The 144179-nt window shown below is 44.9% G+C and overlaps 1 protein-coding gene and 1 long non-coding RNA gene across 2 annotated transcripts; both read left to right on the top strand.

Moving 5' to 3' along the window:
- The first annotated feature begins 12293 nt into the window (after nucleotides 1-12293).
- Nucleotides 12294-13485, top strand: LOC138657404 (uncharacterized). The gene is made up of 4 exons (XR_011317048.1): nucleotides 12294-12771; nucleotides 13025-13111; nucleotides 13194-13334; nucleotides 13411-13485. It is a non-coding gene; the product is annotated as an uncharacterized lncRNA (long non-coding RNA).
- A 64622-nt stretch (nucleotides 13486-78107) lies between these two features.
- Nucleotides 78108-120820, top strand: LOC138657542 (vomeronasal type-2 receptor 26-like). The gene is made up of 3 exons (XM_069745313.1): nucleotides 78108-78299; nucleotides 91328-91451; nucleotides 119913-120820. The coding sequence occupies exons 1-3, from the start codon at nucleotides 78108-78110 to the stop codon at nucleotides 120818-120820; spliced, it is 1224 nt and encodes a 407-aa protein (XP_069601414.1).
- The last annotated feature ends 23359 nt before the right edge of the window (nucleotides 120821-144179 follow it).

The following is a 144179-nucleotide window of genomic DNA, read 5'->3' as shown; positions in this document are numbered from 1 at the left end:
TCTGCAGTCCTATGTAATATCACAGATAACACAGTGATATCTCTCTGAGTACAGAAAATGTAGTAGATGTCACCTGCAGTCCTATGTAAAACCACATATAACACAGTGATAACTCTCTGAGTACAGATAATGTAGTAGATGTAATCTGCAGTCCTATGTAATATCACAGATAACACAGTGATATCTCTCTGAGTACAGAAAATGTAGTAGATGTCACCTGCAGTCCTATGTAAAACCACATATAACACAGTGATAACTCTCTGAGTACAGATAATGTAGTAGATGTAATCTGCAGTCCTATGTAATATCACAGATAACACAGTGATAACTCTCTGAGTACAGATAATGTAGTAGATGTCACCTGCAGTCCTATGTAACATCACAGATAACACAGTGATGACTCTGAGTACAGATAATGTCGTAGATGTCACCTGCAGTCCTATGTAAAACCACAGATAACACAGTGATAACTCTCTGAGTACAGATAATGTAGTAGATGTCACCTGCAGTCCTATGTAACACCACAGATAACACAGTGATAACTCTCTGAGCACAGATAATGTAGTAGATGTCACCTGCAGTCCTATGTAATACCACAGATAACACAGTGATGACTCTGAGTACAGATAATGTCGTAGATGTCACCTGCAGTCCTATGTAAAACCACAGATAACACAGTGATAACTCTCTGAGTACAGATAATGTAGTAGATGTCACCTGCAGTCCTATGTAACACCACAGATAACACAGTGATAACTCTCTGAGTACAGATAATGTAGTAGATGTCACCTGCAGTCCTATGTAACACCACAGATAGCACAGTGATAACTCTCTGAGTACAGATAATGTAGTAGATGTCACCTGCAGTCCTATGTAATACCACAGATAACACAGTGATGACTCTGAGTACAGATAATGTCGTAGATGTCACCTGCAGTCCTATGTAAAACCACAGATAACACAGTGATAACTCTCTGAGTACAGATAATGTAGTAGATGTCACCTGCAGTCCTATGTAACACCACAGATAACACAGTGATAACTCTCTGAGTACAGATAATGTAGTAGATGTCACCTGCAGTCCTATGTAACACCACAGATAGCACAGTGATAACTCTCTGAGTACAGATAATGTAGTAGATGTCACCTGCAGTCCTATGTAAAACCACAGATAACACAGTGATAACTCTCTGAGTACAGATAATGTAGTAGATGTCACCTGCAGTCCTATGTAACACCACATATAACAGTGATAACTCTGAGTACAGATAATGTAGTAGATGTCACCTGCAGTCCTATGTAATATCACAGATAACACAGTGATAACTCTCTGAGTACAGATAATGTAGTAGATGTCACCTGCAGTCCTATGTAAAACCACATATAACAGTGATAACTCTCTGAGTACAGATAATGTAGTAGATGTCACCTGCAGTCCCATGTAACACCACAGATAACACAGTGATATCTCTCTGAGTACAGATAATGTAGTAGATGTCACCTGCAGTCCCATGTAACACCACAGATAACACAGTGATAACTCTCTGAGTACAGAAAATGTAGTAGATGTCACCTGCAGTCCTATGTAAAACCACATATAACACAGTGATAACTCTCTGAGTACAGATAATGTAGTAGATGTCACCTGCAGTCCTATGTAACATCACAGATAACACAGTGATGACTCTGAGTACAGATAATGTCGTAGATGTCACCTGCAGTCCTATGTAAAACCACAGATAACACAGTGATAACTCTCTGAGTACAGATAATGTAGTAGATGTCACCTGCAGTCCTATGTAACACCACATATAACACAGTGATAACTCTCTGAGTACAGATAATGTAGTAGATGTCACCTGCAGTCCCATGTAACACCACAGATAACACAGTGATATCTCTCTGAGTACAGATAATGTAGTAGATGTCACCTGCAGTCCCATGTAACACCACAGATAACACAGTGATAACTCTCTGAGTACAGATAATGTAGTAGATGTAATCTGCAGTCCTATGTAATATCACAGATAACACAGTGATATCTCTCTGAGTACAGAAAATGTAGTAGATGTCACCTGCAGTCCTATGTAAAACCACATATAACACAGTGATAACTCTCTGAGTACAGATAATGTAGTAGATGTAATCTGCAGTCCTATGTAATATCACAGATAACACAGTGATAACTCTGAGTACAGATAATGTAGTAGATGTCACCTGCAGTCCTATGTAACATCACAGATAACACAGTGATGACTCTGAGTACAGATAATGTAGTAGACGTCACCTGCAGTCCTATGTAAAACCACAGATAACACAGTGATAACTCTCTGAGTACAGATAATGTAGTAGATATCACCTGCAGTCCTATGTAACACCACATATAACAGTGATAACTCTGAGTACAGATAATGTAGTAGATGTCACCTGCAGTCCTATGTAAAACCACAGATAACACAGTGATATGTCTCTGAGTACAGATAATGTAGTAGATGTCACCTGCAGTCCTATGTAACACCACAGATAACACAGTGATATCTCTCTGAATACAGATAATGTAGTAGATGTCACCTGCAGTCCTATGTAACACCACAGATAACACAGTGATAACTCTCTGAGTACAGATAATGTAGTAGATGTCACCTGCAGTCCTATGTAACACCACATATAACAGTGATAACTCTCTGAGTACAGATAATGTAGTAGATGTCACCTGCAGTCCTATGTAAAACCACAGATAACACAGTGATAACTCTGAGTACAGATAATGTAGTAGATGTCACCTGCAGTCCTATGTAAAACCACAGATAACACAGTGATATGTCTCTGAGTACAGATAATGTAGTAGATGTCACCTGCAGTCCTATGTAACACCACAGATAACACAGTGATATCTGTCTGAATACAGATAATGTAGTAGATGTCACCTGCAGTCCTATGTAACACCACAGATAACACAGTGATAACTCTCTGAGTACAGATAATGTAGTAGATGTCACCTGCAGTCCTATGTAACACCACATATAACAGTGATAACTCTCTGAGTACAGATAATGTAGTAGATGTCACCTGCAGTCCTATGTAAACCCACAGATAACACAGTGATAACTCTCTGAGCACAGATAATGTAGTAGATGTCACCTGCAGTCCTATGTAACACCACAGATAGCACAGTGATAACTCTCTGAGTACAGATAATGTAGCAGATGTCACCCGCAGTCCTATGTAAACCCACAGATAACACAGTGATAACTCTCTGAGTACAGATAATGTAGTAGATGTCACCTGCAGTCCTATGTAAACCCACAGATAACACAGTGATAACTCTCTGAGCACAGATAATGTAGTAGATGTCACCTGCAGTCCTATGTAACACCACAGATAGCACAGTGATAACTCTCTGAGTACAGATAATGTAGCAGATGTCACCCGCAGTCCTATGTAACACCATAGATAACACAGTGATATCTGTCTGAATACAGATAATGTAGTAGATGTCACCTGCAGTCCTATGTAACACCACAGATAACACAGTGATAACTCTCTGAGTACAGATAATGTAGCAGATGTCACCCGCAGTCCTATGTAACACCACAGATAACACAGTGATAACTCTCTGAGTACAGATAATGTAGTAGATGTCACCTGCAGTCCTATGTAACACCACAGATAACACAGTGATAACTCTCTGAGAACAGATAATGTAGTAGATGTCACCTGCAGTCCTATGTAATACCACAGATAACACAGTGATAACTCTCTGAGTACAGATAATGTAGTAGATGTCACCTGCAGTCCTATGTAACACCACAGATAACACAGTGATAACTCTGAGTACAGATAATGTAGTAGATGTCACCTGCAGTCCTATGTAACACCACAGATAACACAGTGATAACTCTCTGAGTACAGATAATGTAGTAGATGTCACCTGCAGTCCTATGTAACGCCACAGATAACACAGTGATATCTGTCTGAATACAGATAATGTAGTAGATGTCACCTGCAGTCCTATGTAACACCACATATAACACAGTGATAGCTCTCTGAGTACAGATAATGTAGTAATGTCACCTGCAGTCCTATGTAACACCATAGATAACAGTGATAACTCTCTGAGAACAGATAATGTAGTAGATGTCACCTGCAGTCCTATGTAATACCACAGATAACACAGTGATAACTCTCTGAGAACAGATAATGTAGTAGATGTCACCTGCAGTCCTATGTAACACCACAGATAACACAGTGATAACTCTCTCAGTACAGATAATGTAGTAGATGTCACCTGCAGTCCTATGTAACACCACAGATAACACAGTGATATCTTTCTGAGTACAGATAATGTAGTAGATGTCACCTGCAGTCCTATGTAACACCACAGATAACACAGTGATAACTCTGAGTACAAATAATGTAGTAGATGTCACCTGCAGTCCTATGTAACACTACAGATAACACAGTGATAACTCTCTGAGTACAGATAATGTAGTAGATGTCACCTGCAGTCCTATGTAACGCCACAGATAACACAGTGATATCTGTCTGAATACAGATAATGTAGTAGATGTCACCTGCAGTCCTATGTAACACCACAGATAACACAGTGATAGCTCTCTGAGTACAGATAATGTAGTAGATGTCACCTGCAGTCCTATGTAACACCACAGATCACACAGTGATAACTCTCTCAGTACAGATAATGTAGTAGATGTCACCTGCAGTCCTATGTAACACCACAGATAACACAGTGATATCTCTCTGAGTACAGATAATGTAGTAGATGTCACCTGCAGTCCTATGTAACACCACAGATAACACAGTGATAACTCTCTGAGTACAGATAATGTAGTAGATGTCACCTGCAGTCCTATGTAACACCACAGATAACACAGTGATAACTCTCTGAGTACAGATAATGTAGTAGATGTCACCTGCAGTCCTATGTAACACCACAGATAACACAGTGATAACTCTCTGAGTACAGATAATGTAGTAGATGTCACCTGCAGTCCTATGTAACACCACAGATAACACAGTGATAACTCTCTGAGTACAGATTATTATTATTATTATTATTATTATTATTATTATTATTATTATTATTATTATTTATTTATATAGCACCATTGATTCCATGGTGCTGTACATGAGAAGGGATTACATACAAGTTACAAATATCACATACAGTAAACAAACTAACAATGACGGACTGATACAGAGGGGCGAGGACCCTGCCCTTGCGGGCTTACATTCTACAGGATTATGGGGAAGGAGACAGTAGGTTGAGGGTTGCAGGAGCTCCGGTGTTGGTGAGGCGGTAGCTCCGGTGTTGGTGAGGCGGTAACTTCGGTGTTGGTGAGGCGGTAGCTCCAGTGTTGGTCAGGCGGTAGCTCCAGTGTTGGTCAGGCGGTAGCTCCAGTGTTGGTCAGGCGGTAGCTCCAGTGTTGGTCAGGCGGTAGCTCCAGTGTTGGTCAGGCGGTAGCTCCAGTGTTGGTCAGGCGGTAGCTCCAGTGTTGGTCAGGCGGTAGCTCCAGTGTTGGTCAGGCGGTAGCTCCAGTGTTGGTCAGGCGGTAGCTCCAGTGTTGGTCAGGCGGTAGCTCCAGTGGTGGTCAGGCGGTAGCTCCAGTGGTGGTCAGGCGGTAGCTTCGGTGTTGGTCAGACGGTAGCTCCGGTGTTGGTGAGGCGGTAGCTCCGGTGTTGGTGAGGCGGTAGCTCCGGTGTTGGTGAGGCGGTAGCTTCGGTGTTGGTGAGGCGGTAGCTTCGGTGTTGGTGAGGCGGTAGCTCCGGTGTTGGTGAGGCGGTAGCTCCGGTGTTGGTGAGGCGGTAGCTCCAGTGTTGTTCAGGCGGTAAGCTCCGGTGTTGGTCAGGCGGTAGCTCCGGTGTTGGTCAGGCGGTAGCTCCGGTGTTGGTCAGGCGGTAGCTCCGGTGGTGGTGAGGCAGCAGCGGTGTCAGTGCAGGCTGTAGGCTTTCCTGAAGAGATGAGTTTTCAGGTTCCGTCTGAAGGATCCGACTGTGGTTGATAGTCTGACGTGTTGGGGCAGAGAGTTCCAGAGGATGGGGGATATTCGGGAGAAGTCTTGGAGGCGATTGGATGAGGAGCGAATAAGTGTGGAGGAGAGTAGGAGGTCTTGGGAGGACCGGAGATCACGTGAGGGAAGATATCGGGAGATTAGTTCAGAGATATATGGAGGAGACAGGTTGTGGATGGCTTTGTAGGTCAGTATTAGCAATCTGAACTGTATACGCTGAGGGAATGGGAGCCAGTGAAGAGATTTGCAGAGGGGGGAAGCGGAGGAGTAGCGAGGAGAGAGATGGATTAGTCGGGCAGCAGAGTTAAGGATGGACTGGAGAGGTGCAAGGGTGTTAGCAGGGAGGCCACAGAAAAGGATGTTGCAGTAGTCAAGGCGGGAAATGATGAGGGCGTGCACAAGCATTTTAGTAGATTGGGGGTTGAGGAAAGGACGGATCCTGGAGATATTTTTGAGCTGGAGGCGACAGGAGGTGGAAAGAGCTTGAATGTGTGGTTTGAAGGACAGGGCAGAGTCAAAGGTTACTCCGAGGCAGCGGACTACGGGTACAGGGGAAAGCATGATGTCATTGACTGCGATAGATAGGTCAAGTAAGGAAGATTTGTGGGATGGAGGAAAGATGATGAGTTCAGATTTGTCCACATTGAGTTTGAGGAAGCGAGAGGAGAAGAAGGAGGATATGGCTGATAGGCACTCTGGGATTCTGGACAGCAGAGCGGTGACGTCTGGGCCAGAGAGGTAGATCTGAGTGTCGTCAGCATAGAGGTGGTACTGGAATCCATGGGACTTTATGAGTTGTCCCAAGCCAAGTGTATAGATTGAGAAGAGTAGGGGTCCTAGAACAGAGCCTTGGGGGACTCCAACAGAGAGAGGGTGGGATGAGGAGGTAGTATGGGAGTGGGAAACGCTGAATGTGCGGTTGGAAAGGTACGAGGCGATCCAGGATAGGGCGAGGTCTTTGATGCCAAAGGAGGAGAGGATCTGTAGTAGGAGGCAGTGGTCAACTGTGTCGAAAGCAGAGGACAAGTCTAGAAGGAGGAGTACAGAGTATTGTCCAGTAGCTTTGGCGGTAAGTAGGTTGTTAGTGATTTTGGTCAGGGCAGTCTCAGTTGAGTGATGGGGGCGGAAACCAGATTGTAGATTGTCGTACAACAAGTTAGATGAGAGGTGGGAGGAGAGTTCAGCATGGACGTGCTGCTCCAGGAGTTTGGAAGCAAATGGGAGCAGCGATATTGGGCGATAGCTGGACATAGCAGTTGGATCGAGGGTTGGCTTTTTAAGGATAGGCGTGATTGTGGCATGTTTGAACGCAGAGGGGAAGGTGCCAGAAGTTAGTGATAGGTTGAAGAGGTGGGTTAGGGATGGGATAAGTGTGGTGGTGAGGTTGGGGAGGAGGTGGGATGGGATGGGGTCGAGCGCACAGGTGGTGAGGTGGGATTTGGAGAGGAGACAATTAAGTCCCCCTTCAGTGATGTTGGATAGGGAGGTTATGGGGTTTGGGCATTGGTCTGGTATACAAAGGGGTTGTGGTGGTTGAACAATGAAGTCTTGCCTTGTCTGGTCGATCTTATTTTTAAAGTGTGTGGCAAAGTCCTCAGCAGAGATGAGGGAGGTTGGAGGGGGCAGTGGGGGGCGGAGGAGGGAGTTAAAGGTTTTGAATAACTGTTTGGGGTTGTAGGATAGGGAAGATACGAGGGTTGTGAAGTAGGCCTGCTTAGCAGAGGTGAGTGCAGATTTAAAAGCGAGTGTTGCTTGTTTGAATACAGTGAAGTCGTCTGGCGAGTGTGTTCTCTTCCAACGCCGCTCCGCAACCCTGGAAACTTGCCTTAGCTTTTTGGTGGTGTTATTATGCCAAGGTTGTCTATTGATACGTCGCGCTCTGCCATGGACGAGAGGGGCAACAGTGTCAATAGCTGATGCGAGAGTGGCATTGTAGAAAGCAGCAGCACTGTCTGTGTCGTGGAGTGAGGATATGGATGCCAGTGGTAGGATGGAGTCAGAGAGTGTGTGGGTGTCTAGGTGTGCAAGGTTTCTGCGTGGGTGCGCATGTTGCTGGATATGGATGATTGGTGAGGAGGACAGGGATGAGAAGGTGAGCAGATGGTGGTCGGATAGAGGGAGAGGGGAGGTGGTGAAGTTAGATAGAGAGCAGAGACGGGTGAATACCAGGTCTAGTGTATGTCCATCTGTGTGGGTGGCTGCGGAGGACCACTGAGTAAGTCCAAAGGATGAGGTAAGGGACAGAAGTTTGGAGGCTGTTGACTGAAGGGTATCAATGGGGATGTTGAAGTCACCCATGATGATGGTGGGAGTGTCAGCAGAGAGAAAGTGAAGAAGCCAGGTGGAGAATTGGTCAATAAAGGCAGTGGCCGGGCCCGGAGGTCGGTATATGACGGCCACTTGGAGGTTGGAGGGAGAGTAGATGCGGACAGAATGGACTTCAAAAGAGGGGAGGACAAGGGAGGGAAGAGGTGGGATTGGGTTAGAGGTGCAGTTTGAAGAAAGGAGAAGACCCACTCCTCCACCATGTTTGTTGCCGGGTCGAGGGGTGTGGGTGAAGTGGAGGCCTCCGTAACACAGCGCAGCAGGGAAGGTGGTGTCAGAGGGTGTTAGCCATGTTTCTGTGAGGCCAAGGAAGGCAAGATTGCGGGAGAGAAAAAGGTCGTGAATCACATGAAGCTTATTGCAGATTGAGCGGGCATTCCAGAGTGCTCCAGAGAGAGGGAGCAGGGGGGTGGGCGTCAGGGGCACGGGTTTTATGTTGGAAAGAGTGCGGAAGTTCATGTTGGATAGTGAGTGATAGGAGGGAGTAGTAATGGGAGGTATGAGATGTGGGGGTCCAGGGATGGGAGATATGTCTCCAGCAGTGAGGAGAAGGAGAGAGAGAGAGAGCAGGTGGGAGAAAGAGAGTGGCCGACTTGTTTTGTGTGTTTGTTGGACAGATTTGAGGTTGAGGAGCAGGTCAGCAGAGGAGGACAGGTGGGGAGGTAAGAGGGAAGGGGAGATGATTATTAGGTTAGAGAGTGCTGGGATTTGTGATAGCGAAGGAGAGAGAGGACTAGTGGAGCAAACAATGTAGGGGCACAGGTAAACATGGCAAAGAAGTAAGATGGGTTAATAGAAAGCTAGATCCAAGTAATAAGAAGTGCTTACTCGGAAGACACACCCAGAAGAAACAGAACATATAGTGGGGTCCTGACTCCTGCCGTGACTAACTGCCGTTGAAATAACTGCGGCGTCTGTATGTTTAGCTGCCATGATGCTTTGCTGCAGAGATGCGCGTGCCTGACCCCACACACGTGCACCCCTTAAGATGCTACTAAATTTATAGGACTGACTAAAGGATCAGGTGAGAGGGATTGTGGGTCCTTATTTGGGATAAATTAGCAATTGGCCAACACCCCGGGGGAGGTTACAAGATCAAAGGCACTAGACCCGGCTGCAAACATTTGCTCTAACACCTTGAACACAATAATGTCTCCTGGGACCCCAGCATGGATGGACAGCAGTAAGTAATACAATGCAACAAATGCATTTAGCATACAGTCAACAGGCACATTAAAGGGAAGGGTGCAGGATTAGGGGCGGCAGATAACAGCGAGTAAGGGTGCCGTCACACAGTGCAATTTTGATCGCTACGACGGCACGATTTGTGACGTTGCATCGTCGCTTAATTATCGTTTCAAACATCGTAGACTGCGGTCACACTACACGATGCACGGCGCTGAAGCGATAAATTCATGACGTATTTGCGATGTAGAAGTCGTATGGGACAGTCGTACGGTCATGTCACACAAGACGATTCAGAGCAAATTTTGCATAATCTGTGCGTGACGTTGTTCACTAGGGGCGTGTTGTGCTACTAGCTAGTGTGCTGATAGGCCACAGGTTCTGTGCACACAATTGGTTGGAAAATTTGTCACCTGAGCGCTATTGTTCCCAATGCCACTTCACTGCTTTCAAAATTTCCTTTCTTCACTTCGTACTTGGACACTTGGTGGACCTGGACATCGGAATTTTGTACTGCGCTGAATATACCACGCTTTGCACCGCTGCTTCGAGGTATGTAAACCGCTTGGGCGTGGTGGATGGAACGCTGTATGGACGGCATGAGTGCTTCGTTCCACCGCTGAAGCGAAGCGGATGGTACACTGTTGTGACTGGAGGGCTACAATGTGACAGATGGTACGCTGTTGTGACTGGTCGTGACTGGTGGGCTACAGCGTGGTAGATGGGACGCAGTTTGGTCGGCATGACCGCTTCGTTCTGCCGCTGAAGCGATGGTCTGTTAGCATATATGGCAACACTGGCTGCCGGGGGGGGGGAGGAGGGGACCTGCAACCAAATCCAAATCACATTATTGTGGGAACCTACTAGGATCAGTTGTCTTTGACCCGGAGGGCTCTGGGACTTCAGAGGCGGTGTGTGATGCCTCGTGTCTACGGCGGCGCTGTCTCTTTGCCTCTGTGAAGGAAAAAAAAAGTTCGGTCAGCAGTTAGCTGTGCCACATAGTACTTTTCACCGTTCATACTGTCCCATAGCTGTTGGACATAGTGGCTCTGCAACGTTCAAACTGTCCCATAGCTGTGGCACTGCAACGTTGAAACTGTCCCATAACTGTGGCACATATTGGCTCTGCAACATTCAAACTGTCCCATAGCTGTGGCACATAGTGGCTCTGCAACGTTCAAACTGTCCCATAGCTGTGGCACATAGTGGCTCTGCAACGTTCAAACTGTCCCATAGCTGTGGCACATAGTGGCTCTGCAACGTTGAAACTGTCCCATAACTGTGGCACATAGTGGCTCTGCAACGTTCAAACTGTCCCATAGCTGTGGCACATAGTGGCTCTGCAACATTCAAACTGTCCCATAGCTGTGGCACATAGTGGCTCTGCAACATTCAAACTGTCCCATAGCTGTGGCACATAGTGGCTCTGCAACATTCAAACTGTCCCATAGCTGTGGCACATAGTGGCTCTGCAACATTCAAACTGTCCCATAGCTGTGGCACTGCAACGTTGAAACTGTCCCATAGGTGTGGCACATAGTGGCTCTGCAACATTCAAACTGTCCCATAGCTGTGGCATATAGTGGCTCTGCAACGTTCATACTGTCCCATAGCTGTGGCACATAGTGGCTCTGCAACGTTCAAACTGTCCCATAGGTGTGGCACATAGTGGCTCTGCAACGTTCATACTGTCCCATAGGTGTGACACATAGTGGCTCTGCAACGTTGAAACTGTCCCATAGCTGTGGCACATAGTGGCTCTGCAACGTTCAAACTGTCCCATAGCTGTGGCACATAGTGGCTCTGCAACGTTCAAACTGTCCCATAGCTGTCCAACATACTTTTGGGTACCTGAGTACTAACCTCTGCTAATCTCCTGGCGAAGCTCCTGCAGGCGCTCTGGCCTTTTCGACTTGAGATCGCCCCATTTTTTAACAATCTGGGCCTTGGTCCGAGTTATCCCAAACCGCTTCCTGAGGCCCTCAGACACCACACGGACAACTTCCTCCTTGTGCTGGTTGCGGTGCAGCACCGTCCCTGTGGTTTCATACTGCATCCGATCCATTGTTCCAATAAGGAACTTGAGCTCTGGGATGCCCATAGGTGGACCACGGCGACTGGCAGCCATTATCACGATGTCAGGGGACAAAAACAAGCTAGCGCAGGCACGCAGGAACGCTGTAACGTCATCACGCCGTCATAGACCACGAGCGTACATTACGTGCCGCTCCGGCGTTATATAACGATCCTTCGAACGGCATTTACTATGTGCGTTCCTTTCTTAACGCTCAGTCGTCACAAATGTGACGCTGTTCATAAACGGCAACGCTATTGCGATGCCAATGGCGCGGCAGGACGGCGGAGCGCAGCTCCTCCTCTGGGCGTTGCTCTTCAGGGTCATTCCATCTAAAATGGCGGCGAGAATGCGTTCTGCTCCTCTGGGGCAGCCAGAGCTCCTTTTTTTTATTAGACAGATGGATGCCATGGATTACGAGGGTCTGGAGAGCCGCCCTGCCCACCCACACATCCACAAGCGAGAAGTGCTTGGACAAATAACAAGAATGATGGAGAGGAGGTTTGGTGTCTGCCGCAGTCAGCTTCAGCTGCGTAAAAAATGGGCTGACCTCCGCTATAAAACGCCACAAATGTTTGCGGAGTTGCGTGCAGAGGCAAGGCGAGGCAAGTACTAGTATGGGGGGATTGGGAGATGCACGCTGTCAGGAGGGGGGGGGGGGTTTGGGAGGGAGTCTTGCGCTCATGGTTGCCAACGTGACCTCAAATGCATTAAAACACATGCCCCGTTTTTGTACAATTTAGTTATTCTCCAAGCAGAATATGCGTTGTCCGTGAGAAAACTTGTCGGGTTCCCTAATCTCAACCTCCATCTTGAAATTATTAAGATGTCCATAATTTTTACTTTCTCAATTTCCCATAAATATTAACGGAGGAGGTTGGCCTACAGATGAAACAATACGTTTTCCAAAGACAGGAAGACCATTGAACCCCAGAGCCCACAGACATGTCAGAGTATCGCACCCCTGTAAAGTGTGATCTCTATTTTATGTTTGAGTATATTGTAAGCTTTGCTCTGCAGCACTCAACATTTGTGTGTAAACATTGTGATTCTTTACTTTAGGTGTAGAGAGACAGCGGCGGCAAGTGAGACCCACCATTGCCACCAGTACCCCATCTTCAGGCACCAGTGGGAGCCCACAGTCCGGGACATCACGTAAGTTCACAATCATTGATTGCATTTTTTTTAACATCACACGGGACATAACAGGGTACCTGAAATATTTGAAGACATTACAGACGCAGTAATGACCCAGCGGCCTACCACACCTCCACCATCTGTTGCGACCATGCACCCTCGCACCCCTGTGAAGTGTGATATAAATTTTATGTTTCAGTATATTGTTAGCTTTGATCTGCAGCACTCTACATGTGTTTTTAAAGATTGCGTTTGTTAACTTTCTGTGTAGAGAGACAGCGGCGGCAACAGGTACCTGCCATTGCCAGCAGCACCACAGCATCCACCACCAGCGGGAGCCCAGAGCCCGGGACGTCACGTAAGTTAACAATCATTGATTACAGTTTTTCAACTGCATAAGGGACATAAGAGGGTAGCGGAAATATTTGAATACATTACAGACGCAGTAATGACCCAGCGGCCTACCACGCCACCACCAGAGAGCAGACGGCCTCGCACCCCTACACCACCCTCAACACCTCCCTTTCGACACTCCTCTTCCTCCCCCGGGTCCGCGGCATTCTCCCCAGAAGCTAACATACGTAAGTGACCAAAACTGCGAGCGCTTCCCAACGGCGTGTTCCATAGTTAACCAGATCTGTTATTATTTGCTTTTAGGTGCTGCAGCAGTGGCCAGATCGCTGGGATGGGACATTAGCAGCTCTGGTTCTGCCAATGAGGAACCGGCGTCCCTTCTCCGTAAGTATCAAGATAATGCGAGTGGTTTTCTGCTGGATGTCACCATAGACAACCAAAACTGTAAAATATATTAAAATTTACATCGCCCTGTGGTGCCAGACCAAATAGAAATTTGCAACACAGAAAATTTGGTCCTGCCCCAGAGGTCGAGATGTATTTTCAGCGGAATCAACGTTGGTTCTCCAACCTCTTCTATCCACAGAAACGGCCACCGTAAGAGAGCTCCTGGCGAGACAATTGCGACTGGAGCGGACAGCAGCGCTCCTGCAGCAGACAGCAGCGCTCCTCCAGAGTCAAGTGGAGCAGCAGGGCGTGACGCTGCGACACCTCTTGGGCAGGAGATAATATTTTTTTTGGTGGGGGGGTTATGTTATATTTTGTTGTAAAATAATTTAAAACCAAGAAGTGTTACAAAAAAAACCAAAAATCTTCGCATTCTTTCTTTAATGTTTACCAAGCTATAAGGGTTAACAGCACCATTGTATAGGCATCACATTTAAAGTTATTTAGAGAGGTTTATATGACAGCAAAGCAAAAAAACAAATTTTTATGTTATACGGCACGATCCTGCCACGGTACAGCTCCAGAACCATTAAAGTACTGACAGTATTTTTCGCGACAGTCCCTTGCATCGTCTGCCTGTCTGCCAGATCCAAGAGCTTGAAGAGCTGTAAAATTTTCAGGTTGTGTACGCCATTCCCCGGGCACAATATCTCCGGTTCGTGCGTCCACTGCATCAATAAACGAAGGAGGAGAATAGGAGCTCGTATCATGACGTCTCAGGAAATTATGGAGCACACAGCATGCCAAAACCACAAAGTCTATAGACGGCAGCTTCAAGTTGATAGCTGTGTGGAACACTCTAAACCGATTTGCCATTATCCCAAAGGCATTTTCAACCACACGACGGGCCCTCGACAACCGGTAATTAAAGATTCTGCGCTCCGGTGTGAGTGTTCTCTGTGCAAATGGCTTCAGCAAATGTGGATGAAGAGGGAAAGCTTCATCAGCGATGAAGACAAAATTTAGGTTTGCTTTTGTGTCTTCATTTAGTGGCAACAGCAGTTCATTGTTCCTCAAGCTTTCCCCAAATGAAGTGTGTTCAAAAACACCACCGTCGGAGACTCGACCATTCATGCCAACATCCACATCGACAAACTCATAGTTTGCATTGACAAGGGCCATGAGGATCACACTGAAATATCCTTTGTAGTTGAAAAAAAATGATCCAGAGTTGGCTGGTTGCGTGATGCGCACATGCTTTCCATCTAATGCACCACCGCAGTTTGGAAACTGCCACAGCTCATCAAAATCGGAACCAATCCTCTTCCAGTCCTCCGCCGTCTTGGGAAACTGCAAGATGAGAAGGAAACATGTACAAATTAGGTCAAATATATTATGCACATACACTCTCATGTGGACATCCTACAGTGATTGAGGCGCAGTATGGATTAGTATAACAAAGTCAACAACACAGAGTATGCAGGCAGCCATTTTTTTTACAGATGGCTTCGGTGACTCAGAGGGGGTGCTAAACAATATATCTAAATAATAGAATCAATAAAATTACGTTGGGAGCAGCAAATAAAAAAGGGTGGCGCAGGGTTGGAGCAGCACATATCAGAATGGAGCCGCAAAATGGTAGCAGCACATGTCAGAATGGAGGCGCAGGATCACAGCAGCACATGTCTGAATGGGGGCGCAGGATGGGAGCAGCACATGATAGGATGTAGAACATATACCTATAGAAATGCTCGCCATCAGGGCGTAGAACTGGTTCAATAGCTAGTATAATATATTGACATAACACAGCAGCCAAAAAAATATAGTAGTACCTCCATATAATGCCTTAAGCTCTGCACAATGGCCTCGCATGTCTCCGGAATCACAACGCTCAGGAAAGGTCTGGAAACAGCTGCGGAAAACTGCAAATCCTGAAGAGACCTTCCTGTAGCCAGGAACCGCAGTGTCACCGCCAACCTTTCATCCACGGGCACGGCTGCACGCATCGGCGTATCACGCCTTTGTATGAGTGGCGTAACAGCAGACAGTATTATCTTGAATGATTCCTCTGACATCCGAAGGTAGTTTCGGAAATCATGAGGGTTATTATCCCGTAACTCTCTTATGAGACCCATGTGTGACAATGTGGATCTTTTCTGCAGCCAGCTCCGGGTCCACATGAGACGTTTTCGTTTAGGACGTCTCTCCTCTTGGAGACGTGCTGCCTCAAACACCAGGGCAGCAGCAACGACAGAACTCTCATCGGAAGTGAGCATACTTCCTAAAAAGAAAACAAACTTACAATAAATACACCTGCTTACAAAACAATGTTCTGACCGTTGATCTAATAACTATATATGTTACTACTGGTATTAAATGGGGCAGTCAACCATCTCGATCTGTAAAAGGATTAATTAATTGGGCCACGCAACAGCTGTGTACCTGAGGCTCTCAGGCCTACCCTACTCAAAGGAACAATCGACCACACTCCAGCGTTTATCCCCGTTGAAGCGCAACATATGCTACGCTGTAGCGTTATACATACCTTTTGCGGTAAAAGTCTAGTAGTTAAAAGTCCAGGGAATCCAGCGAATTTAGGAGTTCTGTTTCCAGCACGTGCTACAGAGAGAAATGAATAGAGCGCTCGACAGCTCCGGTTTTATCCACTGGGAACAATAGTCCTTTGTCGAATGAGCGCACAGTATTGTACCGCCCAATCAGCACACGGGAGGTGGAGAATTTAGCGCTCCTACGTAGCCAGATCCTCTGCCCTTTACATCGTATACAATATCGTGCACACCTTTGTCACACCATGCGATCATGCCGCCACAGCGGGACACTAGACGACGAAAGAAAGTTTCAAACGATGTGCTACGACGTACGATTCACAGCGGGGTCCCTGATCGCAGGAGCGTGTCACACACTGCGATATCGTACCTATATCGCTCGAACGTCACAAATCGTGCCGTCGTAGCGATCAAAATTGCACTGTGTGACGGTACCTTAACAGAGATGTTCGTACCTGTATGAAGAGAGGAGATGGATGTTAATTCTTGGCCGTTGAAATAACTGCGGCGTCTGTATGCTTAGCTGCCGTGATGCTTTGCTGCCGAGATGCGCGTGCCTGACCCCACACACGTGCACCCCTTAAGGTGCTACTAAAGATGCTACTAAAGATAATGTAGTAGATGTCACCTGCAGTCCTATGTAACACCACAGATAACACAGTGATAACTCTCTGAGTACAGATAATATAGTAGATGTCACCTGCAGTCCTATGTAACACCACAGATAACAGTGATAACTCTCTGAGTACAGATAATGTAGTAGATGTCACCTGCAGTCCTATGTAACACCACAGATAACACAGTGATATCTGTCTGAATACAGATAATGTAGTAGATGTAACCTGCAGTCCTATGTAGGTTTTTTTTTTTTTGTGGGGGGGGGGAGGGGGTGGCGTTTTGGCAAAACACACTCTATGTCTTGGGGCTTAACCTTGTCACTTCTAACGATGCCCGTACTGTGCAGCTTATGATGTAAATCGGAGCCTTCTCCCTTTGTTCTGCAATTATCAATACATAAATATAGATGCAAGATAACAATATATTGTGGAGGATTTCAAAAACCTGTCTTACAAAAAGTAGAACCCCTCTCCCTGAAATATGCACTTTATTAATAATAAAAAATAAAACAAAAATTCTTCTGATTAAATACAGTAATAACTGGTACAAGTGCCACAAATGAACACTTTTACAACATAGAACAATGGGGATAATGATGCGACCTCCCTTTCTATTGTATACTGCATGTCCTCCTACCTGACGGAGGAGGTTAGCAGCATGAGGCCATGTGCACACGTTGCGCATTAGCCTTAGGAATTTCTGGTGCGGATTCTGCCTCTCCTGGCAGAAAACGCAGCTGCGGATTTGTCGCTTTTTTGTGCGGATCCGCAGCGTTTTTTGTGCGTTTTTGCTGCGTTTTTTTTTTTGCTGATTTACTGCGTTTTTTACCCCTGCAGTTTTCTATAATGAAATGGGTACAAAAACGCTGCAGATCCGCAAAAAAGAAGTGACATGCTACTTCTTTTAATACGCAGCGTTTCCGCACTGGATTTTCCACAACGTGTGCACAGCTTTTTTTTTTCTCATTGATTTATATTGTACAGTAAATCAATTGCGGATCTGCAGCGTTTCTGCACCGCAAAAAACCTTGTAAATCCGCAGAGAATCCACAATGTGTGCACATACCCTAAAATGCACACAATATAGGTGTGCCCGCTCATCATCGTATCGCCCTAGTGGACTCCAGGGCGCCTATTCATCTAATATGTCCTAGATCCCCCAGTTGTCAAAGCTCCTGAAGTGGCTGCTGTTTTTAGGCTGGGGGGACAATATCCATGGCCTCCCAGCCATGTGGGTGGTGACCACTCCCACCATCCTTCAAGAGGTCACCTGATGCATCAGCTGGCTGTCGGTGTTAGTGCATTCTACAGGGACCAAGTAGGAGCAAGGAGCCTACTGGGTGCAGTGGTGCTTTGCTGATTTTGCTTGTTTGGTGCCTTACTCTGCTGCATTTCTTACCCTGTCCCTTTTGCTGACTGTCTTACCTTTCCTTTTGTTGTATTAGTGCAGCGATGGGACCAGTGCTCTCACCTCCCAGTTCCCTACTTAGGGATAAATGCAGGGCAAGTGAGGGATTAGGTATCCTGCTCGGCAATAGATTGAAAGAACCCATATAGGGACATTAGCGCGATCAGGGCATATCCTCTGGTGAGTGCTGGAGGTGTCCATTCCCCCATTCCCTATCGACAGGGCCCACTGTTGTTATTGATTCCCTGGTGTTCCCTGGTGTGTTTGTGCTGTCCGTTGACTGACCATTCATGGTGTCAAGTCACACCGCTCCAGTCACATCGTGACATTAACACCGACCTTACATTTTTTTCAGATGAGCCATGTCTCAGATACAGGTCTTTTCCCAACTTCTCCAGTCCGTCACCGATGAGCTTAACGGTCTGCATGGTGGGATGGTGCAGCAGCTTCAGCAGTTGTTGGGGTTCTCTGCCTCGGCTCGGGTGCATCCTCAACCAGAACCCAAGATATCTCTCCCTGACAGGTTCTCTGGAGGGAGAGATACATTTTTGTTTTTTAAGGAAGTCTGCAAGTTGTACTTAAGGCTCTGCCCTCGTCCATCAGGGAGTGAGAAACAACGGGTGGGGATTATAGTCTCCCTTCACAAGGGTGATCCCCAATCTTGGGCCTTCTCCTTGCCGACCAGTTCACCATTTTTACGGTCGCTGGATGAGTTTTTCACGGCGTTGGCGCTGGTGTATGGTGATTAGTGATGAGCAAGTGTACTCATTACTCGAGATTTCTCGAGCACGCTCAGGTGTCCTCCGAGTATTTGTAAGTGCTCAGAGATTTAATTTTCAACACCGCAGCTGAATGATTTACATCTGTTAGTCAGCTTGATAACATGTGGGGATTGTCTAGCAACCAGGCAACCACCACATGTACTTATGCTGGCTAGCAGCTGTAAATCATTCAGCTGCGGCGATGAAAACTAAATCTCCGAGCACTAAAAAATACTCGGAGGACACCCGAGTGTGCGCTGGAAATCTCAAGTAACGAGTATATTCGCTCATCATCACTAATGGTGATCCTGATGGCATCTCTCTGGCAGAATCCTGACTCCGTAAAATCAAGAATGGGTCTTGAAGGAATCAGAGTTCAGGAGGTGGGCCACTGACAAAGTGGAATGATCCTGCCCTTAGGAGCCATTTTATGCAGGGTCTGTCCCAAAGGTTTCAGGATTCTTTGGTGCAGTACACGACCCCAGGTCACTTGGGGCCGCCATGTCCCTTGCCATTCAGGTAAATAGACGCTTGAGGGAGAGGAATATACCTAATATTCCCTGTTTTCCTTGCTAGAGAGGACACACCGGTGCAGGCAAGCAAACCCATGCAGGTGGGAGGAGTTTGTTCCCAAACAGGGTTGCGTGTGGTCCATCATGGTGTGGGGGCATGTTTTTACTGTGGGCAGACTGGTCATTACATCAATGTCTGCCCTGGTCACGCCAAAATACCATCATCCAGTCTGAAGCCGCGTCCCCCTGGTCGTGTGGAGGGAGGCAATCAGGGAGTGTATATTTCCTCCATCTTCTTATCTCAGGTCACCATCCCTGCTGAAGTGGTGGTTGGAGGGGTTAATGAGACAATTCTGGTGTTTGTGGACAGTCGAGCAGGTGTCTGTCTGGTGGATGCTCACTTTGTCCAGACACATGGCTTGACGTGTAGGATGCTAGCAAGACCCCTAAGCATCCAGGCCATTGACTCCGTCCCACTCAGCCAGGGAAGGGTGACCCAAGATGTGTATGATATACACCTGCGTAGAGGCACCAGTCATGAAGAGTCCCTGTCATGCTACGTCTTGGGGGGAATGCCAATACGTATCATTTTAGGCCTCACTTGGTTGATGAGACACAACCGGTCATAGATTAACAGTCCAGGGAAGTAGTCAGCTGGGATCAGTCATGTGAGGGCTGCGCCCATGGACTAATGTCTCTGCAGTCTTTCTACAACCATCCCCTTCTTCTCCAGTGGGGCAGCAGAGGTGCTGCCAGTGAGTAGGGACAAGTCTCAACCCTCAGCAAGAGCTAACCCTGAGTGTCGGAGTCCTCTTTGGAGGAGAGTTCAGGGGAGGGTGGTGGTTCCCTCTGAGCATTGTGGGGGGTGAGTGTGGTAACACAAGGGGACGCTCGGTTGTCAATTCCTCAAAGAGTTCATCATCTTGTGGCAAACGAATGCGTGGCAATAAAAGTTCAGGCCCAGACCTGTGTGTGAATGAGTACGCATGGGTGTCCACCAAAAGCATCAGGTGGAAATGTGCAACTGGGACCTGGATGTCACAATCCATTTCTGAGTTTATGTTCAGCTGTCTTGTTTCTGGACTGGTCTTGTGGTCAGCTATAGTTCATGTTGCACGGCTTGAGCACCTGACCTGTTCATTTGTACTAGTGTTCCTTTTTGCCTCTGACTGCCTGTGCCCGTTTATGACCTGTTCTGACCTCTGGCTTGTATCCCGACTTCGTCTTGCATCTCTCGTTTTGGTTACCACGTTCCCAGTAGGCTCTGACTTTGTTTGTCCCCGACCATTCTTCTGACTCCCCCTGTGTATTGCGCTTATCTCTCTGTGTATGATCTTGGCTTGCCTGACTTCTCTTTCATTACCTGTGACACCTGTGTTGTAGTTCAGTATTGCTGCTCTGTGTGTACAACCTCTTTTCCTTAACCAGCACCTCCTGGTGGAGGTTGCACTATACTGCACTGCAGCAGCACATTACACTGGATTTCCAGGGTGATTGGGCCGTATTGGGTGTCAGCCATTCTCAGCCTGGGGACTTTCCAGTTGGAGTTACCCCCAGTTATGCATATACACAACTCATTCCCAGATCTGCACTCTGGAGATTTGTGGCGCCTCCAGAGCCTACATTATTGTCACTTCTATCAGACTGCGTTTGCCAAAAATCTGAGGGTCAGGTGGCTTCCAAGATGAACTCTGGTGGATTAAGGCATCCTCACCGTATGTCATTTTCTGGTGAGGTCCAGTGTTGGGGGTCCAGAGGCCCCTCATTGAACGGGGGGTACTGTTACGATCCACTTTTGGATTTGTGGCAGATCCGTTTAGCCTCAGATTAAAACTTTTTTCTTTCAGGCCTTTGGGGTTTAATGCAGTTTTTCCCCCGGTGGCCTACTGGTGTAATTGCATTGCTGCTGGGTCAGCTGATGTGGGTGGTGACCACTCCCACCATCCTTCAAGAGGTCACCTGATGCATCAGCTGACTGTCGGTGTTAGTGCATTCTACAGCAACCAAGCTGGAGGAAGGAGCTTGCTGAGTGCAGTGGTGCCTTGCTGAGTTCGCTTTTCTGGTGCCTTACTCTGCTCTGTGGTGCTTCTCAGCAGAAGGAGCTAAGTGTTGCATTTTTTACCCTGTCCCTTTTGGTGTCAGTCTTACCTTTCCTTTTATTAGTGCAGCAGTGGGACCAGTGCTCTCACCTGCCAGTTCCCTACTTAGGGATAAATGCAGGGCAAGTGAGGGATTAGGGATCCTGCTCGGTGAAAGAACGTGTATGGGGACATTAGTGAGATCAGGGCACATCCTCAAGTGAGTGCAGGAGGTGTCCAGTCCCTCATTCCCTATCGACAGGGGCCCCATTGTTATTGTTTCCCTGGTGTGTTTTGTGCTGTCCGTTGACTGACCATTCATAGGGACGAGTCACACCACTCCAGTCACATTGTGACAGGAAACTTCACTGCTTAAGGAATTCATTGAGAGGTGTAGGTATAGTGGAGACAGGGGAGTCAGTGGGTGCACTCGTCTGCTGGCCTGTCTGTCTGTCTTGAGAAAAACACACAGGTCAGGGCTCATCCCACTAAACTCCCATTGTCCTTCATCATGAGCAGAACACTACTCAGACAACACAGGCTGAGGGTAACATACTCTGGGAAGACTTTATTGGATCACCAAAAGTTAATAACATATAGTACATTCCAAGGACACACTATGGTGCAAATTTCAGAGTGCCACCCTTCTGCTGGCTCACCAGGGATTAGAAACTCTGTGATTTGGGGGCATCAAGGGCCATCTACTCCAACCAATAGCATCTCCCTTTTGATGGGCCCACACAGAGCATAGGTACTGAAAAAGTTAGGAAGCTTACCGAGCACAGCAAGATATGTGGCCAGTTGACCTGATTATCCCAACCTGGGTTCTCCAAATAACTTTATGGACTCAGTGATGGGCCGTGGAGATTTACATTCCACCAGCTGGAACCATGGTTCTTGAGCTGATGTTCTGGGCAGTACCCTTTTATAATCCTCAGCTCACATTACAGGGCATTGTCCCATAGAATTAGAGTGATGTAGTCAGTCATGGCTGCTCTCTCATTTTTGATTGTTAAATTAGTCTGCTCAATTTTTCTCCAAGTGTTGAAGACTAGTACACCACAAGGGGCTGATGCAATCTTTAATCTGCAGGCATTCCACAAATTAGCATACAAAAAGGGTCATCTAACCATCTCACATGAAGCAAGGGCTCATGTCCCTTGACTTAACAAACAAATGGTACATCTGGCATAATTAAAAATATTCACTCCAGTACAAGTGACTAGAGTTGAGCGACTTTTACTTTTTTAGGATCGAGTCGGGTTTCGCGAAACCTGACTTTGTCAAAAGTCGGGTCGGGTGAAATCGGCCGATTATTTCAAAAAGTCGGAGGCCGACCGAAACACGAAACCCAATGCAAGTCAATGGGGAATCAAAGTCGGCAGTGAGTGGAGGACAGGAAAACACATACAGTGCCCATTTTAATGCCAAAAACATCAATTCTTATTTCTTGAGCTTATCAATCTTAATTTACTTTATAATAATAGTTAGGCATTGAAAACAGGGGGTCATTCGGCTAAAGTTGTGGGGGGTAGGGCTGGCTCAAGATTTTCGTGGGCCCAGGAAACGCAGAACACATCACGGCGGTGGAGCAGGGAGAGGTAAGTATTTCAACTTTGCAAGTGCTGTGATCCTGAGCAAGCAGGGGGGGCCCACTCGTTGGCATTGGCACTGGCACAGGGCCCCTCAAAGTACGGCGGTGTGTTTGCACGGAGGGGGCGCCTCCCACCGGCAGCGACACTTTTGGGTACTATGAGGGGCCCTGTGCCAGTGACGTCGCCAACGAGTATGCCCCCCCACCTGATGATGGAACTTGCACTTTCATCTTCACCTTCCTCTTTGTCCCCTTGTAAGGTGGTATGGTATGCGGGAATGGGAACCTGACTTTCAGCAGGGTCAGATTCTGGCTGTGTAGCGTGCAAGGGGAATGTAGTGGTCTGGGGCAATGTACCAGCAGACTCATCTATCACTGGCTGGGCAATGGGCAGGATGAGGAGGAAACACAGATATAGGCCCAAATAATAAAGTGGGCTAAATGCAGTTCAAAATTGGTAACAGGATTAACCAGGGGGCATTGCTTTGTTCAGTGGAGGACAACTGTAATGAGAGGCTGACACAGAGAATAGGCCCAAATCAGTAAGTAGTCTAAATGCAGTTCAAAATTGGCAACAGTAGTAAACAGGCGGCACAGCTTTGTTCAGTGGAGGAGAACAGCAAGGAGCGGCAGACACCGATAGTAGGCCCCAACCCAACTAGTAGGCCAAATGCAGTCTAACATTAACAACAACTTAACGAGAGCCTGAAAATGGAAGTTCAGGACAGGAAACTAGGAGAACAGCAAGGAGCGGCAGACACTGTTAGTAGGCCCCAACCCAACTAGTAGGCCAAATGCAGTTGTTCCATTTAACAACTATTTAACAAGAGCCTGAATATAGAAGCTCAGGAAAGGCAACCAGGAGAACACCTTGGAGCGGCAGACACTGTTAGTAGGCCCCAACCAAACTAGTAGGCCCACTGCAGTTTTTAAATTCCGATAGGCTGAAAACCAGATAATTGCAGGTCATTTTTTGTAAAGAGGACAGCTGTATTGAGTGGCGCAGCCAGACACTACAAGTAGGCCTTACACCACAAAGTTGGCTCAACGCAGGTTTAAAAAAGGTTACATGGGTACACGGTCTGCATTGGTGTGCTCAGTGGAGGACAATTGGAAGGAGGGACCGCAGAAAGACTTAGTAGGCCTAAAATAACAAAATAGGCTCTATGCAGCTTCGATTATGTGGCAACCTGGAGAACATCTTGGAGCGGCAGACACCGTCTCTACGACCCAGACCCAACTTGTAGGCCTAATGCAGTGTTGTTTCAACAACTACTTAACGAGAGCATGAAGATTGAAGCTATGGAGAGGCAACCTGGAGAACACCTTGGAGCGGCAGACAATCTTAGTAGGCCCCAACCAAACTAGTAGCCCCACTGCAGTTGTTCGATTTAAAAACTATTTAAGATGAGCCTGAAGATTGAAGCTCAGGAAAGTAAACCAGGAGAACACCTTGGAGCAACAGACAATCTTAGTAGGCCCCAACCAAACTAGTAGCCCCACTGCAGTTGTTCGATTAAAAAACTATTTAAAGACGAGCATGAAGACTGAAGCTCAGGAAAGTAAACCAGGAGAACACCTTGGAGCGACAGACAATCTTAGTAGGCCCCAACCAAACTAGTAGCCCCACTGCAGTTGTTCGATTAAAAAACTATTTAAAGACGAGCATGAAGATTGAAGCTCAGGAAAGTAAACCAGGAGAACACCTTGGAGCGACAGACAATCTTAGTAGGCCCTAACCAAACTAGTAGCCCCACTGCAGTTGTTCGATTAAAAAACTATTTAAAGACGAGCATGAAGATTGAAGCTCAGGAAAGTAAACCAGGAGAACACCTTGGAGCGGCAGACACCGTTAGTAGGCCCTACCGAAGTAGTAGCCCCAATGCAGTTTTCAAATTCCTATAGGATGAAAACCAGACAATTGACGCTCAGCTTTTTTCAGAGGAGGACAGCTGTATTGAGTGGCGCAGACAGACACAGGTAGTAGGCCTTAAACCAAAAATTTGGCTCAATGCAATTTAAAAAAGGTTACAGGGGTACACAGGCAGCATTGGTGTGGTCAGCGGAGGACAATTTGAATTAGGGACTGCAGACAGACTTAGAAGGCTGTCCCCTGTGGACCATGCATCCACCACATTAACCCAGTGCACCGTAATGGACACGTAACCTTCCGTGGACATGCCTACTGGTCCATGCGTCTGTTGTCAGGTGCACCTTTCTACTCTTAGATTGCCTGAGTGCATGGACAATGCAGACTTTTTCATGCTGGTGGAGGGCTGGGATGGCTTTTCTCGCAAAAGAAGTGTCGACTGGGTAGCTCGAACCGTGGTACAGCGTAGTTCATCTGGGCTTTATAAATATAAAATAAAGAAAAAAAGTAGGCTCTATGCACTTTCAGCTAGGTTCCAGGTGTACACGGCCAGCATTGGTCTGGAGGACAATTTCAATTATGGACCGCAGACAGACTTAGTATGCCTACAATTAAAAAAAGGATGCTCTATGCAATTTAAAATAGGTTCCAGGGGTACACGGCCAGCATTGGTCTGGTCAGTGGAGGACTATTGGAAGGAGGGACCGCAGACAGGCTTAGTAGGCCTAACATAAGAAAAGTAGGCTGTAGGCACTTTAAAATAGGTTCCAGGGGTACACGGGCAGCAGTGGTGTGGTCAGTGAAGGACAATTTCAATTATGGACCGCAGACAGACTTAGTATGCCTACAATTAAAAAAAGGATGCTCTATGCAATTTAAAATTGGTTCCAGGGGTACACGGGCAGCAGTGGTGTGGTCAGTGGAGGACTATTGGAAGGAGGGACCGCAGACAGGCTTAGTAGGCCAAACATAAGAAAAGTAGGCTGTAGGCACTTTAAAATAGGTTCCAGGGGTACACGGGCAGCAGTGGTGTGGTCAGTGAAGGAGAATTTCTATTATGGACCGCAGACAGACTTAGTAGGCCTAACATAACAAAAGTAGGCTCTATGCACTTTGAATTATCTTGCAGGGGTACACAGGCAGCATTGGCGTTGTCAGTGGAGGCCGATTGTAAGGAGTGTCCGACAGTACTCCCAAAAAATAAATAGATGTTAATGTCTTGCAATACAACAAAACCAAAAAACAAAAGGGTGGCATACTTAGGTACAGGGGTGGGCTCCTCTGCTGAGTTTCAGACCTAGTAATTTGGCGCTAAGTATTTACTGGTGTAAATATAGGACACTGCCGCTGACTATTTTAAGTAGCATCATACATGTCAACACATTGGTATTGTCAGTGCCAGGCATTGAAGGATGTCAGCGCATAGACTAAACATTGGTGGAGCTGTGAGAGATAATTTTGCAAATCGTAGAGCACTGTTTGAGCTGGGGGGGAACTGTCTTGTGGCCGGCGGTACAGGCCCAGGGCCCCTCATGTTACAACGGTGTGTCTGGCGTTGGTTGCGCGCCACCACCGCCAGAGACACTTTATTGTACTATGAGGGACCCAGTGGCAGTGCCGTCGACCAAAAGCGTGCACACCCACCTCTTCAGACAAACAGCACTCACGGGTGCTTGCGCCAAGTGGCGAGACCACGGCCCCGTGGGGGGAGTTTGCCCATTTAGGGAGGTGTAAACATGTCGTATGCTGGACAAACAGCTGCTGCAAATTACGAGATTGGAAAACTCAGTCAGACCAGTCCACAAGTGAGACCTTTTCATAGGAAAGCTAGGTGTCAGCCGGGAAAGGTGGGGCAAAATAATTCGAAATCCAGGAGTGATTCATTTTAATGAAGGTTAGATCATCAACATTTTGGGTAGCTAGACAAGTCCTTTTTTCGGTTAATATTGAACCAGCAGCACTGAATACTTTTTCTGATAGCACACTAGCTGCTGGGCAAGCAAGCTCCTGCAATGCATATTCTGCCAATTCTGGCCAGGTGTCTAATTTGGATGCCCAGTAATCAAATGGGAATGACGGTTGAGGGAGAACATCGATAAGGGATGAAAAATAGTTAGTAACCATACTGGACAAATGTTGTCTCCTGTCACTTTGAATTGATGCTGCAGTACCTGTCCTGTCTGTGGTCATAGCGAAATCACTCCACAACCTGGTCAGAAAACCCCTCTGTCCAACGCCACTTCTGATTTGTGCACCTCTAACACCTCTGGTCTGCTGCCCCCTGCAGCTCGTGTGAGAACCATCACCGGCGCTGTGTGCTGGGAATGCCTGAATCAAACGGTCAACAAGAGTTGATTGTTTGGTTGCTAATATTTGTTCCAGGTTCTCATGTGGCATAAAATTTAGCAATTTGCCTTTATAGTGAGAATCAAGGAGGCAGGCCAACCAGTAATCGTCATCGGTCATCATTTTAATAATGCGTGTGTCCCTTTTGAGGATACGTAAGGCATAATCCGCCATGTGGGCCAAAGTTCCAGTTGTCAAATCTGCGGTTGTGCTGGGTTGAGGGGCAGTTACAGGCAAATCTACGTCACTTGTGTCCCTCAAAAAACCAGAACCCGGCCTTGCCACGCCACCAATTTCCATTGGCACCGGAGAAGCTTCCTCATTAAAAAAAAATACTCATCCCCATCATCCTCCTCGTCCTCCTCCTCCTCCTGTTCGCCCGCTACCTCGTCCTGTACACTGCCCTGACCAGACAATGGCTGACTGTCATCAAGGCTTTCCTCTTCCTCTGCTGCAGACGCCTGCTCCTTTATGTGCATCAAACTTTGCATCAGCAGACGCATTAGGGGGATGCTCATGCTTATTATGGCGTTGTCTGCACTAACCAGCCGTGTGCATTCCTCAAAACACTGAAGGACTTGACACATGTCTTGTACCTTCGACGACTGCACACCTGACAACTCCATGTCTGCCATCCAACTGCCTGCCCGTGTATGTGTATCCTCCCACAAAAACATAACATCACGCCTCTGTTCGCACAGTCTCTGAAGCATGTACAGTGTTGAGTTCCACCTTGTTGCATCGTCGATGATTAGGCGATGCTGGGGAAGGTTCAAAGACCGCTGATAGTTCTGCATATGGCTGAAGTGTACGGGCGAACGGCGGATATGCGAGCAAAGTCTGCGCACTGTGAGGAGCAGGTCGGATAACCCCGGATAACTTTTCAGGAAGCACTGCACCACCAGGTTTAATGTGTGAGCCAGGCAAGGAATGTGTTTCAGTTTGGAAAGGGCGATGGCAGCCATGAAATTCCTTCCATTATCACTCACTACCTTGCCTGCCTCAAGATGTACAGTGCCCAGCCATGACTGCGTTTCTTTCAGCAAGAACTCGGACAGAACTTCCGCGGTGTGTCTGTTGTCGCCCAAACACTTCATTGCCAATACAGCCTGCTGACGCTTGCCAGTAGCTGCCCCATAATGGGACACCTGGTGTGCAACAGTGACAGCTGCGGATGGAGTGGTTGTGCGACTGCGGTCTGTGGATGAGCTCTCGCTTCTGCAGGAGGACGAGGAGGAGGGGGGGCGAACGGCTACAGCCATCTGTTTCCTAGACCGTGGGCTAGGCAGAACTGTTCCAATATTGCTGTCCCCTGTGGACCCTGCATCCACCACATTCACCCAGTGTGCCGTGATGGACACATAACGTCCCTGGCCATGCCTACTGGTCCATGCATCTGTTGTCAGGTGCACCTTTGTACTCACAGATTGCCTGAGTGCATGGACGATGCGCTCTTTAACATGCTGGAGGAGGGCTGGGATGGCTTTTCTCGAAAAGAAATGTCGACTGGGTAGCTCGTAGCGTGGTACAGCGTAGTCCATCAGGGCTTTGAAAGCTTCGCTTTCAACTAACCGGTAGGGCATCATCTCTAACGAGATTAGTCTAGCAATGTGGGCGTTCAAACCCTGTGTATGCGGATGCGAGGATGAGTACTTCCTTTTTCTAACGAGAGTCTCATGTAGGGTGAGCTGGACTGGAGAGCTGGAGATCGTGGAACTAGCGGGGGTGCCGATGGACATGGCAGACTGAGAGACGGTTGGAGACGGTATTCTTGCCGGTGCCCTACATGCAGTGTTTCCTACTACGAAACTGGTGATTCCCTGACCCTGACTGCTTTGGCCTGGCAACGAAGCCTGCAGATACTGCATGTGGTTCGGGAAATGGTGGCCTTACAGTGACGGAAGGGATGTAGCGTTGCTGACTAGCTTCATTGGCCGAGGGTGCTACAACCTCAAGGGACGTTTGGTAGTTAGTTAGTCCAGGCTTGCAAATGCATGGTGGTTAAATGTCTATGCATGAAACTTGTATTTAGACTTTTCAGATTCTGACCTCTGCTTAAGGTAGTTGAACATTTTTGACAGATGACTTTGAGCTGATCATTTGGATGTTGTTTAAAAAAAATGCCAGACTGCACTCTTTCTACCATCAGATACCTTTTCAGGCATTGCAGACTGAACTTCTTTAACTGGATGGCCACGCTGTCCTCCAACTGGTTTTGGCTTTGCCATGCGTTTTGGGCCAGATACGGGCCCGGCAGATGGAACCTGTTGCGATGTTGATGCCTGCTGCGGCCCCTCCTCCTCCGCTTCAGAACTACTGCTGCCTGCACCCTGTTCCCCCAATGGCTGTCAATCGGGGTCAACAACTGGGTCATCTATGACCTCCTCTTCTATCTCGTGTGCAACTTCGTCTGTGTCACCGTGTAAGCCGGTGGTATAGCGTTCGTGATGGGGCACCATAGTCTCATCAGGGTCTGATTCTGGATCAGTACACTGCGAGGGCAATGTTGTGGTCTGAGTCAAAGGAACAGCATAGTAATCTGGCTGTGGCTGTGCACCTGTGCACCCTATGTCCGATTCAACTTGTAATGGGCATGGCCTGTTAACTGTTTCACTTTCTAACCCAAGAACGGTATGTGTAAAGAGCTCCATGGAGTAACCCGTTGTGTCGCCTGACGCATCCTTCTCTGTTGTTTTTGCTGAAGAGGACAAGGAAGCGACTTGTCCCTGACCGTGAACATCCACTAACGACGCGCTGCTTTTACATTTACCAGTTTCAGATGAGGAGGCAAAAGAGCTAGAGGCTGAGTCAGCAAGGAAAGCCAAAACTTGCTCTTGCTGCTCCGGCTTTAAAAGCGGTTTTCCTACTCCCAGAAAAGGGAGCGTTCGAGGCCTTGTGTAGCCAGACGACGAACCTGGCTCCACAACTCGAGACTTAGGTGCTATATTGCTTTTCCCACGACCACCTGATGCTTCACCACCACTACCATCATTACCAGCTGGCAATGAACGCCCACGGCCATGACCTCTTCCACCAGACTTCCTCATTGTTTGAAAAACGTAACCAAAGTAACGGTATTTGTTACTGTAAAACAACTTACAAGGTGAACTCAAACTTCTGTAGGATTTAGATATCCCTTTATAGGTGGGTGAGACTGCAAGGAAAATCAGGCACAATGTCACACACTAGGTTTTCTGTGGCACAAAATGAGAGAGATGCCAAACACGCAGGACTGTCACTCAAGCACAAATGCCAATATTAATCTCTCACTATTTATTTTTTTAAGGGAGAATTTAATAACAAAACAAAAGAAAACAGTATTAGACACTAGGCTTTCTGTGCCGCACAATTTGAGAGAGATGGCACACACGACTGGCACTCAAGCACAAATGCCAATATTAATCTCCCACTATTTATTTTTTTTCAGGGAGAATTTAAAAACAAAACAAAAAAAACAGTATTAGACACTAGGCTTTCTGTGCTGCACAATTTGAGAGAGATGGCACACACGACTGGCACTCAAGCAGAAATGCCAATATTAACCTCCCACTATTTATTTTTTAAAGGGAGAATTTAAAAACAAAAAAAAACCAGTATTAGACACTAGGCTTTCTGTGCCGCACAATTTGAGAGAGATGGCACACACGACTGGCACTCAAGCACAAATGCCAATATTAATCTCCCACTATTTTTTTTTAAAGGGAGAATTTAAAAACAAACAAAAAACAGTATTAGACACTAGGCTTTCTGTGCCACACAATTTGAGAGAGATGGCACACACGACTGGCACTCAAGCACAAATGCCAATATTAATCTCCCACTATTTATTTTTTTTCAGGGAGAATTTAAAAACAAAAAAAAAAAACAGTATTAGTCACTAGGCTTTCTGTGCCCCACAATTTGAGAGAGATGGCACACACTACTGGCACTCAAGCACAAATGCCAATATTAATCTCACACTATTTTTTTTTAAGGGAGAATTTAAAAACAAAAAAACAAAAAAAATTAGACACTAGGCTTTCTGTGCCCCACAATTTGAGAGAGATGGCACACACGACTGGCACTGAAGCACAAATGCCAATATTAATTTCCCACTATTTATTTTTTTTCAGGGAAAATTAAAAAAAAAAAAAAAAACAGTATTAGACACTAGGCTTTCTGTGCCCCACAATTTGAGAGAGATGGCACACACGACTGGCACTCAAGCACAAATGACAATATTAATCTCCCACTATTTATTTTTTTTCAGAGAGAATTAAAAAAAAAAAAAAAACAGTATTAGACACTAGGCTTTCTGTGCCGCACAATTTGAGAGAGATGGCACACACGACTGGCACTCAAGCACAAATGCCAATATTAATCTCCCACTATTTATTTTTTTTCAGGGAGAATAAAAAAAAAAACAGTATTAGTCACTAGGCTTTCTGTGCCCCACAATTTGAGAGAGATGGCACACACAACTGGCACTCAAGCACAAATGCCAATATTAATCTCCCACTACTTTTTTTTAAAGGGAGAATTTAAAAACAAAAAACAAAAAAAATTAGACACTAAGCTTTCTGTGCCCCACAATTTGAGAGAGATGGCACACAGGACTGGCACTGAAACACAAATGCCAATATTAATCTCCCACTATTTATTTTTTTTCAGGGAGAATTTAAAAACAAACAAAAAAAAACAGTATTAGACACCAGGCTTTCTGTGCCCCACAATTTGAGAGAGATGGCACACATGACTGGCACTCAAGCACAAATGCCAATATTAATCTCTCACTATTTTTTTTTTTCGGGGAAAATTTAAAAACAAAAAAAAAACAGTATTAGACACTAGGCTTTCTGTGCCGCACAATTTGAGAGAGATGGCACACACGACTGGCACTCAAGCACAAATGCCAATATTAATCTCCCTCTTTTTATTTTTTTTCAGGGAGAATAAAAAAAAAAAAAAAAACAGTATTAATAGTCACTAGTCTTTCTGTGCCCCACAATTTGAGAGAGATGGCACACATGACTGGCACTCAAGCACAAATGCCAATATTAATCTCCCACTATTTTTTTTTTAAAGGGAGAATTTAAAAACAAAAAAACAAAAAAAATTAGACACTAGGCTTTCTGTGCCCCACAATTTGAGAGAGATGGCACACACGACTGGCACTGAAGCACAAATGCCAATATTAATCTCCCACTATTTATTTATTTTTTCAGGGAGAATTTAAAAACAAAACAAAAAACAGTATTAGACACTAGGCTTTCTGTGCCCCACAATTTGAGAGAGATGGCACACACGACTGGCACTCAAGCACAAATGACAATATTATTCTCCCACTATTTATTTTTTTTCAGGGATAATTTAAAAACAAACAAAAAAAAACAGTATTAGACACCAGGCTTTCTGTGCCCCACAATTTGAGAGAGATGGCACACACGACTGGCACTGAAGCACAAATGACAATATTAATCTCCCACTATTTATTTTTTTTCAGGGAGAATTTAAAAAAAAAAAAAAAAACAGTATTAGTCACTAGGCATTCTGTGCCCCACAATTTGAGAGAGATGGCTTACACGACTGGCACTGAAGCACAAATGCCAATATTAATCTCCCACTATTTATTTTTTTTCAGGGAGAATTAAAAAACAAAAAAAAGCAGTATTAGACACTAGGCTTTCTGTGCCCCACAATTTGAGAGAGATGGCACACACGACTGGCACTCAAGCACAAATGCCAATATTAATCTCCCACTATTTTTTTTTTCAGGGAGAATTTAAAAACAAACAAAAAAAAACAGTATTAGACACCAGGCTTTCTGTGCCCCACAATTTGAGACAGATGGCACACACGACTGGCACTCAAGCACAAATGCCAATATTAATCTCCCACTATTTATTTTTTAAAGGGAGATTTAAAAAAAAAAAAAAAAACAGTATTAGACACTAGGCTTTCTGTGCCCCACAATTTGAGAGAGATGGCACACACGACTGGCACTCAAGCACAAATGCCAATATTAATCTCCCACTATTTATTTTTTAAAGGGAGAATTTAAAAACAAAAAAAAACAGTATTAGACACTAGGCTTTCTGTGGCCCACAATTTGAGAGAGATGGCACACACGACTGGCACTCAAGCACAAATGCCAATATTAATCTCCAACTATTTTTTTTTTTATTTCTGGGAGAATTGGCAAGAAATCAGGCCCAGTGTTAGACTGTATGTTTTCTGTGCAGAAAATGACACACAGATGCCACACACAGGACTGCCACTGATGCAGATTTGCCTATTTTAATCTGCACCCTTTTTTTTTATTCAGGGAGACTAGTGAATAAATCTGGGCCACTGTATTAGAGTATATTTTCTGTGGCAGAAAGTTGCTTGAAGAGATGTAACGAGAAAAAAAAAAAAGGGACTGTACTACAATTACTGTCTCCATGCAGTAATCTCAGCCAGGTATGGCAGGCAGCAATAACAAGGAGTGGACTGCTGCACAAATTAAATCAAAAGTGTGGACAAACAAACAAGATAGCTGTGCAGAAAGGAAGGAACAACAGGATTTGTGCTTTGAAAAAAGCAGTTGGTTTGCACAGCGGTGTACACACAGCAATGCAGCTATCAGGGAGCCTTCTAGGGCAGCCCAATGAGCTACAGCGCTGAGGAAAAAAAATGTAGCCTCCACTGTCCCTGCTAACAAAAGGTGGTGTTGGACAGTTTAAATTGCTACAGCACAAGCGGTTTCGGTGTTAATGGACCCTGCCTAACGCTATCCCTGCTTCTGATGAAGCGGCAGCAACCTCTCCCTATGCTCAGATCAGCAGCAGTAAGATGGCGGTCGGCGGGAACGCCCCATTATAGCCCCTGTGACGCCGCAGACAGCAAGCCAATCACTGCAATGCCCTTCTCCAAGATGGTGGGGACTGAAACCTATGTCATCATGCTGCCCACACTCTGCATCCACCTTCATTGGCTGAGAAATGGCGCTTTTCCCGTCATTGAAACGCGACTTTGGCGCGAAAGTCACGTACCGCATGGCCGACCCCACACAGGGATCGGGTCTGGTTTCATGAAACCCGACTTTGCCAAAAGTCGGCGACTTATGAAAATGAACGATTTGTTTCGCTCAACCCTACTGAAGACTCTTTCTGATAGCACACTAGCAGCTGGGCAAGCAAGCTCTTGTAATGCATATTCTGCCAATTCGGGCCAGGTGTCTATTTTAGATGCCCAGTTATCAAAGGGGAATGACCTGTGAGGGAGAACATCGATGAGGAAGGAAAAATAGTTGGTAACCATACTGGACAAATGCAGTCTTCTGTCACTTTGAATTGATGCAGCAGTACCTGTCGTGTCTGCGGTCATTGCGAAATCACTCCACAACCTGGTCAACCCCATTGTCCAATGCCACTTTGGAGTTGTGCACCTCTAACACCTCTGCCATGTTGCCCCCTTCAGCTCGTGTGAGAACCATCACCGACGCTGTGTGCTGGGAATGCCTGAACCAAACGGTCTACAAAAGTTGCTTATTTGGTAGCCAATATTTGCTTAAGGTTCTCTTGTGGCATGATATTTTGTAATTTTCCTTTGTATCATGGATCCAGGAGGCAGGTCAACCAGTAATAGTCATCGGTCATCATTTTGATAATGAGGGGGTCCCTTTTTAGGATACGCAAGGCATACTCTGCCATGTGGGCCAATGTTCCAGGTGTCAATTCACTGCTTGTGCTTGGTTGAGGAGCACTTTCTTGCAAATCAACATCACTTGTGGCCCGCAAAAACACAGTACCTGACCTTGCAACGCCACCAGTTTCTATTGCCCCCCGAGAAGCATCCTCCTCCCATAAATATTCATCCCCATCATCCTGCTCCTCCTCCTCTTCATCCATCACCTCGTCTAGGAGAGTTCCCTGACCAGACAATGGCTGACTGTCATCAAGGCTTCACTCTTCCTCGGCTGCAGACGCCTGCTCCTTGATGTGCATTAAACTTTGCATCAGCAGACGCATTAGTGGGATGCTCATTCTTATGATGGCATCGTCTGCACTTATCAGCCGTGTGCATTCCTCAAAACACTGAAGGACTTGATAGAGGTCTTGGAGCTTCGACCACTGCACAGCAGACAACTCCATGTCTGCCATCAAACTGCCTGCCTGTGTATGTGTATCCTCCCACAAATAAATGACAACACGCCTCTGTTCGCACAGCCTCTGAAGCATGTGCAATGTGGAGTTCCACCTTGTTGCAACGTTGATTATTAGGCGGTGCTGGGGAAGATTCAGCGATCGCTGATGGTTCTGCATATGGCTAGAGTGTACGGGCGACCGGCGGATGTGAGATCAAAGTCTTCGCACCTTCAGGAGCAAGGCTGGTAACTCCGGATAATTTTTCAGGAAGCACTGCACCACCAGGTTCAAGGTGTGAGCCAGGCAAGGAATGTGTTTCAGTTCTGAAAGGGCTACGGCAGCCATAAAAATTCCTTCCGTTATCACTGACTACTTTGCCTGCCTCAAGATGTACACTGCCCAGCCATGACTGAGTTTCTTGCTGCAAGTACTCGGCCAGTACTTCCGCGGTGTCTGTTGTCGCCCAAACACTTCATATGTAGCACAGCCTGCTGACGCTTACCACTAGCTGTTCCATAATAGGACAGCTCGTGTGCAACACTGGCAGCTGCGGATGGAGTGGTTGTGCGACTGCGCTCTGTGGATGAGCTTTCACTTCTGGAGGAGGAGGGGTGGCGAACGCCTACAGCAAACTGTTTCCTAGACCGTGGGCTAGGCAGAACTGTCCCACTATGGCTGTCCCCTGTGGACCCTGCGTTCACCACATTAACCCCGTGTGCCGTGATGGACACGTAACATTCCTGGCCATGCCTACTGGTCCATGCATCTGTTGTGAGGTGCACCTTTCTACTGACTGATTGCCTCAGTGCATGAACAATGCGGTCTTTGACATGCTGGTGGAGGGCTGGGATGGCTTTTCTCGCAAAGAAGTGTCGACTGGGTAGGTCATATAGTGGTACTGCGTAGGCCATCAGGGCTTTGAAAGCTTCGCTTTCAACCAACCGGTAGGGCATCATCTCTAGCGAGATTAGTCTAGCAATGTGGGCATTCAAACCCTGTGTAAGCGGATGACAGGATGAGTACTTTCTTTTCTTAACGAGAGTCTCTTGTAGGGTGAGCTGGACTGGAGAGCTGCATATGGTGGAACTAGCGGGGGTGGTGGTGGACATGGCAGATTGAGAGAGGGTTGGTGATGGTATTCTTGATGTTGGCCTACCTACAATGTTTCCTACCAAGAACCTTGTGATTCCCTGACTGCTTTGGCCTTGCGACGATACCTCCGCATTTGCTGCTGGTGGCGTCCTAACCGGTGGGGTTACAGTGAGGGAAGTAATGTAGCGTTGCTGACTACATAGTAACATAGTAACATAGTAACATAGTTAGTAAGGCCGAAAAAAGACATTTGTCCATCCAGTTCAGCCTATATTACATTATAATAAATACCCAGATCTACGTCCTTCTACAGAACCTAATAATTGTATGATACAATATTGTTCTGCTCCAGGAAGACATCCAGGCCTCTCTTGAACCCCTCGACTGAGTTCGCCATCACCACCTCCTCAGGCAAGCAATTCCAGATTCTCACTGCCCTAACAGTAAAGAATCCTCTTCTATGTTGGTGGAAAAACCTTCTCTCCTCCAGACGCAAAGAATGCCCCCTTGTGCCCGTCACCTTCCTTGGTATAAACAGATCCTCAGCGAGATATTTGTATTGTCCCCTTATATACTTATACATGGTTATTAGATCGCCCCTCAGTCGTCTTTTTTCTAGACTAAATAATCCTAATTTCGCTAATCTATCTGGGTATTGTAGTTCTCCCATCCCCTTTATTAATTTTGTTGCCCTTCTTTGTACTCTCTCTAGTTCCATTATATCCTTCCTGAGCACCGGTGCCCAAAACTGGACACAGTACTCCATGTGCGGTCTAACTAGGGATTTGTACAGAGGCAGTATAATGCTCTCATCATGTGTATCCAGACCTCTTTTAATGCACCCCATGATCCTGTTTGCCTTGGCAGCTGCTGCCTGGCACTGGCTGCTCCAGGTAAGTTTATCATTAACTAGGATCCCCAAGTCCTTCTCCCTGTCAGATTTACCCAGTGGTTTCCCGTTCAGTGTGTAATGGTGATATTGATTCCCTCTTCCCATGTGTATAACCTTACATTTATCATTGTTAAACCTCATCTGCCACCTTTCAGCCCAAGTTTCCAACTTATCCAGATCCATCTGTAGCAGAATACTATCTTCTCTTGTATTAACTGCTTTACATAGTTTTGTATCATCTGCAAATATCGATATTTTACTGTGTAAACCTTCTACCAGATCATTAATGAATATGTTGAAGAGAACAGGTCCCAATACTGACCCCTGCGGTACCCCACTGGTCACAGCGACCCAGTTAGAGACTATACCATTTATAACCACCCTCTGCTTTCTATCACTAAGCCAGTTACTAACCCATTTACACACATTTTCCCCCAGACCAAGCATTCTCATTTTGTGTACCAACCTCTTGTGCGGCACGGTATCAAACGCTTTGGAAAAATCGAGATATACCACGTCCAATGACTCACCGTGGTCCAGCCTATAGCTTACCTCTTCATAAAAACTGATTAGATTGGTTTGACAGGAGCGATTTCTCATAAACCCATGCTGATATGGAGTTAAACAGTTATTCTCATTGAGATAATCCAGAATAACATCCCTCAGAAACCCTTCAAATATTTTACCAACAATAGAGGTTAGACTTACTGGCCTATAATTTCCAGGTTCACTTTTAGAGCCCTTTTTGAATATTGGCACCACATTTGCTATGCGCCAGTCCTGCGGAACAGACCCTGTCGCTATAGAGTCCCTAAAAATAAGAAATAATGGTTTATCTATTACATTACTTAGTTCTCTTAGTACTCGTGGGTGTATGCCATCCGGACCCAGAGATTTATCTATTTTAATCTTATTTAGCCGGTTTCGCACCTCTTCTTGGGTTAGATTGGTGACCCTTAATATAGGGTTTTCATTGTTTCTTGGGATTTCACCTAGCATTTCATTTTCCACCGTGAATACCGTGGAGAAGAAGGTGTTTAATATGTTAGCTTTTTCCTCGTCATCTACAACCATTCTTTCCTCACTATTTTTTAAGGGGCCTACATTTTCAGTTTTTATTCTTTTACTATTGATATAGTTGAAGAACAGTTTGGGATTAGTTTTACTCTCCTTAGCAATGTGCTTCTCTGTTTCCTTTTTGGCAGCTTTAATTAGTTTTTTAGATAAAGTATTTTTCTCCCTATAGTTTTTTAGAGCTTCAATGGTGCCATCCTGCTTTAGTAGTGCAAATGCTTTCTTTTTACTGTTAATTGCCTGTCTTACTTCTTTGTTTAGCCACATTGGGTTTTTCCTATTTCTAGTCCTTTTATTCCCACAAGGTATAAACCGCTTACACTGCCTATTTAGGATGTTCTTAAACATTTCCCATTTATTATCTGTATTCTCATTTCTGAGGATATTGTCCCAGTCTACCAGATTAAGGGCATCTCTAAGCTGGTCAAACTTTGCCTTCCTAAAGTTCAATGTTTTTGTGACTCCCTGACAAGTCCCCCTAGTGAAAGACAGGTGAAACTGCACAATATTGTGGTCGCTATTTCCTAAATGCCCAACCACCTGCAGATTTGTTATTCTGTCAGGTCTATTAGATAGTATTAGGTCTAAAAGTGCTGCTCCTCTGGTTGGATTCTGCACCAATTGTGAAAGATAATTTTTCTTGGTTATTAGCAGAAACCTGTTGCCTTTATGGGTTTCACAGGTTTCTGTTTCCCAGTTAATATCCGGGTAGTTAAAGTCCCCCATAACCAGGACCTCATTAGGGGTTGCAGCTTCATCTATCTGCTTTAGAAGTAGACTTTCCATGATTTCTGTTATATTTGGGGGTTTGTAACAGACCCCAATGAGAATTTTGTTACCATTTTTCCCTCCATGAATTTCAACCCATATGGACTCGACATCCTCATTCCCTTCGCTAATATCCTCCCTTAAAGTGGACTTTAGACAAGACTTTACATAGAGACAAACCCCTCCTCCTCTCCGATTTTTACGATCCTTTCTAAACAGACTGTAACCCTGTAAGTTAACTGCCCAGTCATAGCTTTCATCTAACCATGTCTCGGTTATTCCCACTATGTCAAAGTTACCTGTAGATATTTCTGCTTCTAGTTCTTCCATCTTGTTTGTCAGGCTTCTGGCGTTTGCGAGCATGCAGTTCAGAGGATTTTGTTTTGTTCCAATCTCCTCACTGTGGATTGTTTTAGAAATGTTCTTACCTCCCTTCTGAGTATGTTTTCCTGGGTCGTCTTTGTTCGAGTCTAATGTTTTTCTTCCCGTCCCCTCTTCTTCTAGTTTAACGCCCTCCTGATGAGTGTAGCGAGTCTTCTGGCGAATGTGTGTTTCCCAGGTTTGTTGAGGTGTAGTCCGTCTCTGGCGAGGAGTCCATCATACCAGTAATTCACACCGTGGTCCAGGAATCCAAATCCTTGTTGTCTGCACCATCGTCTTAGCCAGTTGTTTGCATCAAGGATCCTGTTCCATCTCCTGATGCCATGCCCGTCTACTGGAAGGATAGAAGAAAAAACTACCTGTGCATCCAGTTCCTTTACTTTCTTCCCCAACTCTTCAAAGTCCTTGCAGATTGTCGGTAGGTCCTTCCTTGCCGTGTCATTGGTGCCAACATGTATCAGAAGAAATGGGTGGACGTCCTTGGAGCTGAAGAGCTTTGGTATCCTATCGGTCACATCCTTGATCATCGCACCTGGAAGGCAGCATACTTCTCTTGCAGTTATGTCCGGTCTGCAGATGGCTGCTTCTGTGCCTCTCAGTAGTGAGTCTCCCACCACCACCACTCTTCGTTGCTTCTTGGCTGTACTTTTTGCTGTCACTTGTTGCTGTGTGCCCTTTTCTTTTTTGCTTGCTGGTATTGCTTCATTCTTAGGTGTGCCATCTTCATCCTCTACAAAGATTTGATATCGGTTCTTCAGTTGTGTGGTTGGTGATTTCTCCATGGTCTTCTTGCTTCTTTTGGTCACATGCTTCCACTCATCTGCTTTTGGAGGTTCTCTGACACTTTTTGCACCTTCTGTGACCAGTAGAGATGCTTCTGTTCTGTCTAGAAAGTCTTCATTCTCTTTGATGAGTTTCAAAGTTGCTATTCTTTCTTCCAGACCCCGCACCTTTTCTTCTAAAAGGGCCACTAGTCTACACTTCTGACAGGTGAAATTGGATTCTTCTTCTGGTCGATCTGTGAACATGTAGCACATGCTGCAGCTCACCATGTAGGTTGTCACATCTGCTATGTTGCTCCTAGATCCTGCTGACTTGCTGTGTGTTTTCCTTCTTGTGTAATCTACTCAGCCAAGCTCTCTTGCAATAATGTCCTACAGGCAAAAATTTGCGCGCCGTAAGGCGCGCGGTTTGGTGATGCTTTCGAAGCAGCTGGTCCCGGCTGTACCCAACGATCTTCTAGCTTAGGGAGACTTCGCTTCTCCCAGAAGGCACCTGGAATATGCAAATTAGCCTCCTGAATCTTGAATCCCTGGTTTGGTGATGCTTTCGAAGCAGCTGGTCCCGGCTGTACCCAACGATCTTCTAGCTTAGGGAGACTTCGCTTCTCCCAGAAGGCACCTGGAATATGCAAATTAGCCTCCTGAAGCTTGAATCCCTGGTTTGGTGATGCTTTCGAAGCAGCTGGTCCCGGCTGTACCCAACGATCTTCTAGCTTAGGGAGACTTCGCTTCTCCCAGAAGGCACCTGGAATATGCAAATTAGCCTCCTGAAGCTTGAATCCCTGGTTTGGTGATGCTTTCGAAGCAGCTGGTCCCGGCTGTACCCAACGATCTTCTAGCTTAGGGAGACTTCGCTTCTCCCAGAAGGCACCTGGAATATGCAAATTAGCCTCCTGAAGCTTGAATCCCTGGTTTGGTGATGCTTTCGAAGCAGCTGGTCCCGGCTGTACCCAACGATCTTCTAGCTTAGGGAGACTTCGCTTCTCCCAGAAGGCACCTGGAATATGCAAATTAGCCTCCTGAAGCTTGAATCCCTGGTTTGGTGATGCTACTACTTTCAAAAATCCCTGGTTTGGTGATGCGACTACTTTCATTCTGAGCAGGTGAACCAACGGTACTGGACGTTTGGTAGTTAGTCCAGGCTTGCAAGTGCATGCTGGTTAAATGTCTACGCATGCACGTTGTATTTAAATTTAGGAGATTCTTCCCTCTGCTAAAGGTCTTTGAGCACTTCTTCCAGATAACTTTGCACTGATCATTCAGATCTTGGTTAAAAAATTACCACACTGCACTCTTCCTACTATGGATTACCTTTTCAGGCATTGCATGTTGTGCTACTTTCACCGGATGGCCAACTGTTTTTGCTTTTGACAAACATTTTTGGCCAGATACGGGCCCGCCAGATGAAAGCTGTTGTGATGTAGATGGCTGCTGCAGGTCATCCTCCTCCGCTTCTGAGCTACTGGCAGCGGCACCCTCTTCCCCAATGGCTGCCAATCTGGGTCAACAACTGAGTCATCTATCACCTCCTCTTCAATGTCATGTGCCCCTTTGTGTCACCGTGTAAGGTGCTATAGCGTTTGTGAGGAAAATGTATAATCTAAGTTTTAGTTTCTCTGCCTGTTAGCACCATAGGGTGGGCATTGACCCCCTTCACTCTGTGTTTAGCTGAGTGAGTCTTGCACTTCTAACCATGGTCTTGAAGAACACATGGCAGCTGTAAAGCCCCCCTCTCTTCCCCCCCTGAATACAACAAACCAGCCCTATGGCAGACACTGGGTAACCTGAAGCTTGTGTGTGAGCAGGGTGTGGCTTTAGCCTGCAGGTGACCAATCCTGCAAAGCCACCTGTAGTCCCTCCCTTCTCAGCCAGGAATTTCTTTGTCTCCAGGGTCTGAAAACGTAAAGATCTCTGACCTCAATGAATATCATTAACCAGCCCTTTAGGGATGTCACGAGGCTGGAGTATATAAGTCTTTACACTCAACCCAGCCGTCAGTCAGCAGAGTTTTTGCATTAGGATCTGTATTATGCACTGGGACATCTGGGCTGTGCCGGCCAGCATGGTTTTGCCAGATATGAACTGAGAACATGTGAGTTTTACCTTTTCTCATTTAATCCCTTTATTTTATAATTACTTTGTAACATAGTAACATAGTTAGTAAGGCCGAAAAAAGACATTTGTCCATCCAGTTCAGCCTATATTCCATCATAATAAATACCCAGATCTACGTCCTTCTACAGAACCTAATAATTGTATGATACAATATTGTTCTGCTCCAGGAAGACATCCAGGCCTCTCTTGAACCCCTCGACTGAGTTCGCCATCACCACCTCCTCAGGCAAGCAATTCCAGATTCTCACTGCCCTAACAGTAAAGAATCCTCTTCTATGTTGGTGGAAAAACCTTCTCTCCTCCAGACGCAAAGAATGCCCCCTTGTGCCCGTCACCTTCCTTGGTATAAACAGATCCTCAGCGAGATATTTGTATTGTCCCCTTATATACTTATACATGGTTATTAGATCGCCCCTCAGTCGTCTTTTTTCTAGACTAAATAATCCTAATTTCGCTAATCTATCTGGGTATTGTAGTTCTCCCATCCCCTTTATTAATTTTGTTGCCCTCCTTTGTACTCTCTCTAGTTCCATTATATCCTTCCTGAGCACCGGTGCCCAAAACTGGACACAGTACTCCATGTGTGGTCTAACTAGGGATTTATACAGAGGCAGTATAATGCTCTCATCATGTGTATCCAGACCTCTTTTAATGCACCCCATGATCCTGTTTGCCTTGGCAGCTGCTGCCTGGCACTGGCTGCTTCAGGTAAGTTTATCATTAACTAGGATCCCCAAGTCCTTCTCCCTGTCAGATTTACCCAGTGGTTTCCCGTTCAGTGTGTAATGGTGATATTGATTCCCTCTTCCCATGTGTATAACCTTACATTTATCATTGTTAAACCTCATCTGCCACCTTTCAGCCCAAGTTTCCAACTTATCCAGATCCATCTGTAGCAGAATACTATCTTCTCTTGTATTAACTGCTTTACATAGTTTTGTATCATCTGCAAATATCGATATTTTACTGTGTAAACCTTCTACCAGATCATTAATGAATATGTTGAAGAGAACAGGTCCCAATACTGACCCCTGCGGTACCCCACTGGTCACAGCGACCCAGTTAGAGACTATACCATTTATAACCACCCTCTGCTTTCTATCACTAAGCCAGTTACTAACCCATTTACACACATTTTCCCCCAGACCAAGCATTCTCATTTTGTGTACCAACCTCTTGTGCGGCACGGTATCAAACGCTTTGGAAAAATCGAGATATACCACGTCCAATGACTCACCGTGGTCCAGTCTATAGCTTACCTCTTCTTAAAAACTGATTAGATTGGTTTGACAGGAGCGATTTCTCATAAACCCATGCTGATATGGAGTTAAACAGTTATTCTCATTGAGATAATCCAGAATAACATCCCTCAGAAACCCTTCAAATATTTTACCAACAATAGAGGTTAGACTTACTGGCCTATAATTTCCAGGTTCACTTTTAGAGCCCTTTTTGAATATTGGCACCACATTTGCTATGCGCCAGTCCTGCGGAACAGACCCTGTCGCTATAGAGTCACTAAAAATAAGAAATAATGGTTTATCTATTACATTACTTAGTTCTCTTAGTACTCGTGGGTGTATGCCATCCGGACCCGGAGATTTATCTATTTTAATCTTATTTAGCCGGTTTCGCACCTCTTCTTGGGTTAGATTGGTGACCCTTAATATAGGGTTTTCATTGTTTCTTGGGATTTCACCTAGCATTTCATTTTCCACCGTGAATACCGTGGAGAAGAAGGTGTTTAATATGTTAGCTTTTTCCTCGTCATCTACAACCATTCTTTCCTCACTATTTTTTAAGGGGCCTACATTTTCAGTTTTTATTCTTTTACTATTGATATAGTTGAAGAACAGTTTGGGATTAGTTTTACTCTCCTTAGCAATGTGCTTCTCTGTTTCCTTTTTGGCAGCTTTAATTAGTTTTTTAGATAAAGTATTTTTCTCCCTATAGTTTTTTAGAGCTTCAATGGTGCCATCCTGCTTTAGTAGTGCAAATGCTTTCTTTTTACTGTTAATTGCCTGTCTTACTTCTTTGTTTAGCCACATTGGGTTTTTCCTATTTCTAGTCCTTTTATTCCCACAAGGTATAAACCGCTTACACTGCCTATTTAGGATGTTCTTAAACATTTCCCATTTATTATCTGTATTCTCATTTCTGAGGATATTGTCCCAGTCTACCAGATTAAGGGCATCTCTAAGCTGTTCAAACTTTGCCTTCCTAAAGTTCAATGTTTTTGTGACTCCCTGACAAGTCCCCCTAGTGAAAGACAGGTGAAACTGCACAATATTGTGGTCGCTATTTCCTAAATGCCCAACCACCTGCAGATTTGTTATTCTGTCAGGTCTATTAGATAGTACCTTCGAGGCCTTGTGTAGCCAGACGATGACGCTGGCTCAACACCTCAAGCCTTTGGTGCTATTTTTCATTTCCCACTACCACCAGATGCTCTACTACCACCATCAGTACGAGCTGGCAACGACCGCCCACGGCCTCTTCCATCACACTTCCTCATTTTTTGAAAAATCTAACCAAAATAACAACCATTATATGGTACTGTGAAAAAAGGTAGAAGGTGTATATAAACTTGTGGAGAATTTAAATATCCCTTTTGGGGGGGGGAGACTGCAACAAAACTCCGGCCCCTTGTATTACACTAAACGATGTAAGTGGCAGAACGTGGCTGAAAGATGTACAACAAACTAACAGAACTGTGACATAGATCCACTTAGTGCCGATTTAAAATTCCCGTTTTTTGGGGGGGAGACTGCAGCAAAACTCAGGCCTAGTGTATTACACTACACAATGTAAGTGGCAAAACGTGGCTGGAAGATATATGAAAAAATACAAGGACTGTAGTACAATTTCAATCTCCCTACAATGATCAAAGGACAAGTATGGCAGCAATAAAAAGGACTGCTGCACACAAAAGTGTGGACACATAAACAAGAGAACTGTGCAGAAAGGAGCAACAGGATTTTTGCTTTTAAAAAAGCAGTTGGTTTGCACAGCAGTGCACAAACAGCAATGCAGCTATCAGGGAGCCTTATAAAGCAGCCTAATAAGCTACAGAGCTGATGCACAAAAATATAAACTCCACTGTCCCTGCAAAGTAAAGGTGGTGTTGGACAGTGGAAATCGCTACAGCACAAGCAGTTTCGGGGTTAATCTTCCCTCCCTAACTATATCCCTTCTTCTGATGCAGCTGCAGCAACCTCTCCCTATGCTAAGATCGGCAGAAGTAAGATGGCGGTCGGCGTGCACGCCCCTTTATAGCCCCTGTAACGCCGCAGAAAGGAAGCCAATCACTGTCATGCCCTTCTCTAAGATGGTGGGGACCGAGACCTATGTCATCACGCTGCCCACACTCTGCGTCCTCCTTCATTGGATGAGATATGGCGCTGAAAACGTCATACGAAACGTGACTTTTGGCGCGAAGGTCGCCGACCTCATGGCCGATCCCACTAGGCGATTTTTTAATTTGTCCGATCCTATACTGTCCTGATGCACGTAAGCAGGGTGTGCAATGAGACATGTAGCTAAACCCCTGTCTTCTTTAAGAAAAGAGGCTGTAAAATTGTAACCTTCTTTTATTGATTGCAGATGTGACAGGAAAGGGTGAAACTATAGGATGCAATAACAGGAGCATTTAAGAATATATAACTGCACAGACCATGAAACACAAATAGTCTACAACGCACAAGTAACATGAGATATAAACTGATGATGGCCTACTTAGTATAACAAACGTATTGATAAACATAGAAACATAGTTAGTAACATAGTTAGTAAGGCCGAAAAAAGACATTTGTCCATCCAGTTCAGCCTTGTCTAAAGTCCACTTTAAGGGAGGATATTATCGAAGGGAATGAGGATGTCGAGTCCATATGGGTTGAAATTCATGGAGGGAAAAATGGTAACAAAATTCTCATTGGGGTCTGTTACAAACCCCCAAATATAACAGAAAGCATTGAAAGTCTACTTCTAAAGCAGATAGATGAAGCTGCAACCCATAATGAGGTCCTGGTTATGGGGGACTTTAACTACCCGGATATTAACTGGGAAACAGAAACCTGTGAAACCCATAAAGGCAACAGGTTTCTGCTAATAACCAAGAAAAATTATCTTTCACAATTGGTGCAGAATCCAACCAGAGGAGCAGCACTTTTAGACCTAATACTATCTAATAGACCTGACAGAATAACAAATCTGCAGGTGGTTGGGCATTTAGGAAATAGCGACCACAATATTGTGCAGTTTCACCTGTCTTTCACTAGGGGGACTTGTCAGGGAGTCACAAAAACATTGAACTTTAGGAAGGCAAAGTTTGAACAGCTTAGAGATGCCCTTAATCTGGTAGACTGGGACAATATCCTCAGAAATGAGAATACAGATAATAAATGGGAAATGTTTAAGAACATCCTAAATAGGCAGTGTAAGCGGTTTATACCTTGTGGGAATAAAAGGACTAGAAATAGGAAAAACCCAATGTGGCTAAACAAAGAAGTAAGACAGGCAATTAACAGTAAAAAGAAAGCATTTGCACTACTAAAGCAGGATGGCACCATTGAAGCTCTAAAAAACTATAGGGAGAAAAATACTTTATCTAAAAAACTAATTAAAGCTGCCAAAAAGGAAACAGAGAAGCACATTGCTAAGGAGAGTAAAACTAATCCCAAACTGTTCTTCAACTATATCAATAGTAAAAGAATAAAAACTGAAAATGTAGGCCCCTTAAAAAATAGTGAGGAAAGAATGGTTGTAGATGACGAGGAAAAAGCTAACATATTAAACACCTTCTTCTCCACGGTATTCACGGTGGAAAATGAAATGCTAGGTGAAATCCCAAGAAACAATGAAAACCCTATATTAACCCCTTCATGACCCAGCCTATTTTGACCTTAATGACCTGGCCGTTTTTTGCAATTCTGACCAGTGTCCCTTTATGAGGTAATAACTCAGGAACGCTTCAACGGATCCTAGCGGTTCTGAGATTGTTTTTTCGTGACATATTGGGCTTCATGTTAGTGGTAAATTTAGGTCAATAAATTCTGCGTTTATTTGTGATAAAAATGGAAATTTGGCGAAAATTTTGAAAATTTCGCAATTTTCACATTTTGAATTTTTATTCTGTTAAACCAGAGAGTTATGTGACACAAAATAGTTAATAAATAACATTTCCCACATATCTACTTTACACCAGCACAATTTTGGAAACAAAATTTTTTTTTGCTAGGAAGTTATAAGAGTTAAAATTTGACCAGCGATTTCTCATTTTTACAACGAAATTTACAAAACCATTTTTTTTAGGGACCACCTCGCATTTGAAGTCAGTTTGAGGGGTCTATATGGCTGAAAATACCCAAAAGTGACACCATTCTAAAAAATGCACCCCTCAAGGTGCTCAAAACCACATTCAAGAAGTTTTTTAACCCTTCAGGTGCTTCACAGCAGCAGAAGCAACATGGAAGGAAAAAATGAACATTTAACTTTTTAGTCACAAAAATTATCTTTTAGCAACATTTTTTTTATTTTCCCAATGGTACAAGGAGAAACTGAACCACGAAAGTTGTTGTCCAATTTGTCCTGAGTACGCTGATACCTCATATGTGGGGGTAAACCACTGTTTGGGCGCACGGCAGGGCTTGGAAGGGAAGGAGCGCCATTTGACTTTTTGAATGAAAAATTGGCTCCACTCTTTAGCGGACACCATGTCACGTTTGGAGAGCCCCCGTGTGCCTAAAAATTGGAGCTCCCCCACACGTGACCCCATTTTGGAAACTAGACGCCCCAAGGAACTTATCTAGATGCATATTGAGCACTTTAAACCCTCAGGTGCTTCACAAATTGATCTGTAAAAATGAAAAAGTACTTTTTTTTTCACAAAAAAATTTTTTCGCCTCAGTTTATCATTTTCACATGGGCAATAGGATAAAATGAATCCTAAAATTTGTTGGGCAATTTCTCCCGAGTACGCCGATACCTCATATGTGGGGGTAAACCACTGTTTGGGCACACGGCAGGGCTCGGAAGGGAAGGCGCGCCATTTGACTTTTTGAATGGAAAATTATCTCCAATTGTTAGCGGACACCATGTCGCGTTTAGAGAGCCCCTGTGTGCCTATGCATTGGAGCTCCCCCACAAGTGACCCCATTTTGGAAACTAGACCCCCCAAGGAACTTATCTAGATGCATATTGAGCACTTTAAACCCCCAGGTGCTTCACAGAAGTTTATAATGCAGAGCCATGAAAATAAAAAATAATTTTTCTTTCCTCAAAAATGATTTTTAGCCTGGAATTTCCTATTTTGCCAAGGGTAATAGGAGAAATTGGACCACAAATGTTGTTGTCCAGTTTGTCCTGAGTACGCTGATACCCCATATGTGGGGGTAAACCACTGTTTGGGCGCACGGCAGGGCTCGGAAGGGAAGGCACGCCAATTGGCTTTTTAAATGGAAAATTAGCTCCAATCATTAGCGGACACCATGTCACGTTTGGAGAGCCCCTGTGTGCCTAAACATTGGAGATCCCCCACATATGACCCCATTTTGGAAACTAGACCCCCAAAGGAACTAATCTAGATGTGTGGTGAGGACTTTGAACTTCCAAGTGCTTCACAGAAGTTTATAACGCAGAGCCATGAAAATAAAATAAAAATTTTATTTTCTCTAAAATGATTTTTTAGCCTGCAATTTATTATTTTCCCAAGGGTAACAGGAGAAATTTGACCCCAAAAGTTGTTGTACAGTTTCTCCTGAGTACGCTGATACCCCATATGTGGGGGTAAACCACAGTTTGGGCACATGTCGGGGCTCGGAAGTCAAGTAGTGACATTTTGAAATGCAGACTTTGATGGAATGCTCTGCGGGCGTTACGTTGCGTTTGCAGAGCCCCTGATGTGGCTAAACAGTAGAAACCCCCCACAAGTGACCCCATTTTAGAAACTAGACCCCGAAAGGAACTTATCTAGATGTGAGGTGAGCACTTTGAACCCCCAAGTGCTTCACAGAAGTTTATAACACAGAGCAGTGAAAATAATAAATACGTTTTCTTTCCTCAAAAATAATTTTTTAGCCCAGAATTTTTTATTTTCCCAAGGGTTACAGGAGAAATTGGACCCCAAAAGTTGTTGTCCAGTTTCTCCTGAGTACGCTGATACCCCATATGTGGGGGTAAACCACTGTTTGGGCACACGTCGGGGCTCAGAAGGGAAGTAGTGACTTTTGAAATGCAGACTTTGATGGAATGGTCTGCGGGCGTCACGTTGCGTTTGCAGAGCCCCTGGTGTGCCTAAACAGTAGAAACCCCCCACAAGTGACCCCATTTTGGAAACTAGACCCCCCAAGGAACTTATCTAGATATGTGGTGAGCACTTTGAACCCCCAAGTGCTTCACAGACGTTTACAACGCAGAGCCGTGAAAATAAAAAATCATTTTTCTTTCCTCAAAAATGATGTTTTAGCAAGCAATTTTTTATTTTCTCAAGGGTAACAGGAGAAATTGGACCCCAGTAATTGTTGCCCAGTTTGTCCTGAGTACGCTGATACCCCATATGTGGGGGTAAACCACTGTTTGGGCACATGTCGGGGCTCGGAAGTCAAGTAGTGACGTTTTGAAATGCAGACTTTGATGGAATGGTCTGCGGGCGTCACGTTGCGTTTGCAGAGCCCCTGGTGTGCCTAAACAGTAGAAACCCCCCACAAGTGACCCCATTTTGGAAACTAGACCCCCCAAGGAACTTATCTAGATATGTGGTGAGCACTTTGAACCCCCAAGTGCTTCACAGACGTTTACAACGCAGAGCCGTGAAAATAAAAAATCATTTTTCTTTCCTCAAAAATGATGTTTTAGCAAGCAATTTTTTATTTTCTCAAGGGTAACAGGAGAAATTGGACCCCAGTAATTGTTGCCCAGTTTGTACTGAGTACACTGATACCCCATATGTGGGGGTAAACCACTGTTTGGGCACACGTCGGGGCTCGGAAGGGAAGGAGCACCATTTGACTTTTTGAATAAAAGATTGGCTGGAATCAATGGTGGCGCCATGTTGCGTTTGGAGACCCCCTGATGTGCCTAAACAGTGGAAACCCCTCAATTCTAACGCCAACACACCCCTAACCCTTATCCCAACTGTAGCCGTAACCCTAACCACAACCCTAACCGCAACACACCCCTAACCACAACCCTAACCCCAACACACCCCTAACCCTAACCACAACCCTAATTCCAACCCAACCCTAACCCTAAGGCTATGTACCCACGTTGCAGATTCGTGTGAGATTTTTCCGCACCATTTTTGAAAAATCCGCGGGTAAAAGGCACTGCGTTTTACCTGCGGATTTACTGCGGATTTCACCTGCGGATTCCTATTGAGGAATAGGTGTAAAACGCTGCGGAATCCGCACAAAGAATTGACATGCTGCGGAAAATACAACGCAGCGTTTCCGTGCGGTATTTTCCGCACCATGGGCACAGCGGATTTGGTTTTCCATAGGTTTACATGGTACTGTAAACCTGATGGAACACTGCTGCGGATCCGCAGCGGCCAATCCGCTGCGGATCCGCAGCCAAATCCGCACCGTGTGCACATAGCCTAATTCTAAAGGTATGTGCACACGCTTCGGAAAACGCTGCGGATCCGCAGCAGTTTCCCATGAGTTTACAGTTCAATGTAAACCTATGGGAAACAAAAATCGCTGTACACATGCTGCAGAAAAACTGCACGGAAACGCAGCGGTTTACATTCCGCAGCATGTCACTTCTTTCTGCGGATTCCACAGCGGTTTTACAACTGCTCCAATAGAAAATCGCAGTTGTAAAACCGCAGTGAAATGCGCAGAAAAACCACGGTAAATCTGCCATAAATCCGCAGCGGTTTAGCACTGCGGATTTATCAAATCCGCTGCGGAAAAATCCGCAGAGGACCAGAATACGTGTGCACATACCGAAACCCTAACCCTAACCCTAACCCTACCCCTACCCCTACCCCTACCCCTAACCCTACCCCTACCCCTACCCCTAACCCTACCCCTACCCCTACCCCTAACCCTACCCCTAACCCTACCCCTAACCCTAACCCTAACCCTAGTTCTAACTCCAACCTTAGTGAAAAAAAAAAAAATTTCTTTATTTTATTATTGTCCCTATCTATGGGGGACAAATGGGGGGGGGTCATTTACTGTTTTTTTATTTTGACCACTGTGATAGATTATATCACAGTGATCAAAATTCACATTGGAACGAATCTGCCGGCCGGCAGATTCGGCGGGCGCACTGCGCATGCGCCCGCCATTTTGGAACATGGCGGCGCCCGGGGAAGAAGACGGACGGACCCCGCCAGGATCGGTAAGTATAAGGGGGGGAGATCAGGGCACAGGGGGGGGGAGATCAGGGCACGGGGGGGCGTCGGAGCACGGGGGGGAGGGATCGGAGCATGGGGGAGAGTGATCGGTGTGCGGGCGGGTGGATCGGTGTGCAGGGGGGGTGGATCGGTGTGCAGGGGGGGTGGATCGGAGCACGGGGGGGGGATCGGAGTGCGGGGGGGTTTGATTGGAGCACGGGGGGGTGTGATTGGAGCACGGGGGGAGCGGACAGGAGGACGGGGGAGCGGAGCACAGGACGGAGGGAAGCGGGCCACAGATCGGGGGCCTGGGGGGGCGATCGGTGGGGTGGGGTGGGGGCATATTAGTATTTCCAGCCATGGCCGATGATATTGCAGCATCGGCCATGGCTGGATTGTAATATTTCACCATTTTTTTAGGTGAAATATTACAAATCGCTCTGATTGGCAGTTTCACTTTCAACAGCCAATCAGAGCGATCGTAGCCACGAGGGGGTGAAGCCACCCCCCCTGGGCTAAACTACCACTCCCCCTGTCCCTGCAGATCGGGTGAAATGGGAGTTAACCCTTTCACCCGATCTGCAGGGACGTGATCTTTCTGTGACACAGCATATGCGTCACAGGTCGGATTGGCACCGACTTTCATGACGCATACGCTGTGTCACAGGTCGGGAAGGGGTTAAGGGTCACCAATCTAACCCAAGAAGAGGTGCGAAACCGGCTAAATAAGATTAAAATAGATAAATCTCCGGGTCCGGATGGCATACACCCACGAGTACTAAGAGAACTAAGTAATGTAATAGATAAACCATTATTTCTTATTTTTAGGGACTCTATAGCGACAGGGTCTGTTCCGCAGGACTGGCGCATAGCAAATGTGGTGCCAATATTCAAAAAGGGCTCTAAAAGTGAACCTGGAAATTATAGGCCAGTAAGTCTAACCTCTATTGTTGGTAAAATATTTGAAGGGTTTCTGAGGGATGTTATTCTGGATTATCTCAATGAGAATAACTGTTTAACTCCATATCAGCATGGGTTTATGAGAAATCGCTCCTGTCAAACCAATCTAATCAGTTTTTATGAAGAGGTAAGCTATAGACTGGACCACGGTGAGTCATTGGACGTGGTATATCTCGATTTTTCCAAAGCGTTTGATACCGTGCCGCACAAGAGGTTGGTACACAAAATGAGAATGCTTGGTCTGGGGGAAATTGTGTGTAAATGGGTTAGTAACTGGCTTAGTGATAGAAAGCAGAGGGTGGTTATAAATGGTATAGTCTCTAACTGGGTCGCTGTGACCAGTGGGGTACCGCAGGGGTCAGTATTGGGACCTGTTCTCTTCAACATATTCATTAATGATCTGGTAGAAGGTTTACACAGTAAAATATCGATATTTGCAGATGATACAAAACTATGTAAAGCAGTTAATACAAGAGAAGATAGTATTCTGCTACAGATGGATCTGGATAAGTTGGAAACTTGGGCTGAAAGGTGGCAGATGAGGTTTAACAATGATAAATGTAAGGTTATACACATGGGAAGAGGGAATCAATATCACCATTATACACTGAACGGGAAACCACTGGGTAAATCTGACAGGGAGAAGGACTTGGGGATCCTAGTTAATGATAAACTTACCTGGAGCAGCCAGTGCCAGGCAGCAGCTGCCAAGGCAAACAGGATCATGGGGTGCATTAAAAGAGGTCTGGATACACATGATGAGAGCATTATACTGCCTCTGTACAAATCCCTAGTTAGACCGCACATGGAGTACTGTGTCCAGTTTTGGGCACCGGTGCTCAGGAAGGATATAATGGAACTAGAGAGAGTACAAAGGAGGGCAACAAAATTAATAAAGGGGATGGGAGAACTACAATACCCAGATAGATTAGCGAAATTAGGATTATTTAGTCTAGAAAAAAGACGACTGAGGGGCGATCTAATAACCATGTATAAGTATATAAGGGGACAATACAAATATCTCGCTGAGGATCTGTTTATACCAAGGAAGGTGACGGGCACAAGGGGGCATTCTTTGCGTCTGGAGGAGAGAAGGTTTTTCCACCAACATAGAAGAGGATTCTTTACTGTTAGGGCAGTGAGAATCTGGAATTGCTTGCCTGAGGAGGTGGTGATGGCGAACTCAGTCGAGGGGTTCAAGAGAGGCCTGGATGTCTTCCTGGAGCAGAACAATATTGTATCATACAATTATTAGGTTCTGTAGAAGGACGTAGATCTGGGGATTTATTATGATGGAATATAGGCTGAACTGGATGGACAAATGTCTTTTTTCGGCCTTACTAACTATGTTACTATGTTACTATGTTACTATGTTACTATATTCCATCATAATAAATCCCCAGATCTACGTCCTTCTACAGAACCTAATAATTGTATGATACAATATTATTCTGCTCCAGGAAGACATCCAGGCCTCTCTTGAACCCCTCGACTGAGTTCGCCATCACCACCTCCTCAGGCAAGCAATTCCAGATTCTCACTGCCCTAACAGTAAAGAATCCTCTTCTATGTTGGTGGAAAAACCTTCTCTCCTCCAGACGCAAAGAATGCCCCCTTGTGCCCGTCACCTTCCTTGGTATAAACAGATCCTCAGCGAGATATTTGTATTGTCCCCTTATATACTTATACATGGTTATTAGATCGCCCCTCAGTCGTCTTTTTTCTAGACTAAATGACGACTACTTAGTACAACAAACGTATTGATAAACACAGGATTATAACACATAGATAGTGGCTTACCAACTATGCTTAGAGCAGGCTGTTTAAGGAGCATGAAGAACACGAATGATGTAGTTTCTGCTAAGACACATGGAGGAATAATGGCTGCTGTTCCCTTCACAGTGTCATAATAAGACCATAATGCAACAGGAATAATCCCACAATGCCCTAGGAACTTCCCACAAGACATTGCAAATTGAACTAGAATCTATGCATTAAACGGAGAGCAGGTGGTGCTGTTACCTTACAATGTGAAATATATATGAAGGATTAATACACACAAAAATAGAATGTCTGTAATAACGAAGACATATATAAATGACCAGACTTTCTAGACAGCTATTATATGGCTGGACAGAACAGATCCGTTTCGCTCAACCCTACTCCCCTTATCTATATTAGCTGTGTAAGAATCGCCAAACATGTGGGGCAAATTCGAGCACGGGCCAATGCTCATCGAGTGTGGAGTACATCCGAGCACCCAGATACTCTAGTGATAACCGAGTATCACTAAGCACATTTACTCATCCCTAGTAGTAACAAGGTTTGGAAGCTGACTGAGCACAGTGAGGTATGCAGAGATGACCTCAATGTCCCAAACTGGGCTCTCCAAAAGACTTGGTGGACTCAGTGATGGGCAGTGGAGTAGATCTGTTTTTTTTAATAAAATCTTTATTGTCATGCATTCAAAATAAGTCAACAAACAGTGTACTATGCGGCAGCTCAGTATGCACATAATTCTGCGTCATTTGTATAGAGCATAAGAATAACTACACTAATAATGTAGAATAACTACATAAGAATGCACTAACTACACATCAAGCTCCTATTCTACACAAGAGTAATTAAGATGAAAGAAAAAGTATGCTAAACAATACAGTATGATGAACCGTTATAAAGGAAGGGGAGTGGAAAGTGGGGATAGGGAGTGAGGGGAAGATCACAAGCCCGAAGCTTTATTGAAAGAAAAGACGCATAAGGGGGAAGGGGGGGTTAGTCTTCATCCTCATCCTCAATCAATGATGGAATAGTCTTTGAGCAGGCTGTGGATCAGCCTGAGGCAGTCCCGGATAGACATCCTCTCTCTCCTTAACATAAGCCAGTTCCTGGCGACCCAAATGGCATCCTTAAAACAGTTCATAAGGCGCCATGCTTCCTGGATGGATCCGATGGTATGAACCCCAGAAAAGAGTCCGTAAAGCATAGAATGGTGCAATAGACTTGCTCTGGGGACAAAGTTCTTCAACTCGTCCTCTAGGGCAGTCAACAGGCGCTGGGCAAACCGGCAATCTGAAAAAGTGTGCACAGATGTTTCCTCCACGAAGGGTCACCTTCTGCAGTACCGGGTCTTGCGCAGGTTGTGGGCATGCATGAATGACTGGATGGGCAATGTGACCTGAATCGTCATCCACGACAAGTCATTGTGCCCGTTGGTCAGCCCAATTAGAGGACACATTTATCAACACAGCATCCAGCATGTCCTGATGGAGTTCTGTGATGTTTTCAATATTGTCCTCAGCTCTGATCAGCTTGTGGATAGTTTTGGGTTTTCAAAAATTGGGCTTGAGTCTCTCCAGTTTGTGTTCCCCATGAACCGAACGATGTTTCCTCAGAACCAAGGCATTGTCCAGCTGTAGGGTCAGCATCTGTCCCACTTCTCCTAGCCGAGTCACCTCCAAAAAGGAAGCATGAAGAAGTGAGACATGGACCTGCCCGCAGAACCTCTCTTCACTTGCAGAGTGCGGCGAGCACAATCACACATGAAAGAAAACAGCAGGAGGGTGAGGGTATCTGGAACACCCTTCCAACTCTTGTGAGACTCTTTGTACATGACGGCCCATCTGACTCTGTCCCTCTTGGATCCCCAAGCAAAGTGATACATTGTCCGGGTAATGGCCCTGCATATGGTGACATGGGAGGGCCAGGCCTGGGCTGTGTACTGCAACACAGGCAATACTTCATTATGCAGGACAAGCTCCTTACTTTCCAAGTGGGGCATCTGAGGTTCTAGAGGCCAATACTTTTGATAACCATAACCAAGTGTTCTTGCTAAGACTTGAGGGCCGCTCCTTCCTTCCCAAAATCAGACTCCAAGAACTTTGATGAAATCCAGCTGGATGTTGAAAGGGAAGTGGCGGATGAGGCCAGTTGCCAATCTCCGAAGAGCATGGCTTCCAACTTCTCAAAGTTGACTTTGGCTCCTGAAGCTTGACCGAACATCTCACACGTCTGGATGAGGGCATAGATCAGTACAGAAAACAGTTATATCATCCATGTAGAGAAAGCACTTGACCTCATATCATCCCTATGCAGTGATTCCACTGATTTTTTCATTCTGCTGGATAGCCTCTATGAAGAGTTCTATAACACAAACAAAAAGAAGATGTGATAGAGGGCAGCCTTGTCTGACCACAAAGAGAACAGGAGAGGGGTCAGTATTCCAGCTGTTTAAGAACTCTGAGCTATGGATATCAAAATACATAAGACAGACATATGAACAAAACATGTTACCCAAACCTAACCGTGCAGAATTTTGCCCATGAACTTATGATAAATCAAGTTGAAGGCCTTTTCCTGACCAAGGAGACCAGGGCTGCGAGGGACCTTGATGTACTTGGCTATATCCCGCACTAGAGCGAGGTTGTCTGTGCAGGTCTGGTCCGAGTGGATGATCCGTTCAATAATTGTCTTCATTCATGTCACTATCATGATGGAATGCCAATTGTTCAGGTCCACCTCCCTCCTTTCCGCTTGTACAGGATCATTCATGATCATTCCATCCCTCAATGACGGAGGCATTCTACCCTCCACCACCATCTCCTCGTATATGTCAGGGCAGATGAAGTCTCCCAGTGCTACAAAGATCTCTGCTAGAAGTCCATCACTGCCTAGAGTCCCGCCGGTCCTAAAGTATTCAGCGGCAGATAAAAATTTGCCCAGGGTCATAGGTTTGTCCATGGCCTCTGTCCCTGCAGGTTCAAGATGGTCTGTATTCCACCAGCTGGAAGTGTTCATCCTGGACTGAGGTCCTGTAGAATGACTGGAGCAGTGCCGTTTTATAACCCTCAGCTCCCATTTCAGGGTATTTTCCCACAGAATTTAGGGAGAGGTAATCATGAACGTTCCATCATTGTTCGATTGTTTAATTCGTCTGCACAATTGTCCTCAAAGTGGTACAGACTAGAACACCACAGGGGGCAGATGCAATCCATAATCAGTAGGCATTTCACAAATTAGCATTAGTGTTGATCATTCCGATACCGCAAGTATCGGGTATCGGCCGATATTTGCGGTATCGGAATTCCGATACCGAGTTCCGATATTTTTGTGATATCGGGAATCGGTATCGGGAGTAAGATTTATGTGTAAAATAAAGAATAAAAAATAACAAATATTGAAATACTTACCCTCTGACGCGCCCTCGTTGTCACAGCTGCAACCGCCATGCTTTCCTTGGTAGAATGAGCGCGTTAATGACCTTCGATGACGTCGCGGCTTGTGATTGGTCACGTGAGCAGTCACATGACGCTACCGCGACCAATCACAAGCCGCGACGTCATCGGAAGGTCCTTCAAGCGCTGATTCTTAGGAAGGAAGGCTGCCGGTTACAACCAGGGCGCGTCCGAGGGTGAGTATAGCAATATTTTTAATTTTTATTCTTTATTTTACACATGAATATGGATCCCAGGGCTTGAAGGAGAGTTTGATACCTTCCGATATTTGTGTCCCATTGACTTGTATTGGTATTGGATATCGGTATAGGCGATATCCGATATTTTTCGGATATCGGCCGATACCATCCGATACCGATACTTTCAAATATCGGACGGTATCGCTCAACAGTAATTAGCATACAAAATAGTGCATATGAAATAGTGGCTCATATCCCTTTACTTACTGAACAAATGAAGAGTATGTCTGGCACAATTAAGAATAATTTACCCCATACAAATGGCCAGATTAAAGCTGAGTCGTCACAGTTGCCATTTCAGTGGTGAAAATGTAATTTTTTTATTTTCAGCAAATTTGTTCTTTACACAGGGGTTTATAGGTGAATCTGAACCCCACAAATTATTGTGCAATTTCTCCCAAACGCGGTGATGCGCTTTATGTCGTCAAAAACTAGTGTCCACACATCAGGACTAAAAAGAAATAGCTCTTTTGTAGCACAGATTTTCCTAGAATTGTTTTGTTTTAATTGTTTTTTTTTTTGTTTATTTTTGTTTTAATGCTAATTTTTAATTTGCAAAATAAGTTTTCGCTATTTTTGTTCATATTTTGTGTGGTTTTTGTTTTTCTTTTTTACACATTTTATGTAACTTTTTTACTTTTTAATCAAGTCCCACTATGGGATAGGCACGTGTTTTTTTACTTTTGTTACTGGTCTCATACATTCCAGTACTCATGTACTGCAGTGCAAAAGACCTGTCAATGTCCCACTGACACAGCCAGTTAGACACTTCTTATAGCAGGATAGTGTCCTGGGGTCATCAGATGACCTTGAGGTACCATGGCAACTATCGACCTGAGTTTTTTGGTAGACCCTCCATTCTTGTGCGGTCGCTCCGCCCCCATCGTCCCTGCAGTGATCACGTGACCTGCCTAGCTCAGGTCCTGTGTGCACCGCGTGCCTCATTCCTTCCTCTCGTTGCACTCCCACTAGCGCCCCTTAGGCTGCCTCTCGGTGACAGTAGGCAGCATCACTACAGTTGGAACCCCACTTGGGCACCTCACCTCATAACCTGGAGAGTTTTATAACTTCTCTATAAAACTTTTCTGATACGCCTGCATCGGCATTCATACTGTGCAAGCTACCTCTGTCATTTCAGTTGTGTTTGTTATGCTATATATTTTCTTGAATACATTCACTCTGCTCTTGATTTAATTGTATGTTTTTCATTGGCTGTCTGCACTTTAAATAGCTGCACGGGAAACCACAGATACGACCTACACAGTCACAAAATGATATACAAAATGTTTATTATTATATAAAAACACAATACACTAATACAAAACAAGTGAGAATAATGGAAGGCATGTGCAAGTAACAGGCAGACCAAAAGGAAACCACTTGGAGGTCTATTCATGAAATACAAATATCAGTGTATACACATGTCACCTTATCATTGAGACTTTTTATACTAATGGGGTTCCTACAGTGGCTCACACAGCAATTTGCCCTTGTGTTCATATTTTGGAATTTTGAATGCATACTTTTATATATTATATTTGTATTCAATAAAGTTCATTAGTTTTTAATCAATGTTATTTTTTTATTTGGCAACATTTTTGTTTCTGGTATTGTTAAGATTATGCCAAGTTTACTTTGATCTTTCAAGTTCTCGTGTTGCTTTACATGATGTTATCATAGTAATTGTTTTTACTAAAAATTCATTGAAATGCTTGAGCTGTACATTAAGCAGCAGATATCTCCAGTCCAAGACATAACATAGAGTTGTACTCAAAAGTTTACATACCCCGGCAGAATCTTTTCTTTCTCGGCCTTTTTTCAGAGAATATGAATGATAACACCAAAACTTTTTCTCCACTCATGGTTAGTGGTTGGGTGAAGCCATTTATTGTCAAACTACTGTATTTTCTCTTTTTAAATCATAATGACAACTCAAAATATCCAAATGACCCTGATCACAAGTTCACATCCCCCATTTCTTAATACTGTGTATTGCCCCCTCTAACATCAATGACAGCTTGAAGTGTTTTGTGGTAGATGTGAATGAGTTTCTTTATTTTCTCAGATGGTAAAGCTGCCCACTCATCTTGGCAAAAAAAACTTTTGGTTCCTGTAAATTCCTGGGCTGTCTTGCTTCCGGGCTGATGAGTGCAAATTTGCCTCCAGTATTTGCTAATAACGTGCTGCATTCATCTTTCCTTCAAATTTGACCAAGCTTCCTGTGCTTTTTTTAGCTCACACATTCCCAAAACATCAGCAATCCACCTCCATGCTTTACAGTAGGAATGGTGTTCCTTTCATCATAGGCCTTGTTGACCTCTCTCCAAATGTAACATTTATGGTTGCGGCCAAAAAGTTCAATTTTGGTCTCATCACTCCAAATTACATTGTTCCAGAAGTTTTGAGGCTTGTCTCTGTGCTGTTTTGCGTATTGTAGGAGAGATACTTTGTGGCATTTTGTGCAGTAATGACTTTCCTCTGGCGACTCAACCATGCAGCCCATTTTTCTTCAAGTGCCTCCTTAGTGTGCATTTGAAACAGCCACACCGCTAGTTTTCAGAGAGTCCTGTATTTCAGCTGATGTTATTTGTGGGTTTGTCTTTGCATTCCGAACAATTTTCCTGGCAGTTGTGGGTGACATTTTTGTTGATCTACCCGACCTGGGTTTTGTTTTTAGAGCCCCTGATTTTCCATTTGTTAATCACAGTGTGAATGCTGCTGACTGGCAATATCAATTCCTTGAATATCTTTTTGTATCCCTTTCCTGTTTTATACAGTTCAACTACCTTTTCCCGTAGATCCATTGACAATTCTTTTGCTTTCCCCATGACTCACAATCCAGAAATGTCAGTGGCTGAATGAAAGATACAAGAGTCTGTCTGGATCCCAGAAACTCACTCAGCTTTTATGCACACACACTGATTACAAGCGAACAGGTCACAGGTGAGGATGTTACCTTTGGTAGTTATTCAAACCTATTTGTGTCAACTTCTGTGCATGTGATCAGGCCAAAATCACCAGGGTATGTGAACTTTTGATCAGGGTCATTTGGATGTTTTGGGTTGTCATTATGATTTTTACCTGCATCTCAAAAACATTTCTAGAATTCGCCCTTTTCTTACTTTCGACTCTGCAAAAACTCTTACTGTTTCACTTATTCATTCTCGTCTGGACTATTGTAACTCTCTACTAATCGGCCTCCCTCTTACCAAACTCTCCCCGCTCCAATCTGTCCTGAATGCTGCTGCCAGGATCATATTCCTCACCAACCGTTATACCGATGCCTCTACCCTGTGCCAGTCATTACACTGGCTACCCATCCACTCCAGAATCCAGTACAAAACTACTACCCTCATCCACAAAGCACTCCATGGCTCAGCACCACCCTACATCTCCTCTCTGGTTTCAGTCTACCACCCTACCCGTGCCCTCCGCTCCGCTAATGACCTCAGGTTAGCATCCTCAATAATCAGAACCTCCCACTCCCGTCTCCAAGACTTTACACGTGCTGCGCCGATTCTCTGGAATGCACTACCTAGGTTAATACGATTAATCCCCAATCCCCACAGTTTTAAGCATACCCTAAAAACTCATTTGTTCAGACTGGCCTACCGCCTCAATGCATTAACCTAACGATCCCTGTGTGGCCTATTTAGGAAAAAAAACCTATTGTTTTTATTTATTTATTTTTTTTAAATAGGCAATCAGGTTCCTCGCATCATGTTCTCATACACTTTGTGCAGTATTAGCCCTCTGTGTCTGTACTGCTACATACTTAGGCAGTTAACTGGTTCATGCAGCTTTACATGAACACCCGAGCCTTACACTATGGCCGGTCCGAATAACTAAAGCAATTGTTACCATCCACCTCTCGTGTCTCCCCTTTTCCTCATAGTTTGTAGCTTGCGAGCAGCAGGGCCATCACTCCTCCTGGTATCTGTTTTGAACTGTATTTCTGTTATGCTGTAATGTCTATTGTCTGTACAAGTCCCCTCTATAATTTGTAAAGCGCTGCGGAATATGTTGGCGCTATATAAATAAAAATTATTATTATAAAAATTATTATTATGATTTAAAAAAACCACAGCAGTTTGACAATAAATTCTGTTGTTGTATGTAAACTTTTGAGCACAACTGTATCTAACATTTCAGTCCAGAGCTGAATCTGAACTATGTCAGGTTTAGAATTGTGTTTGATTTACTTTACAATTCTCCACTAGGGTTGAGCGAAACGGGTCGAACATTTTCAAAAGTCGCCGACTTTTGGCTAAGTCGGGGTTTCATGAAACCCGATCCGACCCCTGTGCGGGGTCGGCCATGCGGTACGCGACTTTCGCGCCAAAGTCGCGTTTCAATGACGCGAAAAGCGCCATTTCTCAGCCAATGAAGGTAAACGCAGAGTGTGGGCAGCGTGATGACATAGGTCCTGGTCCCCACCATCTTAGAGAAGGGCATTGCAGTGATTGGCTTGCTGTCTGCGACGTCACAGGGGCTATAAAGAGGCGTTCCCGCCGACCGCCATCTTACTGCTGCTGATCTGAGCTTAGGGAGAGGTTGCTGCCGCTTTGTCAGAAGCAGGGATAGCGTTAGGCAGGGTCCATTAACCACAAAACCGCTTGTGCTGCAGCGATTTGCACTGTCCAACACCACCCTCGGTGTGCAGGGACAGTGGAATTTTTTTTTTTTTTTTTTTTCCCCTCAGCGCTGTAGCTCATTGGGCTGCCCTAGAAGGCTCCCTGATAGCTGCATTGCTGTGTGTACGCCGCTGTGCAAACCAACTGCTTTTTTCAAAGCACAAATCCTCTTGTTCCTTCCTTTCTGCACAGCTATCTTTTTTGTTTGTCCACACTTTTTATTTCATTTGTGCATCAGTCCACTCCTTATTGCTGCCTGCCATACCTGGCTGAGATTACTGCAGGCAGGGAGATAGTAGCTGCCTGCCATACCTGGCTGAGATTACTGCAGGCAGGGAGATAGTAATTGTAGGACATTCCCTGTTTTTTTTTTTTTTTTTTTTTTGGTGGGAGATTAAGATTGGCAATTTGGCATTTCTGCTAGAGTGCCATCCCTGTGTGTGCCATCTCTCTCACATAGTGGGCCATAGAAAGCCTTTTCATTTTTCTGTATTTTTTTTTGTGGGGTGTATAAATTCTCCCTGATAAAAATACAGTGGGAGATTAATATTGGCCTTTGGGCTTGTGTGCCAGTCCTGAGTGTGCCATCTCTCTCACAAATAGTGGGCCATAGAAAGCCTATTTTATTTTTTTTTGGGTTTTATAAATTCTCCCTGAAAAAAAGGGAGATTAATATTGGCCTCTGGGCTTCTGTGCCAGTCCTGAGCGTGCCATCTGTGCCAGTCCTGAGCGTCCCATCTCTCTCACAAATAGTGGGCCATAGAAAGCCTATTTAATTTTTTTTTTGGTTTTATAAATTTTCCCTGAAAAAAGGGAGATTAATATTGGCCTCTGGGCTTGTGTGCCAGTTGTGAGCGTGCCATCTGTGCCAGTCCTGAGCGTGCCATCTCTCTCACAAATAGTGGGCCATAGAAAGCCTATTTAATTTTTTTTTTGGTTTTATAAATTTTCCCTGAAAAAAGGGAGATTAATATTGGCCTCTGGGCTTGTGTGCCAGTTGTGAGCGTGCCATCTGTGCCAGTCCTGAGCGTGCCATCTCTCTCACAAATAGTGGGCCATAGAAAGCCTATTTAAATATTTTTTTGGTTTTATAAATTCTCCCAGAAAAAAAGGGAGATTAATATTGGCCTCTGGGCTTCTGTGCCAGTTGTGAGCGTGCCATCTGTGCCAGTCCTGAGCGTGCCATCTCTCTCACAAATAGTGGGCCATAGAAAGCCTATTTAAATATTTTTTTGGTTTTATAAATTCTCCCAGAAAAAAAGGGAGATTAATATTGGCCTCTGGGCTTCTGTGCCAGTCCTGAGCGTGCCATCTGTGCCAGTCCTGAGCGTCCCATCTCTCTCACAAATAGTGGGCCATAGAAAGCCTATTTTATTTTTTTTTTGGGTTTCAGAAATTCTCCCTGGAAAAAAAAAGGGAGATTAATATTGCCCTTTGGGCTTGTGTGCCAGTACTAAGCGTTCCATCTCTCTCTCTCTCTCAGTCAGTGGGCCATAGAACGCCTATTTTTGGTTTTATTTGTTTTCTAAATTCTCCCTGAAAAAATCATTTTATTTTATTTGGTTTCTAAATTCTTCCTGATAAAATCATATTTTTTTTATTATTTTTTTTTCTAAAGTCTCCCTGAAAAAAAAAAAAAAAAAAACAACCAAAAAAAACAGTGGGAGATTAATATTGGCCTTTCTGCTTGTGTGCCAGTCTTGACTCCTGGGTGCGTCATCTCTCAGTCAGTGGGCCATAGAACGCCTATTTTTGGTTTTATTTGTTTTCTAAATTCTCCCTGAAAAAATCATTTTATTTTATTTGGTTTCTAAATTCTTCCTGATAAAATCATATTTTTTTTATTATTTTTTTTTCTAAAGTCTCCCTGAAAAAAAAAAAAAAAAAAACAACCAAAAAAAACAGTGGGAGATTAATATTGGCCTTTCTGCTTGTGTGCCAGTCTTGACTCCTGGGTGCGTCATCTCTCAGTCAGTGGGCCATAGAACGCCTATTTTTGGTTTTATTTGTTTTCTAAATTCTCCCTGAAAAAATCATTTTATTTTATTTGGTTTCTAAATTCTTCCTGATAAAATCATATTTTTTTTATTATTTTTTTTTCTAAAGTCTCCCTGAAAAAAAAAAAAAAAAAAACAACCAAAAAAAACAGTGGGAGATTAATATTGGCCTTTCTGCTTGTGTGCCAGTCTTGACTCCTGGGTGTGCCATCTCTCTCTCTCTCTCTCTCCAATTGTGGTCCATAGAAAGCCTACATTTTTTTTCCTTGATTTGGGTTCCAAAATCTACCAGAGAAAATAACTCCATCAATCATTGGTAGAAAAATATTGGCCTCTGGGCTTGTGTGCCACTCCTGATTCCTGTGTGCGTCATCTCTCACTCAGTGGCCCATAGAAAGCATATAGTTTGTTACATTTGTTTTCTAAATTCTCCCTGCAAAAATCTATTTTTTTTTTTTTGGGGGGTTTCTAAAGTGTTCCTGAAAAAAATAAAAATAAAAAAAAAATAATAGTGTGACATTAATATTAACATTTGTGCTTCAGTGACAGTCCTGCGTGTGGGGCATCTCTCTAATTTGCAGCCACCAAAAAAAGAGTGTGTAACATTGGGCCTGATTTTCGCTGTGGTCTCACCAACCTGTAAAGGGGTAGCTAAATCATACTGAAGTTATAGCTCACCGTGTAAGTTGTGTGACTGCAACAAATAACGTTAGTTTGGTTACGTTTTTAAAACAATGAGGAAGTCTAGTGGAAGAGGTCGTGGCCGGGGGCGTTCATTGTCAGCTGGTAATGAGGGTAGTGGTAGTGGTGGAGCATCAGGTGGTCGTGGGGGAAAAAATATTGCACCTAAGTCTGGAGCTGTGGAGCCAGGTTCGTCGTCCGGCTACACAAGGCCTCGAACGCTCCCTTTTCTGGGATTAGGAAAACCGCTTTTAAAGCCGGAGCAGCAAGAGCAAGTTTTGGCTTATCTTGCTGACTCAGCCTCTAGCTCTTTTGCCTCATCTCGTGAAACTGGTAAAAGTAAAAGCAGCGCGTCGTTAGTGGATGTTCACGGTCAGGGACAAGTCACTTCCTTGTCCTCTTCAGCAAAAACAACAACAGAGAAGAATGCAGCAGGCGACACAACGGGTTACTCCATGGAGCTCTTTACACATACCGTCCCTGGCTTAGAAAGTGAAGCAGTTAACAGTCCATGCCCATTACAAATTGAATCTGACATGGAGTGCACTGACGCACAGCCACAGCCAGACTACTATGCTGGTCCTTTGACTCAGACCACAACATTGCCCTCGCAGGGTGCTGATCAAGAATCAGACCCTGATGAGACTATGTTGCCCCATCACGAACGCTATACCACCGAACGACACGGTGACACAGACGAAGTTGCGCAGGAGGTACAAGAAGAGTTATTAGATGACCCAGTTCTTGACCCCGATTGGCAGCCATTGGGGGAACAGGGTGCAGGCGGCAGCAGTTCTGAAGCAGAGGAGGAGGAGGGGCCGCAGCAGGCATCAACATCGCCACAGGTTCCATCTGCCGGGCCCGTATCTTGCCCAAAACGCGTGGCAAAGCCAAAACCTGGTGGAGGACAGCGTGGCCATCCGGTTAAAGCTCAGTCTGCAATGCCTGAAAAGGTATCCGATGCTAGAAAGAGTGCAGTCTGGCATTTTTTTAAACAACATCCAATTGATCAGCGCAAAGTCATCTGTCAAAAATGTTCTACTTCCTTAAGCAGAGGTCAGAATCTGAAAAGTCTCAATACTAGTTGCATGCATAGACATTTAACCACCATGCATTTGAAAGCTTGGACTAACTACCAAACGTCCCTTAAGGTTGTTGCACCCTCGGCCAATGAAGCTAGTCATCAACGCAACATCCCTTCCGGCAGTGTAGGACCACCATTTAGCGCACCACCTGCTGTATCTGTGCAGGTATCTTTGCCAGGCCAAAGCAGTCAGGGTCAGGGAATCACCAGTTTCGTAGTAGGAAACACTGCATCTAGGGCACCGGCGGCAACAATACCATCTCCCACCGTCTCTCAGTCTGCCATGTCCACCGGCACCCCCGCTAGTTCCACGATCTCCAGCTCTCCAGTCCAGCTCACCCTACATGAGACTATGGTTAGAAAAAGGAAATACTTAGCCTCGCATCCGCGTACACAGGGTTTGAACGCCCACATAGCTAGACTAATCTCGTTAGAGATGATGCCCTACCGGTTAGTTGAAAGCGAAGCTTTCAAAGACCTGATGGACTACGCTGTACCACGCTACGAGCTACCCAGTCGACACTTTTTTTCCAGAAAAGCCATCCCAGCCCTCCACCAGCATGTTAAAGAGCGCATCGTCCATGCACTCAGGCAATCTGTGAGCACAAAGGTGCACCTGACAACAGATGCATGGACCAGTAGGCATGGCCAGGGACGTTACGTGTCCATCACGGCACACTGGGTAAATGTGGTGGATTCAGGGTCCACAGGGGACAGCAAGTTTGGGACAGTTCTGCCTAGCCCACGGTCTAGTAAACAGTTGTCTGTAGCCGTTCGCACCCCCTCCTCCTCCTCCTCCTCGTCCTCCTGCAGAAGCAAGAGCTCGTCCACAGACCGCAGTCGCACAAACACTCCATCCGCACCTGCCACTGTTGCACACCAGGTCTCCCATTATGGGGCAGCTACTGGCATACGTCAGCAGGCTGTATTGGCTATGAAGTGTTTGGGCGACAATAGACACACCGCGGAAGTTCTGTCCGAGTTCTTGCAGCAAGAAACGCAGTCGTGGCTGGGCACTGTAGATCTTGAGGCAGGCAAGGTAGTGAGTGATAACGGAAGGAATTTCATGGCTGCCATCTCCCTTTCCCAACTGAAACACATTCCTTGCCTGGCTCACACCTTAAACCTGGTGGTGCAGTGCTTCCTGAAAAGTTATCCGGGGTTATCCGACCTGCTCCTCAAAGTGCGTGGACTTTGCGCACATATCCGCCGTTCGCCTGTACACTCCAGCCGTATGCAGACCTATCAGCGTTCTTTGAACCTTCCCCAGCATCGCCTAATCATAGACGTTGCAACAAGGTGGAACTCAACACTGCACATGCTTCAGAGACTGTGCGAACAGAGGCGGGCTGTTATGTTTTTGTGGGAGGATACACATACACGGGCAGGCAGTAGGATGGCAGACATGGAGTTGTCAGGTGTGCAGTGGTCGAAGATTCAAGACATGTGTCAAGTCCTTCAGTGTTTTGAGGAATGCACACGGCTGGTTAGTGCAGACAACGCCATAATAAGCATGAGCATCCCCCTAATGCGTCTGCTGATGCAAAGTTTGACGCACATAAAGGATCAGGCGTCTGCACCAGAGGAAGAGGAAAGCCTTGATGACAGTCAGCGATTGTCTGGTCAGGGCAGTGTACATGACGAGGTACCGGGCGAAGAGGAGGTGGAGGATGAGGAGGATGATGGGGATGAGTATATTTTTAATGAGGAAGCTTTCCCGGGGGCACGGGAAATTGGTGGCGTGGCAAGGCCGGGTTCTGGTTTTTTGAGGGACACAAGTGACGTAGATTTGCCTGCAACTGCCCCTCAACCAAGCACAACCGCAGATTTGACAACGGGAACTTTGGCCCACATGGCGGATTATGCCTTGCGTATCCTCAAAAGGGACACACGCATTACAAAAATGATGAACGATGACGATTACTGGTTGGCCTGCCTCCTTGATCCTCGCTATAAAGGCAAATTGCAAAATATTATGCCACATGAGAACTTGGAACTAATATTAGCAACAAAACAATCAACTCTTGTTGACCGTTTGCTTCTGGCATTCCCTGCACACAGCGCCCGTGATCGTTCTCACACGAGCTCCAGGGGCCAGCAGACCAGAGGTGTTAGAGGGGCAGAAATCAGAAGTGGCGTTGGACAGAGGGGTTTTCTGACCAGGTTGTGGAGTGATTTTTCTATGACCGCAGACAGGACAGGTACTGCAGCATCAATTCAAAGTGACAGGAGACAACATTTGTCCAGTATGGTTACAAACTATTTTTCATCCCTTATCGACGTTCTCCCTCAACCGTCATTCCCATTTGATTACTGGGCATCCAAATTAGACACCTGGCCAGAATTGGCAGAATATGCATTGCAGGAGCTTGCTTGCCCGGCAGCTAGTGTCCTATCAGAAAGAGTATTCAGTGCTGCAGGTTCAATACTAACAGAAAAAAGGACTCGTCTGGCTACCCAAAATGTAGATGATCTAACCTTCATTAAAATGAACCACAACTGGATTTCAAAATCTTTTGCCCCACCCTGCCCGGCTGACACCTAGCTTTCCTATGAAAAGGTCTTGCCTGTGGACTATTCTGAATGACTTTTCCAATCTCGTAATTTTCTTCACCTGATTGTCCAGCATACGACATGTTTCCACCTCACGAAATGGCCAAACTCCCCACACGGGGCCGTGCTATCGCCACTTTGCGCTTGGACCCTTGAGAGTGCTGTTTGTCTGAAGAGGTGGGTGTGGCCGCTTTTGGTCGACGGCACTGCCACTGGGTCCCTCATAGTACAATAAAGTGTCTCTGGCGGTGGTGGTGCGCACCCAACGTCAGACACACCGTTGTAATATGAGGGGCCCTGTGCCTGTACCGCCGGCCACAAGACAGTTCCCCCCCCCAGCTCAAACAGTGCTCTACCACTAGCAAAATTATCTCTCACAGCTTCACCAATGTGTAGTCTAGCCGCTGACATCGTTCAATGCCTGGCACTGACAATACCATTGTTTTGACATTTTTGTTATGTTAGGCCTTCGAAGCCTGTCTGCGGTCCCTTCTTTCTACAACTACTACACTGACCAGGCCACTGCTGGCCGTGTTACCCTGGAACCAATTTAAAAGTGCCTACAGTCAGCCCAATTTTGTTATGTTAGGCCTTCGAAGACTGTCTGCCGTCACTCCTTCCACTAGACTTCCACTGACCATACACTGCTGCCCATGTACCCCTGGAACCAATTTAAAGTGCCTACAGCCAGCCCAATTTTGTTATGTTAGGCCTTCGAAGCCTGTCTGCGGTCACTCCTTCCACTAGACTTCCACTGACCAGACCACTGCTGCCCGTGTACCCCTGGAACCAATTTAAAAGTGCCTACAGCCATGTGTTATTATTTTAGGCCTTCGATGCCTGTCTGCGGTCACTCCTTCCACTAGGCCTCCACTGACCACACCACTGCTGCCCGTGTACCCCTGGAACCAATTTAAAATTGCCTACAGCCAGCCCAATTTTTTTATTTTAGGCCTTCGATGCCTGTCTGCGGTCCATTCTTTCAACTACTACTACACTGACCAGGTCACTGCTGCCCGTGTACCCCTGGAACCAATTTAAAATTGCCTACAGCCAGCCCAATTTTTTTATTTTAGGCCTTCGATGCCTGTCTGCGGTCCATTCTTTCAACTACTACTACACTGACCAGGTCACTGCTGCCCGTGTACCCCTGGAACCAATTTAAAAGTGCCTACAGCCAGCCCAATTTTTTTATTTTAGGCCTTCGATGCCTGTCTGCGGTCCATTCTTTCAACTACTACTACACTGACCAGGTCACTGCTGCCCGTGTACCCCTGGAACCAATTTAAAAGTGCCTACAGCCAGCCCAAGTTTGTTATGTTAGGCCTTCGATGCCTGTCTGCGGTCCATTCTTTCAACTACTACTACACTGACCAGGTCACTGCTGCCCGTGTACCCCTGGAACCAATTTAAAATTGCCTACAGCCAGCCCAATTTTTTTATTTTAGGCCTTCGATGCCTGTCTGCGGTCCATTCTTTCAACTACTACTACACTGACCAGGTCACTGCTGCCCGTGTACCCCTGGAACCAATTTAAAATTGCCTACAGCCATGTGTTATTATTTTAGGCCTTCGATGCCTGTCTGCGGTCACTCCTTCCACTAGGCCTCCACTGACCACACCACTGCTGCCCGTGTACCCCTGGAACCAATTTAAAATTGCCTACAGCCAGCCCAATTTTTTTATTTTAGGCCTTCGATGCCTGTCTGCGGTCCATTCTTTCAACTACTACTACACTGACCAGGTCACTGCTGCCCGTGTACCCCTGGAACCAATTTAAAATTGCCTACAGCCAGCCCAATTTTTTTATTTTAGGCCTTCGATGCCTGTCTGCGGTCCATTCTTTCAACTACTACTACACTGACCAGGTCACTGCTGCCCGTGTACCCCTGGAACCAATTTAAAATTGCCTACAGCCAGCCCAATTTTTTTATTTTAGGCCTTCGATGCCTGTCTGCGGTCCATTCTTTCAACTACTACTACACTGACCAGGTCACTGCTGCCCGTGTACCCCTGGAACCAATTTAAAATTGCCTACAGCCAGCCCAATTTTTTTATTTTAGGCCTTCGATGCCTGTCTGCGGTCCATTCTTTCAACTACTACTACACTGACCAGGTCACTGCTGCCCGTGTACCCCTGGAACCAATTTAAAATTGCCTACAGCCAGCCCAATTTTTTTATTTTAGGCCTTCGATGCCTGTCTGCGGTCCATTCTTTCAACTACTACTACACTGACCAGGTCACTGCTGCCCGTGTACCCCTGGAACCAATTTAAAATTGCCTACAGCCAGCCCAATTTTTTTATTTTAGGCCTTCGATGCCTGTCTGCGGTCCATTCTTTCAACTACTACTACACTGACCAGGTCACTGCTGCCCGTGTACCCCTGGAACCAATTTAAAATTGCCTACAGCCATGTGTTATTATTTTAGGCCTTCGATGCCTGTCTGCGGTCACTCCTTCCACTAGGCCTCCACTGACCACACCACTGCTGCCCGTGTACCCCTGGAACCAATTTAAAATTGCCTACAGCCAGCCCAATTTTTTTATTTTAGGCCTTCGATGCCTGTCTGCGGTCCATTCTTTCAACTACTACTACACTGACCAGGTCACTGCTGCCCGTGTACCCCTGGAACCAATTTAAAATTGCCTACAGCCAGCCCAATTTTTTTATTTTAGGCCTTCGATGCCTGTCTGCGGTCCATTCTTTCAACTACTACTACACTGACCAGGTCACTGCTGCCCGTGTACCCCTGGAACCAATTTAAAATTGCCTACAGCCAGCCCAATTTTTTTATTTTAGGCCTTCGATGCCTGTCTGCGGTCCATTCTTTCAACTACTACTACACTGACCAGGTCACTGCTGCCCGTGTACCCCTGGAACCAATTTAAAATTGCCTACAGCCAGCCCAATTTTTTTATTTTAGGCCTTCGATGCCTGTCTGCGGTCCATTCTTTCAACTACTACTACACTGACCAGGTCACTGCTGCCCGTGTACCCCTGGAACCAATTTAAAAGTGCCTACAGCCAGCCCAAGTTTGTTATGTTAGGCCTTCGATGCCTGTCTGCGGTCCATTCTTTCAACTACTACTACACTGACCAGGTCACTGCTGCCCGTGTACCCCTGGAACCAATTTAAAATTGCCTACAGCCAGCCCAATTTTTTTATTTTAGGCCTTCGATGCCTGTCTGCGGTCCATTCTTTCAACTACTACTACACTGACCAGGTCACTGCTGCCCGTGTACCCCTGGAACCAATTTAAAATTGCCTACAGCCATGTGTTATTATTTTAGGCCTTCGATGCCTGTCTGCGGTCACTCCTTCCACTAGGCCTCCACTGACCACACCACTGCTGCCCGTGTACCCCTGGAACCAATTTAAAATTGCCTACAGCCAGCCCAATTTTTTTATTTTAGGCCTTCGATGCCTGTCTGCGGTCCATTCTTTCAACTACTACTACACTGACCAGGTCACTGCTGCCCGTGTACCCCTGGAACCAATTTAAAATTGCCTACAGCCAGCCCAATTTTTTTATTTTAGGCCTTCGATGCCTGTCTGCGGTCCATTCTTTCAACTACTACTACACTGACCAGGTCACTGCTGCCCGTGTACCCCTGGAACCAATTTAAAATTGCCTACAGCCAGCCCAATTTTTTTATTTTAGGCCTTCGATGCCTGTCTGCGGTCCATTCTTTCAACTACTACTACACTGACCAGGTCACTGCTGCCCGTGTACCCCTGGAACCAATTTAAAATTGCCTACAGCCAGCCCAATTTTTTTATTTTAGGCCTTCGATGCCTGTCTGCGGTCCATTCTTTCAACTACTACTACACTGACCAGGTCACTGCTGCCCGTGTACCCCTGGAACCAATTTAAAATTGCCTACAGCCAGCCCAATTTTTTTATTTTAGGCCTTCGATGCCTGTCTGCGGTCCATTCTTTCAACTACTACTACACTGACCAGGTCACTGCTGCCCGTGTACCCCTGGAACCAATTTAAAATTGCCTACAGCCAGCCCAATTTTTTTATTTTAGGCCTTCGATGCCTGTCTGCGGTCCATTCTTTCAACTACTACTACACTGACCAGGTCACTGCTGCCCGTGTACCCCTGGAACCAATTTAAAATTGCCTACAGCCATGTGTTATTATTTTAGGCCTTCGATGCCTGTCTGCGGTCACTCCTTCCACTAGGCCTCCACTGACCACACCACTGCTGCCCGTGTACCCCTGGAACCAATTTAAAATTGCCTACAGCCAGCCCAATTTTTTTATTTTAGGCCTTCGATGCCTGTCTGCGGTCCATTCTTTCAACTACTACTACACTGACCAGGTCACTGCTGCCCGTGTACCCCTGGAACCAATTTAAAATTGCCTACAGCCAGCCCAATTTTTTTATTTTAGGCCTTCGATGCCTGTCTGCGGTCCATTCTTTCAACTACTACTACACTGACCAGGTCACTGCTGCCCGTGTACCCCTGGAACCAATTTAAAAGTGCCTACAGCCAGCCCAAGTTTGTTATGTTAGGCCTTCGATGCCTGTCTGCGGTCCATTCTTTCAACTACTACTACACTGACCAGGTCACTGCTGCCCGTGTACCCCTGGAACCAATTTAAAATTGCCTACAGCCAGCCCAATTTTTTTATTTTAGGCCTTCGATGCCTGTCTGCGGTCCATTCTTTCAACTACTACTACACTGACCAGGTCACTGCTGCCCGTGTACCCCTGGAACCAATTTAAAATTGCCTACAGCCATGTGTTATTATTTTAGGCCTTCGATGCCTGTCTGCGGTCACTCCTTCCACTAGGCCTCCACTGACCACACCACTGCTGCCCGTGTACCCCTGGAACCAATTTAAAATTGCCTACAGCCAGCCCAATTTTTTTATTTTAGGCCTTCGATGCCTGTCTGCGGTCCATTCTTTCAACTACTACTACACTGACCAGGTCACTGCTGCCCGTGTACCCCTGGAACCAATTTAAAATTGCCTACAGCCAGCCCAATTTTTTTATTTTAGGCCTTCGATGCCTGTCTGCGGTCCATTCTTTCAACTACTACTACACTGACCAGGTCACTGCTGCCCGTGTACCCCTGGAACCAATTTAAAATTGCCTACAGCCAGCCCAATTTTTTTATTTTAGGCCTTCGATGCCTGTCTGCGGTCCATTCTTTCAACTACTACTACACTGACCAGGTCACTGCTGCCCGTGTACCCCTGGAACCAATTTAAAATTGCCTACAGCCAGCCCAATTTTTTTATTTTAGGCCTTCGATGCCTGTCTGCGGTCCATTCTTTCAACTACTACTACACTGACCAGGTCACTGCTGCCCGTGTACCCCTGGAACCAATTTAAAATTGCCTACAGCCATGTGTTATTATTTTAGGCCTTCGATGCCTGTCTGCGGTCACTCCTTCCACTAGGCCTCCACTGACCACACCACTGCTGTCCGTGTACCCCTGGAACCAATTTAAAATTGCCTACAGCCATGTGTTATTATTTTAGGCCTTCGATGCCTGTCTGCGGTCCATTCTTTCAACTACTACTACACTGACCAGGGCACTGCTGGCCGTGTACCCCTGGAACCAACATCAGAAAATATAAAAATAAGTATTTTGCTTATAAAAAAGAAAATACTGGTGAGATATCAAATGCAGACATTTTAACATTAAAAACAAACACACAACTCTAATCTGGTACAGTACTAAAAATGGCCACCAGCTACAATTACTTTCTCCTGCAAGTAGTTAACTGAAAGTTTTTTTAAATTGAAAACACACATATGGCATCCACCGAGTGTTGTCCTGTCGCGTCTTCTTTATATTATTGCCGAGAAGATGCAAAATAATGAAAATAATAAAATCATTAATTACCAAAATAATAGAGAAAGTCAACACCACATTGCAAATAAACATTCATTCCAAATAAAGAAGCAGGGCGCGTCCGAGGGTGAGTATATACCTAATAAGAATATAATCACCCTCGGACGCGCAATGCTTATTTCCAACAGCCTTCCTTCCTAAGAATCAGCCCTTCCGTCGTGTAGAGAGACGTTGTGTTACACTCCAAGGTGTTCCCCAGGTTGCCTTTCCTGAGCTTCGATCTTCCGGCTCTCGTTTAGTAGTTCTTGGAAACTACTCTGCATTAGGCCTTCAAATTGGGTATGGGGTGTAGAGAGATGGTGTGTTCCACTCCAAGGTGTTCCCCAGGTTGCCTTTCCTGAGCTTCGATCTTCCGGCTCTCGTTTAGTAGTTGTTGGAAACTACGCTGCATTAGGCCTTCAAATTGGGTATGGGGTGTAGCGAGAGGGTGTGTTACACTCCAAGGTGTTCCCCAGGTTGCCTTTCCTGAGCTTCGATCTTCCGGCTCTCGTTTAGTAGTTCTTGGAAACTACACTGCATTAGGCCTTCAAATTGGGTATGGGGTGTAGAGAGAGGGTGTGTTACACTCTAAGGTGTTCCCCAGGTTTCCTTGCCATTGCTTCGGTCTTCCGACTCTCGTTTAGTAGTTGTAGAAAAGTACACTGCATTAGGCCATACAAAATGGGTATGGGGTGGAGAGAGATGGTGTGTTACACTCCAAGGTGTTCCCCAGGTTGCCTTTCCTGAGCTTCTATCTTCAGGCTCTCATTAAATTGTGGTTAAATGGAACAACTGCATTTGGCGTACTAGTTGGTTTGGGGCCTACTATCGGTGTCTGCCACTCCTTGCTGTTCTCCTCCACTGAACAAAGCTGTGCCGCCTGTTTACTACGGTTGCCAATTTTGAACTGCATTTCGACTACTTACTGATTTGGCCCTACTCTCTGTGTCAGCCTCTCATTCCAGTTGTCCTCCACTGCAATGCCCCCTGGTTATTCCTGTGTTACCAATTTTGAACTGCATTTAGCCCACTTTCTTCTTTGGGCCTATATCTGTGTTTCCACTTCATCGTGCCCATTGCCCAGCCAGTGATAGATGAGTCTGCTGGTACATTGACCCATAACGCAACATTCCCCGTGCACGCTACACAACAACATTGTGACCCTGCTGAAAGTCAGGTTGCTCTTCCCGCATACCATACCACCTTACACGGGGACAAAGAGGAAGGTGCAGATGAAAGTGCAGGTTCCTTCATCAGGTGGGGGGAGGAATACTAGTTGGCGACGTCACTGGCACAGGGCCTCTCATAGTACGCAAAAGTGTTGCTGCCGGTGGGAGGCGCCCCCGCCGTGCAAACACACCGCTGTACTTTGAGGGGCCCTGTGCCAGTGCCAATGCCAACGAGTGGGCCCCCCCTGCTTGCTCAGGTTCACAGCACTTGCAAAGTTGAAATACTTACCTCTCCCTGCTCCACTGCCGTGACGTGGTCCAGATTTCCTGGGCCCACTAATTACTTGAACCAGCCCTACCCCCCACAACTTTAGCCAAATGACCCCCAATTTCAAATGCCTTCCAATTATTATAAGGTAAATTACGCTTGACAAGCTTCATTAAGAAGAATGGATGGTTTTGACATTAAAATGGCCACTCTAGGTGTTTTCCTGGCCCCCACTCACTGCCGACTATGCTGCCCCATTGACTTGCATTGGGTTTCGTGTTTCGGTCGATCCCGACTTTACGTCATAATCGGCCGATTTCACTCGACCCGACTTTGGACATAGTCGGGTTTCGCAAAACCCGGCTCGACTCTAAAAAGGTCAAGGTCGCTCAACTCTATTCTCCACTTTTCTGTTCATTTACTACAGTGAACTGTTCATCTGTGCCTCACTCTATTGCAATTGTTACTAGTTTCTTTCACCCATTTCTGTATATGCTCCTTTATTAGCTCATTTGAACTAATGCAGATAAAAATTGTGTATCTTTCATTCTTATATCAGTTACGGCATTACCTTAAATTACTGGAGTATTCATATGACTCTGTGAACTCTTTACCTTATTTTAATGAATGTGGAGAGATTGTCCATGAGTACAAGATAATTAACTGGTTTTATCAAGAAAATTCATTAACCGTTAATGCTCATGTAGGGAACTTTACACCATGGGCTTTAGATGGACAACAGCTTCGCATGGATGCCAAAGCGTTAACATGGAAGAACACAACTGAGGTCAGACGTGTGTGCTACTATTATTCTTCTTTGACATATCCACATTTCATGGTCTGTGTTGTGCAGTGACCATAATGCTTGGACTGACTGTGGGTCTCCTGACCTAAACTAACAGCCTTATATATGCCGATAAGGCAAATAGGGCAAGAGAGAAGATCCGTGGTTTTTCCAGTCATTATGGGACTAACGGATTGTTAAGTTTGTGTTAGACTGGATCAACTTTGGTCATCGATTGATCATTTGGTTGTGTCAGAATTGCTAATTGCTGGTTGCAATTTCCAAAGGACTTTTCAATCACAGACTTCACTCTAAACCACATGCAACTGGGACTTGCTTGCAATAAAACAGCATTTTCCATTATGTCTATTGGTTGTTTCAAACTCTACACTGCATTCAACTCACAAATATATTGCACTTTAAAAGTTGTGCACCTCCAATGAGACAGTCACAGACAAAATGCACACATATGTAAATTCAAGTCTCACGATGGTGTAACCATATATATAGGGAAGTGCTGTAGCTGTACAGTCTCTCACTATGATGTATAGGGAAGTGCTGTAGCTGTACAGTCACTCCGTGTGATATAACGTGAGGTGCTGGAGCTGTGTAGTCTCTTAGTTTGGTATATGGGGAAATGCCGTAGCTTACTGTAGTTTGCGGTTTATAAGACACACCAGATTATAAGACGCACAGCAAATTTTGAGGAGAAAAATAGGAGAAAAAACTTTTTTGAATAAAATGGTGGTGCTTCTTACAATCTATGCCTCTTATTGCTTACTGGGGGTGGTGGCTGCAGTGACGAGGGGTCCCAGGGTCACTGCTGGTGGAGGAAGGAGTGGGTCGATGCTGCGGACCCCAGACTGGGAGAAAGGAGTATTCGGATGTGCGATGCTGCTGTGCTCAGTGGTGCAGGGGCTCAGCCGCCATTATTTGAATGTCCAGAGCCCCCGTACTTCCATGGTTTACTTCGAAGTGGACTCCGGGAAAATGGTTGCTGGGGGCAGCGCATGCTCCGATGAGATCTCCATCTGGAAGGTCAGATTGGGGGCTTATACACAGCATTATAGAATGCTGTATATAAGCCCTGAAAGGGGGTGGCAGTAACTTGTATCGGCCAAATCTGGTAATAGGTTCCCTTTAAATTTTTTTTCATTGATGGTAAATTTAGACTCCGGGGTCTCATTGAGGCAAATGAGCCGGTTGTCTTTTTATTTCATGTGAACGAATATATATATAAAAAATATAGTATGTATGTATCTATTAGGGTTGAGCGAAACGGGTCGGCCATTTTCAGAAGTTGCCGACTTTTGGCAAAGTCCCCTGTGTGGGGTCGGCCATGAGGTCGGCGATCTTCTGAATCTGGTATCGGAATTCCGATACCGAGTTCCGATATGTTTGAAATATCGGAAATCGGTATCGGAATCCATATTTAAGTGTAAAATAAAGAATTAAAATAAAAAATATTGCTATACTCACCCTCTGACGCGCCCTGGTACTAACCGGGAGCCTTCCTTCCTTTGAATCAGCGCGTGAAAGAACTTCCGATGACGTCGCGGCTTGTGATTGGTTGCGCGACCGCCCATGTGACCGCTCATGCGACCAATCAGAAGTCGCGACGTCACCGAAGGTCCTTCAAGCGCTGATTCTTAGGAAGGAAGGCTGCCGGAAAGAAGCAGGGCGCGTCCGAGGGTGAGTATATACCTAATAGGAATATACTCACCCTCGGACGCGCCCTGCTTCTTTTTGGCAGCCTTCCTTCCTAAGAATCAGCGCTTGAAGGACCTTCGGTGACGTGGAAGCTTCTGATTGGTCGCGTGAGCGGTCACATGGGCGGTCGCGCAACCAATCACAAGCCGCGACGTCATCGGAAGTTCTTTCACGCGCTGATTCAAAGGAAGGAAAACTGCCGGTTAGTACCAGGGCGCGTCAGAGGGTGAGTATCGCAATATTTTTTATTTTAATTCTTTATTTTACACTTAAATATGGATCACAGGGCCTGAAGGAGAGATTCCTCTCCTTCAGACCCTGGGAACCATTGGAAACCCAATGCACTGCATTGGGTTTCGTGTTTCGGCCGACCCCGACCCTGACTTTTTTATAGGATCGGCCGATTTCACTCGACCCAACTTTTGAAAAAGTCGGGTTTCGTGAAACCCGATCCGATCCTATAAAAGTAAAAGTCGCTCAACCCTAGTATCTATATATATATATAATTGTCTCAGAATCTGTTTGTCTGTAACTGAAATCTCGCGTTGCTGATTGGTCGCACCTGGCTGGCCTCGACCAATCACCGTTCATAAATAAACTATATACATATACTAGAACAAGAATAACATGAAGGACAGTCTGTGAGGGAGAAAATAACATGGAGGACAGTCTGCGGGGGTGAGAATAACATGGAGGACAGTCTGTGAGGGAGAGGATAACATGGAGGACAGTCTGTGAGGGAGAGGATAACATGGAGGACAGTCTGTGAGGGAGAGAATAACATAGGGGACAGTCTGTCAGGGAGAGGATAACATGGAGGACAGTCTGTGAGGGAGATAATAACATTGAGGACAGTCTGTGAGGGAGAAAATAACATGGAGGACAGTGTGTGCTTGAGAGAAAAACATGGAGGACAGTATGTGAGGGAGAGAATAACATGGAGGACAGTGTGTGAGGATGAAAAGAATATGGAGGACAGTGTGTGAGGGAGAAAAATAACATGAAGGACAGTCTGTTAGTTAGAGAATAACATGGAGGACAGTCTGTGAGGGAGAGAATAACATGGAGGACAGTCTGTGAGGGAGCAAATAACATGGAGGACAGTCTGTGAGGGAGAGAATAACATAGAGGTCAGTCTGTGAGGGCGAGAATAACATGAAGGACAGTCTGTGAGGGAGAGAATAACATGGAGGACAGTGTGTGAGGGAAAAAATAACATGGAGGACAGTCTGTGAAGGATAGCATAACATGGAGGACAGTCTGTGAGGGAGAAAATAACATGCAGAACAGTGTGTGTTTGAGAGAATAACAAGGATAAAAGTCTGGGATGGAGAGAATAACATGGAAGTCAGTCTGTGAGGGCGAGAAGAACATGGTGGACAGTGTGTGAGGGAGAGAATAACATGGAGGACAGTGTGTGAGGGAGAAAATAACATGGAGGACAGTCTGTGAGGGAGATAATAACATGGAGGACAGTCTGTGAGGGAGAGAATAACATGGAGGACAGTCAGTCTGTGAGGACGAGAATAACATGAAGGACAGCATGTGAGGGAGAGAATAACATGGAGGACAGTCTGTAAAGGAAAGAATAACACGGAGGACAGTCTGTGAGGGAGAGAATAACATGGACGACAGACTGTGAGGGAGAACAGTCTGTGAGGGAGAGAATAACATGGAGGTCAGTCTGTGAGGGCGAGAATAACATGAAGGACAGTTTGTGAGGGAGAGAATAACATGGAGGACAGTGTGTGAAGGAGAAAATAACATGGAGAACAGTCTGTGAGGGATAGAATAACATGGAGGACAGTCTGTGAGGGAGAGAATAACATGGAGGACAGTCTGTGAGGGAGAGAATAACATGGAGGTCAGTCTGTGAGGGCAAGAATAACATATAGGACAGTCTGTGAGGGAGAGAATAACATGGAGGACAGTCTGTGAGGGAGAGAAGAACATGGAGGACAGTCTGTGAGGGAGATAATAACATGGAGGACAGCCTGTGAGGGCGAGAATAACATGAAGGACAGTCTCTGAGGGACAGAATAACATGGAAGACAGTCTGTGAGGGAGATAGTAACATGGAGGACAGTCTATGAGGGAGAGAATAACATGGAGGATTTTCTGTGAGGGAGAAAAAAAATGGAGGACAGTCTGTGAGGGAAAGAATATCATGGAGGACAGTCTGTGAGGCAGAGAATAACATGGAGGACAGTCTGTGAGGGAGAGAATAACATGGAGGATAGTCTGTGAGGGAGAAAATAACATGGAGGACAGTCTGTGAGGGAAAGAATATCATGGAGGACAGTCTCTGAGGGTGAGAAAAACATGAAGGACAGTCTGAGAGGGAGAGAATAACATGGAGGAAAGCCTGTGAGGGAGAGAATAACATGGAGGACCGTCTGTGAGGGAGTTAATAACATGGTGGAAAGCCTGTGAGGGAGAGAATAACATGGAGGGCAGTCTGTGAGAGAGAGAATAGCATGGAGGACAGTCTGTGAGTTAGAGAATAACATGGAGGACAGTCTGTGAGGGAGAGAATAACATGGAGGACAGTCTGTGAGGGAGGGAATAACATGGAGGTCAGTCTTTGAGGGAGAGAATAACATGGAGGACAGTCTGTGATTTAGAGAATAACATAGAGGACAGTCTATGAGGGAGAGAATAACATGGAGGAAAGTCTGTTAGAGAGAGAATAACATGGAGGACAGTCTGTGAGGCAGAGAATAACATGGAGGACAGTCTGTGAGGGAGAGAATAACATGGAGGAGAGTCTGTGAGGGAGAGGATAACATGGAGGAGAGTCTGTGAGGGCGAGAGTAACATGAAGGACAGTCTGTGAGCAAGAGAATAACATGGAGGGCAGTCTGTGAGGGAGAGAATAACATGGAAGACAGTCTGTGAGGGAGATAATAGCATGGAGAACAGTCTGTGAGGGAGATAATAACATGGAGGTCAGTCTGTGAGAGCAAGAATAACATGGAGGACAGTCTGTTAGTTAGAGAATAACATGGAGGACAGTCTGTGAGGGAGAGAATAACATGGAGGACAGTCTGTGAGGGAGAGAATAACATGGAGGACAGTCTGTGAGGGAGGGAATAACATGGACGACAGTCTGTGAGGGAGGGAATAACATGGAGGACAGTGTGTGAGGGAGAGAATAACATGGAGAACAGTCTGTGAGGGAGAGAATAGCATGGAGAACAGTCTGTGAGGGCGAGAATAACATGGAGGTAAGTCTGTGAGAGCAAGAATAACATGGAGGTCAGTCTGTGAGAGCAAGAATAACATGGAGGACAGTCTGTTAGAGAATAACATGGAGGACAGTTTGTGAGGGAGAGAATAACATGGAGAACAGTCTGTGAGGGAGAAAATAACAGGAGGTCAGTCTGTGAGGGCGAGAATAACATAGAGGACTATCTGTGAGGGAGAGAATAACATGGAGGACAGTGTGTGAGGGAGAGAATAACATGGAGAACAGTCTGTGAGGGAGAGAATAACATGGAGGTCAGTCTGTGAGAGCAAGAATAACATGGAGGACAGTCTGTTAGTTAGAGAATAACATGGAGGACAGTCTGTGAGGGAGAGAATAACATGGAGGACAGTCTGTGAGGGAGGGAATAACATGGAGGACAGTCTGTGAGGGAGGGAATAACATGAAGGTCAGTCTGTGAGGGAGAGAATAACATGGAGGACAGTCTGTGAGGGTGAGAATAACATGAAGGACAGTCTATGAGGGAGAGAATAACATGGAGGACAGTCTGCGAGGGAGAATAACAGGAGGTCAGTCTGTGAGGGTGAGAATAACATAGCGGACTATCTGTGAGGGAGAGAATAACATGGAGGACAGTGTGTGAGGGAGAAAATAACATGGAGGACAGTCTGTGAGGGTGAGAATAACATGAAGGACAGTCTATGAGGGAGAGAATAACATGGAGGACAGTCTGCGAGGGAGAATAACAGGAGGTCAGTCTGTGAGGGGGAGAATAACATAGCGGACTATCTGTGAGGGAGAGAATAACATGGAGGACAGTGTGTGAGGGAGAGAATAACATGGAGGACAGTGTGTGAGGGAGAAAATAACATGGAGGACTGTCTGTGAGGGAGAGAATAACATGGATGTCAGTCTGTGAGGGAGAGAATAACATGGAAGACAGTCTGTGAGGGAGAGAATAACATGAAACAGACTGTGAGGGAGAGAATAACATGGAGGGCAGTCTGTGAGGGTGAGAATAATATGAAGGACAGTTTGTGAGGGAGAGAATGACATGGAGGACAGTGTGTGAGGGAGAGAATAACATGAAGGACAGTCTGTGAGGGTGAGAATAACATGAAGGACAGTCTGTGAGGGAAAGAATAACATGAAGGACAGTCTGTGAGGGTGAGAATAGCATGGAGGACAGTCTGTGAGGGAGAGAATAACATGAAGGACAGTCTGTGAGGGAGAGAATAACATTGAGGACAATCTGTGAGGGAGAAAAGAATATGGAGGGCAGTCTGTGAGGGAGAGATAACATGGAGGGTAGTGTGTGAAGGAGAGAATAACATGGAGGGCAGTCTGTGAGAAAGAGAACAACATGGAGGACAGTGTGTAAGGGAGAGAATAAACATTTTCCCCATTTTTAAGTTTATCATATGGTAAAATAAATGGTGTATTTGAAAACTATAAATCATCCTGTAGAAAACAAGCTGTCATAAAGAGATAGATGACTAATAAAGTTTTGACTCTTAAAATAAAGACAGGAGGAAATTAATTGCAGTGTGTCCAATGGGTTGAAACATAAATGTAAGCACCAATGTTAATATGAATACAAGATGGTGGCCCAATTCTTGGCGTGGGATTTAAACACCGCTTCGCTGATTGGTCACGGCCAGCCGGACGCCACCAATCAGTGATATTGGATTTAAACACCGCTTCACTGATAATGTGTATATTTTACAAGGAAAATCTTATGTATTCATTGCATTATTCTTAAATCTTCATAAATAGACTGCATACATATTCTAGAATACCCGATGTGTTAGAATCGGGCCACCATCTAGTATATATATATATATATATATATATATATATATATATATATATATATATATATAGCAGACCAAATTTTTGGACACACCTTCTCACTTAAAGATTTATCAGTATTTTCATGACTATTAAAATTGTACATTCACCCTGAAGGCATCAAAACTACGAATTAACACATGTGGAATTATATACTTACAAGAAAGCAAGAAAGAGTGAAAATACTGAAAATGTGTCTTATATTCTAGGTTCTTCAAAGTAGCCACCTTTTGCGTTGATTACTGCTTTGCACACTCTTGGCGTTCTCTTGATGAGTTTCAAGGGGTAGTCACCGGGAATGGTTTTCAGTTCACATTTGTGCCCTGTCAGGTTTAATAAGTGGGATTTCTTGCCTTATAAATGGGGTTGGGACCATCACATGTGTTGTGCAGAAGTCTGGTGGATACACAGCTGATAGTCCTACTGAATAGGCTGTAAAAATGTGTATTATGGCAAGAAAAAAGCAGCTACTTAAAGAAAAACGAGTGGCCATCATTACTTTAACCCCTTCAAGACCCAGCCTATTTTGACCTTAAAGACCTTGCCGTTTTTTGCAATTCTGACCAGTGTCCCTTTATGAGGTAATAACTCAGGAACGCTTCAACGGATCCTAGCGGTTCTGAGATTGTTTTTTCGTGACATATTGGGCTTCATGTTAGTGGTAAATTTAGGTCAATAAATTCTGCGTTTATTTGTGATAAACACGGAAATTTGGCGAAAATTTTGAAAATTTCGCAATTTTCACATTTTGAATTTTTATTCTGTTAAACCAGAGATATATGTGACACAAAATAGTTAATAAATAACATTTCCCACATGTTTACTTTACATCAGCACAATTTTGGAAACAAAATTTTTTTTTGTTAGGAAGTTATAAGGGTTAAAATTTGACCAGCAATTTGTCATTTTTACAACGAAATTTACAAAACCATTTTTTTTAGGGACCACCTCACATTTGAAGTCAGTTTGAGGGGTCTATATGGCTGAAAATACCCAAAAGTGACACCATTCTAAAAACTGCACCCCTCAAGGTACTCAAAACCACATTCAAGAAGTTTATTAACCCTTCAGGTGCTTCACAGCAGCAGAAGCAACATGGAAGGAAAAAATGAGCATTTAACTTTTTAGTCACAAAAATTATTTTTTAGCAACAATTTTTTTATTTTCCCAATGGTAAAAGGAGAAACTGAACCACGAAAGTTGTTGTCCAATTTGTCCTGAGTACGCTGATACCTCATATGTGGGGGTAAACCACTGTTTGGGCGCACGGCAGGGCTTGGAAGGGAAGGAGCGCCATTTGACTTTTTGAATCAAAAATTGGCTCCACTCTTTAGCGGACACCATGTCACGTTTGGAGAGCCCCCGTGTGCCTAAAAATTGGAGCTCCCCCACACGTGACCCCATTTTGGAAACTAGACGCCCCAAGGAACTTATCTAGATGCATAGTGAGCACTTTGAACCCCCAGGTGCTTCACAAATTGATCCGTAAAAATGAAAAAGTACTTTTTTTTCACAAAAAAATTATTTTAGCCTCAATTTTTTCATTTTCACATGGGCAACAGGATAAAATGGATCCTAAAATGTGTTGGGCAATTTCTCCTGAGTACACCTATACCTCACATGTGGGGGTAAACCACTGTTTGGGCACATGGTAAGGCTCGGAAGGGAAGGAGCGCCATTTGACTTTTTGAATGAAAAATTATTTCCATCGTTAGCGGACACCATGTCGCGTTTGGATAGCTCCTGTGTGCCTAAACATTGGCGCTCCCCCACAAGTGACCCCATTTTGGAAACTAGACCCCCCAAGGAACTTATTTAGATGCCTAGTGAGCACTTTAAACCCTCAGGTGCTTCACAAATTGATCTGTAAAAATGAAAAAGTAATTTTTTTTCACAAAAAAATTCTTTTCGCCTCAATTTTTTCATTTTCACATGGGCAGTAGGATAAAATGGATCATAAAATTTGTTGGGCAATTTCTCCCGAGTACACCGATACCTCATATGTGGGGGTAAACCACTGTTTGGGCACTCGGCAGGGCTCGGAAGGGAAGGCGCGCCATTTGACTTTTTGAATGGAAAATTAGCTCCAATTGTTAGCGGACACCATGTCGCGTTTGGAGAGCCCCTGTGTGCCTAAACATTGGAGCTCCCCCACAAGTGACCCCATTTTGGAAACTAGACCCCCCAAGGAACTTATCTAGATGCATATTGAGCACTTTAAACCCCCAGGTGCTTCACAGAAGTTTATAACGCAGAGCCATGAAAATAAAAAATAATTTTTCTTTCCTCAAAAATGATTTTTTAGCCTGCAATTTTTTATTTTCCCAAGGGTAACAGGAGAAATTTGACCCCAAAAGTTGTTGTCCAGTTTCTCCTGAGTACGCTGATACCCCATATGTGGGGGTAAATCACTGTTTGGGCACATGCCGGGGCTCGGAAGTGAAGTAGTGACGTTTTGAAATGCAGACTTTGATGGAATGCTCTGTGGGCGTCACGTTGCGTTTGCAGAGCCCCTGATGTGGCTTAACAGTAGAAACCCCCCACAAGTGACCCCATTTTGGAAACTAGACCCCCAAAGGAACTTATCTAGATGTGTGGTGAGCACTTTGAACCCCCAAGTGCTTCATAGAAGTTTATAATGCAGAGCCGTGAAAATAATAAATACGTTTTCTTTCCTCAAAAATAATTATTTAGCCCAGAATTTTTTAATTTTCCCAAGGGTAACAGGAGAAATTTGGCCCCAATATTTGTTGCCCAGTTTCTCCTGAGTATGGTGATACCCCATATGTGGGGGTAAACTACTGTTTGGGCACATGCCGGGGCTTGGAATTGAAGTAGTGACGTTTTGAAATGCAGACTTTGATGGAATGCTCTGCGGGTGTCATGTTGCGTTTGCAGAGCCCCTGGTGTGCCTAAACAGTAGAAACCCCCACAAGTGACCCCATTTTAGAAACTAGACCCCCCAAGGAACTTATCTAGATAGTGGTGAGCACTTTGAACCCCCAAGTGCTTCACAGACGTTTACAACGCAGAGCCGTGAAAATAAAAAATCATTTTTCTTTCCTCAAAAATTATGTTTTAGCAAGCAATTTTTTAGATTCACAAGGGTAACAGGAGAAATTGGACCCCAGTAATTGTTGCGCAGTTTGTCCTGAGTATGCTGGTACCCCATATGTGGGGGTAAACCACTGTTTGGGCACACGTCAGGGCTCGGAATTGAGGGAGCACCATTTGACTTTTTGAATACGAGATTGGCTGGAATCAATGGTGGCGCCATGTTGCGTTTGGAGACCCCTGATGTGCCTAAACAGTGGTAACCCCTCAATTCTAACTCCAACACTAACCCCAACACACCCCTAACCCTAATCCCAACTGTAGCCATAATCCTAATCACAACCCTAACCCCAACACACCCCTAACCACAACACTAACCCCAACATACCCCTAACCACAACCCTAATTCCAACCCTAACCCTAAGGCTATGTGCCCATGTTGCGGATTCGTGTGAGATATTTTCGCACCATTTTTGAAAAATCCGCGGGTAAAAGGCACTGCGTTTTACCTGCGGATTTTCCGCGGATTTCCAGTGTTTTTTGTGCGGATTTCACCTGCGGATTCCTATTGAGGAACAGGTGTAAAACGCTGCGGAATCCGCACAAAGAATTGACATGCTGCGGAAAATACAACGCAGCGTTTCCGCGCGGTATTTTCCGCACCATGGGCACAGCGGATTTGGTTTTTCATATGTTTACATGGTACTGTAAACCTGATGGAACACTGCTGCGAATCCGCAGCGGCCAATCCGCAGCCAAATCCTCACCGTGTGCACATAGCCTAATTCTAAAGGTATGTGCACACGGTGCGGAAAACGCTGCGGATCCGCAGCAGTTTCCCATGAGTTTACAGTTCAATGTAAACCTACGGGAAACAAAAATCGCTGTACACATGCTGCGGAAAAACTGCACGGAAACGCAGCGGTTTACATTCCGCAGCATGTCGCTTCTTTGTGCGGATTCCGCAGCGGTTTTACAACTGCTCCAATAGAAAATCGCAATTGTAAAACCGCAGTGAAATGCGCAGAAAAAAACGCGGTATATCCGCCATAAATCCGCAGCGGTTTAGCACTGCGGATTTATCAAATCCGCAGCGGAAAAATCTGCAGAGGACCAGAATACGTGTGCACATACCGAAACCCTAACCCTAGCCCTAACCCTACCCCTACCCCTAACCCTAACCCTACCCCTACCCCTAACCCTACCCCTAACCCTACCCCTAACCCTAACCCTAACCCTACCCCTAACCCTATTCTAACATTAGTGGAAAAAAAAAATTTCTTTATTTTTTTATTGTCCCTACCTATGGGGGTGACAAAGGGGGGGGGGGGGTAATTTATTATTTTTTTTATTTTGATCACTGAGATAGATTATATCTCAGTGATCAAAATGCACTTTGGAACGAATCTGCCGGCCATTTTGGAAGATGGCGGCGCCCGGGAGAAGACGGACGGGACCCCGGCTGGATCGGTAAGTATGATAGAGTGGGGGGGACCACGGGGGGGGATCGGAGCATGGGGGGGGGATCGGAGCGCGGGAGGGGTGGAACGGAGCACGGGGGGCGTGGAACGGAGCACGGGAGGGGGTGGAATGGAGCACGGGGGGGTGGAACGGAGCACGGGGGGGCGGATCGGAGTGCAGGGGGGGTGATTGGAGCACGGGGGGGTGATTGGAGCACGGGGGGAGCGGACACGAGCACGGGGGGAGCGGAGCACAGGACAGAGGGGAGCTGGAGCAGTGTACCGGCCAGATCGGGGGGCTGGGGGGGCGATCGGTGGGGTGGGGTGGGGGCACACTAGTATTTCCAGCCATGGCCGATGATATTTCAGCATCGGCCATGGCTGGATTGTAATATTTCACCCGTTATAATAGGTGAAATATTACAAATCGCTCTGATTGGCAGTTTCACTTTCAACAGCCAATCAGAGCGATCGTAGCCACGAGGGGGTGAAGCCACCCCCCCTGGGCTAAACTACCTCTCCCCCTGTCCCTGCAGATCGGGTGAAATGGGAGTTAACCCTTTCACCCGATCTGCAGGGACGCGATCTTTCCATGACGCCACATAGGCGTCATGGGTCGGATTGGCACCGACTTTCATGACGCCTACGTGGCGTCATGGGTCGGGAAGGGGTTAAGAAATGAAGGTCAGTCAGTCCGAAAAATTGGGAAAACTTTGAAAGTGTCCCCAAGTGCAGTTACAAAAACCATCAAGCGCTACAAAGAAATTGGCTCACATGAGGACCGCCCCAGGAAAGGAAGACCAAGAGTCACCTCTGCTTCTGAGTATAAGTTTATCTGAGTTACCAGCCTCAGAAATCGCAGGTTAACAGCAGCTCAGATTAGAGACCAGGTCAATGCCACACAGAGATCTAGCAGCAGACACATCTCTACAACAACTGTTAAGAGGAGACTTTGTGCAGCAGGACTTAATGGTAAAATAGCTGCTAGGAAACCACTGCTAAGGACAGGCAACAAGCAGAAGAGACTTGTTTGGGCTAAAGAACACAAGGAATGGACATTAGACCAGTGGAACTCTGTGCTTTGGTCCAATGGTCCAAATTTGAGATCTTTGGTTCCAACCACTATGTCTTTGTACAATGCAGAAAAGGTGAACGGATGGACTCTACATGCCTGGTTCCCACCGTGAAGCATGGAGGAGGAGGTGTGATGGTGTGGGGGGCTTTGCTGGTGACACTGTTGGGGATTTATTAAAAATTGAAGGCATACTGAACCAGCATGGCTACCACAGCATCTTGCAGCGGCATGCCATTCCATCCGGTTTGCGTTTAGTTGGACCATCATTTATTTTTCAGTAGCACAGAGACCCCAAACACACCTCCAGGCTGTGTAAGGGCTATTTGACCAAGAAGGAGAGTGATGGGTGCTACGCCAGATGACCTGACCTCCAGTCACCAGACCTGAACCCAATCGAGATGGTTTGGGGTGAGCTGGACCGCAGAGTGAAGGCAAAAGGGCCAACAAGTGCTAAGCATCTCTGGGAACTCCTTCAAGATTGTTGGAATACCATTCCCGATGACTACCTCTTGAAGCTCATCAAGAGAATGCCAAGAGTGTGCAATGCAGTCATCAAAGCAAAAGGTGGCTACTTTGAAGAATCTAGAATATAAGACATAATTTCAGTTGTTTCACACTTTTTTTGTTAAGTATATAATTCCACATGTGGTAATTCATAGTTTTGATGCCTTCAGTGTGAATGTAGAATTTTCATAGTCATGAAAATACTGTCCAAACTTTTGGTCTGTACTGTATACATACATACATACAGTGGGTACGGAAAGTATTCAGGCCCCTTTAAATTTTTCACTCTTTGTTTCATTGCAGCCATTTGGTAAATCCAAAAAAGTTCATTTTTTTCACATTGATGAACACTCTACTCCATCTTGACTGAAAAAAACCAGAAATGTGGACATTTTTGCAAATTTATTAAAAAAGAATAACTGAAATATCCTATGGTCATAAGTATTCAGCCCCTTTGCTCAGACTCTCATATATAAGTCCCATGCTGTCCATTTCCTTGTGATCCTCCTTGAGATGGTTCTCCTCCTTCATTGGAGTCCAGCTGTGTGTAATTAATCTGATAGGACTTGATTTAGAGCGGCGCACACCTGTCTATATAAGACCTCACCGCTCACAGTGCAAGGAAATGGGCAGCATGTGACTTAAATATGAGTGTCTGAGAAAAGGATCTGAATACTTATGACCATGGGATATTTCAGTTTTTCTTTTTTAATTTGCAAAAATTACTACATTTCTGTTTTTCAGTCAAGATGGGGTGCAGAGTGAACATTAATGAGAAAAAATGAACTTTATGGAATTTACCAAATGGCTGCAATGAAACAAAGAGTGAAAAATGTAAAGGGGTCTGAATACTTTCCGTACCCACTGTAAATGTGATAAGATTATATGCATAAGTCTTATCATATCAAACTGAAAATGCCGTTCTGAGCTTCTCTTGGAGCATTATTTTCTTTCTCTATGTCTCCTAATGTGCAGCACAATAAAAGCTAAAAAGTGGACGCTACACCGAGAGAAGTATCTCCACTAATGCACCCTTGGGAAAAAGCTAATTATCATATTATGCGCCCTGACCTTTATAAAACTACATCTCTGGAATAGACAAAAGAAACAATTTTCTAAAACTAAGTTTTATTCAGGTATTGAACTTATTCTTCATAATGAAGCCAGTTAAAAGTGAAGGTCCTCTTTGTTTACCATTTTTTAGGATCCAGTCTCCCGCTGCTCAGATATTTGCTTACCAGGAAGCAGAAAAATGCCAGCAAACATTGTTCATACCTGCTGCTATGACTGTGTCCCATGTTCAGAAGGCGAAATATCCAATATCACCGGTATGTGATATTATGTGATGATAATAATAGTAAATGTGGCGTATGAGGCCACGTTCACACATTCGATATTTGGTCAGTATTTTACATCAGTATTTGTAAGCCAAAATAAGTAATGGAACAATCAGATGAAAAGCATGATAGAATCAAGTTCACTCCTTCTGCAGTTTTGACTCACTCATGGTTTAGCCTTACAAATACTATTGTAAAATACAGACCAAAAACTGAACGAGTTAATGTGGCCTGTCTCCTCTTGCTCGGCTTTTGTGCCTCCCACTGCCCAATATATTACTAATATGTTCGCTACTCGAACAGAGCAAATTCTAACGTTTAGGTGCTCATAACGAGTATAATGGGAGTCAATGAGAAATCTGAGCATTTTTCCTGCAGACTCTAAAACGAGGTCTGTGGGCAGTGAGATTATTGAAGTGGATGGAATTAGTGCTGAATGGAAGGAGAAAAGTATGGGAAGACGCCTGGAAGCATCTCTGAGATCCAGATCGCTGTTAAGAACAAAGGTGTCACACTTTTATCCCACTTTAAGGAGTAACAATAAAACATTCAAAATCAAAGAGAAATTGGAGTTTACAGGAAATAAAAATGTTAAGAATCATTCTTTCCTGTATAATGACTCGTATATCAGGCAGGATTTTAAAAAAATGATTTTAAAATAATAATTTAAGTAAACCAAAATTGAAATTTTCAGTAGCAACTTGGAAATTCCATATAATTCATGAAGGAAGCAAGAACTGCCCAAAAAAGTGATGGAATTGAGACTCAGATACAGTATACCCTATATTAGACATAAAGTAGGGCCTCATACACATGCTGTTCAAATTGTCATGTAGTGGCACTTCAAGACTCATAAAGTCTTTGCACAAGTGGAAAGGCGGTCAAACATTACAAGCAGAATCATTCATACACCATTGAAGGCACCAACTATAGCACCACATTCAAATATTGTGAAAAAAGTATAGTTGTACTTTTACACTCTGCACAGTTCAAAGCCTGCCAAAAGTTACAAGCAGGGTCATCCATAGACCCTTGAAGGCATCAACTGTAGTACTTCATTCAAATATTGTGAACAAAGAACAGCAGCAACTGTTTAAGTAGGCACATAAGTGGGATCATTGTGCTAATGATGGGGTCATCATCACTTACTATCTTTGTGGATTTCTCAAAGTTTTGGAGAACTGCACAAATGTCAGACTTCCATTTACCACTCTTCAGTTGTGATGTGTGGAGGCTTACCAGAATGCCGACTGGCATGTAGGAGCTGGTATTTCACAACTCATCTCTGCTGTTCACAAAGCCTTGTCAGCATGTACAGGGTGGAGGTACAGTGCATGGTGTTTAGCTGGCACTTGCATGCGCTGCTGCAGTACTGCTAGAGAGGTGGCAGCTGTAGCTGACTTGCAGAAATCGCATTAATGCTGTGTACCCTGGCTGGAATCTATGGCAAATATGGATAGGTTTTTAGAAACCGCTGAGCTACCAAGTTGAGCATTTTGGCCAAGCATAGTACGTGTGTGAGCCTGCCAAGCTTCACAGCTGCCTCCAGGTCACACATGAACATGCAATGTTGTAGGTTCAGAGCCACTCATCTGTCTGGTCTGTTATCCCTTTCAATAATTGGTCTGCGGTGTGTGTGTGGTTTGTCTCCTAGATAAATTAGCTTCAGCAGAGCCTGTTACTACTTCTCTGTGTCAGTGATGCAATTTCCAGCTGATGTGGATGATGTGTTTTCTCATATCAGCATGCGTTTATGAGAAATCGCTCCTGTCAAACCAATCTAATCAGTTTTTATGAAGAGGTAAGCTATAGGCTGGACCACGGTGAGTCATTGGACGTGGTATATCTCGATTTTTCCAAAGCGTTTGATACCGTGTCGCACAAGAGGTTGGTACACAAAATGAGAATGCTTGGTCTGGGGGAAAATGTGTGTAAATGGGTTAGTAACTGGCTTAGTGATAGAAAGCAGAGGGTGGTTATAAATGGTATAGTCTCTAACTGGGTCGCTGTGACCAGTGGGGTACCGCAGGGGTCGGTATTGGGACCTGTTCTCTTCAACATATTCATTAATGATCTGGTAGAAGGTTTACACAGTAAAATATCGATATTTGCAGATGATACAAAACTATGTAAAGCAGTTAATACAAGAGAAGATAGTATTCTGCTACAGATGGATCTGGATAAGTTGGAAACTTGGGCTGAAAGGTGGCAGATGAGGTTTAACAATGATAAATGTAAGGTTATACACATGGGAAGAAGGAATCAATATCACCATTACACACTGAACGGTAAACCACTGGGTAAATCTGACAGGGAGAAGGACTTGGGGATTCTAGTTAATGATAAACTTACCTGGAGCAGCCAGTGCCAGGCAGCAGCTGCCAAGGCAAACAGGATCATGGGGTGCATTAAAAGAGGTCTGGATACACATGATGAGAGCATTATACTGCCTCTGTACAAATCCCTAGTTAGACCGCACATGGAGTACTGTGTCCAGTTTTGGGCACCGGTGCTCAGGAAGGATATAATGGAACTAGAGAGAGTACAAAGGAGGGCAACAAAATTAATAAAGGGGATGGGAGAACTACAATACCCAGATAGATTAGCGAAATTAGGATTATTTAGTCTAGAAAAAAGATGACTGAGGGGCGATCTAATAACCATGTATAAGTATATAAGGGGACAATACAAATATCTCGCTGAGGATCTGTTTATACCAAGGAAGGTGACGGGCACAAGGGGGCATTCTTTGCGTCTGGAGGAGAGAAGGTTTTTCCACCAACATAGAAGAGGATTCTTTACTGTTAGGGCAGTGAGAATCTGGAATTGCTTGCCTGAGGAGGTGGTGATGGCGAACTCAGTCGAGGGGTTCAAGAGAGGCCTGGATGTCTTCCTGGAGCAGAACAATATTGTATCATACAATTATTAGGTTCTGTAGAAGGACGTAGATCTGGGGATTTATTATGATGGAATATAGGCTGAACTGGATGGACAAATGTCTTTTTTTGGCCTTACTAACTATGTTACTATGTTACATCTGAGATGGAGGTTGAGAAGGAGCAGTAAGGGGTGCTTACTTGATAGAGGTAGGTCCATCAATCCTCAGCAATGGTAGCACTTGTCGTGCCAGGCTGGCACTCAGCCCCAGCCTCCACAATGTTCACCCAGAGTGCCATTAGTGAAATGTACAGTCTCTAGCCAAAGTGCCTGTCCATGTGTCGATTGCTGAGATGATGATTCCAGTAACGGCATTGTAACAACACCGATGATGTTCCTGGACACATGCTGGTACAAGGTAGGGATGCTATACAGGGAAAAATAGTGGCAGCTTGGGACTGAGTACCGAGGGACCAAATTTATACACCTGTAGCAGGGCAATTTTGGTTTTTATTTCAAACCAATGAAACTGCACACAAAGCAAGTTCTCCAGTATGCAGTATATGACAATAGTCAATTTTTGAACCACCAAATTTGCAGACCTGTAACAGTACAATTTTGGCTTTTACTTCAAAACAATGAAATTTCACACAAAGCAGGTGCTACAGCATAAATAACAATAGTAAATTTTTTTGAGCAAAAATATTTTGTGAACTGTACCAGGCCAAGCATTTTTTAAAAATGTTAACCCGCCATAATTTTACACAACGTATGTTTAACTGTATGAATAAGTAATTGAATTAAAAAAAATGTTGAATTTTTTGGAGTTTTATATACAACCGTAATGTAAAAGGAATCCTTTTAACATGTATCAATTAAATATTGAATCCATAAAAAGTTTTGGAACTTTTTTTGGAGTGTTATATATAGCCGAAATGTAACAAGAACCACTTTTATATGTATGTATGAGTCACTGAATCCATAAAAAGTTTTTGAAGGTTTATTTTTAGTATATACCACAGAAATGTACAAGCACATACTACTCTATAGCTATGTAAATTAAATCACCATTGTCCCATTTATATTACTGGCACTTCCTAATAGACATCAAAACACTTTTCGGACTGACAACCAGTCAGCCGAATAAATTGAAGAGATCCAGAATTTAAATTTAAAATAAGGCTTTATTCATGGACAACATATCCCGTGCCATAGTGCACAAGCACCAAAATTGAAGATGGGGGGGTCACATAAGTATAACAAGCTAAAAGCATATAATGCCACATAGCAGAAAATAGTGCTGCATATAAACTTATTCCATCACACTTTAGCTGCCTAAGCATACACACAGTGGATCCAGTTAAAATAAAAATATAGAGAACAGTAACAATAGCTACCTGTGGCTGACCCAGCGTCCCACCTCACCCCAACGCGCGTTTCGCAATCCAGCTACTTCCGGGGGCGTCTGCGAAACCATTATAGTGCCTTGTTTAAAAATGTCCGAAGCCTTAACCCGCCAAGAGCTTTCTTTGGCTTTAAGATCCATCTGAATGGATAATCTATTCAATTAAAGAAAGAATTTCTTTTTTTTTTTTTTTCCAAAAGTTTTATTGGGTTTTATATTTTGATTGGAAAGGGTAGATAAGGAGGGGGAGGGAGGGTAAGGGGAGGGATACGAAAGTAGGGAAAGAACCCCTATGAAAATAGGGGAGACAAGCAATCACATATACTGTAAGAATTTACAAGGTAATGTAGCATAAAAATAATACTTAAGAGAGTATTGAGTACAATATATGTTAACAAGGGAAATGATATCTGTAACTCTCTTATACTAGAAATTAAATTAGCTTTGAAGTTGCAGTAGACTATGAATTTTAAGCTATATGTATTGCTAAGATTAGTATGGATAAGACAACGTAATAGACCCTGTAAAGTAATAGTACTCTGAAGCTGTCCAGTAAAAATGAATAATATGCGAAGGCCTGTCGGCTCCTGGTCATCTCCTGATGACCCTTGGACTTTGTGGGCGGAAGAGTTCGGTTCATTTACATGCTACAATGTGGAGTATCAGAGGAAGAAAAGGAAGAAAAATATTTTCCGACATGCTCGGAGAAGATTTAGTTCAAGTTGAGGAAGTGGGCCCTGAGGAAGACCTAGTCGGGTTTATACCCGCACGGTTCAGAAAAACCGCTGCCTCTGCTGGAGAAGAAAAGGTGTACCATTTAGATGCAAAGTGAAACCTCAAGTTAGAAGACTGGTACCAATTATACTGTATTCCTGCCAGTTGCAATCTTTGGGTGGAGTGCTGAAACAGTCTACGTTTTTGTAAGGTGTCTTTGCACAGATCCCTATAGAAGGTTAAGTGGCCGTATGGGGAGGATAGGAACCTTGGGTTTCTTGCAATGTCCAGCAGTGAGTCTCTCATCCAGTTGGGATAAAATGAAACAACAACATCTGCGGTTATATTTGATGGTAGAGAAGATGGCCTGCGTATCCTGAATGTTTTTTCCACCAAATTTTTCCCTTGGGTAGTGGGGAACAAGTGGGAGATCATGGAGGAGACGTAGCCTCCCAATTGGGATTTTTTAACCGATTCAGGGATCCCTCGGATTTTTAGGTTGTTTTTCCTTTTAAAGTTCTTGAAGGTAGCCAGGCTATTCTGGAGTGAGGCTATCTCATTCTTTATATTGACCAGGGGATCCGAAAGCACCGAAACGCCCCCCATAATATCAGAACGTGTCGTTTCCTGATTTTTGCTAGGTGAAAACGATTTTAGGGTATAGGTATGTTTATCAGAAGAATCAGAGGGTTGAGCAGTAATTAATTGTGAAAAGGTATCCTTGAAAAGCTTTTTAATGAGTTTTTCAGATGATTTAGCTCCGTTTGCATCCATAGAGATTAGGAAAGCTTTGCATAGATTGGTCATAAAACTTTCTGAAGGGTGGTCATCAGAAGCTAAAATGTTATCTATCAGTGAGTTATTAAAGGAACGCTGCCCTTGTGACAGGTTTTTCCCCAATTTACCAAAGACTTCTTTCCGTGGAAGCGTTTCAGCGGTCGCAGAGTCCCCATAATTTATCAAGTCATTTAAGGCAGAGTCAGGGTGTGATGAAGTTGATGATGATGGTGATGACAAAGCATCATCAGGCTCACTCCCCTCTGATGAGAATTCCTCACCGTAGTCACAGGAGTCCATTTCCTCAGTGAACTCCTCAGAGTGAATGCTCTCTAGTTGATCCATAGAGCCGAGGGACCCATTTGATTGATTCTTAATGATTTGATTGTTATATTTATATTTATGAGATCCAGAGGATGAGATTACCGGCAACTCCCCCCTCTCCACCATACTGCTGCTATTTATAGTGTGAGATGCGTTAAAGTCTAAGGTCTTTATTGCTTTTTTCAATTGCTTTATTGTTTTATTAAGGGGACTGTCCTCCGGCTGACCCTGCTGTGAGGCTGATTCTGGCTCTTCATATGAGTGTCTGTCCCATGTCCCCCAAGTGCTGTTACTTCTTTTAACTGAGAAGGATGTGCCCTCTCTGTTCCTTTGCATGGAGAGTGCTCCCATGGTGTGAGATGAATGAGGTGGTTCCAGCAGAAGCCGTCGCTGTGCTGCTCTCCTCTCTCCCTCTAAGGCTATGTTCACACCTTGCGTCGGGTCCCTGCGGGTTTTCCCGCAGCGGATTTGATAAATCTGCAGGGCAAAACAACTGCGGTTCTCCCTGCAGATTTATCGCGGTTTGTTCCGCGTTTTCCGCTGCGGGTTTCCGCCTATACTATTGATGCTGCATATGCAGCAATATGCAGCATCAATAGTAATGTTAAAAATAATAAAAATTGGTTATACTCACCCTCTGACGTCCGGATCTCCTGGGCGCTGCACCCGGCGGTCCGGTTCCAAAGATGCTGTGGGAGAAGGACCCTTCGTGACGTCACGATCATGTGACCGCGACGTCACCGCAGGTCCTGGTCGCACAGCAACTCTGACCGGACGGCCGCGTGCAGCGCCCAGGAGCTCCGGACATCAGAGGGTGAGTATAACCAGATTTTTTATTTTTTAACCCCAAATATGGTTCCCAGGGCCTGGAGGAGAGTCTCCTCTCCTCCACCCCGGGTACCACCCGCACATTATCCGCTTACTTCCCGCAACGTGGGCACAGCCCCATGCGGGAAGTAAGCGGTTCAATGTATTCCTATGGGTGCAGAATCGCAGCGATTCTGCACAAAGAAGTGACATGCTGCGGGTTGTAAACCGCTGCGTTCCCGCGCGGTTTTTCCCGCAGCATGTGCACAGCGGTTTGCGGTTTCCATAGGGTTTACATGTTACTGTAAACGCTATGGAAACTGCTGCGGACCCGCAGCATCAAAATCGCGGCGGTTCCGCGGTAAAAACCGCTAAGTGTGAATATAGCCTACTACTCCCGGCGTCTGGGCTCCCTCCCCTCCTTTTTATCCTGGAGTGAACACAGGCGCGTCATACCTGAGCCCACTTCTTGAGGTCCGGAGCATCTGGGATATCCCTCCGCCGCTGTGCTGCGGTGAAGCCGGTGATTCGTCCCTTGAATCCTCCTTCGGCTGCCTAATGTGTGGGATGGTGCTGATTTTTCGTCGCTTTGTTCCTTCCTCACTGTCCAGCGCCGCTGCTTTGTAAGGAGCTGGGATTCTTGTCGCTGGGGTTGCAGATCTTCCGGCAGGATCCCTCCGCCGCGTCGCGGTAAAGTAGTCCCCGCCATTCTCTCTGCTTCTTACCGGATTCCCAGCCACCGGCACCGGGGTTGTAGCGGGGGTCTCTTCAGCCGCCGACCGGTCTATCAGCTGTGCTTTCCTGGGCTTCTGAGCTGTTTTAGTACGGCACTGCGTCTGGTTGTTTTGTGGCACGAGACTGTGTGTTCCTCCCCCGGAGGGAAGCAGGCCTCCATTAGGCCTCTCCCGGGGACTTCCCTGCCCCATTGTAGGAGATTTCTTCTGTGTGCCAGCATTTTTTCTCTCTCCTCTCATTCCTGGCATGTTCCAGTATGTTGTGGAGTCAAATAATCCACATTTAAGTATGCTGCAGTAGCAATAAATAGGGGATTAGCAGGAGCCCTGCAAGTGCACGTCCACTCCTGTCCCCTGGCAAACCACGCCCCACGAAAGAATTTCTTTTAATCAAAAAATATTTTAACTATAATAATCGATATTACTCTGCCACAATATGTATTTTCGGCTATTATATTGACAATTTATGGACAAAAAAAAACCTTGCTGTTCAAACAACAGCCCCTAAGCTAATTAAATCACCATTGTCCCATTTATATTACTGGCACTTCCTAATAGACATCAAAACACTTTTCGGACTGACAACCAGTCAGCCGAATAAATTGAAGAGATCCAGAATTTAAATTTAAAATAAGGCTTTATTCATGGACAACATATCCCGTGCCATAGTGCACAAGCACCAAAAACTGAAGATGGGGGGGTCACATAAGTATAACAAGCTAAAAGCATATAGTGCCACATAGCAGAAAATAGTGCTGCATATAAACTTATTCCATCACACTTTAGCTGCCTAAGCATACACACAGTGGATCCAGTTAAAATAAAAATATAGAGAACAGTAACAATAGCTACCTGTGGCTGACCCAGCGTCCCTAAGATTGCCTTGTGCAGGCATGTACTACAGAGGACAGAGAATGAACTTCAATCCAATATTGCAGCCAGCATGCAGCCAGCGGGTAAGGAAAGGGTGAATCAAAAACCCAAAAACCCCGCCTCCATGGCTGAAGATTGTTCCCTCCAAATTCAGGTGACAGTGTCCCTTTAAGCTTTTTTTAGGTTTAAATACCACCGTAATGAAACAAGAACTGCGCTAAAGTGTATGGTTAAAACATTTAATCCATAAAAAATTTTGAAGATTTTTTTGAGTGTTATATAACACCCTTTACCCAGACATATTCATTCCTCAAGAAAGGTTTATCCTGCTCCCTTCGTTATTAGATCACACCCATTACAAGTGTTCTATTTGTACTGCCTGCTGGTTGAACGAGATGTAATGATGGGTCACAAACTCTTCAGTGGACCCCATCTCTGCTGCCAGTCATAAGTAACGACCCCCCCTGGGATGCCAACTGTCGGTACCAAAAAGCATGTAATGTTCCATGGATAAGTAATTGAATCCACAAATATTTTACAATGCTTTTTTTGGAGTGTTATATAGTGGTGTGAAAAAGTGTTTGTCCCCTTCCTGATTTCTTATACTTTTGCATGTTTGTCACACTCAGGGTTTTTTAAGTTTTGGCATATCCATTTTTTGCTCCCCTTCTTCCCACAGCCTGTTGTGAATTCTGTTGTCAAGCTCCCTCCTGTGGTCTTGAATGGTACTTCGGCTGGTTCTGTCCATGGACTCCCTCTGGTGGCTGTGAGTGGAGTTGCTGCTTCTGAGTTTCTTTCCACAGGTGACGAGGTTAATTCGTTAGCTGGCTGCTCTATTTAACTCCACTTAGATCATTGCTCCATGCCACCTGTCAATGTTCCAGTATCTGTCTAGTTCGCTCCTGCATCTCTCTGGTGACCTGTCTACTCCAGCAGAAGTTAAGTTCCTGCTAGTATTATTTGTTTTCTATTTTTCTGTCCAGCCTGCTATTTTGATTTTGTCTTGCTTGCTGGAAGCTCTGGGATGCAGAGTGGAACCTCCGCACCGTGAGTCGGTGCGGAAGGTCTTTTTGCGCACTCTGCGTGGTTTTTTGTAGTTTTTGTGCTGACCGCAAAGTTACCTTTCCTATCCTCTGTCTGTTCAGTAAGTCGGGCCTCTCTTTGCTAAAATCTATTTCATCTCTGTGTTTGTGATTTTCATCTTAACTCACAGTCAATATATGTGGGGGGCTGCCTTTACCTTTGGGGAGTTTCTCTGAGGCAAGGTAGGCTTTATTTTTCTATCTTTAGGGCTAGCTAGTTCTGAGGCTGTGACGAGTTGCATAGGGAGCGTTAGGAGCAATCCACGGCTATTTCTAGTGTGTGTGATAGGATTAGGGATTGCGGTCAGCAGAGTTCCCACTTCCCAGAGCTTGTCCTGTATTATTGTAACTATCAGGTCTTTCCGTGTGCTCTTAACCACCAGCTCCATTATTGTCCTAACCACCAGGTCATAACAGTACAGGTGGCCCAAAGTATTAATGCATCTCAATAGAGGGATAAGAGAAGTTCTGAGACCATTTTTTTTTCTTTGCAGTGTGTTTTGTCTCTCTTTTCCCCTTTACCTCTGGGTGGTTCAGGACACAGGTGTAGACATGGACATTCAAGGTCTGTCCTCTTGGATGGATAATCTCACTGCAAGGGTACAAAACATTCAAGATTTTGTGGTTCAGAATCCGATGTCAGTGCCTAGGATTCCAATTCCTGATTTGTTTTTTGGGGATAGATCTAAGTTTCTGAATTTCAAAAATAATTGTAAATTGTTTCTAGCTTTGAAACCTCGCTCCTCAGGTGACCCTGTTCAACAAGTGAAAATCATTATTTCTTTGTTACGTGGCGACCCTCAAGATTGGGCATTTTCCCTTGCGCCAGGGGATCCGGCATTGCGTGATGTTGATGCGTTTTTTCTGGCGCTTGGATTGCTTTATGATGAACCAAATTCAGTGGATCAGGCAGAGAAAATCTTGCTGGCTCTGTGTCAGGGTCAGGATGAAGCGGAGATATATTGTCAGAAGTTTAGAAAGTGGTCTGTGCTCACTCAGTGGAATGAATGTGCCCTGGCAGCAATTTTCAGAAAGGGTCTCTCTGAAGCCCTTAAGGATGTCATGGTGGGATTTCCCATGCCTGCTGGTCTGAATGAGTCTATGTCTTTGGCCATTCAGGTCGATCGACGCTTGCGTGAGCGTAAAGCTGTGCACCATTTGGCGGTATTATCTGAGCATAGGCCTGAGCCTATGCAGTGTGATAGGACTTTGACCAGAGCTGAACGGCAAGAACACAGACGTCGGAATGGGCTATGTTTTTACTGTGGTGATTCCACTCATGCTATCTCCGATTGTCCTAAGCGCACTAAGCGGTTCGCTAGGTCGGCCACCATTGGTACAGTACAGTCGAAATTTCTTTTGTCTGTTATTCTGATTTGCTCTTTGCTGAATTTGATTGACTTGGAGTTTGCTAGGCGCTGTGGTTTTTTCTTGGAGCCCTTGCAGTATCCTATTCCATTGAGAGGTATTGATGCTACGCCTTTGGCCAAGAATAAGCCTCAGTACTGGACCCAATTGACCATGTGCATGGCTCCTGCACATCAGGAGGATATCCGCTTTCTGGTGTTGCATAATCTGCATGATGTAGTCGTTTTGGGGTTGCCATGGCTACAGGTCCATAATCCAGTATTGGATTGGAAATCTATGTCTGTGTCCAGCTGGGGTTGTCAGGGGGTACATGGTGATGTTCCATTTTTGTCAATTTCGTCTTCCACTCCTTCTGAAGTCCCGGAGTTTTTGTCGGATTACCGGGATGTATTTGATGAGCCCAAATCCAGTGCCCTACCTCCTCATAGGGATTGCGATTGTGCAATTAATTTGATTCCTGGTAGTAAGTTTCCTAAGGGCCGACTGTTCAATTTATCTGTGCCAGAACACGCCGCTATGCGGAGTTATATAAAGGAATCCTTGGAGAAAGGTCATATTCGCCCGTCGTCATCACCGTTAGGAGCAGGGTTCTTTTTTGTGGCCAAGAAGGATGGTTCTTTGAGACCTTGTATTGATTACCGCCTTCTTAATAAAATTATGGTAAAATTTCAGTATCCTTTGCCGCTGCTGTCTGATTTGTTTGCTCGTATTAAAGGGGCTAGTTGGTTCACCAAGATAGATCTTCGAGGGGCGTATAATCTTGTGCGTATTAAACAGGGCGATGAATGGAAAACAGCATTTAATACGCCCGAGGGCCATTTTGAGTACCTGGTTATGCCATTCGGGCTTTCCAATGCTCCATCAGTATTTCAGTCCTTTTATGCATGACATCTTCCGAGAGTAACTGGATAAATTCCTGATTGTATATTTGGATGATATTTTGGTCTTTTCGGATGATTGGGAGTCTCATGTGAAGCAGGTCAGAATGGTGTTCCAGGTCCTTCGTGCGAATTCCTTGTTTGTGAAGGGGTCTAAGTGTCTCTTTGGAGTTCAAAAGGTTTCATTTTTGGGTTTCATTTTTTCCCATTCTACTATCGAGATGGATCCTGTTAAAGTCCAGGCCATTTATGATTGGACTCAGCCGACATCTGTGAAGAGCCTGCAAAAGTTCCTGGGCTTTGCTAATTTTTATCGTCGCTTCATCGCTAATTTTTCTAGTGTTGCTAAGCCGTTGACTGATTTGACCAAGAAGGGTGCTGATGTGGTCAATTGGTCTTCTGCGGCTGTGGAAGCTTTTCAGGAGTTGAAGCGTCGTTTTTCTTCTGCCCCTGTGTTGTGCCAGCCAGATGTTTCGCTCCCGTTTCAGGTTGAGGTTGATGCTTCTGAGATTGGAGCAGGGGCTGTTTTGTCGCAGAGAAGTTCTGATGGCTCGGTGATGAAACCATGTGCTTTCTTTTCTAGAAAGTTTTCGCCTGCTGAGCGCAATTATGATGTTGGCAATCGAGAGTTGTTGGCCATGAAGTGGGCATTCGAGGAGTGGCGTCATTGGCTTGAAGGAGCCAAGCATCGCGTGGTGGTCTTGACGGATCACAAGAATTTGACTTATCTCGAGTCTGCCAAACGGTTGAATCCTAGACTGGCTCGATGGTCGCTATTTTTCTCCCGTTTTGATTTTGTGGTTTCGTACCTTCCGGGCTCTAAAAATGTGAAGGCTGATGCCCTGTCAAGGAGTTTTGTGCCTGACTCTCCGGGTGTTCCTGAGCCGGCGGGTATTCTCAAAGAGGGGGTAATTTTGTCTGCCATCTCCCCTGATTTGCGGCGGGTGCTGCAAAAATTTCAGGCTGATAGACCTGACCGTTGCCCAGCGGAGAAACTGTTTGTCCCTGATAAATGGACTAGTAGAGTTATCTCTGAGGTTCATTGTTCGGTGTTGGCTGGTCATCCTGGAATCTTTGGTACCAGAGATTTGGTGGCTAGATCCTTTTGGTGGCCGTCTTTGTCACGAGATGTGCGTTCTTTTGTGCAGTCCTGTGGGACTTGTGCTCGGGCTAAGCCCTGCTGTTCTCGTGCCAGTGGGTTGCTTATGCCCTTGCCGGTCCCGAAGAGGCCCTGGACACATATTTCTATGGATTTTATTTCGGATCTCCCTGTCTCTCAAAAGATGTCGGTCATTTGGGTGGTTTGTGATCGCTTCTCTAAGATGGTCCATTTGGTACCCTTGTCTAAATTGCCTTCCTCCTCTGATTTGGTGCCATTGTTTTTCCAGCATGTGGTTCGTTTACATGGCATTCCGGAGAACATCGTTTCTGACAGAGGTTCCTAGTTTGTTTCGAGGTTTTGGCGATCCTTTTGTGCTAGGATGGGCATTGATTTGTCTTTTTCCTCAGCTTTCCATCCTCAGACAAATGGCCAAACCGAACGAACTAATCAGACTTTGGAAACATATCTGAGATGCTTTGTTTCTGCTGATCAGGATGATTGGGTGTCCTTTTTGCCGTTGGCTGAGTTCGCCCTTAATAATCGGGCCAGCTCGGCTACTTTGGCTTCGCCGTTTTTTTGCAATTCTGGTTTCCATCCTCGTTTCTCTTCAGGGCAGGTTGAGTCTTCAGACTGTCCTGGTGTAGATACTGTGGTGGATAGGATGCAGCAGATTTGGACTCATGTGGTGGACAATTTGACATTGTCCCAGGAGAAGGCTCAACGTTTCGCTAACCGCCGGCGCTGTGTGGGTCCCCGACTTCGTGTTGGGGATTTGGTTTGGTTGTCGTCTCGTTATGTTCCTATGAAGGTTTCCTCTCCTAAGTTTATACCTCGTTTCATTGGTCCGTATAAGATTTCTGAGGTTCTCAATCCTGTGTCATTTCGTTTGGCCCTTCCAGCTTCTTTTGCCATCCATAATGTGTTCCATAGGTCGTTATTGCGGAGATACGTGGCGCCTATGGTTCCATCCGTTGATCCTCCTGCACCGGTGTTGGTTGAGGGGGAGTTGGAGTATGTGGTGGAGAAGATTTTGGATTCTCGTATTTCGAGACGGAAACTCCAGTACCTGGTCAAGTGGAAGGGTTATGGTCAGGAAGATTATTCCTGGGTTTTTGCCTCTGATGTTCATGCTGCCGATCTGGTTCGTGCCTTTCATTTGGCTCGTCCTGGTCGGCCTGGGGGCTCTGGTGAGGGTTCGGTGACCCCTCCTCAAGGGGGGGGTACTGTTGTGAATTCTGTTGTCAAGCTCCCTCCTGTGGTCTTGAATGGTACTTCGGCTGGTTCTGTCCATGGACTCCCTCTGGTGGCTGTGAGTGGAGTTGCTGCTTCTGAGTTTCCTTCCACAGGTAACGAGGTTAATTCGTTAGCTGGCTGCTCTATTTAACTCCACTTAGATCATTGCTCCATGCCACCTGTCAATGTTCCAGTATCGGTCTAGTTCGCTCCTGGATCTCTCTGGTGACCTGTCTACTCCAGCAGAAGTTAAGTTCCTGCTAGTATTATTTGTTTTCTATTTTTCTGTCCAGCCTGCTATTTTGATTTTGTCTTGCTTGCTGGAAGCTCTGGGATGCAGAGTGGAACCTCCGCACCGTGAGTCGGTGCGGAAGGTCTTTTTGCGCACTCTGCGTGGTTTTTTGTAGTTTTTGTGCTGACCGCAAAGTTACCTTTCCTATCCTCTGTCTGTTCAGTAAGTCGGGCCTCTCTTTGCTAAATCTATTTCATCTCTGTGTTTGTGATTTTCATCTTAACTCACAGTCAATATATGTGGGGGGCTGCCTTTACCTTTGGGGAGTTTCTCTGAGGCAAGGTAGGCTTTATTTTTCTATCTTTAGGGCTAGCTAGTTCTGAGGCTGTGACGAGTTGCATAGGGAGCGTTAGGAGCAATCCACGGCTATTTCTAGTGTGTGTGATAGGATTAGGGATTGCGGTCAGCAGAGTTCCCACTTCCCAGAGCTTGTCCTGAATTATTGTAACTATCAGGTCTTTCCGTGTGCTCTTAACCACCAGGTCCATTATTATCCTAACCACCAGGTCATAACAACAGCCATAACGTTTTCCTCAATATGTCCATGTGAGGTCTTGTTTTTTGCGGGACGAGTTGTACTGTGGAGTGGCATCCTTGATTTTACCATATCACGTAAAGAAAAAGTGGAAAAATTTCCAAATGCGGTGAAATTGCAAAAAAAGTGCAATTCCTCAATTGTTATTTTAGATTTTTTTTCACCATGTTCACTAAATGCTAAAACTGACCTGCCAATATGATTCTCCAGGTCATTACAACTTCACTGACACCAAACATGTCTAGAATATTTTTCATTGAAGTGATGAAAAAAAATCTAAAATTTGTAAAAAAAATAAATAAAATAAAAATAATGTTGCCATTTTCTGAGACCCATAGCGTCTCCATTTTTTCGGGATCTGGGGCCGGGTGAGGGCTTATTTTTTGCACGCCGACCTAACATTTTTATTGATACCATTTTGGTGTGTAATGCAATGTAATGCAAAAAAAAACGTAATTCTGGTGTTTCATTTTTTTACTAGCTACACCATTAACCTATTAGATCTTTTTATATTTCGATAGATCAGGCGTTTCTGAATGCGGAGATACCAAATATGTGTGTATTTGATTTTTTTATTGTTTTATTTTGAATGGGGCGAAAAAGGGGTGATTTGAACTTTTATATATTTCTTATTCTTTTAAGATTTTTTAAAACTTTGTTTTACTTTTTACTTGTTTCAATAGTCTCCACGGGAGACTAGAAGCTGCAATCATCCGATCGCTTGTGCTACATAGAGCAGGGATTCATCTCTGCTCTACGAAGCAGAAATGCTCACTGCTATGAGCGCCGACCGTTTGGCGATGCTCATAGCTATTCAGCTATGACAACTACAGGGGTCTCCTGCAGACCCTGGGTTGTCATGCCAACCCATCAACAACCTGCGGTCAAGTGACATGGGCACCGATCGTTGAGTTTAATGATGTGCTTCCTACGCGTGCATGTTAAATGCCACTGTCAGAGTTTGACAGTGGCATTTAACATATTAACAGCTGCGGGTAGATCGCGATTCCACCCGTGGCTGTTAGGGGCACATGACAGCTGATCAGATCAGCTGTCATGTGTCGGAAAAGGTATGGGCTCTGGCGATGAGCCCACACCTTTTCCAACACATTACAAACAGGGGGAAGCGTCCATTGGACGTAAAGGGATTACATATTAGACACAAATAACACAAGTAAACACAAAATTTGCAAAAAGAAATCCAAACCGGCAGGGCCCTGTGTGAAAAAGTGATTGCACCCTTAACCTAATAACTGGTTGGGCCACCCTTAGCAGCAACTACTGCAATCATGAGTTTGTGATAACTGGCAATGAGTCTGTTGCAAGGTCTGGAGGAAATTTGCCCCACTTATCTTTGCAGAATTGTTGTAAATCAGCCACATTGGAGGGTTTCAGAGCATGAACTGCTTTTTTAAGGTCATGCCACTGCATCTCAATAGGATTAAGTTCAAGACTTTGACTAGACCATCTCAAAGTCTTAGTTTTATTTTTCCTAAGCCATTAAGAGGTGAACTTGCTGGTGTGTTTTGGATCATTGTCCTGCTGCATAACCCAAGTGAGCTTTAGCTTGAGCTCACGAACAGATGGCCAAGCATTCGCCTTCAGGATTTTTTGGTAGACGGCATTATTCATAGTTCCATTTACCACAACAAGGCTCCTAGGTAATGAAGCAGCAAAGCAGCCCCAGACAATCACACTACCACCATATTTTACTGCTGGTATGATGTTCCTTTTCTGAAATGCTGGGTTATTTCAATGCCAGATGTAATGGGACATAAACCTTTCAAAAAATTCAACTTTGTCTTGCCAGTCCACAGAGTATTCTCCCCAAAGTCTTGCAGAAAATCAAGATCATCAAGATGTTTTCTGGCAAAACTGAGACAAGGTTTTATGTTCTTATTGCTCAGCAGTGGTTTTCATCTTGAAACTCTGACATGCAGACCATTTTTACCCAGTCTCTTTCTTATGGGGGCATCATGAATACAGACCTTAACTAAGGCAGGTGGAGTCCGCAATTTTTTGGATGTTGTGGGGACTTTTGTGACCTCTTGGATGAGCTGTCGCTGCAATCTTGGTGTAATTTTTGTCAGCCTGCCACTCCCAAGAAGGTTTACCTTTGTTCCATGTTTTCGCCGTTCGTGGATAATGGATCTCTCTGCGGTTCTCTGGAGTGCCAAAACTTTAGAAATGGCTTTATAACCTTTTGCAGAGTAATAGCTAACAATCACTTTGCTTTTAATTTGTTCCAGAACTTATTTTTCACACAGGGCCCTGTAGGTTTTTATTTCTTTTTCTCTTAATAATAAAGATTTTCATTTATAAACTGCAACTTGTGATTACTTGTGTTATCTTTGTATGATATTTAAATTTGTTTGACAATCTGAAACATTTAAGTGTGAAAAACATGCAAAAGAATAGGAAATCAGGTAGGGGACAAACACTTTTACACACCACTGTATATTACTGAAATGTACCACAAGGCAAAAAATTCTCTATGGGTGAGTAATTGAAATAATTTTCAATGCTTTTTGGGAGTGTTATACCCCACCGCAATGTACCACAAATGTACACTGTGTGCAGAATTATTAGGCAAGTTGTATTTTAGAGGATAATTTTTTATTATTGATCAACAACTATGTTCTCAGTCAACCCAAAAGACTCAAATATCAAAACTTTATATTTTTGGAAGTTGGAGTGTTTTTTTTTTTTTTTTAGATTTGGCTCTTAGGAGGATATCTGTTTGTGCAGGTAACTATTAATGTGCAGAATTATTAGGCAACTTAACAAAAAACAAATATATTCCCATCTCACTTGCTTATTTTCACCAGGTAAACCAATACAACTGCACAAAATTTAGAAATAAACATTTCTGACATGCAAAAACAAAACCCCCCAAAATGAGTGACCAATATAGCCACCTTTCTTTTTGATGACACTCGGCAGCCTCCATCCATAGATTCTGTCAGTTGCTTGATCTGTTTACGATCAGCATTGCGTGCAGCAGCCACCACAGCCTTCAGACACTGTTCCGAGAGGTGGACTGTTTTCCCTTCCTGAAGATCTCACATTTTATGAGGGACCACAGGTTCTCTATGGGGTTCAGATCAGGTGAACAAGGGGGCCATGTGTTATGGTTGGCGGAACGCACCGAATATATATATATATATATATGAGACAGTTGGTGCGTTCGCAGCCTGGGAGCCACCGTGCAGGAGAGACACCTGCTGCTAGTAATAGGCGGTACTATGTGGTGGTATTAGCAAACTCTGTTATTTCACAGATTCGCTAGAATAACAAGATGCTGTGCTCTGTTAACCTCACAGAGGAACACAGCTACCAAACAGAGCAAAACTGTGGTCATGCAGTTAGAATAGCAGACAAACAACTCCTCACCGGAGGTGCTAGTATTCTAGGGGCTTATTTCAGCCAAGGCCCTGAATCCAAACATACAAACTCCCCACCGGAGGTGCCGGTATTCTAGGGGCTTATTTCAGCCAAACCCTGACCACATACAAGCATGATCACACTGGCGCTAAGCTCTTTAAAATTGGTCTGATACTAGCACATGGCCATGCGGCCATGTGAACGTTTTATAGTTTTAGCACTCAAGGACCTTCCTAGTGGTCCAACAGGAACCGCTTCATGACCTGGGCATGTAACCCCCGACCTCCAATGGGAGGTCGTCCCGTGGGAATGCCCAGTAAGGGAAAAGCAGGACTTAGTCCCAGAAAGATCTGCTCGTTGCTGATCAGCGCTGGCTACAAAGGCAGAGCCTGGAAGAACAGTAGTAACCAGTCACCCAGTATCAGCCTGAGTCAGACGTTGGGACCGATGTCTCCACTGAGCAGGCTCCACTGTGGCTGGAGAAGAATGGGAGACCGCAGCAGAGATTGTTTGAGATTTCCCCTGTTCAGAGGCAGGAACTCGACACCTAACACCATGTAATTATTTTTCCTTCTTTGGTGCCTTTACTGGCCAGCCACGCTGTGGAGTAGTTGGAGGCATGTGATGGAGCATTGTCCTGCATGAAAATCATGTTTTTCTTGAACAATACTGACTTCTTCCTGTACCACTGCTTGAAGAAGTTGACTTCCAGAAATTTCCAGAAACTGGCAGGTCTGGGAGTTGAGCTTTACTCCATCCTCAACCGGAAAAGGTCCCACAAGTTCATGTTTGATGATACCAGCCCATACCAGTACCCCACCTTCACCTTGCTGGCGTCTGAATCGGAGGGGAGCTCTCTGCCCTTTATTAATCCAGCCTCTGGCCTATCCATCTGCCCCATCAAGAGTCACTCTCATTTCACCAGTCCATAAAACCTTTGAAAAGTCTGTCTATTTATTGGCCCAGTCTTGGCGTTTTATCTTATATTTCTTGTTCAAAGGTGGTCGTTTTTCAGCCTTCCTTATCTTGGCTATGTCCCTGAGTATCGCACACCTTGTGCTTTTTGTTACTCCAGTAACGTTGCAGCTTTGAAATATGGCAAAACTGGTGGCAAAAGGCATCTTGGCAGCTTCATGCTTGGTGTTCCTCAATTCATGTGCAGTTATTTATTCTTGTGACCAGGGCCGTATTTGCCACTAGGCACTCGGGGTCACGTGTCTAGGGCGGGGACGATGCGAGGGGCGGCACCTGAGCAAGTGAGCAAGGTTTTTTTTTTTTCACCTCCCGACCGCCCGTCCCACCCACCCTCCTTGAAGACGATACTCACCCTGCTACAGCGATGCCTGGTCTCAGCATCTGTGGCGCGTCCTGAGTGAGCGGTCACGTGGTACCGCTCATTAAGGTCATGAATATGCACATATTCATGACCTTAATGAGCAGTACCATATGACCGCTCACGCAGGAAGAAGGTGAAGTGTCGGGAGTCGGGACAGAGCCAGAGGGATGTCGGCACGGCCGCGTGGTGTGGGACAGCTAATAGGTGAGTATGAGGGACAGGGGACAGGGGGATGAAGGAGGACGGTAAGCCGCCAGCGCCATGCAAGATGGGAGAAGGAGCGGGGGGTGGAGAGTTGAGTCATGCATATGGGGGGAATATGAGCCATGCATACGGGGGGAATTATGAGCCATGCATACAGGAGGGGGGGTGGAATATGAGCCATGCATACAGGAGGTGGGGGGGAATTATGAGCCATGCATAGGGGGGGATATGAGCCATGCATACAGGGGGGGAAAACAGACCTATTTCACTAACCTTGTATCTTCACTATCCTACAACCCAAAACAACTATTCAGTACATTTACCTCCCTCCTCCGCCCACCACTGCCACCTCCAACTCCCCTCATCTCCTCCGAGGACTTTGCCACCTACTTCAAAAACAAGATCGACCAAACAAGGCTAACCTTTACAGTTCCATCACCCCAACCACTCCATATACCAGACCTCTGCCCTTCCCTAATAACCTCCCTCTCCAACATCACTGAAGGAGAGCTTACTCGCCTCTTCTCCAAATCGCACCTCGCCACCTGTGCACTTGACCCCATCCCCTCCCACCTGCTCCCCAATGTCACTAACATGCTCATTCCAGCCCTAACCCATCTCTTCAACCTATCGCTATCTTCTGGTACCTTCCCCTCGGCCTTCAAACATGCCACCATCACACCCATCCTCAAAAAAACTAACCTTGACCCAACTGCTATGCCCAGCTACCGCCCCATATCACTGCTCCCGTTTGCTTCAAAACTTCTTGAGCAGCATGTCCATGCTCAAATTTCCTCCCACCTCTCATCTAACTCTCTCTTTGACAACCTACAATCTGGCTTCCGCCCCCACCACTCCACCGAAACTACCCTGACAAAAATTACTAATGACTTACTCACAGCCAAAGCTAACAGACAGTTCTCCATCCTCCTCCTTTTTGACCTGTCCTCTGCTTTCGACACAGTTGATCACTGCCTGCTGCTACAGATTCTTTCTTCCCTCGGCATCAAAGACCTTGCCCTGTCATGGATTGCCTCATACCTTTCCGACTGCACATTTAGCGTTTCCCACTCCCACACCACCTCCTCATCCCGCCCTCTCTCTGTTGGAGTCCCTCAGGGCTCTGTCCTAGGGCCCCTACTTTTTTCCATCTATACTCTTGGCCTAAGACAACTCATAAAGTCCCACGGCTTCCAGTACCATGTGTATGCGGACGACACTCAGATATACCTCTCTGGCCCAGATGTCACCTCTCTGCTGTCCAGAATCCCGAAGTGTCTGTCAGTCATATCCTCCTTCTTCACCTCTCGCTTACTAAAACTCAATGTAGACAAAACCGAACTCATCATCTTTCCCCCATCTCACGTATCCCCCCTACCTGACCTATCTATTGTAAATGGCATCACGCTCTCTCCCGCACCTGAAATCCGCTGCCTCGGGGTAACTCTCGACTCTGCCCTGTCCTTCAAACCGCACGTCCAAACTCTTGCCACATCCTGTCGCCTCCAACTCAAAAATATTGCCAGAATCCGTTCCTTCCTCAGCCCACAATCTACCAAAACTCTTGTGCATGCCCTCATCATCTCCCGCCTCGACTACTGCAACACCCTCCTCTGTGGCCTCCCCGCTAACTCCCTTGCACCGCTCCAGTCTGTCCTCAACTCTGCTGCTCGGCTAATCCACCTCTCCCCTCGCTACTCCCCTGCTTCTCCCCTCTGCAAATCCCTCCACTGGCTCCCAATTCCCCAACGAATCCAGTTCAAACTACTAATACTGACCTACAAAGCCATCCACAACCTGTCCTCTCCCTATATCTCTGAACTAATCTCCAAATATCTTCCGTCACGTAATCTCCGATCCTCCCAAGACCTCCTACTCTCCTCCACACTTATTCGTTCCTCACACAACCGCCTCCATGATTTCTCCCGAATATCCCCCATCCTCTGGAATTCCATGCCTCAACACGTCCGACTATCCACCACCCTCCTTCAGATGGAACCTGAAAACCTATCTCTTCAAGAAAGCCTACAGCCTGCAATAACCATTCTGCCACCTCGCCATCGCCACAGCCACCGCCTCGCCATCGCCAGAGCTGCCGCCTCGCCCCTACCTTCTGTCTCTTCCCCACTATCCCATAGAATGTAAGTCCGCAAGGACAGGGTCCTCTCCCCTCTGTACCAGTCTGTCACTGTAAATTTGTTTACTGTAAATGATATCTATAACTCTATATGTAACCCCTTTCTCATGTACAGCACCATGGAATTAATGGTGCTATATAAATAAATAATAATAATAATGAGCCATGCATACAGGGGGGGAATTATGAGCCATGCATACGGTGGAGGGGGATATGAGCCATGCATACGGGGGGGGGGGGGGGGGAATTATGTGCCATGCAAACAGGAGGGGAGAATATGAGCCATTCATACAGGAGGAGGGGGGAATATGAGCCATGCATACGGGATGGGAGGGAGATGAGCCATGCATACAAGATGAGAGGGGGGCATTATACACTATTGAGCATCATGTGTGGCCATTATAAAGTATGGAGCATCATGTGTGGCCATTATAAAGTATGGAGCATCATGTGTGGCCATTATACAGTATGGAGCATCATGTGGGGTCATTATGCCATATGGAGAGGAAGTTGCCTAATAATTAAGCACACCTTATATAGGTTTTTGATGTCATTAGACAACACACCTCCTCATTACAGAGATGCACATCACCTGATTTACTTAACTGGTAGTTGGCTCTCAAGCCTGAACAGCTTGGAGTAGGACAACATGTATAAAAAGTATCATGTGATCAAAATGCAACTTGCCTAATAATTCTGCACACAGTGAATGGATGAGTAATTGAAACCAGAAAAAAAATGTCAATGCTTTTTTTTTTACAGTGTTATATACCAAAGAAATGTACCACAAAGCACAAAATACTCTATGGATGACAATATAACCAATTTTTTCACCGTTCCAAATAAAATCTTGTCACATAGAGCAGCTAAATATTTAGCATCATACTGTGAAGCCCTCAGCTCTGCCTAGAGCCTATATTCTACCACTCTCCCTGCTCCTGTAACTATCCCTAGGCTAAATGCAGAATGTATCTAATTCAATCAGAACAGCACAGGATTAGCCATTAAAAGGACTGTTAGTATGGTGCTTGCTTCACCATTAGCACTAGTATGAACACTAGAGCAGTGATGAGCAAGTGTGCTCGTTACTCGAGATTTCGGGTGTTCTCCGAGTATCTTGGGCGTGCTCGGAGATTTAGTTTGTCTCATCGCAGCTGCATTGTGGCTGCTAGATAGCCTGAATACATGTGGGGGTTGCCTGTTTGATAGGAAATCCCCACATGTATTCAGGCTGTCTAGCAGCCGCAAATCATGCAGCTGCGGCGACACAAATTAAATCTCCGATCACACCCAAGTTACTCGGAGATCACCAGAGCATGCTCGTAAATCTCGAGTAATGAGCACGCTCGCTCATCACTACACTAGAGGACTCTGCTTAGTTAAACTGACAGCCCTGGACAAACACACTCTCTCCAATCACAACGTCTCTCTTTAGGATATATGCAGAGTGTATGTGATACAAACAGCTAAGAACAGGATTAACCTTTAGAAGGACTGTTAGTATGATGGCTCAGTATCCGCTCCGGTATCACACACAGCTCTGGACAAGCACTTTCTCCCTCCAATGAAACCTGTGCCTGAGCTTTGAAGTGGCGTCAGTGTGCGGAGCATCAAGGCACCTGTCCTTTTATAACCCTTGATGATGTAATACGGCCAGCCAATCACAGTAGTGCCACAACCAAAATGGCTATGGTAGTACAGCGAGTGTCAAGCAATCCAGGGGTTCGGACTCAAGTTCTCGTCATCTCCGGCCCTGAACTCGAACTTTACAGAAAAACTCAGGGGAATCTGCTGATCCCGAACTTCGAGGAGTTCGCCCATCACTACATGTTACATTATTACATTATTATTATTGTTACAATTATTTTTTGAAAATTGCTTAGATTACAGCACTAAATAGACAGGGATTCAAAATGAAATTTCTGTTTGACTTTGAATCGCTCCTTTAAACACTACAGAAGAGACAGACTTATCCAGGTACTTACCCCTACAAGGTGTCTTAGCGGCAGTGCATTATTAAAGGCCTGTATGGCAGCATGGCAAATTGACAACCCATTGCCTGGTGATTCAGCAGTATATGAAATGAAATCAAATAAGATTTTATTTTTATTTTTTTAACTGCAGATTGAATCTCAAAATGTTCAAATTTGAGTAAAACGGCAAATTCTAGGAAATTTTATCTCAAAACTTGATCCTCCACAGATCGAGCCACTCATCTCTAATTCCTATATTGAGTTTATAATGGTATCAAAGGCCTCCTTCACATGTCCTGATGATTCCTGTTCTGGAAAAACCAGTACTGGTGAGATCGGTGGTCTGTGTCCATGTGCCATCCGTGTGTACTGTGACGTAGTCACTGGTAAAGTACTGGAGGGGAGATATGCTTCACTGCACATAATTGTGTCAGTGATGTGAAATCCAGTGTTTTATTTCCTCCAGAACAGTGTGTTGCAAGGGTTAAGTTATGTTATGGGATGGTTTTTATGTGGACATTTATAGAGCGAGTGAGAGAATGTCCACCGTATCTCCACCTACAGAGTCTGCACCGCCGTGTGCTAACAGGACCTTGGTGAGGTCACAGTCACATGGGTGAGGAGGCACATGGCCTGGGCTTAAATAGCTGAGCTCCAGAGGGAATCTGGGCTATTGTGGGCCGGGAGAGGAAGACTCCAGGAGAGTGTTTGGGCACATGGTGCTTGATCAAGGACATTGTTAACATTAAGTGGGCTGAGCCACAATAGTGCAAGGACTGCACGAAGTGCTACCATTTTGTTTTGCTGTTTTGCCCAGAGGGCCTTGTTTATTTTTGTGCGTTAAACTTGGTTTATGCTGTACCAATAAACAAAGTACATTCTTAAAGGCACATTGTTCCAATGACTACCTCAACATGCAGCTTTGTGAGTCCATCTACCTCAGTATACAGCGAGGGAAAAAAAAGGTATTTGACACACTGCTGATTTTTCAAGCTTTCCCACGTACAAGAAATGGAGGTGTGTACATTTTATCGTAGGTACACTTCACCTGTGAGTGACAGAATTGAAAAATAAAATCCAGAAAATCACATTGTTTGATTGTTACAATTTATTTGCATTTTATTGCATGAAATAAGTATTTGATGAGATAAAAAACAGAACTTAATATTTGGCCCAAAAACCTTTGTTTGCAATTACCGAGGTCAGACATTTCCTGTAGTTCTTGACCAAGTTTGCACACACTGCAGCAGGGATCTTGGCCCACGTCTCCATACAGATCTTCTCCAGATCTTTCAGGTTTTGGGGCTGTCACTGTGCAGCATTGAGTTTCAGCTCCCTCCAAAGTTCAAACTTTAATACAGGCAATGAGTGCAGAGTAGGAGTAGGGGGGCTTCTTAAAGAAAGACTAACAATATGATGTAGTTTAATTATTTAAACATCATAAAATGTGATCTTCTGGATTTTTTTTTATATTCAGTCTCTCACAGTTGAAGTGTGCCAATGTTAAAAATGGCAGACCTCTCTATCCTTTGTAGGTGGGAAAACTTGCAAAATCGGCAATGTGTCAAATTCTTTTTTCCCCCACTGTATGTGAAATCCATGTGGCATCTGTGGGTGCGTTTGCTGTCCATGTTTGTGTCTGCATGCTCTGTGTGCTGTCAGTGTGAAACGCATGGAATGAAATGCATGTTCAAAGATAGATCGCGATGATGTACTTGATAGATAGAAATATGTCAGTGTGAATTCTAATCTGTGCTCTGGAGGCTTATGTTACGGAACTGCAACACAGAACTAGGATAGAAGGGGAAAAACTGACCCTGCACTGAGACTATACCCTACGATGGAGTGGGTGACCCATTCCTTGCGAATAGACCCACCGACGATCCTAGGTTAATCTCAAGCGAAGACCCATCGATCGGGGGAAGGGGTACCCTGAAACATCTAAGGGCTGCGTACGAAAACGGGTCACCTCCTAATAGAAAACACAGAGAAGGCTGCAGATACAAACAGAAGACTAAGACTAGCAGAACCAGAACTCCCAGTACTGCACAAATTACACACACAGAAGATAAAACAATGTACCTAGCCAGAACTAAAGCAGATTAACACTGTTGTCCAGCAAGGACTGGGAGGCAGGTGCTGGTTAATAAAGAGTGATACAATCACCTGACCCAAGACAAACCCAGCACCAGAGGGAAAAAGACCAGCAGCCAGAACACCACAAGAAAATGGCGGATAGTCACAAACTAAACAAATTCTAACAGTTTATTATTTCTGTACCTGTTTATTTTTTAAATAAAAAAAAAATAAATTAAAAAAGGTGTGGGTCCCCCTTAATTATCATAACCAGCTGAAGGAAAGCCAATGGCTGGGGGCAGTTGTTATGTCATTAATATTCTGGGAAGATGCCAATAGCCATAAAGGTTCTCAGGCTATGAATATAATCTCACAGCTGTTTGCTTAGCTTTCACTCGTTATTATAGAAGACATCCATCCAAAAAAATTACATTGAGGTTAAAATTTGTGGAGTGAATGTCAGCTGTTTTATGGCCACTGATATCAAGCCAAGAGTTTAATAAAAGAGACACCTCTATAAGACACCCCCGTTACTAAACCCATATTCATATTTTATAATTAGCCGGAGTAAAGTCCTTCATTTGAACTAAATACTCCTCGTCCATATTTTCACATTTTAAGCATTAATGTAAAATAAAATAGCAAATTTATACTATACAACATATATATATATATATATATATATATATATATATATATATACAGTACAGAGCAGTACAGAGCAAAGTTTGGACACACCTTCTCATTTAAAGATTTTTCTGTATTTTCACGACTATGAAAATTTTAAAGGCATCAAAACTATGAATTAACACATGTGGAATTACATACTTAACAAAAAAGTGTAAAACAACTGAAATTATGTCTTATATTCTAGGTTCTTCAAAGTAGCCACCTTTTGCTTTGATGACTGCTTTGCGCACTCTTGGCATTCTCTTGATGAGCTTCAAGAGGTAGTCACTGGGAATGGTCTTCCAACAATCTTGAAGGATTTCCCAGAGATGCTTAGCACTTGTTGGTCCTTTTGCCTTCACTCTGGGGTCCAGCTCACCCCAGTCCAGCTCTCGATTTGGTTCAGGTCTGGTGACTGTGGAGGCCAGGTCATCTGGCGTAGCACCCATCACTCTCCTTCTTGGTCAAATAGCCCTTACACAGCCTGGAGGTGTGTTTGGGGTCTTTGTGCTATTGAAAAATAAATGATGGTCCAACTAAACGCAAACCGGATGGAATAGCATGCCGCTGCAAGATGCTGTGGTAGCCATGCTGGTTCAGTATGCCTTCAATTTTGAATAAATCCTCAACAGTGTCACCAGCGAAGCCCCCACACCATCACATCTCCTCCTCCATGCTTCACGGTGGGAACCAGGCATGTAGAGTCCATCCGTTCACCTTTTCTGCGTCGCACAAAGACACGGTGGTTGAAACCAAAGATCTCAAATTTGGACTCATCAGACCAAAGCACAGATTTGCACTGGTCTAATGTCCATTCCTTGTGTTCCTTAGCCCAAACAAGTCTCTTCTGCTTGTTGCCTGTCCTTTGCAGAGGTTTCCTAGCAGCTATTTTACCATGAAGGCCTGCTGCACAAAGTCTCCTCTTAACAGTTGTTGTAGAGATGTGTCTGCTGCTAGAACTCTGTGTGGCATTGACCTGGTCTCTAATCTGAGCTGCTGTTAACCTGCGATTTCTGAGGCTGGTGACTCGGATAAACTTATCCTCAGAAGCAGAGGTGACTCTTGGTCTTCCTTTCCTGGGGACGTCCTCATGTGAGCCAGTTTCTTTGTAATGCTTGATGGTTTTTGTAACTGCACTTGGGGACACTTTCAAAGTTTTCCCAATTTTTCGGACTGACTGGCCTTCATTTCTTAAAGTAATGATGGCCACTTATTTTCTTTACTTAGGTGCTTTTACTTGCCATAATACAAATTCTAACAGTCTACTCAGTAGTACCATCAGCTGTGAATCCACCATACTTCTGCACAACACAACTGATGGTCCGAACCCCATTTATAAGGCAAGAAATCCCACTTATTAAACCTGACAGGGCACACCTGTGAAGTGAAAACCATTCCCGGTGACTACCTCTTGAAGCTCATCAAGAGAATGACAAGAGTGTGCAGAGCAGTCTTCCAAGCCAAAAGTGGCTACTTTGAAGAACCTAGAATATGAGAAATATTTTCAGTTGTTTCACACTTTTTATTAATTAAAAATGGTATACGGACATACAAAATGGAAGTGTGAAGAAGGCCAAAAGTGAATATACCCTTACTGTAAATATGGATATAGTTTGAAGGTACTAAGGAAAATGATGACACTAACAAGTTTCTATGTTTTTGCTTTCTTTAGACAGTGACAACTGTATTAAATGTCCAAGTGATGAATGGCCAAATGAGAAAAGAGACCAATGTCAGCCAAAGATAATAGAATTTATTTCTTATCAAAATGACACAATTGCTGCTGTTTTTTCATTCCTCTCAGTTTTTGGTTGTCTCGTCACTAGTTTGATATTTGGAATATTCATTTCTTATAGAGACACCCCCATTGTTAAAGCCAATAACCAGAACCTGAGTTACCTTCTACTCATCTCCATCATTCTCAGCTTCCTCTCTGTTTTCTTGTTTCTTGGTTGTCCAATTAATGTGACTTGCAGACTTCGCGAGACCACTTTTGGAATCACTTTCTCTCTAGCCATCTCTTCCCTTCTCGCCAAGACTCTCATTGTTTATGTCGCTTTTAAATCCACCAAACCTGGAAGGGCTTGGAGAAAGTTGTTGGGTGTGAAACTGCCCTATTCTATCGTTTTGTTGGGTTCATCAATCCAAGCTGTTATCTGTGTTATGTGGCTATCAATCTCTCCCCCTTTCAAGGATCTGGACACTCAATCTTATCAGGGAAAGATTATCATTCAGTGTAATGAAGGTTCCATTATTGGGTTCTATTCTGTATTAGGCTATATGGGGCTCCTGGCAGCTGTGAGCTTCGTTCTGGCTTTCATGGTGAGGACATTACCAGATACTTTTAACGAGGCCAAGTACATCACCTTCAGCATGCTGGTGTTCATAAGTGTCTGGATCGCCATGATCCCAGCTTATCTGAGCACCAAGGGGAAATATACTGTGGCTGTGGAGATTTTCGCTGTTCTAGCTTCCAGCTGTGGACTTTTAGTTTGCGTCTTTTTCCCTAAATGTTATATTATCTTATTTAAATCTGAAATGAATACAAAAACTGCCCTGCTTTGTAAGAATAAAAAATAAGTGTTCTCAAAATTGTATAGCAATTAGAAAATGATATAACTTGCGTAATACCATTTAGAGGGAAATCACATCGTATAAAATAACGTATGTAAATGAATAAACAAATATGCAAACAAATATATATGCCAAGTATTAAAGCATTTTATTGTGACAATTTCCTTACCTGGGAACATCTTAAGGTGACATGCATAACTTCTATCTTAAAGAACTTTTAAATCAGTTATTTGTCATTTAGATTTTTTGTGCAAATTTTAAAGGAATTTCATACGAGCTCATATATTTATTTATTTTCTTAGTTGAACCGGCTGTATGCAATGAGACAAGATAAAGGTTGTCGTCAATTAATTTGCTCATATTATCCGCAATCAAGAGAAAATAATCATTGAAAAACAAATTAATAATATCGAACTTCTCATCAGACCAACTGACGAGGGTGGTGGTGTGGTTGTCTTAATGAGTAACTCAATATGTTTATTCTCCAAAACACTATTTGTCAGAGACTTAGTTTTGACCATATGTTTTTTTTTTTTTTTAAATAATCTTGCTACTTCTAAGGGAAAATTTATTATGTGGTGTTCTCACTGATAAATTAGTGAATAATATATTTGTGGAATTAGCTGTGGTATCAGCATATCACCCCAGAATACACAAAGGTTATTTCCCTCTACCCTCAGACCACTAATTGTGAGTATTAATAGTGTAAGGGAATAACTTAGTTCCTGGGTGGATGTGTATTTGTAGTGTTTTGGTCAGAGATCTACCAGGATATGTTAGGAACACAAAATATATTCTATCCATATAGGATGGTATTAATTTTATTAATGTCATGAGGTTTCACTCACCCTTCTATCTGTCCTACTCACGCACTTCAAGTATTATCTAGACATCTAGACATGTACATCGCTTATTTATAGTGATGAGCGAACGTGCTCGCCACTGCTCGTTACTCGCCCGAGTATCACTATGCTCGGTGTACTCGGCGAGCACTGAGCATTTCCGGGATTACTCGGCAGTAACTGGTGTCTCCACCCAGCATTTTTGGCGGACTTTAGAGACCCAATCACGGTGCAGGGATTATCTGCCATGCCATAAAACGCCGCAGCCATCTTTATTGTGGTTGTGCAGTGATTGGCTGGGCCACACAGCATCATCCCGAGTATAAGAGACCAAGTGCACATATTTGCCAGTGTGGTATTTCCTTGAAAGCTCTCAAATATCTGAGTGGTCCAAGTTTTGGCATTTTAGGCCATTTTGCCCCTGTTTTTGCTGTCTGTTACTCTAATTATATACAGCACTATTTGGAATTTAAAAAAAAAACAGGCCACATATTTGCCAGTTTGGTATTTCCATAACAGCTCTCATATATCTGCGAGGTCCATGTTTGGGCATTATAGGCCAGTGTACCCCTTTTTTTGCTGTCTGATATTCTAATTCTATACAGCACTATTTAGCTCCAAAAATTATAAAAAGGCCACATATTTGCCAGTGTGGTATTTCTGTAACAGCTCTCATATGTTTGCGTGGTCCAAGTTTGGGCATTGTCGGCCGGTGTACACCTTTTTTTGCTCTCTGATACTCTAAATTTATACAGCACTATTTTGCTTCAAGAAAAAGAAAAAAGGCCACATATTTGCCAGTGTTGTATTTCCATGACAGCCCGCATATATCTGCAAGCTCCAAGTTTGGTAATTCTAGGCCGGTGGACCCTTTTTTGCTGTCTGATACTCTAATTCTATACAGCATTATTTTGCATAAATTTACTTCACAAAAAAGCCCCCAAAAGTGTAACACAGTCTGTTATATCTGGCTGAGCCCTGCCTGGTGTTTGGGTTTTAAAAATCGTAGATTTGCAGGCTTACTGATCAGATATTATTTTGCTACTAATAAATATATTTGTGTTGAGCATTTGAAATAATGCAGTAGTCTATTTAAAATGGGCAAGGGACGGAGAAGTGGATGTGATGATAATGGTGCATGCTGAGGATGAGGCTGTGGCAAGAGGTGAAAGTGGGCAACAACAAAGACCCACATCTTCTCACTCGACCATCCTGTCCCAGTTTCTAGGGGATCACAGCAGAAAACTATTGCAGCCAGAGCAATGTGAAACGGTTGTTGGTTGGATAGCGGATAATGCTTCCAGTCAATTAGCCACCACCACCATTTCTTCCACACAGTCAAGTCTGAGTAGCCTTGAGTGTGGCTCAGATATTCCTCACCCTGATCCTCCTTCCTCCCACCATGCCGAGTGCCTTGAGTCAACTGAACCCAAACTTGGACATTCCTAAGAGCTGTTCAGTTTTCCCTTTCAAGATTCCAGACTCTCAGCCAGTCAACTTGAAGTGGGGCCAGATGAGATTGCATGTAGCGATGCCCAAAGCTTTGAGCAGCCACGGTCACATGAAGGCGATGGTGGGAAAGTGTCAGAAGAGGTGGTCAATGATGAGACACAATTGCCAGAAAGTCAGGAGGAGGAGCAGGGTGCGGATATGGAAGACGAGGTGGTGGATGACATAGTGACTGACCCAACCTGGCAGGAGGACATGAGGAGCGAGGACAGCAGCACACATGGGGAAGGAGGCATATCACCCCAAACAGGCAGGAAGAAGCAGTGTGGTGGCCACAGACAGAGGGTGTGCATCCATTTCCCGTAACACCAACATGAGGGAAGTTGCCATTCCAACTGTTAGATCTTCCAGAGTCTGGTTATTTTTTAAAGACTCTGCTGGTAACCACAAACAGGTCATTTGCAGCCCCTGCAATGCCCCCATCTGCAGGGGTAGCAAAACAACCAGCTTGACCACAACCAGCATGATCAGGCACATGGCAGCAAAGCACCTGATTTTGTGGGCCGAACCCCATGCTCCAGGAACACAGTCTGCAGGTGACACAACTGCTTCTTCCACTGTTTTGCGTAGAAGCCAATCCCCAATCCACCATGCATGTGGAGATGCCTTTAGCCCTGCACCTGTTGTTGCCCACAGTCATGAAGCACCATCAACAAGCCCGTCCACATCTATGTCCCAGCAGAGACTTCAGTTGTCTTTACCTCAGTTATTGGAATGCAAACGGAAATACCCAGCCAATGTCACACAGGCCACAGTCCTAAATTCTAACATTTCTCTTCTGCTTGTGCTCGAAATGTTACCTTTTAGGCTTGTTGAGATAGAAGCTTTCTGCGACTTGATGGTGGCCATCCCAAGGTACTCAGTCTTTAGTAGCCACTATTTCTCCCGGTGTGCCGCATTACACCAGAATGTGTCACACAACATTACCAGTGCACTCAACGATGCTGTTACTGGGAAAGTCCACCTAACCACAGACAACTGAACACATGCTTGTGGCCAGGGATGGTGCATCTCACTGATGGCACACTGGGTTAACATAGTGGAAGCCGGGACCCAGTCGGACCTTGGGATGGAACACATCCACATCACACCAACGATTGCGGGCCCTACATGAATCAGGGTTGCCCCCACAGTCTACAGCTCCTGCACCTCCTCCTTGTCCCACTCTTCAGCCTCTATCTCTGAAATCAACACATCAGTCAGAAGCTGGAAGCACTGCAGCACTTCCTCAGCCAAGCAGCAACAGGCTGTGCTGAAGCTAATCTGCATAGGTGACAAACTGCACAATGCAGAAGAGTTGTGGACAGCGCTGAAAGATCAGTCAGATATTTGGATGACACCGCTGAACCTACAGACAGGCATGGTCGTGTGTGACAATGGCCATAACCTGGTGGGGCTCTGAGACAAGGTGAGCTCACACATGTACCTTGCCTGGCCCATGTGCTTAACCTCGTGGTTCAACATTTTCTGAAAAGCTATCTGGAGCTGCCGGATCTGCTAGTGAAAGTACGCCGTCTCTCTGCCCATTTTAGAAAGTAAGCTATAGCTTCAGCCACTCTTGCCATGCTTCAGCAGCATTTGCAGCTTCCGGCTCACCAACTGGTGTGTGATTTCCCCACGGGTTGTAACTCTATGCTGCATATGCTGGAAAGTATTTGTGAACAGAAGAGGGCAGTTGTTGACTGCCAACATCAACAAGGCCGTCAATATTTAGTTCAGACTCCACACATAAGACCTCTCGAGTGTACATTGATGTCAGACATATGTACCATCCTACAAAACTTTGAGGACTGCACCAAGATGGTGAGCGGCAATAATGCCATAATTAGCAACCCCATCCCGCTTCTCAGCATTCTGAAAACCTCTCAACTCACAATTAAAGACGATGCATTGCAGGCAGAGCACGAGGACATGGACCAAGGAACCATACAGGGGGATTACACTCAGCCCAGCCTCATGTCTTCCCAGAGTGGATTGGTAGGCAATGAGGAGGAGGTGGATGAGGAAGAACAGGAGCTACTTTCATGCGCTATAGATGTTACTGCAAGCACAGCTGTCATACCGTCAGTTCAACAGGGATGGCCGAAGGACAGGGAGGAGGAGGAGGATGAGAAGGATTAGGACAGCATGGTCAGTCATCCGGTTGGTGAGGACATGGAAATCTTGCCTGACTTTAAGTTGTGCTGAATATCATGTGACCCTCGCAATATAAAAATTTTTGGTTACGCTCATTACTGGTTGGTGACACTTCTAGACCCACGCTACAAGGAGAACTTTCAATCTCCTCCCATGTGAGAATGCTGTCAGCAGATGTCAGAGTTTGATGTACAACCAAGGAGTCCAAATGAGAAAGATAGAAGTACAATCCAGCTCAGGAAGGGGAACGATGGCAAAGTTCTGGGACAGTTTTCTCAGACCCTCCCATCGTGGCGGCACAGAGGCAAGGGGTGCTGTCACAAGAAGTGCAATGTTTGGGAAGAGGCTGAGGGAGTACCTTGCAGATCGTACAAAAGTCCTCCGTGATTCCTCTGTGCCTTTTAGTTATTGGGTATCCAAGCTGGACGCGTGGCATGAACTGGCTCTCTACGCCTTGGTGGTCCTGGCCTTCCCTGCTGCTAGCATTCTGTCAGAGCGGGTTTTTAGTGCCGCTGGTGGAATTAAAACAGATAAGCGCATCCACCAGTCAACTGAAAATGCTGACAGGCTGACTCTTATAAAAATGAACAAGGGCTGGATTGGGCAAGATTTCTGTACACCACGAAGTGAAAACAGTGAAGCATAACCTGTTATACATTGTCTTTTTTGTGGAGCTGTATTGTCATGCACCTCTCCTCAACCACACATGGCCATCCGCTTCCTGATTTCGTCTGTTTGGTGTTATCCTCCTTATCCTCATCCTCATCATCCACAACCAGTACAACACCAGGGTGAACGTATTCCTCGATGCAAAAGTCACTCAATTTTTGTGCACGTGTTTTTCAGATGCTCGTTGCTAAATAGAAACCAAAATAAACTCCCCCAGGGGGAACTGTCATCAAAGTGAGATATACGTATATTTTTCCCATTTATTCTTATATATTCCAGTTTTAATATCGCTGCACCATCCTTTTATGACCCAGTGTATATCTCTACAATATGAACATATTGAAATACTATTAGATATTTTTTGTTATATCCCTGACTCTGAGCTGTTGCTAGGAACAAACATATCTCATTGGACACAATCTGGCACCATATATATGAACCTGTGTTCACCCCTCCCTATTCTTATTTACTTTAATCAGTGGACTCACATCCTTTTTTTAATTTCAGTATGATTTATCTTTAAGTCTCCTCATTCTCCACCACTAGATCACCAGGCTTAACTTCTTCTGTGCCGCTACAGGCAGTACAATTTTTGGCAAGGGTGTCTATGATGCCCATAGTATATTTTAAAAAAATGTATCTCCCTTGGGGAAATGTTTGTCAGCCCATGGATTGTTGTATGGGCATTAAAAGTCTAGGAGACACACTCATTAAATTGGGCCTAGTTTTTCATTAAGCCTTCAGCAATGTGTCCTCATTCTCCACCACTAGATCACCACGCTGAACGTATTCCATGCTTCTACAGAAAGTCAATTTTTTTGGCAAGGGTGTCTATGATGCCCATAGTATATTTTAAAAAAATGTATCCCCCTTGGGGAAATAGTTGTCAACCCATGCATTGCGTGTATGGGCATTACAAGTCTAAGAGACACACTCCTTTACATTGGGCCTAGTTTTTCATGAGGCCTTCAGAAATGGTGATTAGTGATGAGCGAGCACTAGGGTTGAGCGAAACGGATTGGACAAATTCAAAAATCACTGTAAAGTTGGGGTGTCATGAAACCCGACCAGATCCCACTGTGGTATCGGCCATGAGGTCGGCGATTTTTGCGCCAAAGTCGCGTTTCGTATGACGCTTTCAGCACCATTTTTCAGCCAATGAAGGAGGACGCAGAGTGTGGGCAGCGTGATGACATAGGTCCTGGTCCCCACCATCTTAGAGAAGGGCATGACAGTGATTGGCTTGCTTTCTGCGGCATCACAGGGGCTATAAAGGGGCGTTCCCACCGACCGCCATGTTACTGCTGCTGATCTGAGCATAGGGAGAGGTTGCTGCCGCTTCGTCAGAAGCAGGGATATTGTTAGGGAGGGAAGATTAACCCCCAAACCACTTGTGCTGTAGCAATTCCCACTGTCAAACACCACCTTTGTTTTGCAGGGACAGTGGAATTTATATTTTTGTGCATCAGATCTGTAGCTTATTAGGCTGCCTTATAAGGCTCCCTGATAGCTGCATTGCTGTTTGTACGCCGCTGTGAAAACCAACTGCTTTTTCAAAAGCAAAAATCCTGTTGCTCCTTTCTGCAGTTATCTTGTTTATTTGTCCACACTTTTGTGTGCAGCAGTCCTTATTGTTGCTGCCATACTTGTCCTGAGATCATTGTAGGGACGTAGAAATAGTACTCCAGTCCTTGGATTTTTTCAGACATCTTCCAGCCACTTACTGCCACTGACATTGCGTTGTGGTACACACTGTGCCTGAGTTGTGATGCTGTCTCCCCCCCAAAAAAGTGAGATTGAAATTCTCACAAAGTGCATATGCCTCAGTCCTCTTAGTTTGTGGTGTATCAGCCAGCCACTTGCTGCCACTCACATTGCGTAGTGAAATACACTGGGCCTGAGTTTTGTTTCTGTGTCCAAAAACAAAAGGGACTGGTAAGTGCAGACGACGCCATCATAAGCATGAGCATCCCACTAATGCGTTTGCTGATGCAAAGTTTGACGCACATCAAGGAGCAGGCGTCTGCAGCCGAGGAGGAGGGAAGCCTTGATGACAGTCAGCCATTGTTTGCTCAGGGAACTCTCCTGGACGAGGTGGTGGACGAAGAGGAGGAGGATGGGGATGATGGGGATGAATATTTATGGGAAGAGGATGCTTATCAGGGGGCAATAGAAACTGGTGGCGTTGCAAGGTCAGGTACAGGGTTTTCGCGGTACACAAGTGATGTTGATTTGCAAGAAAGTGCTCCTCAAACCAGCACAAGCAGTGAATTGACACCTGGAACATTGGCCCACATGGCTGAGTATGCCTTGTGTATCCTAAAAAGGGAGCCCCGCATTATCAAAATGATGACGGATGACGATCACTGGTTGACCTGCCTCCTGGATCCACGATATAAAGGAAAATTACAAAATATCATGCCACATGAGAACCTTGAGCAAATATTGGCAACCAAACAAGCAACTCTTGCAGACCTCTTGGTTCAGGCATTCCCAGCACACAGTGGCAGTGATGGTTCTCACACGAGCTGTAGGGGGAGAATTGGCAGAGGTGTTAGAGGTGCACAAATAAGAATTGGCGTTGGACAGAGGTGTTTTATGACCAGGTTGTGAAGTGATTTTGCAATGACCGCAGACAGGACAGGTACTTCAGCATCGATTCAAAGTGACAGGAGACAGCATTTGTCCAGTATGGTTACTAACTATTTTTCCTCCCTTATCGATGTTCTCCTTCACAGGTCATTCCACTTTGATTACTGGGCATCTAAAATAGACACCTGGCCTGAATTGGCAGAATATGCATTACAGGAGCTCGCTTGCCCAGCAGCTAGTGTGCTATCAGAAAGAGTTTTCAGTGCTGCTGGTTCAATATTGACTGAAAAAAGGACTCGTCTGGCTACCAAAAATGTTGATGATCTAACCTTCATGAAAATGTACCAATTATGGACTTCAAATTATTTTGCCCCACCTTCCCCTGCTGACACGTAGTTTGCCTGAAAAATGTCCTGCTTTTGCCCTCCTCTTAATGACTGCTCCAATTCCTCCATTTGCAGCAGCTGAATGTCCACCATAGGCCATTTTATACCTCCCTAAATGGGCTGACTCCCCCCACAGGGCCGTGGTCACCACTTGGCACAAGCACCCGTGCGAGTGCCGTTTGCCTGGACAGGTGGGTGTGCCCACTTTTGGGCGACGGCACTTGCACAGGGTCCCTCATAGTACAATGAAGTGTCTCTGACGGTGGTGGTGCACACCCAATGTCAGACACACCGTCGTAATATGAGGGCCCTGTATCAGTACCACCGCACACGAGAGAGTGTTCCACCCCAGCTCAAACAGTGCTCTACCACTTGCAAAACTTACCTCTCACTGCTCCACAACTGTTTAGTCTGTGCTGTTAAATCCATCAATGGCACTGCCAATACAAATTTGTTGAAATGATAGATGATAGTAAAAATATACAGGGGCCCTGCCCTCCATTTAGACCAGTTAATACTGTGCGCGAACTACCACTGTTTGCTACTCAGCAGAGGAGCCCACCCCTGTACCTAGCTATGCCACCTGTTTATTTAGGAACATTGTTTTGGCAGACATTTAGCCCACTTTACTATTTACTATTTTGGCCTACTAACTGTGTCAGCCACTCCTTCCAGTTGTCCTCCTCCACCGAACAAAACAATGCCGCCTGTGTACTCCTGTTACAAATTTTGAACTGCATTTAGCCTACTTTATCTTTTGGGCCTACTACCTGTGTCTGTCTGCGCTACTCCTTACAGTTTTCCTCCACTGCACAAAGCTATGCCGCCTGTGTACTCCTGTTACAAATTTTGAACTGCATTTAGCCAACTTTTTTATTTTAGGCCCACTAAGTCTGTCTGCGCCACACAATACAGCTGTCCTCCACTTAACAAAGCTATGCCGCCAGTTTACTCCTGTTACCAGTTTTGAACTGGATTTAGCCTACTGACTTTTTTGGGCCTACTAACTGCGTCTGCCCCTCATTACAATTGTCCTCCGTCGAACAAAACAATGCCGCCTGTGTACTCCTTGAACAAATTTTGAACTTCATTTAGCCTACTTTTTTATTTTTGGCCCACTAAGTCTGTCTGCGCCACTCAATACAGCTGTCTGTTATGATCCGGTGACTTCGGAGCTGCATGAGAACTATCACTGGAGATCATGGCTACTGTACTGACTGCAATCCTGAACTTAACACCGCAACTAGAAGTAGCCGTGGAGTGTACCTAAATCACCTAGACACCTCGTCACAGCCGGAGTACTAATTACCCCTAAAGATAGAAAGAGGAATACTATCTTGCCTCAGAGAAAATCCCCAAAGGATAGACAGCCCCCCACAAATATTGGCGGTGAGTCGGAGAGGAAAAAACATACACAGGCAGAAAACAGAATTTAGCACAGGAGGCCGAACTAGCTAGATAGGACAGGGAAGAACAGAGTTCTGTGCGGTCAGTAAAAAGCCCTTCAAAACATCCACAGCAGAAATAACAAAAACTTCCTACATCTAACTAATAGATGTAGAAGCGTAAATCTGCAACTCCAGTGAATCCTACAATCAGAGCAGGAATAAATCAAAAACAAGCACACAGCCGTGTGCAACAGATTCAAAGAACCAAACACTTATCTTTGCTGAATTTGGCAGAAGGAAGGAGAAGCCAGAAAGTGAACCATCACTTCACAAGAAACAATGACAACTGGCAAGGGCTAAAGGATCCAGCCCATCTAAATAACCCAGTCTGAATTGTAATCATCAGATACACCTGGCCAGGACTGTGACTCAGAGACAACTGCATTCCCACCTACAACCACCGGAGGGACCCCAAGAGCAGAATTCACAACAGTACCCCCCCTTGAGGAGGGGTCACCAAACCCTCACCAGGGCCCCCAGGGTGATCAGGACAAGCCAGATGAAAGGCACCGACCAAATCAGCAGCATGGACATCAGAGGCGAAAACCCAAGAATTATCCTCCTGGCCATAACCCTTCCATTTGACCAGGTACTGAAGCTTCCGCCTCGAAAAACGGGAATCCAAAATCTTCTCAACAACATATTCCAACTCCCCATCAACCAACACAGGGGCCGGAGGATCAACAGAGGGAACAACGGGCTCCACATATTTCCGCAGCAAAGATCTATGGAAGACATTATGGATAGCAAAAGAGGCTGGAAGCGCCAGTCGAAAAGACACCGGATTAATAATCTCAGAAATCCTGTAAGGACCAAAAAAACGAGGCTTAAACTTAGGAGAAGAAACCTTCATAGGAACATGACGGGAGGACAACCAGACCAGATCCCCAACCCGAAGCCGGAAACCAACACACTGACAACGATTAGCAAAATGTTGAGCCTCCTCCTGAGCCAACACCAACTTGTCCACCACATGAGCCCAAATCTGCTGCAACCTGTCTACCACAGAATCCACACCAGGACAGTCAGAAGGCTCAACCTGCCCAGAAGAAAAACGAGGATGAAAACCAAAATTACAAAAGAAAGGTGAAACCAAGGTAGCAGAACTAGCCCGATTATTAAGGGCAAACTCGGCCAATGGCAAGAAAGCCACCCAATCATCCTGATCAACAGACACAAAGCATCTCAAAAAAGTCTCCAAGGTCTGATTAGTGCGCTCGGTCTGGCCATTTGTCTGAGGATGAAACGCAGAAGAAAAAGACAAATCAATGCCCAGCCTAGCACAAAAGGCCCGCCAAAACCTAGAAACAAACTGGGAACCTCTGTCGGACACAATATTCTCCGGAATACCATGCAAACAAACCACATGCTGAAAAAACAACGGAACCAAATCTGAAGAGGAAGGCAATTTAGGCAAGGGCACCAAATGAACCATCTTAGAGAACCGGTCACAAACAACCCAGATAACAGACATCTTCTGGGAGACCGGAAGATCAGAAATAAAATCCATCGAAATATACATCCAGGGCCTCTCAGGAATAGGCAATGGCAAAAGCAACCCACTAGCACGGAACAACAAGGCTTAGCCCGCGCACAAGTCTCACAGGACTGTACAAAAGAACGCACATCACGTGACAATGAAGGCCACCAAAAGGACCTACTAACCAAATCTCTGGTATCAAAAATGCCAGGATGACCAGCCAACATGGAACAGTGAACCTCAGAAATCACTCTACTAGTCCACCTGTCATGAACAAACAGTTTCCCCACAGGACAGCGTTCAGGTTTATCAGCTTGAAATTCCTGAAGAACCCGTTGTAAATCAGGGGAAATGGCAGAAAGGACCACCCCTTCTTTCAGAATACCGACCGGCTCCAAGACCTCAGGAGAATCAGGCAAAAAACTCCTAGAGAGGGCATCAGCCTTAATATTCTTAGAACCCGGAAGGTACGAGACCACGAAATCAAAATGAGAAAAAAACAAGGACCATCGAGCCTGTCTAGGATTCAGCCGTTTGGCAGACTCGAGGTAAATCAAATTCTTATGATCGGTCAAGACCACAATACGGTGCTTAGCTCCTTCAAGCCAATGTCGCCACTCCTGAAATGCCCACTACATAGCCAACAACTCCCGATTGCCGACATCATAATTGCGTTCAGCAGGTGAAAATTTACGGGAAAAAAAGGCACACGGTTTCATTAAGGAACCAACAGGATCCCTCTGAGACAAAACGGCCCCTGCCCCAATCTCAGAAGCGTCAACCTCAACCTGAAACGGAAGAGAAACATCCGGTTGACGCAACACAGGAGCAGAAGTAAATCGACGTTTAAGCTCCTGAAAGGCAGAGGCAGCCGCAGAGGACCAATTCGCCACATCAGCACCTTTCTTCGTCAAATCTGTCAAGGGTTTTACCACGCTAGAAAAATTAGCAATGAAACGGCGATAAAAATTTGCAAAACCCCAAAATTTCTGAAGGCTCTTCACGGATGTGGGCTGAATCCAATCATGAATGGCCTGAACCTTAACCGGATCCATCTCTATAGATGAGGGAGAAAAAATGAAGCCCAAAAAAGAGACCTTCTGCACCCCAAAGAGACACTTAGACCCCTTCATAAACAGGGCATTGTCACGAAGGATCTGAAATACCCTCCTGACCTATTGCACATGAGACTCCCAGTCATCGGAAAAAATCAAAATATCGTCCAAATATACAATCAAGAATTTATCAAGATAAGTCCAAAAAATATCATGCATAAAGGACTGAAAAACAGATATAGCATTAGAGAGTCCGAATGGCATCACAAGGTATTCAAAATAGCCTTCGGGCGTGTTAAACGCAGTTTTCCACTCATCACCCTGCTTAATACGAACAAGATTATATGCCCCTCGAAGGTCAATCTTAGTAAACCAACTAGCTCCCTTAATCCTAGCAAACATATCGGGAAGCAAAGGTAAAGGGTATTGAAACTTGACCGTGATTTTATTCAAGAGGCGATAATCTATACAGGGTCTCAAGGAACCATCTTTTTTAGCAACAAAAAAGAACCCTGCTCCCAACGGTGAAGAAGATGGTCGAACATGCCCCTTCTCCAAAGACTCCTTAATATAGCTCCGCATGGCGGTATGTTCAGGCACAGATAGGTTGAAAAGTCGACCCTTAGGAAACTTACAGCCTGGAATCAAGTCAATAGCACATTCACAATCCCTGTGCGGCGGAAGAAAACTGGACTTGGGCTCATCGAATACATCCTGAAAATCAGACAAAAACTCTGGAATCTCAGAAGGTGAAGAAGAGGAGATTGACATCAAAGGAACATCATTATGAACCCCCTGACAACCCCAACTAGTCACAGACATGGATCTCTGTTGTGAATTCTGTTGTCGGGCTCCCTCCTGTGGTCATGAATGGTACTTCGGTTGATTCTGTCCATGGACTATCTCTGGTGACTGAGGGTGTTTCTGATTTTCCTTCCACAGGTGACGAGCTTAGTTCATTAGCTGGCCAATCTATTTAACTCCACTTGGATCTTTGTTAGATGCCAGCTGTCAATGTAGTACTATGGTCTAGTTCGCTCTGGATCGTCTGCTTGCCTGTTTGCTACTGCAAAAGCTAAGTTCTTCCTGCTTTTTTCTGTTTTTTGTATTTTTTCTGTCCAGCTTGTTTTGTGAATATTCTTTGCTTCCTGGAAGCTCTGGGACGCAGAGGGGCGCCTCCGCCCGTTAGTCGGTGCGGAAGGTTTATTTTTCCCTGCTCTCTCTGTGTGGCTTTTTGTAGGGTTTTGTGCTGACCGCAAAGTTATCTTTCCTATACTCAGTCTGTTTAGTAAGTCGGGCCTCTCTTTGCTAAATGTATTTCATCTCTGTGTTTGTGATTTCATCTTTACTCACAGTCAATATATGTGGGGGGCTGCCTTTTCCTTTGGGGAATTTCTCTGAGGCACCTTCCATCCTCAGACAAATGGCCAAACCGAACGAACTTATCAGACTTTGGAAACATATCTGAGATGCTTTGTTTCTGCTGATCAGGATGATTGGGTGTCCTTTTTGCCTTTGGCTGAGTTCGCCCTTAATAATCGGGCCAGCTCGGCTACTTTGGTTTCGCCGTTCTTTTGCAATTCTGGTTTCCACCCTTGTTTCTCTTCAGGGCAGGTTGAGTCTTCAGACTGTCCTGGTGTAGATACTGTGGTGGATAGGTTGCAGCAGATTTGGACTCATGTGGTGGACAATTTGACGTTGTCCCATGAGAAGGCTCAACGTTTTGCTAACCGCCGGCGCTGTGTGGGTCCCCGACTTCGTGTTGGGGATTTGGTTTGGTAGTCATCTCGTTATGTTCCTATGAAGGTTTCCTCTCCTAAGTTTAAGCCTCGTTTCATTGGTCCATATAAGATTTCTGAGGTTCTTAATCCTGTGTCATTTCGTTTGGCCCTTCCGGCTTCTTTTGCCATCCATAATGTGTTCCATAGGTCGTTATTGCGGAGATACGTGACGCCTGTGGTTCCTTCCATTGATCCTCCTGCCCCGGTGTTGGTTGAGGGGGAGTTGGAGTATGTGGTGGAGAAGGAGAAGCCCTTCACTGGCTTCCTATCGCCCAGAGACTCCAGTTCAAAACCCTCACACTGACATACAAAGCCATCCACAACCTGTCTCCTCCATACATCTGTGACATGGTCTCCCGGTACCTACCTACACGCGACCTCCGATCCTCCCAAGATCTCCTTCTCTACTCCCCTCTCATCTCTTCTTCCCATAACCGCATCCAAGACTTCTCCCGTGCTTCCCCCATTCTCTGGAACTCTCTACCCCAACACATCAGACTCGCGCCTACCATAGAAACCTTCAAAAAGAACCTGAAGACTCATCTCTTCCGACAAGCCTACAGCCTGCAGTGATCCTCAACCTACTGAACAGCCGCACAGCCAGCTCTTCCCTCTCCTAGTGTATCCTCACCCACCCCCTGCAGACTGTGAGCCCTCGCGGGCAGGGTCCTCCCTCCTTATGTACTCGTGTGCCTTGTTATCTGCTCATGTTTAATGTATTTGTCTATATTTGCCCCGTATTCACATGTAAAGCGCCATGGAATAAATGGCGCTATAAAAATGTATAATAATAATAATAATTCTCGTATTTCGAGACGGAAGCTCCAGTACCTGGTCAAGTGGAAGGGCTATGGTCAGGAAGATAATTCCTGGGTTTTTGCCTCTGATGTTCATGCTGCCGATCTCGTTCGTGCCTTTCATTTGGCTCATCCTGGTCGGCCTGGGGGCTCTGGTGAGGGTTCAGTGACCCCTCCTCAAGGGGGGGGGTACTGTTGTGAATTCTGTTGTCGGGCTCCCTCCTGTGGTCATGAATGGTACTTCGGTTGATTCTGTCCATGGACTTTCTCTGGTGACTGTGGGTGTTTCTGAGTTTCCTTCCACAGGTGACGAGCTTGGTTCGTTAGCTGGCCAATCTATTTAACTCCACTTGGATCTTTGTTAGATGCCAGCTGTCAATGTAGTACTATGGTCTAGTTCGCTCCGGATTGTCTGCTTGCCTGTTTGCTACTGCAAAAGCTAAGTTCTTCCTGCTTTTTTCTGTTTTTTGTATTTTTTCTGTCCAGCTTGTTTTGTGAATATTCTTTGCTTCCTGGAAGCTCTGGGACGCAGAGGGGCGCCTCCGCCCGTTAGTCGGTGCGGAAGGTTTATTTTTTCCTGCTCTCTCTGTGTGGCTTTTTGTAGGGTTTTGTGCTGACCGCAAAGTTATCTTTCCTATACTCGGTCTGTTTAGTAAGTCGGGCCTCTCTTTGCTAAATCTATTTCATCTCTGTGTTTGTGATTTCATCTTTACTCACAGTCAATATATGTGGGGGGCTGCCTTTTCCTTTGGGGAATTTCTCTGAGGCAAGGTAGGCTGTATTTTCTTCTTCTAGGGCTGGTTAGCTCTTAGGCTGTGCCGAGGCGTCTGGGGATAGGCAGGTACGCTCCACGGCTATTTTTAGTGTGTGTGATAGGAGTAGGGATTGCGGTCAGCAGAGTTCCCATTTCCCAGAGCTTGTCCTATGTTTTTGTAGCGATCAAGTTCTTTCCGTGTGCTCTTGATCATCTGGTCCACTCTTGTCCTAACCACCAGGTCATAACAGATCTCCAGTCCAACACAGGATTATGTACCTGCAACTACGGAAAACCCAGCACGACAACATCATGCAAGTTTTGCAACACCAGAAATCGAATATCTTCCTGATGGGCTGGCGCCATGTATCCAGGTTGTCTAACAGCCACAAATCATTCAGCTGCGGAGACACAAACATCATCTACGAGCACGCCCGAATAATCGGAGAACGCCCGAGCATGCTCGGAAATCTCGAGTAAGGAGCACACTCGCTCATCACTACTCAGTATTTGTAAGCTAAAACCAGGAGTGGGTGATAAATGCAGAAGTGGTGGATATATTTCTATTCTACTTTTCCTCTATTTGTTCCACTCCTGGTTTTGGCTTACAAATACTGATGTAAAATACTGACCAAATACTGCTAGTGTGACGGCAGCCTTAGACTTTTCCTCTGATTGCTTCACTCCTGATTTGGGTTTACAAATACTGATCTAAAATGCTGATCAAATACTGACCGTGTGATCGTGCCATAAAGGTCATAGTACAGAAATAGGTGAATGATTGGAAACAAACTTTTATTAGATAAAAAATATACAAAAAAGAAAAAGAACAAGTGGCCATGAACTGGGGCCTTCACCAATAGGGAGAGCAGGCAAATAGCATCCAGACATAGTGGGGTTTAAGGAAGTGCTATTACATTTTTGTGAATTTTGTAAATTTTTCCCTTTTCGTTTCATTATATTTCCCTGCCACTCGTCTTTTCTCCCATTTTCATCCTTCACTCCTCCACCTTTCCTCTTTATCCCTATATACACATTTGTCCTCTCATCTGCAGCAGCCATCATGAGCTGCGAGCGCACCTGTTCTTCTATTTTCCTCATCGCCATCTTGTGTCGGTAATTAATATTACAGGCAGTCACTTTGTGCATTACACAGTGATATCCTCTTTATTCCTAGTAGGCCTGTATCCACTTTGTCATCGCCACGTAATGTGGGACATTCTGCGACGTTGTGCCTACTCCAAATTACATTGTAAAATCCAAATACATGCACAGAAAGACCACACTGAACTCCTCCAGCACTCCTTCTCATACCAACTTCTGTACCTCCTATTGCATGCAGCAAGTGCTAACTCTGACAAAGACTAGGTAATAGAGCCCAGATTTTATTGGGAAAAGGAGTGGCTAACCGAGTGCAGGGATTTCCAACATGGCCGATTAACCCCTGTTCAGCTGGAAGAAATAAACATGTTAAGTAAAGCAGAGAAGTGCTTCTTCTCAGCGGCGGAGTAGGAGCAACCAGACACTGCGGTCTTCTGTCTCCACTCAGTTGCTGTTTCACAGCCTTAGGCCCACAGCTGTCAGTCACCTGTCACTAAATGAACAATCGGTATTTCTTTTCTTAGATAGCGTACTTGAACAACATTGTTATGTCTAACGATTTTTAAGTAGAAATATGACCTTCTGATTTGTTAATTAAACACTTTTTTAACACAAAGGATTTGGATTAGCTAATTGAGCCTCGTAGCTACACCCTAATATTAGGCCGAACGATTTTTAAGTGGAAATCTGGCCTTCTGATATGCAACTGGAGCACAACAGTTTTATCACAAACGATTTGGATTAGCTAATTGTGACTAGTGGCTGAACCCCAATATTAGGCTTAACCCCTTTACCCCCAAGGGTGGTTTGCACGTTAATGACCGGGCCAATTTTTACAATTCTGACCACTGTCCCTTTGTGAGGTTATAACTCTGGAACGCTTCAACGGATCCTGGTGATTCTGACAGTGTTTTCTTGTGACATATTGTACTTCATGACAATGGTAAAATTTCTTTGATATTACCTGCGTTTATTTGTGAAAAAAAATGGAAATATTGCGAAAATTTTGAAAATTTCGCAATTTTCCAACTTTGAATTTTTATGCAATTAAATCACAGAGATATGTCACACAAAATACTTAATAACTAACATTTCCCACATGTCTACTTTACATCAGCAGAATTTTGGAACCAAAATTTTTTTTTGTTAGGGAGTTATAAGGGTTAAAAGTTGACCAGCAATTTCTCATTTCTACAACACCATTTTATTTTAGGGACCACATCTCATTTGAAGTCATTTTGAGGGGTCGATATGATAGAAAATACCCAAGTGTGACACCATTCTAAAAACTACACCCCTCAAGGTGCTCAAAACCATATTCAAGAAGTTTATTAACCCTTCTGGTGCCTCACAGGAATTTTTTGAATGTTTAAATAAAAATGAACATTTAACTTTTTTTCACAAAAAATTTAATTCAGCTCCAATTTGTTTAATTTTACCAAGGGTAACAGGAGAAAATAGACCCCAAACATTGTTGTACAATTTGTCTTGAGCACGACAATACCCCACATGTGGGGGTAAACCACTGTTTGGGCGCATGGCAGAGCTCGGAAGCGAAGGAGCGCCATTTGACTTTTCAATGCAAAATTGACTGGAATTGAGATGGGACGCCATGTTTCGTTTGGAGAGCCCCTGATGTGCCTAAACATTGAAACCCCCCACACGTGACACCATTTTGGAAAGTAGACCCCTTAAGGAACTTATCTAGATGTGTGGTGAGCACTTTGACCCACCAAGTGCTTCACAGAAGTTTATAATGTAGAACCGTAAAAATAAAAAATCATATTTTTTCACAAAAATTAACTTTCCGCCCCCAATTTTTTATTTTCCCAAGGGTAAGAGAAGAAATTGGACCCCAAAAGTTGTTGTACACTTTGTCCTGAGTACGCTGATACCCCATATGTGGGGGTAAACCACTGTTTGGGCGGATGGGAGAGCTCGGAAGGGAAGGAGCGCCGTTTGACTTTTCAATGCAAAATTGACAGGAATTGAGATGGGACGCCATGTTGCGTTTGGAGAGCCACTGATGTGCCTAAACATTGAAACCCCCCACAAGTGACACCATTTTGGAAAGTAGACCCCCTAAGGAACTTATCTAGATGTGTGGTGAGCACTTTGACCCACCAAGTGCTTCACAGAAGTTTATAATGCAGAGCTGTAAAAATAAAACAAAACATTTTTCCCACAAAAATTATTTTTTTAGCCCCCAGTTTTGTATTTTCCCGAGGGTAACAGGAGAAAGGGGACCCCAAAATTTGTTGCCCAATTTGTCCTGAGTGCGATGATACACCATATGTGGGGGGAACCACTGTTTGGGCGCATGGGAGGGTTCGGAAGGGAAGGAGTGCCATTTGAATGCAGACTTAGATGGAATGGTCTGCAGGTGTCACATTGTGTTTGCAGAGCCCCTAATGTACCTAAACAGTAGAAACCCCCCCACAAGTGACACCATTTTGGAAAGTAGACCCCCTAAGGAACTTATCTACATGTGTGGTGAGCACTTTGACCCACCAAGGGCTTCACAGAAGTTTATAATGGAGAGCCGTAAAAATAAAACAAAAATTTTTTCCCACAAAAATTATTTTTTAGCCCCCAGTTTTGTATTTTCCCGAGGGTAACAGGAGAAATTGGACCCCAAAATTTGTTGTCCAATTTGTTCTGAGTGCGCTGATACACCATATGTGGGGGGGAACCACTGTTTGGGCGCATGGGAGGGCTCGGAAGGGAAGGAGCTCCATTTGGAATGCAGGTTTAGATGGAATGGTCTGCAGGTGTCACATTGCATTTGCAGAGCCCCTAATGTACCGAAACAGTAGAAACCCCCCACAAGTGACACCATTTTGGAAACTAGACCCCCTAAGGAAGTCATCTAGATGTGTTGTGAGAGCTTTGAACCCCCAAGTGTTTCACTACAGTTTGTAACGCAGAGCCGTGAAAATTGAAAAAAAAAATCTTTCCCCCAAAAATTATTTTTTAGCCCCCAGTTTTGTATTTTCCCGAGGGTAAGAGGAGAAATTTGACCCCAAAAGTTGTTGTCCAATTTGTCCTGAGTACGCTGATACCCCATATGTTGGGGGGAACCACCGTTTGGGTGCATGGGAGGGCTCGGAAGGGAAGGAGTGCCATTTGGAATGCAGACTTAGATGGAATGGTCTGCAGGCGTCACATTGCGTTTGCAGAACCCCTAATGTACCTAAACAGTAGAAATCCCCCACAAGTGACACCATATTGGAAACTAGACCCACCAAGGAACTTATCTAGATGTGTTGTGAGAACTTTGAACCCCCAAGTGTTTCACTACAGTTTATAACGCAGAGCCGTGAAAATAAAAAATCTTTTTTTTCCCACAAAAATTATTTTTTAGCCCCCAGTTTTGTATTTTCCCAAGGGTAACAGGAGAAATTCGACCCAAAAAGTTGTTGTCCTATTTGTCCTGAGTACGCTGATACCCCATATGTTGGGGTAAACCCCTGTTTGGGCACACGGGAGAGCTCGGAAGGGAAGGAGCACTGTTTTACTTTTTCAACGCAGAATTGGCTGGAATTGAGATCGGACGCCATGTCGCGTTTGGAGAGCCCCTGATGTGCCTAAACAGTGGAAACCCCACAATTATAACTGAAACCCTAATCCAAACACACCCCTAACCCTAATCCCAACAGTAACCCTAAGCACACCTCTAACCCTGACACACACCTAACCCTAATCCCAACCCTATTCCCAACTGTAAATGTAATCTAAACCCTAACCGTAACTTTAGCCCCAACCCTAACTGTAGCCTTAACCCTAGCCCCAACCCTAACTTTAGCCCCAACCCTAACTGTAGCCCTAACCCTAGCCCTAACCCTAGCCCTAACCCTAGCCCTAACCCTAGCCCTAACCCTAGCCCAAACCCTAACCCAAACCCTAACCTTAGCCCTAACCCTAGCCCTAGCCCTAAACCTAGCCCTAATGGAAAAATGGAAATAAATACATTTTTTTAATTTTTCCCTAACTAAGGGGGTGATGAAGGGGGGTTTGATTTACTTTTATAGCGAGTTTTTTAGCGGATTTTTATGATTGGCAGCCATCACACACTGAAAGACGCTTTTTATTGCAAAAAATATTTTTTGTGTTACCACATTTTGAGAGCTATAATTTTTCCATATTTTGGTTCACAGAGTCATGTGAGGTCTTGTTTTTTGCGGGACGAGTTGACGTTTTTATTGGTAATATTTTTGGGCACGTTACATTTTTTGATCGCTTTTTATTCCGATTTTTGCGAGGCAGAATGACCAAAAACCAGCTATTCATGAATTTCTATTGGGGGAGGCGTTTATACCGTTCCGCGTTTGGTAAAATTGATAAAGCAGTTTTATTCTTCGGGTCAGTACAATTACAGCGACACCTCATTTATATAATTTTTTATGTTTTGGCGCTTTTATACGATAAAAACTATTTTATAGAAAAAATAATTATTTTTACATCGCTTTATTCTCAGGACTATAACTTTTTTTTTTTTTGCTGATGATGCTGTATGGCGGCTCGTTTTTTGCGGGACAAGATGACGCTTTCAGAGGTATCATGGTTATTTATATCTGTCTTTTTGATCGCGTGTTATTCCACTTTTTGTTCGGCGGTATGATAATAAAGCGTTGTTTTTTGCCTCGTTTTTTTTTTTTTTTTCTTACGGTGTTTACTGAAGGGGTTAACTAGTGGGCCAGTTTTATAGGTCGGGCCGTTACGGACGTGGCGATACTAAATATATGTACTTTTATTGTTTTTTTTTTTATTTAGATAAATAAATGTATTTAGGGGAATAATATATTTTTTTTTTTTTCATTATTTAGGAATATTTATTTTTATTTTTTTTTACACATTTTGAAAAATTTTTTTTTGCTTTTTTACATTGTCCCAGGGGGGGACATCACAGATCAGTGATCTGACAGTGTGCACAGCACTCTGTCAGATCACTGATCTGACTTACAGCACTGCAGGCTTCACAGTGCCTGCTCTAAGCAGGCTCTGTGAAGCCACCTCCCTCCCTGCAGGACCCGGATCCGTGGCCATCTTGGATCCGGGGCTGGAGGAAGCAGGGAGGGAGGGAGGTGAGACCCTCGCAGCAACGCGATCACATCACGTTGCTGCGGGGGGCTCAGGGAAGCCCGCAGGGAGCCCCCTCCCTGCGCGGTGCTTCCCTATACCGCCGGCATATCGCGATCATCTTTGATCGCGGTGTGCCAGGGGTTAATGTGCCGGGGGCGGTCCGTGACCGCTCCTGGCACATAGTGCCGGATGTCAGCTGCGATAAACAGCTGACACCCGGCCGCGATCGGCGGCGCTCCCCCCGTGAGCGCCGCCGATCGCGCTGGACGTACTATCCCGTCCGTGGTCATGGGGGCCCACCCCACCTCGACGGGATAGTACGTCCCATGTCAGAAAGGGGTTAATGATATTTAAGTGGAAATCTGACCTTCTGATTTGTCTATGAAACACAGTTTTATCGCAATTGACTTATATTAGCAAATTCGGCCTCCCCGCTGCACCCCAATATTACCCCTAACAATTTTTTTGTGGAAACCTGGCCTTCTGATTTGTCTCTGAAGCATAATTTTATAACAAACAATTTGGAGTAGCACATGGGGCCTCCTGAGACTGCCACACAGTTTTTGCAAAATCTAGTTTGATGCTGGAAAATTGATTTCACACAGGACAAAATCCTATCTGTTTAACAGACAAGCTCACTTTCAGCACCACAACTAGCGCAGAAGTTACCTGTGAGTTACCTGTTACCGAATATTGCTGACTTTGAGTAAAATTACTCGTGGAACCGAGCACAAATTTGAATGTGCTATGTTCGTGCAGAATTTGAAATTGGGGAACATTTTCCACTCATCCCTGGCCACCACCACAGAGCAAGAGAGAAGAGTCAGACAAAATGCCACAATTGGCCCATCTAATAGACGCACCTTTTCTGGATCGCCTGCGGGCTACTATTGTTAGGCTGAGGGGCCAATATCCATGGCCCCTTACCAGCCTGAGAATACCAGCCCCAAGCTGTCAGCTTTAGCTTGGCATGTTGTCAAAAATGGAGGGGGGCATCCCTTTTTTTAATTATTTATTTGAAAAATAAAACAGCTCGGGGACCCTTCTGTTCTTGATAACCAGCTCTGCTAAAGCTGACAGTTGGGGGTTGCAGCTGTCAGTTTTTTCTTGCTGTTTATCAAAAATGCAGGGGAACCCACATCATTTTTTTTTTACATTTTTTTATTTATAGCGCAGCTGATGGGTCAATTGATGCCACTTTTCCTGGTGTCTGCCCCTAATTTTAGCTCTTTTAGCAGCTTTTTGTCCTCCCTGAAGGTCTTGTGTGACACGGGCTTCAGTGGATTAGGCGTAAAGGTGAGTATAACTTTCCTTTTTTAATTTTTATTTCAAATAAGTGTGTCAGTGTCTTTATTTTAATGAAAGGACTTTATTCTGAGTGTTTTTATTTACAGTATGACTATGGGGTTAGTAATGGGGTGTCTTATAGACACTTCTCCTTTACTAACCACCGGGCATGATGTCAGCTGGCAAAACAAAGCTAACAACAAGCCCAGTACTATTATCCCACTTGCTACCACACCAGGGCAAGTGGAAGGACGGATGCAAGCGCTTCTTGTGAATGCATCATGTCTGGGGCGGTTGACGGATGATGATGATATTTTTAGTCTGTGAGGGGGCCAATATCCATGGCCTCAAGGTTATTAAGATCAGCCCACGGCTGTCTACCAAGCCTTTGCTGGTTAATAATTATAGGGGACCCCATGTCACTTTTTTGATGACCAGTAAAGGCT

This window comes from Ranitomeya imitator, chromosome 1 (assembly GCF_032444005.1).
Source record: "Ranitomeya imitator isolate aRanImi1 chromosome 1, aRanImi1.pri, whole genome shotgun sequence".
Classification (NCBI taxonomy): domain Eukaryota; kingdom Metazoa; phylum Chordata; class Amphibia; order Anura; family Dendrobatidae; genus Ranitomeya; species Ranitomeya imitator.
The sequence above is the reverse complement of the archived record's forward strand: the minus strand, read 5'-3'. Positions and strand labels throughout refer to the sequence as shown.

Bases quoted from the DNA above. Each gene is read 5' to 3' on its own strand.
- LOC138657542 (XM_069745313.1), top strand. From the start codon at position 78,108: ATGCTGCGGACCCCAGACTGGGAGAAAGGAGTATTCGGATGTGCGATG. The intron at 78,300-91,327 runs GTCAGATTGGGG...ACCATTTTTTAG, and splicing joins ATGAGATCTCCATCTGGAAG to GATCCAGTCTCCCGCTGCTC. The intron at 91,452-119,912 runs GTATGTGATATT...TGCTTTCTTTAG, and splicing joins CGAAATATCCAATATCACCG to ACAGTGACAACTGTATTAAA.